Source organism: Gymnoscopelus braueri (genome assembly GCF_963280865.1).
Source record: "Gymnoscopelus braueri genome assembly, chromosome: 3".
NCBI classification, from domain to species: Eukaryota; Metazoa; Chordata; class Actinopteri; order Myctophiformes; family Myctophidae; genus Gymnoscopelus; species Gymnoscopelus braueri.
This window is the reverse complement of record NC_137612.1, coordinates 36,701,279-36,845,457: the sequence shown is the minus strand read 5'-3', so window position 1 is coordinate 36,845,457 and position 144,179 is coordinate 36,701,279. Positions and strand designations below refer to the sequence as shown.

General features: G+C 42.8%; 2 protein-coding genes and 1 pseudogene across 15 annotated transcripts; all 3 read right to left on the bottom strand.

Annotated features, from left to right (window-relative positions):
• Positions 1–30,810: 30,810 nt before the first annotated feature.
• Positions 30,811–44,863, bottom strand: LOC308082453 (SH3 and cysteine-rich domain-containing protein 3-like). Its single transcript, XM_080424204.1, has 13 exons — positions 44,692–44,863; positions 43,977–44,073; positions 42,415–42,493; positions 40,281–40,434; positions 39,963–40,060; positions 39,780–39,861; positions 37,856–37,953; positions 35,324–35,390; positions 34,666–34,715; positions 34,282–34,385; positions 33,787–33,838; positions 33,248–33,385; positions 30,811–31,911 (listed from the first exon to the last, which is right to left on the bottom strand). Exons 2-13 carry the CDS (start codon positions 43,991–43,993, stop codon positions 31,813–31,815), a joined length of 1,038 nt encoding a protein of 345 aa, XP_080280330.1. The 5' UTR covers positions 43,994–44,073; positions 44,692–44,863; the 3' UTR covers positions 30,811–31,812.
• Positions 44,864–45,709: 846 nt separating this feature from the next.
• Positions 45,710–141,449, bottom strand: r3hdm2 (R3H domain containing 2). 13 transcript variants are annotated; one of them, XM_080424859.1, is made up of 28 exons: positions 140,703–141,449; positions 105,208–105,326; positions 103,030–103,196; positions 102,686–102,916; positions 99,992–100,033; positions 91,290–91,376; positions 90,780–90,896; positions 90,353–90,470; positions 81,114–81,192; positions 80,668–80,727; positions 79,877–80,017; positions 78,362–78,470; positions 76,634–76,729; positions 75,921–75,970; positions 75,223–75,276; positions 69,955–70,190; positions 69,157–69,323; positions 68,271–68,369; positions 63,998–64,291; positions 60,241–60,376; positions 58,114–58,271; positions 56,295–56,434; positions 54,883–54,983; positions 54,374–54,543; positions 53,038–53,182; positions 51,026–51,120; positions 50,143–50,227; positions 45,710–49,669 (listed from the first exon to the last, which is right to left on the bottom strand). In XM_080424859.1, the coding sequence occupies exons 4-28, from the start codon at positions 102,848–102,850 to the stop codon at positions 49,332–49,334; spliced, it is 3,282 nt and encodes a 1,093-aa protein (XP_080280985.1). In that variant the 5' UTR covers positions 102,851–102,916; positions 103,030–103,196; positions 105,208–105,326; positions 140,703–141,449; the 3' UTR covers positions 45,710–49,331. The 13 variants fall into 13 exon arrangements, with proteins under 13 accessions (XP_080280985.1, XP_080280980.1, XP_080280988.1 ...); XM_080424854.1 differs by having other exon boundaries at positions 105,216–105,326; XM_080424862.1 differs by having other exon boundaries at positions 75,921–75,952; positions 105,216–105,326.
• Positions 65,152–67,205, bottom strand: LOC308082917 (protein disulfide-isomerase A3-like; annotated as a pseudogene). Its single transcript has 2 exons — positions 66,055–67,205; positions 65,152–65,450 (listed from the first exon to the last, which is right to left on the bottom strand). The product of its transcript is annotated as a protein disulfide-isomerase A3-like (transcript).
• Positions 141,450–144,179: the final 2,730 nt, after the last annotated feature.

Below are 144,179 nucleotides of genomic sequence, written 5' to 3'. Positions count from 1 at the left end.
GTAGATAGATAATGGACAATTGGTTTGCAGGTCAATAAGTGAGACAAGCTGTAATCACATCCTGTGTCAGACATGGTGCTCAGAAAACAAATTTACAACCAACAGCTGAGGAAGCAAACTCATTAACTGAACACCGTTTACAGTTACTTGAAGAAAGCACAAGTCGTAACGTCAATTACTGGGAGAGTTGCCATTCTCTGCAACTAATTGCCAACTCGTAGATATCAGCAGAATTAAAATGGATTAGGACTACAGTGAGTATAGCCTGTTTGTTTTTTTAACCCAAACTGTCTGTTCAGTCTAGAATATTACAGAGAAATGGATGATTTCAAACAGGTGGTTATTATGTCGTAAGCTGCAGTAAGGTACTTACTATGGGATATCATCGCCCCCTGGCGATTGCACAGAGAAACAACAGGACTCCCGAACTCCAATTCCTATTGGATAGGGTCGTGTGACGCAAAACACCGGCGACCGGTTGTGGTATAAATACCACTGCGTCACATGGACTCGCCCTCTTCTTCCACTCTGCTAACGCGACTGCGCACGGAGCCGAGCTAGCAATCTACGGAGAAACTTGACGAAATCCAACACAACCCAAAGCGAGGGCACTACCGTGCTACTCTACGGGCGCTTTCGTAAAAACAGTTTCAGTTATTATAACTCTCCCGAGTTCCTTCAACTTTTATTACTTTCTTTCCTATCCCCTCCGTTTTCTCGCCACGAGGCGTGCAGCTAAGCTAACGCTAAAAGCTAACAAAGAAGCTAGGCTAGGTCGCTACCTAGCCTTTTGTTTGTTGCCTCGTGCTCGACGGAGAAGGGAAGAATGGAGGCGCCTCGTCCATGCGCCATTTGGGGGTGCGATTACCTCGTCGCTGCGGACGATGACCACCGCCTCTGCCTGTCCTGCTTGGGGCCTAATCACGCCTGGATCGCCCGTAACCGAGACGGTGACGAACACGGGTGCGGCCCCTGCGGGAGCTTCTCTGAGGCCCAGCTGGAGCGACGCCTGGGCCACCTCGCTAGCTGGCTCAGCTAACGGCAGTGCTAGCCCCGAGGCGCCGCCCGCCAAAGCACCAAGGGCGCCGGCGGCTAGCACTAGCCTGGGGGCCATGGGCCCTCCTCTCTACTCGGCCCCACGTTCCAGTGGAGCCATCAGCAAGGTCCGGAATGAGGAGGCCTTAAGGGCCGCATCCTCATCTCCGGACCCAGACGCTGCTGTCGAGGCCACCGAGCCGTCCCGAGACAGCGACAACCTCGTCTTCTCCCCCACCACCTCCATCGCCGCCTGGGGAGACACTGCCACTACGGACTGCAGTGACTTCGAAAGCGACGCCGAGGAGGACGACGACGCCCTCATCGTGGTGGTGGATGAGGAGGAGGATGTAGGCCTCACATCCTACCAACAGTCACAGGAGGTAACGATGACCAGCCCGGGTCCCCCTGTGCCTTCACAAGAGACGGCGGTGACCCCGGAGATTCCTAGCCAGGCGAGGATACCCGAGGAGGCCGTCTCCGTCGTGCTCAAAAGGGCTATCGCCAGATGCGGCCTGGCGCAGCCAATGGAGCCAGCGAGGATGTCCATCGGGGTCCCCATACCGGAGTTCCAAGGTCTGACACCCCTCCCCCCTCGAGCAATCGAGTCCAAGTTGCTTCCAGAAGCCTGCGGCGTCAGGGACGCGGTGCAGTTCTCCTGGGCGGTCAGGAAAGAGCCGGACAGACTGGGGTTTGTCTCCGACATCCTGACTGGGGCCGACCTGGGGGTCGCGGGCCTCCCGCCGATGGACAGAGACCTCGCCACTGCCATCGAGAGGGCCAAGAAAGGGTCGGTGAGACTGAGCCAAGGGATTGGCCCTGTCTTCGTCGACCACGGAAAAAGGTCCACCACCGCCACACATGCTGCTCTCTACAAGGCCTCTGCAACGGCTGTCAAGGCCTTGAACGTGGGGTCGCTGCTCCAGGGCTCGGCCGCGGCGAAGCTTAAAGAGCGGATAGCCCGGCCCCTGTTGGACACAGACACAGCGGCGGATGTGCACTCCGCCTTGGTCGACGACGCAGTGGAGCTCGCGAGGCTGGTCCAGCTCGCGATTCTCTGTTCCTGCAACGCGCTGATGTGGACGGGCCGAGCCATGGCTCTCACGGCGGACCTGGAGAGACTCCAGTGGCTCGACCTCGCCGCTGGGTGCAAGGCCATACTGACTACGGGTCTCAGAGGCCTTCCACTCAAAGCCGGCAACCTGTTTGACACCGCAGCCGACCTGATCACCAGGACCAAGGCAGCGGAGAAGCAGCTCGAGGAGACAGCCGCAGGCCTCCTCTCACCACCCACCGCTCCCACTGTGGCTAGGCCGCAACAGCAGGGAGCTGCGGGTGGCAAGCGCGCCTCTGGACGCAAGCGTGGCGCGTCCAGGGCATCCAGCACCAGAGCCAGCTCCTGGGAGCGCCCTCAAGGCTCCTTCAGTGCTCAGGATGTCAGGCGCAAGGATGAGAAACGCGCTCCACCTCCTCCACCCTCGCCTAGGCCCCAGCGCAAGGACAGCGGGCCTAGTCGAAGGGGGAGGCAGACGAAGTGACACTCATCGCCCGGTTTTATCGGGCCCCCAGCTGATCACCCCGTCACGGCCTCTTGGCCGGTATCAATGGGAAAAAGAACTGGCGCTTTTCTTGCCCGAACGGACGGAGTCGAGGACCAATCCACCGGCGCAAAGAGACTAAAAAAGACGCTAAAGACAATGAATACGGTTCAAAGTCATGTGTGTCTTTATTCACAAGTGATGAGTGTACAAAATGTGCTTCCTGTGTGTGGAATAAATCTATTGCCAAAAACACAAATGCCCATTTTTTCCCATGCCATGAAAAATCGAGGCAGCATGTTTCCCGGTGGGAAACACTGTTCTCTGCAAACTTTCATGAGCCCTCAGTGTTCGCTATGTCCCCTAACCAGTTAGGGCGACATCCCAAACACTGTAGGGACAGATCCTGTGCATGCTGTAAACATGATGAATCAAATGCAGGTAGAGAAACCTTTGCTAATGAATCAAATGTCTCAAATGCTTTGTGTAAAAAGGGGGTTATCTGTAGACAAAACTTTAATTCCAACTGCGTCACTGCAGTACCTTCTTCAGTCCGGCAGATGGCGGCAAAACGCCTATGGGGCTCGGAAGAAGCACAAAATGGCCGCCTCTCTCAGTCACTCCAAAATGGTGGAGGAGAGGCGGAAGTTTACGTCTCAGAAAACCCCGGTGTTACACCAGCGAAGCTCCCCAGGGGGAACAATAGTTTCGCTCCGGGTAGAAACACCACACGAAAGGTCCGTCCCCCTCGACCTCACCAGCATGGTGGACGAGGTGCTACTGAACTCACATCAGCGAGCCCCGGTGTTACTCCATCAGCACTCCCCGAGGGGAGTTGCGATTCGGGTAGGTACAACACCGCGACATGGTTCCGATGTTACGTCACGCAGAGCGACAGCGTCTCACGTTCCCATGGGAACGGACGCTCGCTCTGTGACAAGACCGACATTAGCCCAGCTAGCGCTAATGCTACAGGGCGGATGTCGACGGTGTGTGGGATTCCCCGTCTACGTCACAGGCTTCCCCGACTGTCGAACGGTCAGAACCCGACGGGGCAGATGACGTCAGCAGCCCCCACCTCCCCCTTGAATCCTCTCGCTCAATGTTTTTCCAAATGGAAAGCTTGCAAACCGAATCCTTGGATGCTACGTACCGTGCTAAAAGGATACAGGTTGCAATTCTCGAGCATACCTCCACTAACAACCAATGTAGTGTTCTCCCGAGCATCAGGCAAGCGGCCATAATGCTGAGGGAAGAGGTTTTGGCACTCCTGAGCAAGGGTGCAATCAGGGAATTATCTCCGGATCAGAATCGACTGGGTTTTTATTCGGAGTACTTCCTGGTGAAAAAGAAAGGGGGGGGGGCGTAAGACCTATTCTGAACCTCAAGGGTTTGAACAGATTTCTGAAGGTCTTCAACTTTCGAATGCTCACAACGGCGACGTTGTTGCAAACGATACGTCAAGGAGATTGGTGGACGAGTATAGACCTCAAGGATGCCTACTTTCACGTCCCAATCTACCCGCCGCACCGCAAGTTCCTGCGCTTTGGCTACGAAGGCAAAGTGTACGAGTACACGGTGCTCCCGTTTGGCATGTCACTGAGCCCCCGGGTGTTCGTGAAATGCACAGAGGCGGCGATAGCTCCGCTGCGACAGCAGGGTCTGCGTCTGGCGACGTATATAGACGATTGGCTGCTGGCAGCGGAGTCGAGGGAAGAGGTAGCGCGGCACACGGAGGTGGACATTGCGCACCTGCAGTCCCTGGGGTTCACAATCAACGCTCAGAAGAGCGTTTCATTCCATCCCAACAAGCCACCTTCGTGGGGATATCCTTGGATTCCACCACGATGGTGGCGCGCCTGTCCCAGGACAGGATAACACGCTTCTTGGCATGTGTGCGCTCCATGCGCCTGGGGGCGCAAGGTCACGTACAGAACATGCATGCAAGCCGCAGGTCTCATGGCCTCGGCCATACATCTGATCCAGCTGGGCAGATTCTACATGAGACCTTTCCAGAGATGGATGCGGTCTCTGAGAATACCGCATTCCATGGGCTCTCGGAAGGTGGTAGTGTCACCACGCTGTGTAATGTCACTCCAACCGTGGACACAGGCGACCTTCTTGTCCGAAGGGGTCAAGATAGGCGCTGTAGTGTCCTGGAAGGTGATCACCACGGACGCCAGCCTCTCAGGTTGGGGGGCTGTCCACGAAGGCTACTCAGCCCGGGGGTTGTGGGACTCCTCCCAGAGGAGAGCCCACATCAACTACCTGGAGCTGCTGGGGGTCTTCCTCGCTCTCAAACATTTCCAGAGCCACATCGTGGGGTGTCATGTCCTGGTCAGAACGGACAATACCACAACGATGTGTTATGTCAACAAACAAGGAGGCTTGGGTTCCCTTGTGTTGGACAGGCTAGCACGCGAGCTGACGCTCTGGAGCGTGCAACGCTTGGCACAGCTGCGCGCCAGCCACGTGCCGGGCCACCTGAACAGCGGGGCGGACCTGCTGTCCAGAGGGGGGCTCCGGTACGAGGATTGGTCGCTGTGCCAGAGGGCCGTGGATCTGATCTGGGCCCGGTTCGGCTGGGCTCAGGTCGATCTGTTTGCGTCCAGAGAGAACGCGAAGTGCTCGCGGTTCTTCTCGATCAGGGCCAAGGACCAAGGACCAAGGATCTCTCCCCTCCTCTACGACGAGCCGTAGCCTCTCCCCCTGTTCAGAGACCTTCTGAGACAAGGCGTGAGAGGTCGAGTCTAAACTCGCAAGGCTACCCCCTGCAGTGGTAGCCACTATACAGGGGGCTAGGGCAGATTCTACCAGACGTCAGTACGACGTTAGGTGGAATATGTTTGAGACCTGGTGCCTGGAGCAATCACCTCCGGTGGTGGCTTTTCAGGCCCCTGTGAGAAGCATTCTGGTCTACCTGCAGGTCAGGTTGGACCATGATTTGGCCTTCTCCACCATCAAGGTGTACCTGGCAGCCATCTCCGCTTGCCACGATGGGTTCGATGGCCAGTCGGTGGGCATGCACTCGCTGGTGCGACGGTTTATGACCGGCGCCAAGCGTGCTAGGCCAGTGAACAGACCTTTGTTCCCTAAGTGGGACCTGACTGTGGTGCTGGACGCACTGTGTCGGCCCCCCTTTGAGCCTCTTGAAAAATTAGATCTGAAGATCGTGAGTTTCAAAACGGTGCTCCTGGTGGCCCTTTGTACGGCAAAACACGTCGGTGACATGCAAGCGCTCTCTGTGAGCGAGGACTGCATGTGGTTTTCAGACGACGGCAAGAGGGTTTTGTTGAAACCCAACTTGGCGTTTGTGTCTAAGACCGGCGAGGTTGCCAGGGCCCCAGTGGAACTGGGGGCTTTCCATCCTCCGCCGTTCACTTCGGCAGAGGATAGACGGTTGCACTGTCTCTGTCCAGTAAGAGAGGCTCTACTGACAGAGGACGGCGGTCGGCCGTGAGTCGTCTCAGCTTTTCGTCTCCTTTGGCCGGGGTCAGAGGAAGGCGGTGGCTAGACAGACTCTGTCCAGATGGATCGTGGAGGCGATTCGGTTGGCATATGTGAGTAGTGGTGCCGCTGTCCCACTGGGACTGAGGGCCCACTCTACTCGGGGTGTAGCTGCATCTTGGGCCCTCTACAAAGGGGTGTCGATGCAGGAGATATGCTCTGCGGCTAACTGGTCGTCTCCCTTGACCTTGGCATCTTTCTACAGCCTGGACGTGGCGGCATCTGAGATGGCGCGCACGATCTTGGGTGTAGTGGCTGACTCAAGTTAGGTAAACACAGACCTGCCTGAAGGCATGTGGTTTCTTCCTACTTGTAAGCAGCAGCCGGTTCAGGTCAGGGAATGCGAGGCATGCCTGGGGGCATGTTCTCTCTCCCTGTCTGGCTGGCCTTCTCGGCCTTCGAAGTGAGGTAAACACAGACATGCCTGGGGGCATGTGGTTTCCTCCTACGTGTAGGCAGCAGCCGGTTCAGGTCAGGGAATGCGAGGCATGCCTGGGGGCATGTTCTCTCTCCCTGCCTGGCTGGCCTTTTCAGCCTTCAAAGTTAGGTAAACACAGACATGCCTGGTGGCATGTGGTTTCCTCCTACTTGTAGGCACTAGCCGGTTCAGGGTAGGGAATGCGAGTCATGCCTGGGGGCATGTTTCTCTCTCCCTGCCTGGTTGGCCTTCCAAGCCCTCTCTAGACCAGCTAGGCATGGTCTGGGAGGAGGAGGCCTTGGTTTCTCTGTCACGGGCTGGTGACTAGGGACAGGACTTATGTCTGTCAAGGTCTTGCCATAAATCCTTTTGCATCCTGACCCGAAGGGTCTGGGTTGCCTGGGGGCCATGGTCTTGCCGAGGGCAGGACCTGCGGCCTTGGGCAAGCATTTGGGTAGGGTTGGTTAAACATGGGCTCCCCCGGGGGACGTTTATGTGTCCCATAGTAAGTACCTTACTGCAGCTTACGACATAATAACCCAGGGTTACGTATGTAACCCCGGTTTTATTAGTAACGTAAGTAAGGTACTTATGTTTTTAACCCCCTCTGTGCGCAGTGTGGTGTGCAGAGTGGAAGGTTTCAGAGGGCGAGTCCATGTGACGCAGTGGTATTTATACCACAACCGGTGTTTTGCGTCACACGACCCTATCCAATAGGAATTGGAGTTCGGGAGTCCTGTTGTTGCTCTGTGCAATCGCCAGGGGGCGATGATATCCCATAGTAAGTACCTTACTTACGTTACTAATAAAACCGGGGTTACATACGTAACCCTGGGTTTTATCTTATCTGCACATGCTCCAAGTTTTTTTTAAAGAGTTGACAGTGAGTGACAACAGTTTTGATGTGGTAATAATTCAACATGAGAGGACATTAATGTGATATATCCAGTGATGTTGAAGTTGCCTGTAAAGTTAAGTGGATGTTACCAAACTAATAACTATTGCACCTATTTTCTGTTTGAGGTTTGCTTTTAGACTGCATCCAGGATCAAAACAACTAACATTATGTCACTTTCACCAAGTAAGTTGCTTTGATTGGCTTTCCCAAAAGGAGACAAGCGAGAGAAGTTTGAGCTCTCCACACACGCACACACGCACACACGCAAGCACACTCACAAAATAGTAACTGAACAGCCTAGCAGTCTCAAGAAAATTATCTTTTAAGTGGTCGTCTGCTGACATAAAAATAAAACTTAGAATATCGCTGAAATGAGGTATGGAACGGTGTAATGTAGCATTACTCTGACAGGAATAATGGATGACTTTTCTTCTTTTTGTGAGGTTTGCTATTTCAGACTAAAAACAATACTTATCTCAATTCTGCTCGATAAGAGAGAGAAAGAGAGAGAGAGAGAGAGAGAGAGAGAGTAAATGAATCATGGATTAAAGCAAAATAAAATCTCACCACTGAAAGATGTGTGGCGAACTCTTAATGTGCGATTTGTGAAACAGAGTGAGAGGAGCCCCCCACACTAGTGCTGTTCCCTAAACAATTAACACAATATGTGAAATTATGATGTTGTTCCTGCTGTTCAACATACTGCAAACCAGATCACAGATTGAGGCTTTAACCTTTGCTTTTATGAAATATCCGAGACCATTAGGGTTTTATGGGAGATGCCTCTGAACATAATGCTGGTTCGACCACTTCAAATGCTCTTATCTTGAAATAATAACCACAAATCATTGCACAATATACACAGGCGGGGCAGTGGTAAAGTGCCTGCCCACCACCGTGGAGGTTGTGGGTTTGAATCCACCGTGGTTCAAACGGCTTAGTCGAGCGTTTATATACAAACACAATTGGCCCGCGTTCGGAGGAGGGAAGCCGGGTGGGGAGGGTGATAATTGTCACTGTACGTATTCCTACCGGTGATAATTGTCACTGCACGTAGTCCTAAGGGTGATAATTGTCACTGTATGTAGTCCTACGGTTGATAATTGTCACTGTACGTAGTCCTACGAGTGATAAGTGTCACTGTACATATTCCTGTACGTAGTCCTACAGGCTGCGGGGAATGTTGGGAGGAGTAGGACGAAAGCCTCAAGTCCTCCCGGTGGGGGCTCCTCGCTGGAAGGAGAGTCAGTAGGATAACAGCAGTGACAACACACAAAAACATGTGTGTGTGTGGGGAGGAGTCAATTGGCATGACGAAAAAAATGGGGGTAAAAGGGGGTAAAAAGCAACAACAACAAAAAGAAGAAAAACAGAAGACTTTCAGGCTTCTGTGGAATGTAAATGACAGAAATCAGTCGTGGCGACTGAGAACTTTAATCCATATGAATGGAGAAGAGGAGGAGGAACATAGTTGAGGATGTCGTTCATGACGTCCCCTCTAGGCTAACCATTAGCAAGCAAGAGGCAATCAGCATTTCTTCAGCCTCCTCCTCCCTCATCCAGCCCTCTGTTATTCATCTCTCATTTTCATTGTGTTTTCATCACTCTCTCTCTCTCTCTCTTCTTTCCTCTCCTTCTCTCTGGTTTATGTGCTATTGGATACATCCATCGCTCCACCTCTCACAACACTGATGAATGGTGATTAGTGGCAGGAATGTCATCCTCCGCCCACTATGTATGTGTGTGTGTGTGTGTGTGTGTGTGTGTGTGTGTGTGTGTGTGTGTGTGTGTGTGTGTGTGTGTGTGTGTGTGTGTGTGTGTGTGTGTGTGTGTGTGCGTGTGTGTGCGGTGCGTGCGGCAGTGAAAAGGCTCCCATTTTCTGTGTGTGGGTGTGTGTGTGTGTGTGTGTGTGTGTGTGTGTGCGTGTGTGTCTGTGTGTTGGGAGGGTGTCCGTGTGTGTACAGTATGTGAAAAGACTACCATTGTGTGTGTGTGTGTGTGTGTGTGTGTGTGTGTGTGTGTGTGTGTGTGTGTGTGTGTGTGTGTGTGTGTGTGTGTGTGTGTGTGTGTGTGTGTGTGTGTCTGTCTGTGTGTCTGTGTGTGTGTAGGCATGCATGTGTGTCCATGTGAATGGCAATGAAAAGACTTCCATTTTTTGTGTGTTTGTGTGTCTGTCTGTGTGTGCGTGCGTGCGTGCGTGTATGACGTGTGTGTGTGTGTGTGTGTGTGTGTGTGTGTGTGTGTGTGTGTGTGTGTGTGTGTGTGTGTGTGTGTGTGCGTGTGCGCGTGTGTGTGTGTGGAAGTGAAAAGACTACCATTGATTGTGCTTTTGTTTGTGTGTGCGTGCGTGTACACACGTGTATGTGTGGTCATACAGTACATGTCACCACAGAGTGATCCAGTGCATCCAACCCTGTGGTTATGAGGGGGGATAATGGAGGATGAATCACCACACACACACACACACACACACACACACACACACACACACACACACACACACACACACACACACACACACACACACACACACACACACACACACACACACACACACACACACACACACACACACACACACACACACACACACACACACACACACACACACACACTCTCTCTGTCTGTCCGTCTTTAAAAGCTTCACTCACAATACCTTATCGGCCTAAAGCAGCTCTGACAGTGCCGGCCCCTCTCTCTCACACACACCTCGTCTCTGGGGCACACCACATTATGAAACAATTACTCCCTTAATTGACAGTTAATTAATCTAAAGTCAATTTAACCTTGCCAGCGCAACCTTGAGATTGAGAGCTGCGCGAGTCGTGACACCGGGCTGGGGAGCGCAGCTTGACAAGAGGCCTGGAGACAGTATAGACAGACCATGAGGGAGGGAGAGAGAGGAAGAAAACCATTAGACTAATATCTACTCATCTCTATGGTAGCAGGGAAATCACTTGTGATATCTCTTCTTCGCCTGCGCAAAGGACTGCAGTAGCAGTGTGCATGTCACTACTCACAATGACTGTGCCTCTTTGACTGTTTACTTCTTTGTGTGTGTGGGGGGGGCTACTTGTTTGAGAATTTACAATAGACGTTGTGTGAGGACATTCTTTCCTGGAGAAATGGTTGTTTTTATCCTTTGAAAAGATTTGGGGAGTTGGGCTTACAATTGGGAAAAGATTCAGGGTTAGGGTTAGGAATAGGCATTTTAGAGGTTAGGTTTACTTGTACTTGTACCCAACAAAGGTGCACCTTATTATGTCCTCACAAGTATAGCAATACAATGTGTGTGTGTGTGTGTGTGTGTGTGTGTGTGTGTGTGTGTGTGTGTGTGTGTGTGTGTGTGTGTGTGTGTGTGTGTGTGTGTGTGTGTGTGTGTGTGTGTGTGTGCATGTACATTATCGCTTTTCACACAATGAATTGATTGCCACCTATTTTTTGCTGAGCCAGCTATTTGGTGTTAATTAAACTTAACACATGAAAACGCTGCAAAGCATCACTTCTTATTCCCTCACCTAAACCCCCTTGTGCTGTTCATAATATGTATGCAGGGTGTAAATCTACTTCTAATCTAATTACATTTTTTATCTAAGCATTAAGGAGTTATGACTATAGGGTTATACTAAAACAGAAATCATATTTAAAATATTTTATATTTATTTATGATATAAATACAATTATTTCTAAATAGTCCCAGTAGCAGTGGGGTACAAAGGATAGTAATGTTCAACACTTTGGTCCCAAACAAGATATCTCGGAAACTACTGGCTGGATGGTCATGGAATTTTCTTTGCCTCTTCATGCTACAAGGTCACTTGGGCCATTTTTCCACTCTTGGGGGCCCTATCTTAACCCTAACTCTATTTAGGATGAATACAGAGACCCCATATAGTCCATGGACCACACCAGATATCGGTACCATTTGAGTGGGCATAACCTTACGTTAAATTGCTTAAACAAAGGGTCAATATAAGTAAATTAATATATGATAGCCTATTCACAGGAGTAGATTTTCATATTTATTGGACATTTTATTATTTACCCTATTAGCGTATTAATTGTTTCAAAAAAGCAGACAAACTGACAATTTCATATTTAATCTTGAACCTAAGTAAACTAAAACGTTTATAAAGGTAATAAATCTGCAGTACACATTTTGTTGTTTTGAAATTAAATTAATGAAAAACAATCATCTGCCTGACCGGGAACTATACGTCAAGGTAACAGAAATAGTGTGGTGAAATAGTTAGACAAATAGTTAGACAAGTAAAAAAAAACACTGACACACGCACGCACGCACGCACGCACGCACGCACCTAGACTACTGTCCCCTTTGGATGCCACACCGTAAAAATCTTCGTCATACAAAATCCAAATTTTTTACTTTCGTGTACCACAGCAGGTCAAATTGGCAGCAATTTGCGAGCAGTGGAGGCGGGACACCACAGGTGTCGATTAGACTATTCAAAATCCTAAAAGAAAATTACAATGACAACCAAAGAGGTTCACAAGCCTATTGTGGAGGAAAAAGCTTTCCGTGTACACAGCTCCTAAATCAAAGTCCTTTATAACTTTAACGCTGTCTGTACTGCTGCAGTTCTTCTCGTGTGTGAATGTGTATACTTTGTAGCCCCAAAGCTACAGTATAGTCCACCCACTGGCTGGGACCGTAACCGTGACAACAGAGCTGATCCCATAGCGTGGGGGACCGCAACCGCGACAACACAGACCGTGCATGCTCAGTAACTTCCAAACTCTGCAGAATTCACAAAACATAGACATAGGAGCATATTACATACAGTATGGGTTGCCAGTAGTGCAGACACACCCCTGGGAGAGCATATAATGAAATAAAGATGATGCTTTCCCACCCATTGACTGCCACTGACGAGTACACTCGTCAGTTGGTCTACACTGCCAATGACGAGTTGACGAGTGTGTGGTGTTTTCAATGGTTTACGCTAGAGTGCGCTGTTCGCCAACCTATGAGTGATCCTATGACTTCTGGAGAACAGTAGAACCGGAAATAATGTGATCACAACAAACCCAGCCCTGTCCGATTTAATGTTAAAGGATTTCGAAAAATAAGATTTTCTCCGCTTTCTGTTGCTTTTTGGCGAAAACAAGACACATTCAACTGGCCTCAACTATGGAATGTATTATCGCGGCGGCACAATTTGTTTTTCTCTGATTCTACGATACTCGGCTACGTCTTTTAAAGCGATCGGCGGGTGGATCTTTGTGAAGAAAAATAATCTAAGATTTTTCAAAGGTTAGTAAAAACGCTCAGAATCGCTGGCAAGGGCAGCTATAGACAATGTTTTAACTCTGGCAGTCAATGAGTAAAAAAAAAAGCATGCTTTCCCATTTTTGAATGACAGCAGTGCATTACTTTAAGAGGTGCATTACTAATAAGCTAAAGCTACAGTACCAGTCAGCAAGGTCTATCATATAAAAACATAATCCAGGGATATAGGAATAAAATAATCACAACTAGAATTCGCCCACGCAGATTTGTTAAATTTGGACTAATAGCCCGTGACAAAAATGTTAAAGGTAGGGTAAGTGATTTTCTTTGGTCAAAATAAGTGTTAAATAGCTCTATATTCTGATAGTACTCATTGCTATAGAGTGTTTGTTCAGTAAAAGGAGTCTCCTTGTCTCTCCAGCTCTTTATAAAACAGAAAATGCATTTTCGTTTCAGTTTCAGTTTCATTTCCAATTTTATCCAATCAGGATAGAGAACTCAATCAGGATATAGATTAAACAAGTGAAATTGGAAGTGATGACACTAAGAAATGAGCAGGAAAATTTTTAAATGGAACACTATAAAAATGAAGCTTAAAAATGGGTACTTTCTCCTGATTGGCTGAGATTTTGACACCTACCGGAAAATGTATTTTCTGTTTATTAAAGAGCTGGAGAGACGGGGAGACTCCTGTTACTGAACAAACACTCTATAGCAATGATTACTATCAGAACATAGTGCTTTAACCTTTTAACAAAATACTTTTTGTTTTAATCAAAACATATCACTTACCCTACCTTTAATAAACAGCTTAAATTTGGGAAAAGTAAAAATCTGTTCAGTTTCAGATCAATAAACCACCACATCGAAGAGAAAAATGCATGAGAACGGCCACATAAGTAGTCCCCGTCCACCGATTGGTCATTATATCACTGTAGCATGCGGAGATGCTACTAAACCTCTACCAATTGATGAGACCCTTTTGTATGTAATTAAAGCTTCTGTACTTTATTGACCACACACATAGGCCTATTCGTGCACCAAGTTTATATATTGTACTGTAGGCCACATGTGTAGCCCAGCCTAGCTGGTTCATTCATAACTTTGCAGCATTGAGCCAGTTTTCACTCTCTCCCTCTCTGCTGGGGTTCTCTCTGGTGTAGGAGTAGTAGGATAGGGTAGTTGGATGTCTTATTATTTTTGAGTACTTACTGCACTTTTAACAGTCATAAATCAATTATTGCAGGTTCAAGGGTCAGGATAGGTATTTAGTTTCATCTTGGGGGCTACAAAGTAGATACTATAGCAGATAGTTATCTCTCACAGTACAGTTATGTCAAGATGCTATCAACATATTTCTGTGTTTGAGATAATGCTGATGGTAGATGACTTCACAGCCATGATGAGAGCAAGTGTTTATGGCCCTTACATCACTACTGCTCCCACTGCCTCGACTGTCACAATAAAAGTCCAATTCTCTGCCTGGCAGCAAATAGCTCGCTCCATCCGCACTCGCTGAAACATCACAGCCGAGCTCGGCATCAAGACCCCTATTTACATTTCAAAGTCCCCCCACCCCATCCTTTTTATTTTATTTATTTTTCCATTCTTTTTTTTGGGGTTTGTTATGACTTCTGTGGCGCGGGATAAATTTGTCTCCAGTTTGTGTCATTTTGACAAGACGGAGTTCTGCCGTCATGGCCGACTGGATCCGTGTGATTAAAGAGACGACAAGCAAAACCATCTGCTTGTCACATCCATCTGTCATCGCCCAGCGCTCACCATCAGCCGGCCATCACTCAGAGAAACAACGGCAAGAGAAAAGAGAAAGACAGGGAGAGAGAGACAGAGGCACCATACACCATGATGTCTCAAAGAGACGGACAGGTAAGAGATGGGGGGTGAGACAGGGAAAGAGTGAAAACAGGATATGAGGAGAGGGAGTGTGTGTGTTGGTTGGGGGGGGGGGGGGAGAATCAGAATCAGTTGGAACAGACACACAGCAGGGGGTGAGTGAACGACAATGAGAGAGAGCAAAAGCAACATTTTGGGCTTGCATTTAAGTTACTTTTATACCCACTATACTTGACTGCAAAGTTGAAATGTATTATATCCTTAACTGTACATGTATTTCCTGATCGTTTTATTTGACACTTACTTTGGCGATGTAAACGTACTAGGGCGATGCCATTTGGGAACGATGTCTGTTGGGAATGATGCCCCTTGGGATGGCACGCATTTTAACTGTAAAATCTGTTATGGGTCCACTTGGATCCGTTTCTACACTCTCAGGGCCCTATCTTACACCTAGCACAAAGCTGGCGCACAGCGCAGCGTGAGTGTCATTGCTAGTTTCCCAGCCAATGACAACAGGATTAAAAGATACCACACAACAATGCTTCTCTGGCTGCTCCGGTGTTTGGCTTTCTTTAGATTACAATAATGTTGCCTCTTTTTTTTGCAGCAGCAGGCCGCTACAGTACATCTCTCTCTCTCTCCTTCCACATGATTTCTCTGTCACACTCCCTCGCTCTCTCTCTCTCTCTCTCCCCTTATTCTCTCTCCTTTCACCTCAACGATGTCCTCTCATCGTCACATAAAAACACAGTCAGCAAAGGGGCCTTTGGGTGATTGTAGGAAAACCTGCCCTCATCCTTCATCTTCCCATCCCCTCTCTCTTTCTTTCTTTCCACCTCTCCTCTAAGCACTCTTCTTTCTTCCTTGCTGCTCTCTCTCTCTTTTTCCCTCTCTCTCTCCTACCCCCTATCTCCAGGATTATCGATTTAGCGTAGGCTGTGATTGAGTCTCAGTGGTGTAATGTGGGCCCTCAGGTGTCTTCTGAATGGAGAGCTGCATGAGTTATGGTCTAACTATAGTCTGTGCTCCTCAACACCTGAATCTCTCTCTCTCACACACACGCACGCACGCACGCACGCACGCACGCACGCACGCACGCACGCACGCACGCACGCACGCACACACACACACACACACACACACACACACACACACACACACACACACACACACACACACACACACACACACACACACACACACACACACACACACACACACACGGCACGCACAAACTATATTCATGTCCACATTGATACAATAAGCATATCACTCAGTACTCTAGGTTTAAGTAACAGTGTCTCCGCCATATTATATTATAGCAGAGACAGCACAATACTTTGCCAGTCTATTTGCCTCCTTTTAGGGCATCCCAAGTTGTTAAAACCCTCTAACACCCTGTGACGATGTCCTATAGGCTGCCAAAAATAAAAACAAATAGTATGTACCTATAGCCCAGCTCTGAGAGGTTGGTCATAAAGGCTTCCTCTAGGCTAGGGTCAAAGGTGCAGGCCATCTCTAACACAGACACTTCTCTGGATTCTTCATCAACCACAACAACATCTGATGTATTAGCTGTCAAAGATGCGAAGATGTCTGGGTTATCACAGAGATGAAACAGGGATGGAATGACAGGAATGTTTATACATTCTCACTGAAGATGCATGACAATTTGAGATGTCCTTCGCTATGAGTTCCACTTTTCTGTCGTGACCATAGGGTCGTGACGTGCTATATGCATTCGCATTCCTTTATGCATAACAGCCATTCACGATGTGTGACACACACACACACACACACACACCCACACACACACACACACACACAATCAAACTGTGAACTCTATCTGATGTCCAGAGGGCCTCATCCCAGCCTCTTGTTGTGCAGAGCTCATGGATTTGATCCACATCTCCGATGCTTGGGCCGCATCAGGCCATTGAGAAATACTGAGGGTATGATTTTTAATACCATCAAAAATACAGATGGTCCTCTTTCTTTAAACTGATATGCAGATGCTGTTTTGAGGCGATTTATTATTAGTGCAGTATTATTAACAGGGAACTTTGCCAACAGAAGAATTATTTGGACCAGCCAAATAAATAATTGGTTGGACATTTCGGCTCTTTATTGCATAATTCCATATCTATGACAGATAAGGAATCATGAAAATATTGCTATATACAGTATAACTTTTTTATTGCAGATAATGATTCATACAGTCATTGATCCATCCAGGCAATCTTATTTTTCTTTTGACTTGTAACTGGCATTTTTATAGCGGCATAAAGGAAAACCAAACTGACAGACACGAACAAGAAACTAAACAAACAAAAAAACACAAGACAAACAATCCCACAATATGGAGCTTGCCTGGCGTTGTCAGGGTTATATCACACTGACAACGTGTCTAGAAGCAAAGTGTCTATCAGTGTGTTCAAGTTTCGGTATACCAACATTGGCCAGGTTATTGTGTGTGTGAAATAGCCTTCTCTCTCACCCTCCGTACCCTCCCCCCCCCTCTCTCCCTCCCCTTCTCTCTCTCTATGATTGAGCTCTCACTCAACCCCACTCCCCCCCTCTCCCATCGAGACCGGGTCTTACGTCACACCAACGCCCAACAACGGCGTTTTGTGCCAACTGATTGGCACTGATGTCAGGCATGTCCAGTCCATATATCCAAGCATATCTGCGAGTCTGCCACACACAGACAAGACAGACAACAACTCTTAACTTTATATACGTAGGAGATGACTTCTTCCCATTTCAAAAGCAGTTTATTAGCCTCAAGATTCAACACATTCAACTTGCAGTCTGTCACCACCACCCACACATTGCCTCAGTTCAGCCCACAGATGTGTCGGTATCCACCACAGCAACAAGTGTCATCGGGTCCTCCAGAAAAGTACAGTATGCTGAATCTATGGAAGAAGGGCATTTATTTCGAATCTATTCTTAGTTTAACTTCATATTACTGCTGTGAATTTAGTAGACACTCAACGTGGGTCCTAAGAGTTTCTTTCCCTCTAATTAAGGGTGATGAATGATGATTCAGTTGAGTGAACAAGATGGCACCAGGCAGTATCACACAACGAAGTTCTGAAGTTTAATGAACTTTAGGCATACATAGAATCAGAGGTAGACAGTAACGAAGTACATTTTCTTGAGTATTATGTACTTTTGCGAGCTTGTAGATCTGCTATTTTAGGCTAATGTTCCCCCCCAGAATATGGATGCCGGGGTTCAAGTGGTTTTCAATGTGATACACAAAAACTGTACATATATACAGTGAGATTTTATATTTTTCTGGGCATTCCTTATTTTTCTCGGAAATAAGGGACGCCTTATTTGTCCCTTGTTTGAATTCCAGGTAGTTGGCAACCCTAACATACGGGTGGTGTGCTGATAAAGCAGTGTGACCATGAAGTCACAAGTAAATCTGCATGCGTATGTAAATGAGAGTGAATCAGTACATGTACCAGTCAAACAGATAAAGGTTAAGCAGGTCAAACCTAAGATCATAACAGACACACAGCATCGTAGGCTAGACATTACATGCTACAATGACATCTATTACCAGCAGCTCAGGCTTTTACTTTTTTTTTTTTTACACAAATTATAGTATATATACCCCGGTGACATCAGGAAGGAATGAAGGTATTCAAAATTAGATATCGGCCAAGCCTTTTCATACATGACACTTGTTGCCGCGGCAGATAGTGACACATCAGTGGGTTGTATAGAGATGATGTGGGGGTGGTGGTGAGCAGAGTGACGATTGAATACAATCCTGTGGCTAATAAACGTGTAATAACGTGGCAATATTTTCATGATTCCATATCTAGGCGCGTCTGTACTGTATGTTTGACGGTGTTGAAATTCATACCTTCAGGATTTCTAAATGCCATGGTAGCCTATCGGTGGTCCTCAATCTGTGGTTCGGGGCCGAATGGTGGGCTGTAAGGATATTGCAAGTGGGCCCCAAATAAAATAAAAATAAGATTTTAATATTATATATTAATATTACAAAGTTATGTTAAAAGAAATGTCAAGGCATTTTTTTTTCTTTACAACTTCGAAAAATTAGTTTTCACTGTTTATACCGATAAATAGGAACTTAAAATGTTAGTTCTAAGGATAAGGATAATTCCTTTAACAGGTCCGTTCATGAAAGTCCTTGCGGTCTTGTTTCCAATGAGGGCCTGTGAGCAACTAGGGGTTAAGAGTCTTGCTCAGGGACAAATTCTACTAAGCCAAGCCGGAACACAAATAAACATGCTCTGAAAATGCACACGGCCCACCCACCTGACCACTTAACACGGCAGCCACTGGTCAGATGGGTGGGCCGTGAACACATTTGAGATTTTTAAATGCGCCCTGATCCAGAAAGGGTTGAGAACACCCGACACATATGTAATACCTTGATACCGGCCAAGCCTCATTTTATTTTGTGCTGGCATAGTGACTTCTCACATTACACATTCATTTTCATCTCGTCTGTGGTTAATTTGAGAAAAGTTTAGAATTGCCAGACTACTTTTAAATGTATTGGCACAGTAGTTCTTAAATTAAATATTGACACTGCATAATGAAAACCACAAGCATTTTGGGGAGCATTCTGACTATAAAACAGCCTTAAATCTCAACAAAATTACCTGCAGCAGAAGGGACAGGGCGTGGATCATTTCAATAAAGTAAGAGCACTCCTCTAAGCTGAACAGTGCTGGACTGAGTACATTTACTTGAGCACTGTACTTAAGTACATTTTTTGATTTGCTTGAGTATTTGTATTTTTGGATACTTATGACCTTCCCTCCAAAACATTACAAAGATAAATATTTTTTGGAAATCATCTAAGCACTAAGTCTATCATCTAAGCACCGCTCCCGTTCAAAATGAGTCTGTGCCTTGCCTCCAATCATCATTCAGAAGCTAATAGACCCAATTCCTATCCGCTCCCCTATACAGACTCACTGATTTAGGCGTGCATTCACGTGAAGTCTGCGAAGGCTTGAGGGCTGTCCCATTTGAAATGGGTAAGTCACTGAGGGCTCAGGCAGAGCCCTTTATGCACCCTTTCTGTAAGTCAGCATTGATGCAGACTTTGGCAAAGGGAATTACCCCACAGTTCGTACTTCGTAGCGTTACCAGGGGAATGAGGGGAATCCTCCAAACGTCAATCATTCAAAGTATGCATATTAGTTAAAGTTTAAGTCATGCATCGTGGTTAATGTCAACAAACTGTTGCGATTTCTCACAGTTCTGAAAGGGAGATGGAAGGGAGATATAACTAGAAAAAGTGCTCCTCGGAGCACAGGTCTCCGCCAGGTCAGGTACGTTATTGTGGCCTCCTGGTGGCGCTATAATAGGCCAATGTGAAAAGGGTGCCATTTATTCTTAGGTCTTTCACGGCAATCAGACACTGCATTCATGATTTGAGGCATTTTGTTCCAAAAATGTGTTTTGCTAAATTAGACCTGCTGGTGGCGCTATAACAGGCCAATGTGAAAAGGGTGGCATTTCTTCCTCGGCCTAGTGGGAATGTGCGTGTGAAAATTCACGGAAATCGCAAGCTGCGTGCATAGTTTGAGGCTTTTTGTTCAAAACGGACCAATCCTGCAAACTTTGGAAGCCAACCATAGGCAATGAGGATGGAATATGGGAAATCGGACAGATTTGTGTTGATCACATGACTATAGAGATACTGTGTACCGATTTGCATGACGTTTGGATAAAATCTGTAGAGTAATGTAAAAAAAAAAGGGTTTTGCACAAATCGGCCTCCTGGTGGCGCTATAACAGGCCCATGTGAAAAAATTGGGCATCCAGGGAGTGTGTGTGCACAGTTTCGGAGCGACCGGGCCAACGGTGCCAGAGATTAGCTGGTAACACACAGACACGACACACGGACGGACGGACGGACAGGGGCGAAAACATACTCTCTCGCCATGCCTTTCGGCCTGGCGGAGACAATGAATAATATTGCAATTCCTAATCTAAACACAAATTAAAACGAACAGAATAATGTAAATATAATAATAATAATAATAATAATAATAATCAACAATCACAATCTTTAGCACTGACTGTAAATAAGGACAGTAACAGTTTTAAAAGTGATGTAAAGTGTCATGAATGAAGGACTCATCTTCAAAGTGCTGTCCCATTCATTTTATACCATTTGGAGCCCTTGCAGCCTCTCACCCTCAAGCACCAGCTGATGTCACTTAAGTCTGTGAGGGTGCAGGGCTTGAGGGGCTTAGGACGGACATTGACGGACATTGGAATTGGGTCATAGACTCTATGCACAGCAGCCGCTTCCTTACTTCCTTAACAGGTGTAACGAAAGATTCTAATGAAGGCTCTGTTCCATTTAGTGTAGCACAGTGGTTCTCAAACTTAAACAAGTTCAAGGATCCCCATAACTCTGAGAGTGTACAAATGTTACACACCCGTAAGGGACCATTTGGAACCCACTTAAGGAACGATGAGGGCCCAGACCCCATTCTTTCCAGTGAGCCAACATGCACAATGTGAGCACCCTGATTCTGTTTGACGAGAATGGAATACAACCTTATTTAGCATCATTGGTAACACCTGTGAAGGAAGTAAGGAAGTGGCCCAATTTATTTCCAATATGGCTGCTTGTGCAATAGCCCATTCCTGTTCCTGAATCAAGCCCAATTCACACTTAACACATACAGTGCCAAGATCCCGTCTACACGTTCTTTCAAATCCATCGCTTGAGTGCCAGGATTCATAAGAGCCTGTTTACACGTTCTTTTGAATTTTCATTGTTTAATCTGTGATCGCACGGCTGTGTTTATTTCTCATCAACACTTTCGTTTTCCACTTACGTCACACTCACCCGGAGCCGGATGTAAAAAAAAAAAAACATTTCCGGGTCACGTTGTTTTTCTCCGGTGATTTTCGGCCAGAATAAGGAAAAACACGGTTTTTCACACGGTAGAAAAGACAAACGGACAGCTCAACTTCTATTTTCTTTGGTCCGGGTGACTAACAGCCATCGTCGTAGTGTATCACGTCGTTTTCAGGCCGATCAGCGGGCCGGGAATTGTCGAAAACGTCACATCCTTTGAATGACCGGATATGACGTGGGCCTGTTTGGGAGGGGGTGAGCGAGGTGATCAATGTTTGGATGTGCTGCTCTCTACTGGTGGAACAATCGTAGGTGCTTGACAACACAATCAGAGAATGTATTTGAATGAAAAATTACAAAACAAAAAAATTAAAAAACACGCAAATTGCTGGCACAGGGGTGAGTACATTATGAATAAACTCTGGCAGTCAATGTGTTAAAGGGATAGTTCACCCCCCCCCCCAAAAAAATTCTATCGATTAGTCACCCCATGGAGACAGGAAAAATCGATAGGAAAAAAGTCATTTTGGGGTGAACTATCCCTTTAAGCATACGACGGACTCTAAATGAAGACAGACACAGCGTTTCAGAACAGCTGAGGTTCGCCGACTGCCTCAACTCATTTTAACATAATTGTGGAACTAGAGGTACATTTTGCGGGATGAATATAGCACTGCGTAATAGGTGGACTCAAAAGCCGAGTGCATACGCTGAAATTATCTATGGATTCAAGAAAGCCGTAATGCTTTCTAGGCATACTGTCGGTATGTGCTTCCAAATGTATGCTTGCATTATACCAGTCCATATCTTAACCCCCCCACGCACACACACGCTCGCGCACACAACCCACCCCCGTCTCTCCACTCCCTCCTTCCCCGCCCCAAAAAAGCAACATGCTCATTGTAATTCGTGAATCCTATTAGGAGTGGCCCCAGAGTCGGCCTCTGCTTAGCAAATAAATAATGGTAATGATGATGATCCCTCATCTTGTCACCGGGGCTCTCCCCAGGGGGCCTCTCAGTGCAGGTGGAGAGAGCTTCTCCTGGTCTAATTGGTTCCAACCCTGCAGTCTTCTCTCCAGCTCTCTCTCTCTCTCGTCTCACTCCATCTATGCTCTCTCTCTCGCTCTCTCGTCTCACTCCATCTACGCTCAATCTCCTTTTTCTTTCACTTTGGGCCTCAGGACTTACTCCGTAAACTTGTCTTTCTCCCTGCATGAGTGTCATCAACATCTATAATTTATTCTTGCACAAGCACAAAAATGGTCGTGTGTCTGCTTTCCCGCTCTCTCCACACACAGATGGATAGACAGATGCGCGGGCACAAGCTTGTGCAGGCGCACACACACACACACACACACACACACACACACACACACACACACACACACACACACACACACACACACACACACACACACACACACACACACACACACACACACACACACACACACACACACACACACACACACACACACACACGACTGCCAATGCCTTGCCGCTATGCTCCCCTCAGTATCCAATTGGCAGACTGTGCATAAACACCTGAGCTGTTTCATCATGCCTGGATGATGGCTCCTTCCTTCCTTCCTTGTTCCCTTCCTTCCATCTTTTATACCTTGATTCCACCCTTCCTTACTACCATCCTTTATTGTTTCTTACCCCACGCATTCGTCCTTTCTCCCTTGTCACCGTCCATCAATCTATCTATCTATGTATCTCTATATCCACTGACTCCTAAACGTATCCTGGGGCCCTGGGTCTGTGTGTCCTATTAGGCCTACTTTTCCACTTGGGGTGGGGGGAGGGAGGGGGGGGGACACCGTCATGTTGTGACTCATGATATTACCAAATCGTTGTGAATGCATGAGTAATGGAGATTAATAATCACAGGAATCAGATTAGATAATTGAATTTTGGCGCAGCAGTGAAGAATGGAAGGAGAGTTATTCTGCTGCAATTATTAGAAGAATCAGTGTTTGGGGCTTTAATCTAACGCTCCAGATGCTTTGTCACACAAAGGAAAACTGCCATGCATATCTGCAAGCACGCACACGCACACGCACACACACAAACACACACACACCCATCACAAAGAAAAACAGAGAAGCACCTCCGACTCGAAGCATAATGGAAACAAAAAAGTAATTTCTAAAAGAATAATAAAGCACATCCCCAAACCGTACAAAAAAAGCCCAGAGTGTTTTGCTGCTTTGAGGCCGAGGAGAAGAGGCAGCATTAGCATTGGTCCATGGAAGATACTTTCTGAAACACTAAGCTCCAAAAAAAAATCAATACCTGCTCTGCCAGGCAAAGAGGAACTCTAATATAGTTTTATGTTATTATTTTCCCCCTCCCCGTTCACACATTTGCTACATTTCTCAGAGGCTGGTGGAGGGAAGATGGATTTTCTCAGCGACTGGACACTAAATGCAATTGTGAATATGACGGGTCAATGAGATGATACAGAACACGCACCCCTAAAAAGGATGTGTCATTTTCACACGAGGGTGCGAGCGTCGTTAGACACAGCCACATATCCTGTGACTTGGCAACAGCATGCGTCAATGGCAACAAAATGTTGTGCCAACATTCAGTGCTAATAACGGTTGTCAACACGTAGGGTAGCAGGCACGCGTTGCCAAGTCCGCTTATTATAAGCAACTTTGGGCTTGTTTTTCTGTAAAGTAAATGTAATGTAAATATTGGTAGTTACGGGTTGCTTTTTTGTGTATTGCTTATGGGCTTTCCTCAGTTTAATCACTTTGACCCTATATAAAATAGACAATCTGCTATTTAAAAAATAATAATAATCTGGAATGTTTTTGAAACATTTTACAACACAAATCTTGTATTGGGGTCACTGGTGCAAAATATTTTCAGATGGTGGTCCGTGATAGCCTGACTCTTTGGCAATTGGTTCATACTGGATTATCCCGATCCCGATTCGTCGTACAGATTTTCAACCGAGAAACACCCGCCTTCGACAGCGTCACCAGACCCTGAATGCGAGGCAAATGATTCAGGGGGTGGAGCCAGGCTACTGTAGGTCCGTGGCCAAATACATATCAATTTGGGGGTCCTGGACATGAAAAATGTTAGGGTAAGGGGATCAACGTCATGTGATGACTTCGTTTAGCCCCGAAAAGCGTCAGCTGACCAGAATCCGGATCAAACAAAGGTGCTTATTGGTCAAAAACCCGGATGTGTGTCTTAAAGAGTTAAGTTTGACTGACCTGCCCTAGTCATCCTGGTGTGGGATCGTTTTCATAGACGTGCTGGTTGGTTGTTTCTCTCACGAAATCTGGCAACACTGCTGCAGGTAGGTAGTGGAAGAGTTGATTTATACTGGTAGAGTAAAAAATGCATATCTCACAGATATGTTCTCATCTCAATGGGCAAAATATGACCCAAATGTTCTCAGTAGACCCAGTATGGCCAATATATGTTCTCAATGGACCAAATATGTTCTCAAAACCACAACAAATTACAGAAGCCCTTTGGTGTAGTTGTATGGTACTGTAGGCAGAGTATGTACATTATCAGTAAGGATAATGCAATGTTTTCATACGAGTTTTGTGTTGATCTTTATGGGCCTTTGTAATGTATTCAGGGGAAACCTCTTGTATCAGTGCTAAGTGGCAGGGTGACCTTGCAGTTCTCTGAGTAGGTCACAAGTTCAATCATAGCTGCCAGTGCTGCAGAGATTTGTCCAGACATTGACAGCCATGTGCAATGTAGAGTAAAACATTACAAACATTTATATAAATGTGAATTGTTCACTCATATGGCCAGCTATTTTATACAGTAGTATTCAATAGTCTATTAACTATGATACTTATACTCACAGACAATAACTTCATCATCACCAGCATCACCCTTAAGTTGGTGTGTATTGATCCAGAAATGTCAAGGGACCCTGAGAAAGTGAATACAAATTACATACAGTACTCATCAAACCTTGGACAACAAACAATTTTGTGTGTGTACATTCCCCTGACCCTGTTCTTTCAGTGTGATACTATTATGGTCTTATGATGCCAGCTAGTCAGCAAGAAAGAAGATTCTCTGTAACTATATCTTACCAAAGCCAGTGGAATCACTCAAGCCTTTGTTGTGACCTACAGTAGCTGGCTAATCACCTAGCTACTGTAGCTATCCAACAGGCAGGTCCTACCAACATGTTGGGATGCTCCGAGAGTGTGAGGTAAATTACATACATTCTTGCTTTTAATTTGAGTTCCAACTCAGACTTTTTCTATTTTAATGATCATCTTTCTGCTCCAGAAGTACTTAATTAGACGTTTTGCAACACCTTTTGTAGACACTGGGGCTGATGACACCCATTAACAACTCATCAAATCAAATGACAGCTCGGCCTGCATATAGATCACATGCAGGCTGCATGTAAACTTTTTTTTAAAGTCTATATATTTGAGGTTCGAGGTTAGTTATGCGGCATAGCAGTAATGTGCTTGCACACAGTGCACTATGGTCAAAAATCCTATAGGATTCTTTATAGGAATGTCGTTTATAATATTTGTATACTTTTCTCCCCAAAAATAAGACGGACATAAAGGAAATTTAAAAAGAAAAAAAGAGCATAAACAAAGTTAAAGAAAAGAAAAGAAACAGGGCATAATTTCAAAATTACAATTAGTAACACTGCTAGATAAAGCATGTGGAAAGTGGAAGGCATACTGTACAACTAAATAGGTTCAGTGTGATATTTGAGCAAGATGATCTAAAAATGGCTGCCATATATCATAAAACTTGCATAAAATTGTCCATCAAATCATATCAAATTTTCTCCATAATGTCATATACAAGTTCAGATAACCAAGTCCTGAAGTGAGGCAACAACATCTGTTTTACAGAGTCTTAGAATATTATTTTTTTGCAATTACCATTCCATACATTATTGTGTTTTGTACAGAGACATTATGATTTGACAATAATTGAGAGAAACCAAAGAGTACAATCTCTCAGGTTTTTGGGCAAGTCCAGAAGAGGTGGGTCAGAGAGCCTTCTGCCATTCTACATCGATCACATAGTGGGGAAATGGTTGGGAATGTTCTATGAAACTTTGTTTTTGAGTAATGGAGTCTGTGTATAAGTTTATAGGAATGTCATAATCCGATTCTATTGGAGAATTGGATAATCCTATCCAGATAGGCTACTGTAGAATACTGTAGAATATACAACAGTGTGTATATCACAGTAAATGTGTTTTACTGGGCCCAAGCAACCGCCCAAGTATTTTTTTCATTATGAGCCAACTTTTATTACTGGGACCCATAGCTATCTTCAAATAGGCCTATTAATACAGTGTACGCCCTTGCACTAGCTGCTAGTACATAACTTGGGGGTTATTGTGCAAAGACAGCTTTTGTAGACAATACAACATGGATCATTCCCAGAACTCTGCACATTGCCAAAACACCACATGACCATCTGCATTTAAACAAGTTTCCTCTCTCAAAGCTTTTTCACTTACACAGTGGTCTCTTCACAGCTTGATTCAGGACAGAGTAGATACAGTATAGCATTACCTGGAGCAGGCATAGGCCTGCTAACTGATAGGCTACAATCTGTGTAATGATGAACAGGTGCGTTGTGTTATAGCAGGTACCACAGCACCCTCTGCTGGTCTAAGGAAGCCATTTATCACATCCACCATTGCAGACACCCACTGCTATGTGGACATAGCTTTTACAGTGGTTCTCAAAGGGACCCCACTTTGAGTCCCTGGACCCCAGGGTTTCTTGAAGGGGTTCCAAATGGACCCTTACAGGCCTGTAACTCAGAGAGTTATTGGGTGTCCATCAAATTAACAGCATTTTGACAACCACTGAATCAAAGTGTGGCACACAGAATCAAAGTGTGCCACACTCAAAGTGTGGCACATGGAATCAAAGTGTGGCACACGGAATCAAAGTGTGGCACACGGAATCAAAGTGTGGCACACGGAATCAAAGTGTGGCACACGGAATCAAAGTGTGGCACACGGAATCAAAGGTTGGCACATGGAATCAAAGTGTGGCACACGGAATCAAAGTGTGGCACACGGAATCAAAGTGTGGCACATGGAATCAAAGTGTGGCACATGGAATCAAAGTGTGGCACATGGAATCAAAGGTCCATGTGCCACACAGAATCAAAGTGTGGCACACAGAATCAAAGTGTGGCACATGGAATATTGTGTCCCCCCCTCCCCTGGAGGAAGAAGAGCAGTACTGTAAGATACTGCACACTTGGCATCAATCTAAGCCTTCTCCTTGCCCCATCTTGCCCTGGCATGTGTGCGCCGCACCCACGCGCGCACACATGCGTGCGCATACACCACACACACACGCGCCATCATTATCCGAACACAGACACTTGCATGCACTGATACGCACGCGCACACACACACACACACACACACACACACACACACACATCATCCAGACACAGACACTTGCATGCACTGATACACGCGCGCGCGCACACACACACACACACACACACGCATACGCACACACACACACGCACACACACACACACACAGGGCAAGCAAGCCTTCAGGAACACTGCCTGTCTAGAGCAGCAAGGTCAGGGGGTCTGGGATGACAATAACATGGCAGCTGTGAACCCCCCCCCCCTTCCCTCGGTCTGCAGCAGCAGGAAGCAGAGGCTGTTTCTCTGGAGGAAGTGACCCGTGTCTGAAGGGGTGGCCTGTTGTCCAATCAGGGGAGTGCTGAAGCCTACAGCGGAGCTTTACCTGCTCCAGACAGCCTGTCTTCCTCTGACAGACAGCAGAGGACAGAGAGGGAGGCGTGACCGCATACAACTCATACTTCTCACTACAGTGTGGATGTGTGACACAAGAGAAAAGGCTGTATGAGAGAGAGAGAGAGAGAGAGCATGAATGAAGACAATTAACCACCACTTGAACCTAGCGCCCCCGATCTACAAGCTCGTAGATCTTATAGCTTGTACTGTAGATCTGCTATTTCTGACTTGGAGGAATCAAGGAAACGAGCAGACCAAGTACAGAGCCAACTGAGGTCCATTTAACTAAGTATAGAGGGTTTAAGTAGTTGTTGTCCCCATTTTGGGCATGTCATTATAGGCAAAAACATTGCAAAAGACATTTTTTTTAAGAAAATGTGAAACGTACATTTTAGATAAAAAAATAAAATAGGGCTTACGTGGTTGATATGGGAAAAGGGAAAAACTAATGACAGCGAAAGAAAGAAATAACCAAACAAAGAAAAAAGAAGGAATTCTGACAATCAGAGGAGAAGGGAAGAGATGGAGAGGTTGAAAAGAAAGGGCAGATGGAAGAAGCAGCAAGTGCAATGAACCTGTGCTTGTCTGTCTAGTTGTCATGTTAGCCAGTGTGTCTGCTGGTTAACACTGGGATTCCTCTTGGGGGATGCGTGCCCATGCCATTCCCTGCATTCCTGATTGGGAGCCATCTCTTTACATCCAGCATCCACTCACTTGTGTTAATTTCACTGTACTTACTGTAGATGCTGTACACACAGTAACTGAAGATGCATCTACTGTATGTCCCCTTCATGTATGGGAAATCTCTGTGTCTCTGTCTGTGAGTCTCTCTCTCTCTCTCTCTCTCTCTCTCTCTCTCTCTCTCTCTCTCTCTCTCTCTCTCTCTCTCTCTCTCTCTCTCTCTCTCTCTCTCTCTCTCTCTCTCTCTCTCTCTATGCATTCTTCCCTTTGCTATTCCAGCAGTCTGCTGGTAAATATAGACATTAAATCCTGCCCCCATTCTGTGACATTTCATTTTCACTTTCCCTGTCTCTCTCTCTCTCTCTCTCTCTCACACACACACACACACACACACACACACACACACACACACACACACACACACACACACACACACACACACACACACACACACACACACACACACACACACACACACACACACACACACACACACACACACACACACAATAGAGCAGTGGTTCTCAAACATTTCCATATACTGTATGGGCATTCGAATATGTGGGCATAATACAGATAACAAGTACTGACAGATACAGAGATCTCCATGTATGGGCATAAAAGGGACACAGGTAGACAGACAGATACAGAGATCTCCATATATGGATACCAAAGGGACACATACAGACGGGTACAACTCTGACAAAAACCCCGACACTATGACTCAAGACATATGGGAGGGATGGTCGGTGTAACGTAGATGTGAGGGCCGTGTATAGTTACATAGTGAGGCTTAAAGCCTCACTATGTAACTTTTTTTTAATGAATAAAAAATGTAATTTTGTCCAATCTGTTTGGTATAGTATGTTAATACAACATAAGTTATACAAGTGGGGTGGTTGTATTTTGTCTCCCTGCTCTTCTATTGAAACATTTAGATGTCCTTCCTAGACACGGGATCTGACACGAATTTTGACCTGATGGTCAAGATTCAATTTATCCCCTCAGTGAGCAAGCAGGCAGGCTCCATTAGCTCAATGGCGCAAATGTCAGCACTTGCGCAGGAAACCGGGCTCAAATCCGGGGTATAAGAGGAAAGTTACACAGCGCTGCATGCTTTAAGTGTTTAAACGTTCCTCATTTTACAGGGGGCCCCCTGACACCCCCTCAAGGACCCCTGGAGGTCTTCGGACCCCACTTTGAGAACCATGGCACAAACAACAGCTGATGGAAAGGGGGCAACAGTGTCCCAATAAGGCATCATGATACAGACCTGTGGAAAGAATGGCACGTCCCTCTAGTCATAATTAAGTTCATTATGAGACTAACTTTGGAAAGAAACAATTAAGGTCTTATGGGATTATAAAGGTCCTTGGGTGTGGTGCATTTCTGCTAGCCTCTGATCTGCACTGAGTGTCAGGGAATCCTCTTATATATTAATATATCGTTGCCCTCGGGCAGAAACCTTGCATCTCAACATTTCAATGTTTATGTTTTTTTTAGATTAGATTAATGACCTACATTATACAAGAGTGTCGCACAAACATATTGCAAATCACAATGCGTCACAATGCGTCACATTGTGTGAGCTTGTAGATCTGCTTTTCTGGACATGCAAGTTCTGGACATACACGGTTTCTACCCAACAGCGACGATATTCTCATGTAGCGATATTAGGCCTTGTGGTCAGCTTCATCCGCATTAATATTTGCTCCTGTATCCAGTTTCAACTTATCTATAATAAAGAAAGGAGCTATTACAGTCTGTCAGTGAGAGATAACTTTTAACAAAAGAGTATTTAAAATATTTTTTTGTCTTTTGAATTCCAAAGTGAGGGCCAAAGAGATGAAAAGGCTACAAAAAATAACACATTTAACAAAGATGTCATTTTGAGCTCTCATGTGGAACTTTATTTATTTTTATGAAAAGCTAAATGTCCATTAAACAGCATTTTGAAACAGGAAGGCAAAGCTCTGAGATTGTAATACGCACAGAAAACAAGTTACCTACACATACAGTACACTAAAATCCAATGGTTATTCAATACAAAGATATTGGAATATTACAGAAAAACCTATTAGATGTTTTTTATTAAAATGTTTTCCCCTTGCAGTTCCTTTAATAAACAGATAGTCCAGTAATGGTTAGTGGCTTAGTTCGATTTGGTAAAAAAAAAAGATCGGTTAGAGTTACCGCGGGTCGTTGGGGGGTTGGTGTAGGCTGTGAAAGCCCTACTTAAATATTATATACTGTGCAATAATAAGCTACAAGCTTATGTAGCCTAGATGTGCTATTTTCACCATTTAAAAAAATGTGGGGGGGGGATATTTAAAAATTTGAATTTGTTTGACATATGTGGGAAATGTTTGACTATAGCTAACTAGATTTCCAGGCTTTCAATTCTAGTTTCAATATCAGCAGTGCACTTTACGTTAGTGATGTCCACCCACCATCCACCCACAAGGCAAAATGTATATAGGATATGCCAAAATTGGGATGCCAGTGTTAATGTGGTTACCGGTTAACATACAGTTGCGAGAGACAGGAAACAAGGAGAGAGAGTAGGGGAGTGACATGCAGGCAAATCATGTCCGGTCAGCCTGGAATTTTGTCCAACAGCAGCCGTCATATCACAGCTAACAGCTCTACTGTCCCAACTCATAATCAGTGCATAAACGCTGTATATATAGCATCTTGGTTCCAAATATACATTCATAGTTCTACTGTACATACATTCTACATTCACTGCATCCTCATACTGGATTTTATAGTCACCCACGGTGAATAGGGAAGACCCCACAAGGATTCTTTTATGGTCCTATCCTCCTCAGACACAGGGGGGGGGGGGTGATTTGTTTTAATCAATGTTTTAATCAGGGTTTCTAATCAGTGATTGATGTGTTGCGCTTGGTGGAACAACCCAGAACCACAGCCTGGCTGGCTGGCTGGCGTCCCAGCATGCAGCGCTCCAAACTCAGATCTCCTGTAGAAGGTCAGCGGGGAAGAAGCCCAACTTCCGTCCTGTACTGACCTTTAGGTAACCGTTGACCTCCTCTCCCTTCTTTACCACGATCTGCATGGGGACACATAAAGCACAGTTTAAAGGGCTACAGTTTGCTGTGTGTGTGTGTGTGTGTGTGTGTGTGTTTAAAAAAAAAAACATTATATATATAAATATGTATATACATATACAGTACATAATATACTGTATACATATATCGTTGCTGTTGGATGGAAAACCTGTAGGTCCAAATCCGTTCATTTTTTATTATTATTAAAAAAAACATTTAAAATAGTGAAATATCCGATCTACAAGCTCACGAAGTGAACCGTTGTAGTTTGTTGTGAACTTGTAGATAGGCTATTTTCACTACTTGCAACAATATAATTATATTGTATGATGAAGTGGAGCATTAAAAAAAACATAAAAAGTAGAAATATGGAGATACAAGGTTTCTGCCCGACAGCGACGATATATATACAGTACATATAATATGTACAGTATATACATATATATTTATACACACTTTGTAAACCTGTGGACTAAAGTATGCAGCATTATAATTGGCTCATATTTAATTCAGTCAAATTGATTGTGGTGTTACTTGTCTTTCAGCCTAACACACTGTACTTGATCAATCTCTCTGAATTATTAAGGTGTATTAATGATAGACCAGAACTAGTGGAAAAGTCAGATCTACCCCCACTGTGTGGAAAAACCTTGGGTTTAATTAAGGGCTGCTTTAATTAAGATAGCATACAATCCATACACACTTAACCTGAAGGACAATACATTATGTTGCAGCAAATTACAGCACTTTAGGTGGCGGTGTGTGTGAGTCTCTCTATGCATGTGTGTGTGTGTGTGTGTGTGTGTGTGTGTGTGTGTGTGTGTGTGTGTGTGTGTGTGTGTGTGTGTGTGTGTGTGTGTGTGTGTGTGTGTGTGTGTGTGTGTGTGTGTGTGTGTGTGTATACATCTGCTCATGTGTGCATGAATGCTTTTGTGCATGTACAGTATGTACTGTATGTGTCTCTGCTAATGTTAGCCTCTATGTCAGATAATCAGTGCCAGTGTGTGTGTGTGTGTGTGTGTGTGCGTGTGTGTGTGTGTGTGTGTGTCTATGCATGCATACATCTGCACTTGTGCTTGTGTGTGCAACTGTGCATGGGCTTTTGTTGTGTATGTATGTACGGTATGTACTGTATGTAAGCGACTTAGTGTACCTAGAAAAGCGCTATATAAATCATATGTATTATATTATTATTATGTGTGACTGCATCTGTTAGCTTCCATGTCAGGAGCATCAGTGCCACTGCAAGCGTGTGTGTGTGGGTGTGGGTGTGGGTGTGTGTGTGTGTGTGTGTGTGTGTGTGTGTGTGTGTGTGTGTGTGTGTGTGTGTGTGTTCACCTGGTCTTTCTTCAGTGTGATTTGGCCCATTTCTCTGTTGCCCACAAAGGAGCGTGTTACCTTGTAGACTCTCTCTCCTGATCGCACTCTGATGATGTAGTTAGCAGGCAGGAAGCCTGTTCTCTCTCCTATTTTACCCTGTATGGTGGAAAACACAGACGCAGTGACACACAATTGTCTTTGACTATTGATTTATAAGTCGACATATAAATGAATAAGTAAATTAAATAGGTAGTTCTAATAAGTATATAGATAGGTATATTGTTTTTTTTAATAAAAACAAATAATAAAATACATACACAGCACTTTTTCCTAAAGAATCTCTGCCTTATAGATATGAAGGGGAAACAGCCAACCTTGTGCAACAAAAGTCTGACACCAAGTGGCTGAATGTTGTCTATTGCCATTTTAAATAAAGGGAAGCTTATTTTCCTTTTTTGTTTTTAAGGAAACTTCCCATAATATTATTACCATGGATGGAGTGCAATGAGGTACATTGGCTGGATCATACAGTATGATACATCAAAACTAGGGCTTACCCTCCACCATTCCTCATTGGAGTCATCTATCACTGTGATACGATCTCCAGCACTGAAACATTAACACAAGAGACACAGGCTCAAATACATGACAGAGAGAGAGAGAGAGAGAGAGAGAGAGAGAGAAACAGATGGAGAGAGTGAAGGCATGGGCAGTGGTTGAAAGTAATTAAGTACATGCACTCAAGTGCTGTACTTAAGTACAATTTTGATGTATTTTGTTTTACTTTACTGGAGTATCTAAAAATGTCAGTACTTTTACTTCCACTCCACTACATCTGAGGCAAATATTATATATATATATTTTTTCTACTCCATTACAATTATTTGAAAACTTTAGTTACTAGTTACTTTGTAGATTTTGATTCCTTCTTCATTGCGTGCTGAAAATAGCTGATCAGAAAGCTCACAAAGCGCTTTGAGCTTTCTGATCGGCAATTGTTGTGTAAATTAAAGCGTGACAGAGATAGAAAGTGAACAGTTCCAGCTGCTTACTGTATGTCCAGGTCATCTTTCTCTATGGCCTTGAAGCGGTAGAGTGCCAGGTAGTAATGAGTCTGACTGAACACGCCAATCTTCCCTGGCTGGGGCTTCTTGCTCTGAAGAAATGCACACAGACGCAATTTTGTTGCTGGGTGGAAACATTGCACGTCCAAAACCGATCCTTTTCTACACTCTTGTAATGATGAACTAGGGCATTAATTTACGAAAAAAAAACATTTAAAAGAAAGTTGGAATATGGATATGCAAGGTTTCTGCCTGACAGCAACGAAATGTAGCAACCATCATCTTCAGCATTATCATCATCAATTGTCATTATCATTCATAAGCATTGTTGTTGTCATCAACATCATCATCATCGTCTCCAGACTCTCTCACCTTATCATCAGCACCAGTTTTGTCTCCCTTCTTCTCTGCCTCTGGGTTGGCTAGTGTACCACAAAAGCACAAAAAAAATAAGTACTGTATATACTGTAGAGGGGTTCAAGCCAACACAGACTGTTAAAAGTTGAAATGTGTGAATGGTCTACATTTTTGACTGTTTCTGATACCTGTAATAACGATATAACAGGTTTTATGATGATTGGACAGACGTGCACTAATTTACGGAACAAATCTGGTCCGGGCCATGCCCCTTTTCCAGCAACGCTGTCACTCCTACTAATCAATTTCAAAAACATTTTAGGGACATATTTCAACAGCTAAGTTATTAAATAGGTTTGTTAATGTTTGGGCAAACTATCATTGAATTAGTAGTCTATTTTGATTTGGAACTGATGGTGCCTATTGAGTGGTTTCATAATAATTTTACACACATTCAACAGTGTTATGAAATATATCTGGTGAGTTTCGTAATGATTGGACAAACAATTGTTAATTAGACTAGTATTATGGCATTGGCAATGGCAACAACCCCAAAACACACTTGACTTAATCATTTAATTTACACTTAAATCTTTTTAGCTGATATGCTACTGTAATTGGGAGAACCATAACATGCTGGGGAGGTAATTCATTTGAATATATTTAAACTCACCTCCTTCACCCCCTCCCGCCTCCTGTTTGGGCTGGGACTCATCTTCATCCATCATCATCATCATCATCTGGACCACAGTTGACAAGCAAGTTAGCCATTGCAATTTGTGTTTTTGTGTCAGCCTGACGTCCTGGCTAATACACTTTACTTTTAATTGTGTCATTGGACATTTATATACTGTACATTCACAGAACTACTGTAAATGGTATATCCTCAATAGAGTAGTTTCTCTATCACTTTGTGCATTATTAGCTCAGTATTTTATTTTATATTTGTTTTTATTTATCTTTTATTTTACTTATACTCTTAGCTGTTAGCCTCCTGTGTTTCATTGTGATCCATCTGGGGATCAATAAACGTTAGGGGTGTAACGATACGTTTTAACAACGATTCGATACGTATCACGATACTTGGTTGTCGATACGATACATGAACGATACAGGTTAATTTAAGAACGATACGATACGTTTCGATTCAGCGATTTAGTCGATACGATACATGAACGATACAGGGACAGGTTAATTTAGAACGATACGATTCGATTCAATGATTTAAAATCGATATAGTAACTATTTATTTACCCAAAAAATTCTGTGTGAAAAATAAATACCTGGATACTGGATATAAACCCCTCTTTCTCTTTTCTTCTTCTTAAAAGTACTTAGTATTGATATAATTGATTATTTGCATTGCAGAACGATTCGATACGATTATTTGCATTGCAAAACGATTCGATACGATTCAAAGTCAAACGATACGATATTTAGCTGTTTGCATATCGATATAGTAGATCGTTGAAAATTCAAAACGATGCATCGATGCAGTTACTGTATCGTTACGGGCCTAATAAACGTTTATCTTATCTTATATTAAGTTCTCAGTGCATGGCTTGTCAGCATGGGCGGCAGGCCTACTGTGTGATGGATCCAAAAGCGAGTGGCAGTATGTTTTAATGAGCATGGCTTACAGATTCAGAGAGCATTATTTCTCATTTAGGTCCCCAGGCTAAGTTGAGCACATAGTTGAATTCAGTCAAACTTTTTTTCCCCCCAGCCATCACTTAGTCTCCTTAACCTTTCTCCTGTATGCCATACACTTTATTTCCCGTTCCATTTCCCTTTTTCCTAAATGCACGTGTTCAGCACTATTACAGTACAGTTGAAGAACAACTGTGTTGAGCGTACTGTACAGTATGTGCATGAGGTGTGCATGTGCATACATTATCTGGGGGACAAGATACAGTAGGAGAGGGATACACACCCTGATTAGGTTAAGGGCAGAGAGTTGGAGCCAGGCGGCAAGGAAGCGCCACTGGAAATGAGGAAGTGCTGAAAGTGCCACCAGTTCATTAAGTATACCAGGATTTCACCTTAGCATCACCCACCTGATCCAGTCCCTCCACCTCCTCATATGACTACCCACCTGTCCTAGTCCCCCGCCTCATGAGAGGACTGCCCATGGCTCTGCTCAGTTGTTTACTTAATGGTCTAACTCTGACAGCTGTTGCCCACAGTCTTTAGTCTTTACAGAGTGTTTAATATGGCACTGACTGGACATCTACAACAGCAGAGCTTGGAATACAGAATATTTTTTGTTGGAAATAAAGGTTCCATTTGTGCACTCTCAGAGTTACAGATATGTAGGCTATGTAAGGGTACATTCCTAGTCGTTCCTTACTATCAATCATTTTGCTCTAGGTTGCTATTTATTTATTTATTGAGAACAGAATGGATTTGTTTCATTTTTTCTTTGCCGACTGCAAGTAAGAGAAAGAAAGGAACTTGACAGTATGAACTTACCTGTATTGAGTAATCATAGTACACTGATTTCTCTTCTGATACAATTCAGTGAGTCTTATTTTGAAGTGACACTACAGGAATAGTAGGAAGTCTGATAGTTATTTACTAGCTACTTGTTGGTGCTAGCTAGGGGGAATCAAAGCCGTGCTGAATGATTGGATTATGTTTTTGGAAAGCTCATATTAACCTTCTTTTTTTTTTACCAACGTGAACAGTAGTGGTGAGTCTCATGGATTGTTTTGCTGTGTGCTTGTTCTCTCTCTCTCTCTCCCTCTGTCTCTCTCTGTGTGTTTACTTTGAGACACGCTCCTGCCCTCCCCCCAAATGCTTTTGTGTTAACTAAGACCACACCTGTTTTGGTATGATAATGAGGGGGAGGGTATGTTTTTGGAAGGTCAGAAAAACACAGTTTTTTGATTGTCAATTTTGACTCAAAAGATTTCAGCTTACTGGAAGAAACCCAAAATACAAAGGGAAGACACCATTGCACATAACAACCACATCAGGGGGTCTAATGAAGTACTGTCAATCTCATAGACACATGAAAAACAGAAAAAGTACAAAAATCATGGCACCCCATATTTTTTAACACATTAGTGGTCAACATCCAAGTGGCTGCACACAGATATTAAAAAGTAAGACAAAAGTGTTATCTTTGCACATGGTCCATGGCATGGAATAAGAGTGTTGGCTAAAAGCTCCTTTGGGGAACTTTCATCCATAGCCTACTCACATTCTTCTTGTCTTCGGATCCTTTCTTGCGCTCCTTGTTGGCCATGATGACTCCGATGCGGAGCGTCTCGAACACAGGGTCCGTGCGGTTGGATTGCGCTGCCAACAGAGAGGATGACGGGTAAACTCCCAGTCTACATACTGTAAATCGTTGCTGTCAGGCGCAAACCCAAGTATCTCCAGGTTTCAAATTGTTATGCTTTTTTTTTATTTTTTATGAATGCCCCGCTTCATCATACAAGAGTGTCGCACAAAAGTGGTGAAAATAGCAGATCTACAAGCTCACAGTTTCCACCCTACAGCGACAATATACTGTACATATTGTACTGATGAAGCACGTTTAGAACAGTGATTTTCAACCTTTTAATTTTCAAGGACCTCAGGTTTGATATAGATTAGGCCACATACCTCCATTTGATACGATTTTACACTGTAAAATCAGTGTTAATTTAACTCTGAGATAGGGTGACCACCTTCAAACAGGTCCATTGAGGGACAGATGAACCCATTTCGCGGGACACATGCACGCGCGCGCAGTTCTGGGCGGATTGGGTTCGTTTTTTCCAGTTTTTGGTTTCTTTATTTCGGTTTTAGGGTTAGGATTAGGGTTAGGTTAGGGTTATGTTATTTAATTCTTATTTTTGCCAGATTTTACCGATTTATTATCAACAAATATGCTCTGCTTGTGCGGGACGCGGGACACAGGGTCCAATTTCGGGACTATCCCACGAATTTCGGGACGGGTGGTCACCCTACTCTGAGAGTGTACAAATGGAACCAAATGGAGCCGTACACTCTCAGAGTTGCACGCCGGTAATCCCCCCCGGAACCCCCTCAAGGATCCCTGGGGGGTCTCTGTCTGGACCCCACGTTGAGAACCAGTGGTTTAGAAAATACGTCCCAACAATGATTCCTGACAAAAAGGGCTATTTATAAATGGACTGGTACTGTGGCTTTATAACGTTTCTAGGAACAGATGCAACGGCAGCATTAAACGGTACATAAGCTGGTTTTCATGGGCATATGATTTTCACTTGTCATTTTCTGTTTTACTTCTGCATTACTTACAGCAAGAACCGGGAGGAAGAGAGAAAATATGGCCGGGGAAGCTCATTCAAATAAACAAACAAACAAACAATGTCTGCCAACGCAAAAACGTACACAATATGTCACTTTGCCATAATTTGCAGACTTTAGTTGCTTTTAGTTAACTTGAAATTACGTTGGGAGATGTTTTTTTACTGCATCTTTGAGTAGGTCTGTGTGAGTGAGTGAGTGAGTGAGTGAGTGAGTGAGTGTGTGAGAGTGTCTGTCTGTCTGTCTGTCTGTCTGTCTTTCTATACACAATGCCAGTAGGCCACAGAAGTACTCCATGAATTATTTTCACATACGTCTGATGCCTTTTTAAATATTCAACTCTAATTTTATAATAAAGTCAAAGGGGCTCGGATCGCCCCGGAAACCTTGCCCGAATTTGGGGTCATACATCACAGATACGTCATGGAGGACTGACGTCATACTGTAGATGATGGATGTCACAGTCTGGTCACATGAAGTCCAAGATCCACAGTGGAGTCAAGCCGTTTCTTAAGGTTCTCAGAACTTAATTTGGCCCTGCTCAGGAGGAGGTACAGTACTTAACCCTGAGTTTTGGGCACCAAGAACTGAGAGTTTATACTTTCAAACTGTTTCTAAAATAGCAGATCAACAAACTTTTTTATGACGTCCCTTCATGGATGGTTATAATGGACACGTTTTTTATTTTATTTTTTATCACAGAACTTAACAGGTTCTTGAAAGTTTCAGGTTATGGAAGGTGTTGGGTTTGTAGTGGAAAACCCCTTAAGAGCCATAAGTGTGTTTTAAGGTGTATTTGTCGTGTGTGTAGTGCCATGTGTTGGACAGTGTGTGGACGTTGGACTCACAGAAGGGTAACAGCTGTGATACTGTTGCATTCTGCTGACTGCTGTAGAGAGGAGAGCTGTAGGCTCTTCTGAAACCTGGAGGCTACAGAGAGAGGAGAGGAGAGAATGCTAAGTAGGCCCTTTATAGCAGATTAGTAAGAGTAAGAGTCCAATATCTATTCACAGTTGGGGACAAAAACTCACAATTTTGCCAAAACATCGCTGGAACTCCACATAGGACTGACACTGGTGGTGGATGTTGGTCTTGCAGTCCTTACACCGTAAAGCAAACTTATTGTTGACTGCAGAGAAAATGAAGACAAAAATAAATTAGAAGTTGAAACCACAGTCAAAGTAGATACTCTAGTGCCTCATTTATACCCAGTCGCACTGACGTGTTGTGAGCTTGTACTGTAGATGTGCTATTTTCAACAAGTGACACGATCGTACGACAAAGCATAAATCAGGCTTTAAAAATGGTCAAATGTCTTCTGCTCTACATATAGAAAGAAAAGGACTTGCGGACTATCATGCGAGCACAGACGTCGCAGAACTTTGGCTTCTTGCAGTAGTGGTCCTTGAACTTGTGAGGCTTGTCGTTGACGGGTCTTACTGGCTCTTGGGGAGGCCCCTCATCCTCCTCTTCCTCCACTTCTTCATCATAGATGAAATACACCTGGAAATGGAGGGATTCTGTCACAGACAGAATGAAATCTAAATAATATACAGCACCGTGTAAGACCATGAGAAGCTACAGTATGAGAAAAAGGCTACATTAAGCCCCACCTTGAATGGAACAACACAGTACTGTCTAATCTGTGATTCTCAACCTTTTTCATTTCAAGTGTGATATGCATTAGTCCACGGACCCTCATTTGATATGATTTGTATCTCAGGGATCCCAATCTACGCTGTAGATTAAACTCTGAGAGTATAGAATGGAACCAAATGGATTTGGTTCTATTTATACACTCTCTGAGCTACAGTCCCGCAAGGGTCCATTTGGTTCCTAACTATAAATCATTTAGCTGGAACCGCCTCAAGGACCCCCCCATTGAGAACCAGTGGGCTAAACTGAAGCCTAACTGAAGCCTGACACACTGGTGTCAGCTTGTTAAAATGAATATAACAAGCAGAAACACTACCAGTTTTATTCAGGTGTGGTAGAACCAGTGTTCATTTAACCAAGATTTAAATGTACACTTGGGATTCTGCAGTGAAACAAGCAAGATTCCGAACCAAGTCTGAAATAAGCCATTTGGCTTTTCTTTGTGTTTCCGTTTGTTTCTTCTGCCCTCTTCAAAAATAAGGATCAAACAGAATAAGTGTACTGTGTGTCGATCACTCGACTGGATTTCTCAGTCATGCTCCACACTTCTTCATGAAACCACAGGAGTTCCAACATCATGGCGTCTCCCGCTGCTCGCCAGATTTCCTATTAGAATGTTTCTATTAATACCAACATTTCCCCTGGGGTCTGACTCACATGGATGACTCCTGTCTGCTGTGTTGAAGGGTAAAGAACATACGTTCATTGTGAGCTGCACCCTCGGCACACACACACTACACACACCCCACAGGGTGGGGGTAACATGAATGGGGAGCCTTATATCTTAAAATAGCAACATTGACAGACAGAACTCCTAACTGCACACAATGAAGATAATGACATGACAATGCTCCTCCTAAATATACTGCAGTCCTCTCTCTCTCTCTCTCATCTCTCTCTCTCTCTCTGCTTCTCTCTCTCTCTCTCTCCTCTCTCATCTCTCTCTCTCTCTCTCTCTCTCTCTCTCTCTCACTCTCTCTCTCTCTCTCTTCTCTCTCTCTCATCTCTCTCTCTCTCTCTCTCTCTCTCTCTCTCTCTCTCTGGATTAGTTGTTGGCAAGCAGTGGATTAATTTACAATAGCTGTCTAAGCCCAGAGACAGTTCACACATTACACTCCATCACTTGGCAACTCTGTTTGGCCGTCAAAACACAGTAACAGAACCAATAACAGCAGTTTCACAAGCTGTTCCAAGACTGGACTAGATTATGCTGTCCAGTCCCTTCATAATCAATGAAGGGTAATGGCTAAATGGCATGAAAAAGATGTGTTAATTGTGACAGACCCCCAAAAACAGCAGTTTCACGAGCTTTTACAAATCTGAACTTAGTTCCACTTGGTTTATACTTCCCAGTTAAGAGCTGAATAGCATGAAAATTTATTTGTACATCTGTCAATTAACCGGACTTTACCTGTCATGGATTTCAGAGTAAGAGTGTGAATGTAGCCTGGTGAATATGGATTACAATGAACAGTGTGCCAGGAGTCATTTCTAGAACCAGCATCTATCCATAATGTTCTTAGAACGAGTCTGCTGAGACCAATTCTACGTAATAACTCATAAATCTCCCACAATATGGTCAGTGATCTCAGATCCATAAAGTTCACACACACTCCAAGGAGTAGAGATAAAAGCAATCAAAAATGAAAATAGCTGATGAAAACTATGGCTTATTAAGTAATATCAGGGAATATGTAGGGAATTAGGCCCAGAATAGGGACACTAAATGTTCATGTGGTTAGATGTTACAGTATACCTTTTTTAATACCTGGTCAAAATAAGTACCGTGTGGCTGGTGTATTAGCTCATGGATATTGGATTTCGTACCGTGTTATCGTCTTCTTTCACCACGTTATCAGGGGGAGGCGGGTTGTCATGGAAGTCCAAGGAGTCCTTGTCGTCCAATCTGTTAGTAGGCAGCAGAAGGCCAAATGTTTGAATACACAAGACACACTGTAACCAGGGCTTCTCCTACTCAGGCTACCAAGATGTCCCTAAAGACAAGAGGACCACCAGCATCGCGTCTTAGTCATCTAAAAAACCACTGTGTCCCAAACAGTGGATCAGGACCCATATGCGGGTCGCAGACCAATTTTGATGGGTCACGAGTAAATACCCCCTTATTTTTTGTTTCATACATTTAGTTATACATTAATTATTATTATTTCAAAAGATTTCCCAATCCCAACATGACCTACCTGTTCTAAAAAAAGAAAAAAGAATAAAAACAAAGTAAAAAAAAAAAAAATCCCAAAAAAATCCCAAAAAATCTATTAAAAAAATAGATCGCGACATGTTGTGAGCTTGTAGATCTGCTATTTTCACTAGCTTGGGTCCCAAGGAGAAATAACATTTCTCTTTTGGGTCTTGAGATAAAAAGTTTGGGAACCACTGATATAAACACATGGTGATGTCAAGAAATAAGATGTTGTGTCAGAAACATGCTCAATGATATTTGAGCATCAATTATGTAAGAACAGAAATCTAAACATTGTGAATGATTATCCACTTAAAGGATCACTTCACCAATGCTCATTATTAGATGTCTACTTGCTCTGTGTCTCAGAGGTGTGCTGTGGAAAGTTCAGAAACCAGCTGCCTACCAAAAACACCACCTTTTTCTTTCTGGAAAATTATCATGCTCTATTGATTAAGATACATACTGTAGGACCACAATGGAAACCAGTCCCCAGGTAATGTGTAATCCTTTTAGTGTTTAACTGTACGTCCGTGTTGTTGTCATTTTTTCTATTAACAAAGTATTCAAATCAATCAAAATAAAAGCCATAGTTCTTGCAATAACTAAAACAAAGTCAAAAGTTTGAAATCTTGTTTGAAATTACCACTGATGGTGTTGGTGGGCAGGATTCTGTCCACAGCCCACCTCTGAGATGCAGAGGGAACAGACAAAATGGTGCCATGAGCATTAGCAAGGACCAATTATATGAAAGTAATGTTGAAAGTGGGTGCTCCTTTACGCCCTGTTTTATACTTTGTCTATGATGGTCTATTTATCAGAAACAAAAAAAATGATGAAACGTTCCTCCTATAATGAGACGCCCAGAATAGGGACACCTTAACCCATTAAGACCTGAGGCCGATTCTAAACATTTTTTTTTAAATTAAAAACAATATATAAAAATTCTCTCTCTCTATTTTCTTCCAGGGACCACCCAGAAGCAAAGATTTGAGTTAAAAATGTTTGCTTAAAAAACTTATTATATTCAAAGATTTTTCAAAAATAGCACATCTACAAGCTTGTATATCTGCTATTTTTGAATAGCCAAATAAATCTAAAATGACACGTTGACACGTTCCCGGTCTTAATGGGACTTGTAAAGAGAACATCGATTGATTCCTGTGTTTTTCTGTGAATGAACTGGACTTACGAGTCATAATGAGCCATGGTGAGGCGTTATGTTGTGTCTCAGGTGTAGGCGTCACTTCCTCCAGCAGGTGGTGTCGCTCTGGAACAACGAAGGGCAACTGGAAAAACAACAAATGATGCCCACATGACTGCATGCCATAGTGGGCTTCCCCCAAAACCAAAGGTGCACTCCTAGAGGAAAATGTGCACAAGGGCCTGCTTGCGTTATATTTAAGCCTATTACGACTGTAAGAGATTAGTCATTGCATATTATTAAGCATTTTTGTTTACTGCAAAGGGGCTTTATTGGGCGGGAACCCCTATTTGTAACTAAACCTTTCAGGACAGGAACCCCTTTTTGGGGTTCTTGTGGCTACAGTATGTACAGTATATAGCAACATACATTTTTCAGTAAACTTAGGTCAGGATTTAGAAGACTTTTTTTAGAATCGGCCTCAGGTCTAAATGGGTTAAGATCAACACAAATTTACTTCAAGCATTTCTCTTCCTTTCCAAACGGCCGAACGAAGAGTGAGCTCTATTCTGGCAAAGCACAGCAATGATGGCAAAGGAGCAGCTAATTCTAAAACAGTCACAGACTCATATAAAAACAAAAACAAACGCAAAAGGTGGTGAGGTGTGAAATCAAACAAGCAGAAGTTAAACTGACCAATTCCAATGAGTAAACTGACAGCGCAAGTAGGCATTTCCATGCATTTACTGACCCATTAACTAACCGTGCTGGTTGTTTGCAGTTTCTCACACACTGAGGGTGGGCCGGGGGTCCTCTTGTCACTCTGCTGCCTTCCAAAAGTGGTGGTCCCTCACAGCAAAGAGCCACATTGGTACTGCATGTCAACTCTTTGCAGCTTTTTCTGCCACCCCTTTGTTTGGTCTTTACATGGTCAACTTTCCAAATGGGGCTCCTAACAGGTGGGGAGATGGGGATGAGTAATGTATGCGGTAAAGCTCGGCCCTGACTCCGCATCTGTGTGTGTGTGTTCATGTGAGTGTTTGCGACAGCTGAGCACTTTAAAAGCAGTCAAGCCCCCCAACTGAGTGGTAAAAATTAGAGCACTTTACTTACATTAGTGCAGACCTTTATGAACTGTCCTTTGGACTGTAAATAAAGATTGTCTGCATTCATTACTGTCATTACAAAATAAACCATTATACTGTACCTGTTAATGAAATGCAAAACTGCTACAGGAATCTCCACAAACACACACACACACACACACACATTTCAAACAAACAAATGACTCAGTTATTAAAGCTATTAAATTAAGATGCCAGCCTGTCTGAATAGTGGCATCGAATCTCATGCACGACTACAAAGCCTGTGACTTTGAGTTAGAGTGATGAGTGTGAAATCATAGGGCCAATGCCATTCTGATTTCACCCCAGCAGTAAACAGGGTTAACAATTTAAATTACCTCCAATATCTGTCACCTTGTTGCAAATTACAATATGCCATAAATGTGCATTTCCAGAAATAGCCCATGAAATCAATATCACTTATAGCATGATGCACACACACAGTATACAGCTCGGGCCAACACCATTGCCACACTTGCATTCTATGCATACAATGCACAATCTTCCTAACAAATGTTTTCTTTTTACAACAGCTAAATCAGAGAAGACAAAACAATCTGACACAAAGGGTGCCAGAGCTGTGTGTGTATATACAGGCTTTCACAAGCTATTTCAGGAAATCAGATAATGAATGACACAAGACAATGGCATGTTTTTGATAGATTTTTTTCTTCACTTTTATATTTTTAAAAACAAACAAAAAATATAACAGATTAAATAAAATTTACAGTAGACTTATGCAATCATTGTGCACTTTTAACTACTTCTTCTGATACGTTCTGCACAGCTGTCAACCAAAAAAACGCAAACACAAAGGGGGGGGGGGGTTGGGGGGGGTCGGACAGAGGGGACAGGATAGGTGGGTGGACAGGCGGGCGGGTGCAGGGGGGCACTGGGAGGCTAAGGAATGGGGGAAAAGATTGGAGAGAAGGAGAAAAGAAGGGTTGAAAGAGGGGATAAAGGGGGTCAAGGATAAAGGAAGGCCTAAACTTATCCACTGGGAGAAGAGAAGAAAAGAAAATATCACTGAATATATAGATTTCATTTATTCCTTACATCACTTATATAAATATATCGAACCAAAAAAAGACCAATACTCTTCTGAGAAAAAGAACAGCGCAATACAGAAATCCACAACAGCAGTAAGGCAAACAGAAAGCGAAAGAGAGGAGAGAAAGAGAGAGAGCAAGAGAACGTGAGCGGAACGGAGGGAGAAGTGGGCGGAGCAGCATGAGACATGGCCAAGAAAAGAGTGGAAGCGAAAGGCAGAGCGCGAAGAGAAAGAGAGCGGGAGCATGTGACGTGTGCGTATGAGAGTTTATAAATATGAGAGAATTTAACCACTTAAACCCTATATACTTTGTTAACCGGGGGTCCCACAAGACTCTATCCTTGGCCCCCCTCATTTTCTCCCAGTGCACCAAATCTCTTTGCCGAAAATGGCTGATCAGCTTCTCCGATAGTTTGTCTATAATGACATGCCCAGAATAGAGATGCTAGGGTTCATGTGGTTAATAGAGGCTGCTGGGATGATGTGAGAGTGGAGGAGGCAAGGAAGGAGAGAAGAAGGAGAAGGAAAGTGGAGAGGGGGAATAGGAGGAATGAAGAGGATGCAGAGGGGGAGGTTTGACTGAGGTCGACTGTCCAGTGTGTTGGTTGTGTATGTGCTACGTCAGTGGTTCTCAAAACTTTTTTTTAATGTCAAGGACCCCCCAGTTAATATGTATTTGACCACGGACCCCCATCTGAAAATACTTTGTGCCAGGGATCCCCATACAAAATGTGTGTTGTTAAAATGTTTCAAAAATATTCAAAATCTTTCACATCTTTTCAAGAACCTTTTGAAAATAGCCGCTCTACAAGCTTGTAGATCGTCTATTTTCAAATAGCCAATGTATATAGGTTTAGAGTGGTTAAACTGATTTTGAGTGCTATATTACCTCATTTTGCTGGGGACCCCCTGGAACACCTTCAAGGACACCTGGGGGTCCCCGGACCCCACTTTGAGAACCACTGTGCTACGTGACCCTGTTGCCTGCGCCAGTGAGTGAGCATGTGTGTGCGAGTGTGTGTGACCTGTGTGTTTGAACGTTTTCTACATGTCTTTGGCCCTCATTTATCAAACTTGTGCACACCCCCAAAAACGTAATTCTCTGCATTTATCAATGAGTCATCAATTTTCATGCGAGCGCAGCTGACGCTCGAAACTCACGTTAGGTCTCAGCTTGTGTAGGCAAATCGTATGCTTGCGGTGCGACATACTGTAGTCTGGCAATCTTGATACTGTAGGTATCTAAACATATGTAGCAGCCACTTATTTTACTTAAAATTGACCTCCAACATTACCCTATGCATCCCTAACATAAATAGGTAGTTGCGATTAACAGGTGACATAATTATAAGAATTCAAAAATTGCGGAATTAAAAACAATCCAACATATTAGTTCCGATCCTTAAATCAGTCACCCATTTAAACAAGAGGTTTAACGGTCATTCAGTTCTCGACAATGGCAACCTACAGTATACATTAGGCATGAAACGATTTATCATGAGACGATTAAAATCGATTTAAATCAGTGAAATAAAATATGTATCGCGATGCAAACAGCAGAGGGCACAATCGAGTTAGACTCCCTTCCTTCTTCACCGCCTACTATTTTGACCCTTCTGGGGCTCCGTAATTTCTGCCTGCGACTCACTGAACACCCGGCCGAATGTCCTCTCAGACTATGAAATCTAAACAACTATGCACTAGCGCTGCATAAAAAGGGAAATGTGCATCGCATGTAGGCCTAAAAATGTTTATTTGATTGATGAATGGTTCAAACTATACCGTTTACCTCCCCCGTCTGACGACGTTGTCAACTGTCTGATTTAAACTCTATAGGGCACTGAGGTGCTCCAAATGACAGATTAGATAAGAATTAATTGATTCATATCAATGAAATTCGCTATATCTGAAAAACAGTGTTGAAAGGAGTTTGACGTTGTCAGCGGTCTGATACAATTGTTAAATTATTAAATTTGATTATTATTCATTTAACTCTGCAGCCGCACTGAGGCGCTCCATATAAGCAGTTTTCATTAGAAACCTATTAGTTGTAAGTTTCCCTTATTACATAAATGTGTTGTTTTGTGTGTGTTCCTGTATGCTGAGAATGTAGCATGGAAAATACTTTTGTTGAAGGATCGTATCGTGAGTTGAGTGAATCGTTACATGCCTGGTATACGTGTGTGTAGACGCAAGAGGATATGCATACAGATATGTCTCCAGGAAGCACTGCAGGGCCGGAGTCATATATCCTCAGCAGCAATGGGGTAAATTCATATTCAAAGCATATTTTGTTATGATTCAAGTTCTAGTTGAAAAAGACAACTCCCTCACGGAATATCTGGTCATTTCTTTTGGCTACCATCGCAGCAGGAGTGCAGGTTGTGCCAAAATAGGAAAAGTGTCAAATTATTCTGGGTCTGTGGGGTTCTGCACCATATTGCAATATTATTATTGCGATAATGGGGTGCCAGTGGAGGTTCCAATACAGCCAGTGGATCACAGACCCAACTGGGCAGTGTACGACAGAGATGGGACCACATCGCTTCTAAAATGATTACCGGTATACACAGAGATGATTGCTGGGGCAAATTTACATGTCGGAGAAGATGGCTGTACTCCGCTTCTTCATGTTGTAACTCAAGGCTTCTGAAAGAAGAATATTTAAGGGCGTGATAAATAAATGACAATTGTTTTCAGCCGCCACGTAATCAACATCCAACCATTCTTACGCTGTGATTGGCAGGATATGACCATTTGATAAATCACGCATGAGCCCCGTCATGAGATGACTCCTGCGGTCAGACCTGCCCTGGTTTCTACGTTAAGACTGATAAATGAGGGCCTTTATGTTGCGAGTGTGTATGGGGCATCACATGTGCGTTTAGGTTTCTTTGTGTGATAATGGCAGCACACATTCCACGGCAACAGTTGAAAACACATGCTCACGTGTCTTGTGTGCTCTTCAGTTATATAAATACAAAAACCAAAATAAAATAGAACAAACAAAAAGAAAAAATTGTCATTTTTGCAAACAAACAGCCACCTCGTGATTCACACCTTCTTCCCTTTTTTTCTTTTGTACATTTGACACATCATCATCATCGTCCAGGATTCCTTTTGACACAGAGAGCAGTCCCTCGTCAGCCCTCCTTCCTGTTCTCCACCACACAAAGAGTGTCTCTCTTCCCCCCCGGCCCCCAAACTCCGTTTCTCTCTCCCCTCCTCTCACTGGGAGCTGGCCCTCTCCAGCACGCGCAGGTCATAGTTCTTTTTGGCAGACCTCAGTTTGAACAGGCTGGGCCCACTGTTGTTGAGTTTGAAGGAAGCACTCTGTGCAGCCATGGTGCTGGGGAACACCGCCACCACCGTGTACAGGTGAGCCGGGTCGTGGCCGCCGGCGTCGCCCTTCGCCCCTCCCATCCCCGCGCCTCCTCGCCCCCCCTGGGGGTCCTTCAGCCACTGGATCTTGGCACCGCATAGCGATAGCTGGTTGAAGAGCTTCTCGGCCTCGAGGCGCGAGATCCCTTCCGGTAGGTCCGTCACCTCCAGCACTCGACTTACCACTGAGAGAGAGAGGGAGAGAGAGAGAAATAACTTGTTATTATTGTGTGAGTTTAGCCACTTTCAACCTGGCGTTCCTATTTTGGGCATGATAATATAATATAATATTTTTTCAAAAGTTCAGAAATGTTGAAAAACAAACTGAGCCGTTTGTCATTTCGCAATAGGGGGCCAAGCCAGAGGTTATGGCTATTTTACAATTTACAATTGCTCTTATCCAGAGCGACAATAAGCAAGGTGTAAACACGTACATCAAATGGTACAGTGTAGTGCCTCAGTAAACTAGTAGGATCACAGGTAAACCAAGTAGCATCAGTCTAAATAACATGCTATCTAAAATTACATTTCAACCTTTGCAAAAGTCTGCATTGTCGTCAAAACTATAACATTTTGGGGTTCGGGAACGAGTGGGTTAGGGAGTGGAAATCAAACAGGCTGATTAAGTGGTGTTAGGTCACATCTACATGTTTCTTACCAACATCAGTTATACCCAGGTCTGTCGACAAAGACCTGGGATTGGGTTTCTTCCCTCGCGCCCCATGTTTCATTACTCCTTGGCCCTGGAACACAACACAACACAACAACACAGCAAGACGTTACCTAGCTGCTAATAAAGAGTGTAATAATACCATGAGACAGCAGATGGGGGTATACACACTCGATAAGAGACCTGGGTGGCGACTGGATACATCAGTGTGGATTTAGGATAGGTGGGCACTAGGGACATCTGGCACCATATGTTTGGGAAGAGTGGTCACCAGGAAAGGTGGGCACCAGGATAACTGGGCACTAAGAAGAGTGGGCACTAGGGAAATGTGGGCACGTGGAAGAGTGGGCACTTTGGGATGGTGAAAACTGGGCACTAGAAAGACTGGGCATCAGGACTGGTGGATTTCCTAAGCGGTAGCCATTACGTAGGGTGAACAATACATTGTTAATAAAGAATTCAATCTCACAGGCAGTGCACCTAGTGCCCACTCTTCCTAGTGCCCAGTTGTCCCTGTGCCCACTCCCCCTGATGTTCCTGAACAGGTTGAGATGCATTGTGAGCTTGTAGATCTGGGAGGACCCCAGTCAATGAAGTATAGGGTTTAAACATTGAATTCTTTTGAGAAATTTGCCCAAAATTGGTTTGCCAGGGTTAATGTGGTAAACCCCATCATCAGTATTCTGGCGGAAACTTAGAAAATAGCTGATCTACAATCTTACAACGTGTCCCAACGCCACGCGCTGTAAACTTGTAGATCAGCTATTTTCAGTGAAGATATTTAATGCAGAGCGAAAAAGAAAACATTCTAGTATAGAGCCCTGAGGGACTCCGGTCAACCATATAGGGTTATATGTCCACCAGTACTGACCTGATGTGAGCTGTAGGAGGACTGGCTGTGCATGAGGGGAGGAGGACACAGGCTGTACTGGATAGGCTGGCCCAATAAAGAGTAGCGCCCGTCACCTAAACACACGTACATTCAAAACAACACGGCACCAACAATGAGAACACACAGCAAATAAGACAAAGCTGGCAGTCTGAAGGATGATGCATTACTGTAGTCACTTGTGATACTGTTAAATTAAATACAAACTTAGAGTATACCAGGTTAGTTCCATTGATCCAAGCCAGAACACAATCGATTGATTGATCAATCGATCGATCGATGCTCTGAAAATGCACGTGGCCCACCACTCAAGTCTGAACATTTAACTATTTGTGGTCAGATGGGGTGGGCCACGAATGCTTTTGAGATTTTCAAGTGGGTCCTGATCCAGAAAAGGTTGAGGACCATTGCTTTTGTTGTGGCACCACACTCAGTGCCTGTAAATAGGGCTCGGATCTTTGTCATTTTCAAAATGAAAAATACTTTTGTGACCACTTTCACCCTGTCATCATAGGTCAATCTTTTCAAAAAATGTTCCAAAACTTTTAAAAAGCAGCTGTACAAGCTCACAACAAGTCACAGAGAATTGTCTTCCTTTTTTTCTTACAATCTTATTTTCGTAGTATTTGGTTAACATTTTACACACAAGCTTTATTGTAGAGATTTTGGGCACAAGGACACCACAAAGCAGCTTTTCACAGGTAGTATTCAGCCATTGAAGCTTGTTTACTAACTTTTGAACTTTATACAATAGCTTATGTAAAGGTGAGCCACATACCACTATAAACACAACTACTGAAGTACAGTAGGTAATTCCTGGAAGATGAACCAACGATAAAGAGAACAGGATGCATTACTATACTGTATTTTATACAGAGCTAGCCTTCCTCACAAGCTTGTTATAGCAATATAAAAATGTAGTTAATAACTTTCACATTGGTTTTCACTTCTAAATAAGTGGTTTAAATAATTGGATTAAATGGACTCTCTGAGGCTAGTGTTATATGACCCCAACACACGCCGCAAGATGTCTACAGTGAAGGTGAGTAAACTGTTATCACTGACAAATACTATGCAAATAACACCCAGCTTGTAAAAAAAAGAGAGAGAGAGAGGACAGAGCGCTCTGGCCACGTTCAGGTGTTTAGACTGAAATGTCATGTTGTGTTAATAACGAACTAAAGACGGTTGCGTCCCCACTCAAACGCACACTTGCCCGGTCGGGCAACCCGAAAGCAAATCCCACCTGCCCGCAAGTTTTATTTACCTGCCACGGGCAGTCCCCTGCTTTAGTATGTGTGTGCGATTGTAGTCATAACATGGACTCTCAGTGGGAGTGTTCTAGGTGAGAGGTTACGCCACGGTCGAGCCGATGTGGCTGTGAGGAGTTCGAGTGGAAAGGTGCCAGTCATGTGGGAGTCATGCGGAGGTGAGATGGACAAAACCCTTTGGTTTGTGGCCAACACCAACATGGGTAACAAGTCAACAAAGAGAGTAAAGAGCGTGAAAGAGCAAGGGTTAAAAGACTTCTGACCATAGTCGATACTGCTGGTGTACATAGATGTATGTAGTATTTTATTCATGTCTGTAGTCTAGTACGTGTCAGTGTTTCATGCATGCCTATGGGCCACCCAATTTGACCATCAATATGAAAACGGAGGGAAACCAACATAACGTTTATACAGTTTTATACAACAACACGATGGGAACTATGCACCCACTCTTTTACTTCTGTAAACCTGTGATGTGACAATAAAGCAGAGTTCAGGTTGTGGCAGATATGCCCATATACAGTATGGACTGAACATGACAGACGTCAGTGCAAATCGGCATATGCCCATCCGGCATCCTGTATTAAAATTGGCTAATAGGAGGACCGGCTGGTGAGTGACGTCAGGCCAGAGCTGCTCAGCACGAGAGAGGCACAGAGAGAGAGAGAGAGAGAGAGAAAGAGGTAAATGTGTGCAGTATACTTTAGGAGTGCATCTGTGTACCTTGCACTGGTCCTCCGGGACGGGGAAACTGGGAGAGGAGAGGCAGGGGTCCCAGGCCTGGACAGACACTGCTGACATTCCCAGAGGGAGACGGAGTGGGTGACTGGTTAGGGGAGGCCAGAGGACTACTCAGCTGAGTGCTGGCCTGGATGCCCCAGGACAGGAGAGGAGAGGGATGGAAGAGGGTGAGAAAATACATAGAAGAGGACAGAGACCAAGGAAAAACAATGAATGGATGGAAAAGATGGATACATCCATCCATAATAGGCATCCATCCCTAATAGGCAAACATTTGCCGTAAATAGCAGATCTACAAGCTCACAACGTGTCACGTTGCAACACGAGCTTGTTGATAGGCTATTTTGGTCGAAGAGATTTAGTGTAGAGGGGGGAAGAGGAGGGGGCCCAAGTACAGATCTCTGGGGGACTAAGTATATGGTTTAAGTGGTTAACACTGGCAGACATACACGATGCATACTAAACATGACCTACAGACTAAACATGTATGCAGAGAGGTTACAAGTATGGCATTCGCGAGATATCATGGTTTTATAGACCAATTATTTAAATACAAACTTTGAGAATGCCAGCGCACACTGGTTGCATGTGAGCGATTCGAAACCTTGTTTTGGTTCACTCGCATGTGCAGACCAGCTGGTGGGAGTTTTGGAGATGGATATTTTCAACATCTCCCACTCCAAGGTGACATGCCTGAATCACTGGACACCTGTCGCCCTTACCCCCAAAAGGCTGGTGAGAGGTCCAGGGATTAAAGCAAAAACGAAATGAACAGCCTGACAAAATGAAAATCTTTGGTAGGCTGTCAAGATCTGGGATTTGTGAAACGGTGTGAAAGGAGTCCTCCACAATAGTGCTGTGTTTCCTAAACCATTTAGCACAATATGTAGAATTATGTTTAGGTATTATAATTCTAAAAATAGAATTATAATACCTCGAGCCACAAGGCGAGCAAGTGCCACGCCGAGCAACGGATGGCATTGTGCGTCGACGAGTGCTCCATCCACAGCAATTGGGGGCAGGGCTTTGAGATCAACCGGTTTACATACAACAGAAATCAAGGAGTACATATTTAAAGAAGGAGAGGTCGCAGTACATGTTCTAAGCTTTCTTCTTCCTCACTGATAAAAAACTGCAGCTGAAAGTTTGATCGAATGTGAGAGGTGCCGTGACTTCTTTTTCATTGCATCTCATGATGCCGGGAAGTCGGGTTCTTTTACACCCTGCGTGTCAGTGTGACGTGGTCTGAAGATGGGACTATAACTGGATTGCTGCTATCAATAGGTTATCTCTTGTGACGTTACGTGTGTGCGTGTACCTGTGGTGTGTTGTCAGTTTTGTAGAGCTCTCCTGGCTTGCTGGGCCTCTGCTCTATGCTGTAGTACTTGCAGGGGTTCCACTGGACCAAAGGAGGGTTCTGGGAAGGTTGTGGCCCATTCGGGACGCTGAGCTGCATGACCATCACCCCAGGACCAGGGGGCGGCACTCCTGAGAGACACACATACAATACAGTACACAAAATGTCAATGTGCACTCTGTTTTGTCCACATGAGTACACAGAGCCAAACCATGGTGAGGTTGAAATGATAGCATGATCCGTGATTCATTTGGCTGTCCAAAGGTCAATCTCACGTAAAAGCCCAGTGACAAGTTTGGGTTGTTGTTCTTTAAACATTAATCCTTTTCTAAGGATGCATGGACCATGTGAATTCTGTGTACCTCTGTCTAACCTTTTCCCCAGAAACCAAGTTTTGTAAAGGCCACAGTGGGTAGCCCACATCGTTGCAAGGCTTATCTCCTAAACCACCTCTGGGCACGACCACATACCTGAATATTGCTGCTGCATCTGCTGAGGGTTGCAGGGGGATGGGGACTGGGTGATCTGGTACTGCTCAGAGCTGGGGGGCTGCATGTAACCCACTGATGGACTGGCAGACAAACACACACACACACACATGGATGGGGAAAGACACACATGCAGAGATGCACAAAAACAAATGTGAAAAGCAGAGAGCGTGAACAGGACGGACAAACAGATACACAGAGGAATGACACACACACACACACACACACACACACACACACACACACACACACACACACACACACACACACACACACACACACACACACACACACACACACACACACACACACACACACACACACACACACACACACACACACACACACACACGGTTTAGTGTTTGTCAGGCATCTGTAGGCATATCACATTCATACACGGCTACGCACCACTGAGCTTCAATTATGATGCTTACGTTTTGCTTTAGCAGGCATGTTATAGCAAGATGACTGTGGATGCGCTTGGAGAAGACCAAATGCAGGAAGATTTAAAAAATAAAATAAAATAGGTAACAATGTCTAGTACAGATTTAGAAAGACACATCAATAAGAATAATCTCACACTCCTATCTTTGGATAAAAGGTTTACGCAAAGCACATAGCTTTTCATTGGGGAAGTCCTGTTCTGATCTACAAGATTGGTATATATGCATATATTTGTCAGCTGTCATTGATCTCAACTTGCGGCAGCAAGTCGGAAACGTGTGTAGCTTTACTATTTAAAATACAAATGTGGGATCAGGACTCAGTATCATCAGAAAATATTAAATGTAGTAGTAGTAGTAGTAGGATCATGACATCCCTGCTTTTCATAACATTGTGGTACTGTGGATTATAAGACAGTGGATTTCATTCCAAAAGGAGCCTTGAGGCAAATTTACCCTTGTTGCAAAACCGTGTCGCATGACAAAAAATACTATTATAAATGTATTGTCATTATTTTCATTGGCATTTATGCATATTTGTTGTAGTGACATCGAGGGAAAGAGTGAGAGGCTGACATGCAATATTTGATTGATCAACTGAAAATACGTCATTTCTGTTGAGCGACGCGGTCGTACGACCAAGTATAAATGAGCCTTCTTTTAACCAATATATAATATTGTTGCTGTCGGGCAGAAACCTCATATCTCCATATTTCTTTCTTTTCTTTTTATGGTTTTGTTTGTAAATGAATGCCCTACTTTGTCATACAAGAAAGTAGTACAAATGAAGTGAAAGAAAAGTAGTGAAAATAGCACATCTACAGGCTCGAGCTTGTAGATCGGCTATTTTCACCATCTTAAATTCTTTGGTCACAATGATAAAAACCAATGGCTTTGGACATGCAAGGTTTCCACCGGACAGCGACGATATTATGGACACCAATGTGATACCTTGTGCTGTTCTGTTGTGTGGGGGTGATGACACTGTAGTATACAGGCATGGGCCCCTGGACAGACTGGCTGACTGGCACCATCACCTGCTGCTGGTACTGCTGCTGCACCACCTGCTGGGGCTCGTTACCCACTGGCACCTGGACACAACACCCCACATATACAGCTGCTTTACAACCATCAAACAGACAGAGGAAAAGACACTTCTGGTGTGTAGGGCTGTCACAATAACAAAGCTAAGTTGACGATTAATTGTCACTCAAATAATTGGGATTAACAATTTAATTGTGTGTTTGGCCATTGAACATTGGAACACATGAATAATAATCATTTCCGTTTGCCTTTTATGCTTCGTAAGACGCAGGAAGATGCAACACGAACTGACGCGTTGTAATCTTGTAAATCTGCTATTTCTGCTTTTTTATATTTGACATTTTTTCAACATGGAAACGATTATGACGATTATGCAAAAATAATTTGCGATTATCGCAAAATAATTGCGATTAGACAATTATGTAGTAAAATTGTGACAGGCCTACTGGTGTGTATTTGTCAATGTGTTACAGTAAACAGTCCTCACAGATCAAACAAATCGTTAGATCGAACTGGGATATCCTCAGAAGTGAACCCTCTTTAAATAAGGTTTTTCAACATCCTCCCAACTTTTGTTTGAAAAGAGCTCTCTCTTTAAAAGGACAAACTTACACGGAATGATCTACCAGTTAAGAAGGAGGGCCTAGAAGAGGAACCTATAAATGACTGAAAACCACCTGTAACCATTGCTCTAATGTAATACAACACAAATAATTTATCTCAGACCATGGAGACTTATTAATGCAAACAGTTCATCAATTGTGTTGTGTATCGCCTCAACTGCCCGTGTGGGTGCTTTCAAATAGGGCACATAAAGAGACGGTTGCTTCAGAGAGACATTTGGATTTTTCTTTTGATGCTATGGCGTACCCTGGTCTCAATGAGGAGATTGTTTTTAAACCTCCTTTCCTGTAATTAGGTGATTAGAGACACAGATTCTGTATAACACACTGTGACCTTGATTATTGTTTGTATGTCTTACACTGTATTTGTAGGCTGTATATGTTCACATTGTATAGGTTCACAAAAGACATGGCCATTTATTGTATTGCAGACAGTGAAGTGAATTGTATTGCATTTAGCCTTGAATTGTGATGTACAGAAGTGATTGTTTCCTTAGGTCACAGAGAGTATAAGAGGGCTTCAACTTGTTGTGACTCCTCTATAGCCACGCCCTGAGGAAGACACAGTGTTGTCAAAACCAGTCGGTGTCTTTGGTGTTTTTATTGTTTTAAAATGTGTTTAGCCCTGCTGTCTAATTAAAGGCTTTTAAATTAAGTCCTTGCTCGTCAGAGTGTGCTTGAGGTTTTGCCCTTAATGGGACCCCTTTCATCTATGATTATGTTTTGACTTGTTTGACTATGTTTAAGACATTTAAAAAAAACAGTAGCAGTCCCTACAGTCCAGCTGCACTAAAGGAAAGCCATGTGGTCGGCAAAATCAGTAAGGCTCATCTTGGAATTAAATAATGAGCCATCTTATGTGAAAACTTGGTATTTTTAGTTGATATGTTGTTTAAGACCAAAGTGGTGAACAGACAGACCGATAGTCATCCTTAGAGCCTTATTGGTATCAATATCTACAAGCTCCCAACGGGTTGTGAGCTTGTAGATCACCTATTTTTGATTTTTTGTTTAAATGTCCTCATTTTGCTGGGGACCCTCCTGTAACCCCCTCAAGGACCCCTGGGGGTCCCCAGACCCCACTTACAAAACCAGTACTGTACCTGATATGAGGGCATCTGTGGGTATTGGACCATCATGTTTTGCATCTGCCCTCCCATGCCTGCTCTCTGGGAGTTAAGCAGACCAGGGTTCTGTGGCTGCTGCACCCCCATCATGCCCTGGTAGCTAGGCTGCTGGCTGGGCATGATGGCCTGCAGACCTGGGGGGGAATCAGACAGAGAGTTAAGTCACTTTCAGGCATGCACTGTATTATGACTTTAAACGGACTTTGACAATCTTGACAGTTTATGAAAATGTTTGCCTATGATGACATGCCCAAAATAGAGACACCCGGTTGAAAGTGGTTAAAGGATAGCATGGCTGTTCAGTCCCCAAAAGGCATTGTTTTCATATACTGTAACAGTGTAGACAAGTCTGGATGGATCCCAACATGCTTAATCATCATGCCTAATCTGCAGCATTGCCAGCCAATGTGGATGACACATTTTAAATGCTCCCATACAAAAAGGGTCTTGTGTAGTTCGCACCCTGCCAAAATGAACTTTCACAACAGCTAGTTTGTGTTTGAGAACACAGCCGGTTGGAAAGTCTTGTTTACCGTCAGTGTTAACAAAGACTTAGCAGGCCTTGCTTGCGAGCCAGCGTCCATTCACCTAGTCAACACTGTCTGCCTGCCAGTGTAATGAAAAGAGGGTGAAGGGTAATGTTGCCTGGCTTTTCTGAGTAGATAAAAATCTATTTTGGTAAGAGTGTACTTGACTTGGCAGAACAACGCTGGTTCAAGGTTATTTAAAATCTACCTTTCACCTGGTATAATAATCAAACATGCAGAACAATTTAGCAATTTGTTATTTAATTAATTGATTAAAATCAGTTCACAATGGAATTACAGGCAATAAATATGAATGGAAACTTTCTCTTTTTAAGAGGTTCATGGAAATATCATAGTTAACTGTACTGTACTTTAAAGTCATACTGTGTAACATTCATTCTAGTAGTGTTTTTGGCAACATCTCTTTAGATATTTTTTCCTGCGTTTTCACTTTTACATTTTGGTTGCTCACCCTTTGATTTGATAGTCTAATTTTCGTTAATTAGCTCCTGTTGTGGCGTCTCCTTATCTGTTGATTTGTGCCATATCAGGTGTGTGAGTCAGTCAGTCAGTCAGTCAGTGGAGGGTGAGTCAAACAGTATTTTCTTTTTGTTTGCTTTCTGTTCCAGTTACGTTTCGTTTATGTTCATTTTGCCTTTCAGAAGTTTCAGTAAAAAATAAATTGGACCTTGTTGTTGGGTTTTGATTGGACAGTGTCACAGTACCTGCCAAAGCTCAGCCTCTTTAGCGCTACTTTGACATGGTTGGGATGAAAGTATTCGCTACAATACCTCTTGTACAGTAGCTATGTAATGCTGCTGGGTCCTAATACATGAATGAATATATACAGTTCAGGTACATTGTGGGGGCAGACACTCACAAATAAAAATAGCGTTTAATGGTGTTTAGAGAAGTTGTCAATAAACACATTCATGTGGAATGGTTATTGTGAAAAAATTACCAGTGAAAGATTAGCCAATTATTGTTTACCTCATGATGCCAATTAACCCTCCCCACACATTTCTGTGGTTTGCCACTGCTGTTGTACCTTACTGGCTCAACTGTCATTGAGGAGACCTCACTGGGAGCTCCTCTGTCCTACTCCTTCTGTTCAACACCCCTACTGAAAGGTGCCAGCAAAATTTTATTTGGTACCGTTTACCCATTAAGACCGGGAACGCATCTGTGTCATTTTAGATTAAAGCTATAACCATTATTTTATACTTTGGCTATTAAAAAATTGCAGACATACAAGCTCATAGCGTGGCTCATGAGCTTGTAGATCTGCTATTTTTGAAAAATCTTCAACATTTGTGCAAATATTTGAATATGTATATATTTTTTAAAGGGAACATTTTTGACTCAAATCTCTGCTTCTGGCCTGGAACAAGATATTTTCAGATGGGGGTCCACAGCCAAATACATATCATTTTGGGTGGTCCTTGACAGGAAAAAGTTGAGCACCACTGATATTACGTTTTTCAGAAACCTAGGATTTAGAAGACATTTGTAGACGTGTTCCCGGATTGAATGGGTCAATTATAGAACAGTTGAGGACAAATAAACATATACAAACCTGACTGCTGTGCGGGTTGAGGCATGGGCTGTGTGCGCTGGGTGGGATAAGACACCTGGTGGGACATGGGCTGGGAGACACGGTACTGCTGGCCCGTGCTGGGGTACTGACCAGGGGCATAGAACGCCACCTGGATCTGGGTGAGGGAAGTGAGAGAAGAAGGAAGAAAGAGAAAACAGTTAGTTACAACAATAAGAGAAAGATAAAAGAATAATGCCTGATTTATACTTACATGTAGTTGCGCGCCGATGTTGCGCACCTAAAATAGCAGATCGACAAGCCCTCAACACATCGTGCTGCAATGCGTTGTGAGCTTGTAGACTGGCTATTTTAGGTGCGTGACACGTCAACAACAAAGTATCAGGTAACAGTGTTGGCAATTTGTATAAACAATATGGTAAGAAGCAGATATTTTTGTTTTGTTTTAGATGCCAGTTGGCGTGAGAAATTAGTAAGTGAAATGTGAGGGACTGACCGTCAGGATAGGAAAATTATCAGCCAACAGACCTTTTTATTGTCTGATTTTAGAATCCATTGCGCCCCAATTCACATATAGAGTGTCAGTGCTAAAGACTAGCTTCAGGTTTCAATGCAACGTCTATGTAGACAAGCGTTTCTCGCCTTTCCTTTGCGTCATGAAGCTGGACTTTAAAAAGCGTAGCTTTAAACCTCAGAAAATAACAAAACTGAACAGACTTTTTTCAGCAGAAAATTATATCGTTTTTTGGCAAGCAACATTATTCAACATCCTCCCAGTGGGGGCTCCTCACTGGCAGCAGTGACAATAAAAAAACATTATTCGAAAAGGATTCAAAAAAAAAAAAGCTCCTTCCCTTTAGTTGTCTGCTTGCGATGCAAGTACTGTAACTGCCCCATATAATTGGGCTAAATTCAGCTACTCGCTTTCCCCACCCAACATCCCTATAGATCCCTACAGGCACATCAAAAGGACAGAGAGAGAGAGAGAGAGAGAGAGAGAGAGTAAGTGGAAGTTAGGAGGATCGATGGTTGCTGCCTCTGCCTTCATCTGCATACATGACATGGCTCACACGCAGCCCGGCGTCCACAGGGCTGCAGCGGTGTCAATATTTGCGCTTCTATTCCACCGTCGTCCACCCACACACCAAACACCACCACCGTGTGCTTTCCCTTCCCAGTCAATACCGTATGAACATCAGAGGACAAGGGGATAGAGAGCGAGAGGCATGGAGACGGAGGGATGAAAAGTACAAAGCATGGGTAGATAAGTTTGAAACTTGCAGAGGTGCTAAAAAAAAGAAAACTGGAGGAGGCATAAAACACTGGCGGGGGAGGGAAATTGTTTTGCTGTACAGAAACAAATGACAAATAAAGTTTAAAAAGGTCCACATTTGTGAGCTGTCACCCACTGCATGTTGTAATTAAAACCAAAGACATCTATGGCTAAGAAAAAAATAAGAAAATGTTTTCTTTACAAACATAAAATGTAAACAGTGCAATCTACTTTGAGTTACACTACCTCTATAAATCCTGAGATGTAGGTAAGTCCCAGTTTATGCTGATATTAATGAAATGCTATAGGGGACCAGTGGCTTAAAGACAACATCGGGCAGTCTGGCATGTTTAGCGTATTTACGACGACTAACAGTACACTTTACATTACAGCTGCCCATTTTCTAAATATCGTAGTTTACCAAATAGTTTGTCAAAGTTAAGTCATCACTGCACTTTAATATATTTTAAAGCATGGACTGATTTGAAAAGAGAGACAAAGAAGAGATTCTTCTCAAACATCCATGCAATGATGTTTAGCCAACACTGACTCAGTTATTGTGTTATGTTCAGTAACCTTTGAATGACCATGGGAAACTGTAAACAAACCCTAAATCTACAATGACATAAACTGACTCCGGTATGGTCCACAAGTTGCCATCTCTACATTGATCTGAACAGTAGTTACACAACCGCCTCAGTGGCCAATTGAGTTTCCTCTCCTCTTCTCTAGTGAATGCTAATGAATGCTTTATGGATCAAAGGAGCGATAGGGTGAGCAAGGAGAGAGCAGAAGAAAGTGACATGCTGGCTGGCTGGTTGATTGGTTGACTGGCTTAGTGCACAAGTGTGAAGGCAACGTGCAGCATTCTGCTCAGTGGGAAGACGACACTCTCCAACCCCTCTACGTCACAGGGAATCACATCGTTGACAGTTCACACCTTTTCACTCAATCTGCGTACTGGTAAACTAAGCTGGCTACAAGTGTATGGAAGAAAGCTTCGGTCGAACGTTAATGTTTCCAGCTTCGTTGAATGCCAACGCTTCGCTTCCTATGTGCAAACCAAAATTAGCCCAATTCTGGTTTTATATTCTGGTTTTATACATCACAATCAATCACACACCTGACACAGCCCGACTGCTTGGATCGCTATGAATGGAAAGTGAAAATAGCTGTCACTATGCGCGAGTCAGCATGACCATTACAGACCAACACATAATACAATGGACGCTGTGAGATCGTACAGTAGACATCCGTTTCAAATGCTGCCACATGGAATGTGGCTCTGCAGCCAGGCCACTGCCAGTAGGCTGCTAAATAGATACGATAAGAACAATCAGACTTTTCTCTACCTGTGCTTCAGTGAAAGCCAGGGTATGATTCTCACTTTCCAGCCGTTATATTTGGTCATGTAACTGTCATTGTAATTATGAGCAACACGCACAGACTGTCAGCGGGGAATGTTGAATGGGAGGAGTAGGGTGGAGGTGCTACTGTATATCCTCCTGGTGGGGGCTCCTCACTGGCAGGTGAGCCAGTAGGGTACAATACAGCAGCAGTGGCAAGCAGTGGGAGGAATTACTTGGGTGTAACAAACAAGACCAGGAGACCTGGTTCTGCCAGACCCAAAATGAAGTCCTAGAATGTAACACACCTACAAACCACTTTATAACTGAAGTTCATGATGTCATGAATAGTTCGTGACGAAAGGGGACGTTACGAACTTTTTTTTTTTTTTTGGCTGGGGCCGGAGGACAAATGGCCCCTGCCCATGTATGGACGAAACAGGTACAAAGCCTCATGTAAGCCCGACCCCCTTGGGTCTGGCAAAAAGGGTGACAGACTTTTTTGGCTGGGGCCGGAGGACAAATGGCCCATGCCCATGTATGGACGAAACAGGTACAAAGCCTCATGGTACAAAGCCTCCATACATGGAGGAAACAGGTACAAAACATGCACTACGTCACGGCTAAGCCGGACTTCGCATGACGTGTCAGCCTGTGTATGCCCATGTATGGACGAAAGGGGGACAGACTTTTTTGGCTGGGGCCGGAGGACAAATGGCCCCTGCCCATGTATGGACGAAACAGATACCCATGTATGGACGAAAGGGGGGACAGACTTTTTTGGCTGGGGCCGGAGGACAAATGGCCCCTGCCCATGTATGGACGAAACAGATACAAAGCCTCATGTAAGCCCGACCCCTTGGGTCTGGCAAAAATAAATACAAATACAAATAATTTCTGAGCAGACTGGTGTCATGTACCAGTAGCGAATGGCGTCCGCGAAAATTGCCAGCTATGAGCAGTATTTGTGAATTCTTTTTAATACCTCTTTTTGGCCTAGTGGTGTCAATTGGGTGCTGTACTGTATATCACGTGAAAGTAAGTGCCAGTCTGTGGATTATGCCTCTGTTATGCCAAGGGCATTAAAACAAAGAATTATTAGTGAACAGTATTTGATCCAGCTACGATATCTTCTAGGCTGTGGAGGAAGCCATCATACCTGTTGTGGTGGAGGGGGCTGCATGTAACCCTGGGGAGGTGGTGGGGCCTGCATGACAGGCTGGGACGGAGGAGGTGGAGGGGGTGGAGGATGGGGGTGGCCAGTGTTGGGCTGGTAGCCAGACGGAGGGGCCATGGGCTGACCCGTAGTGGCCATGATGTAACTGGTCTGTGGAGGGGGGTGCTGGGTCAGCACGGTGGGAGGGGGCTGGTACATGGGGGGAGGCTCGGGGTTCTCGCTGGAGCCCTGCCGACTCAGCGTCATCTGGCTGAACTGGGGCGCCAGCTCTTCTCCCTGGAAGAGACCAGAATGATGTTAGTGCTGCTGGGTCAGGATTATAGGCTTATAATAATATGAAATTCACATTTTATTGCAATCTGTTGTACTGTGTATGTGCTAACATATACACTTTTCACCGATTTCACTCATTTGGAAGTCATGCCATAATTTATATATTCAGTACAATGGCTAATTGTCTAGCATATTGAAATTTAATTTGAGATTTCTAGAAATCAGTTATAACAAAAAATCAAGCATAATGATTCACAAAAGGATCAGTAATAAAATAATGTGGGGGTTAGAGGGTGAGTTGCTTTGTTGTGTCATGTACAATGTCATTATTACCATGTCATGTACAATGTCATTATTACCATGTCATGTCAAGTGTATTTGTATTTGTCACCATGTCATGTCAAGTATAATGCTGCATTCACATGGATTCAGGCAGTGGTGGACGACGACAAATGGAAATTTTGGTGAGTTTGTTGGAGCCAAGTATGTTACTTAGCTCCCTCACACTAGGAGAAAACATGGAGCGATCTGGACAATTATAGTATCATTTTGTAAAAAAAGAAAAAGAAACATTTAATTATATGTGATCAGAGTACAAAACAATAGTCCCTCTTCGCTAACATTTGTTTTACTTGATTTGTTTTTGCAATCAGGCAGGCCCTGGCCACCACCCCTCAACCTATCACAGTAATAATCCCAGAGCAACAGGGGAGTGGGGCCTAGGCATTGTGACCCCGCACTTTCAGAGCATTTGATAGTTCACTAAGAAACTGGAATACAATTTAGTTCCTTATCCCTCGCTTTCTGTTCCCCAAATCTCCAAAAGAGGGATGGTCAAGTTTTCATTTGAGGAAGTTGACATTTTATAGCTCCAACTTCTTTGGCTTCTCCTGAGCAATCAGGGGGTTGGTGGCCTACCTCTTTAGGTAGGAGTTTAAGTCGTTGACCTGGCGACCTCCCTCGTATATCTCCGGGCTCTGCTTCTGTCCAGCAGGTATAGAGTAGTCGATTGTGGAGAATACTCTGACTTCTTACGGGGCTGTTGCGTCCATCTTAGCGATGACAACGTTAGGCTCGCCGGTCAGCTTCTCTCCCAATTCTTTGTATTTAGGCTCCAGAAGTCTCTTGCAGGGGGGCGTAGAACTCAATCAAGATGAATTTGCTGTGGGGGTGCCGCCAAGTGGTTATGGTACGTACCACATAGGCTCTGATGCCTGATACCTAGTCCGGGGTTCGATTCCGGTCTTCACGTGGACTATCAATAAAGGCAGAAAAGGCCCTCAGAAAAAAGATTTTAAAAAATCGAATCTCATTAAAAAAAATCCCAATCAGTTCAATCCAAATTATTATATTGTTTTCAACTTGACTTTAACAACCAAGTGTAGCCTAAAATATATAATACCAGAGAGGGTTGTTTAAAACTTCTTGGCTTTGATGGAATCTTAGATTAGGTGTAGTTCTATTTGATGCAGAAACACAACATAATTGCTTCGATCCAAGTAACATTAAAAAGTGTCAACGAGCGTCAGCTGGACAGTGACACACACACCTCAGCTGTGCTGAACTGTAAGTGACTGGAGTTAGTTTAAAGAAAGCCCTTGAATATGATTGAAGAAATGATAATGCTTACATTTCATATCACAAACACCATAGAGTAAAAACTCCTGTAACTTTAACCAGCAAAAAAAAGAAACAATTAAAATAAAAATTGAAAAATATTTTTGGAAATTGTGAATCGATTTTGAACCTTGATAATCGTACAACACCCCTTGTCTTTACTGTCATCGTTTACGATGGAGTCGAAGTTCACAGCCACTAAACCTTGACTGGTACATCGTTGTTCTCAGGGATCAGCAATGACTTAGATAAGTTTCAGATTATCATCAAAGTAGTCATGAAGGAATCGCTCAAGGGCCTTCCCATCACGAGTGAACTCCTCCGTCATGACATGTTTTAGTCCCTTCTCTGTACGGATGCCGACCACAGGCAGCTCTCCTGAGCTCCCATCCAGACCCAGTTCCGACACATCGTTGCTGAACATTTTCTTATTAGCCACAGCAAATCTCATCTTTTTCCCCTGGTCCAGGAAACCTTTGGCAACCTTCATCACTCTGTTCCTCCAGTAGTTGGAGCCCTTAGGGTTCTTGTCGTAATCCAAATCATAGTAGGCCACCAGCAGGTCCTTTTCCCCTTTAAGCTGGTCCTCGTTGTCATCCGTCATGAGAGGGCACATGCCGAAGATGTTTTTCTCGATGAACTTCTCGATCTTGATGCTGGTGAACTTCTTCCCTTTGAACACCACTGTGCTGTCCTCAAACTTGCTGTGCAGTTGTGGCGGACGAAACACGACGACTCTCTCTCTGCGTTTCTGGAGCAGAGACTCTAGGTTGGTGTGGGCGAAACGGTAAGACTCACCCAAATTTCTGGCTGCCTTCAGGAACTCAGCCTGGGATTTGCTTCCACTGTCAGAAAAGAACCCAACAACACTAGCATTATGGTCTGCGATGTACTTCTCAAAATCTGCTTCAGTCTTGAGTTCCACTGAAGCTGGTACAGCCTGCTTTTTAAGCTGGCTGACAATAGCATCTGCATTCCTGGGGCCATCGTAACGACCCGAGTCCTCTCCACCCCTGAAGATCTTCAAAGTCGGGTAGCCGCCAATTCCATACTTGCTGCAGACTTTGCTGTTGTCTGTACAGTCAACCTTGGCCAATGAGGCGATTCCTTTCAGCCTGGTGGCAGCTGTCTCAAACTCGGGTGCCAGTCGTTTACAGTGGCCACACCAGGGAGCGAAGAACTTCACCAGGATGAGCTCATGAGCTTTGATGCTGTTGTCAAAATTATCATCCGTGAACTCGAGCACATTACTGGCCAGTGCAGACCCGACGAGAAGAGCAAAAAACAGCCACTTCAACATTTAGACTTAGTTCCTCTGTGCTGTGAAGTAATTAATAAACTTGATTAAACGCACAAGACAAATACTACTAATTGCAAACTGAGTCGGTTAAAGCCCTTTAAATAACAAGATAAAGGCCAACATTGACTAAAGAACATATATGGACTGGACGTCACTGCAAATCGGCATATTATATGCCCATATATGGCCCTGGACATGCCCGACGTAAGTGTCACAGTGAAGTTGTTGTCCTTCGCTGCGTCTGCCTGAGCCACGTGAATGTAACATAAGTCCTACATGAGGGTCTAGACTAGAGCAATATCATGACTGTAACAGGAGCAAAGTGTTGTGTAAGCAACTGTGTAAGGTACTGAGAGATATGAGCTTCACGACAATCTTTAACAACAACTACAAAGTCTGTAGATACGGCCTAGGCTGTGTGTGAACTGTGAAATTAACTCGAAAAAGGCCCTGACACACTCAAAGTGTCAGACACTCGTGTAATCATTGTTTACAACAGCTGTGGCCACACTGGAGGTGTCAAAGTAGGCACGTCAAAACTTGTTTGCACGTCTTTCAGAGCTTGTTTGTATTTTGGAGTGTCGATGCGCAGCACATGCAGACCATCCAAAATAGCAACAAGTCAAACAGACGTTGTGAACAAGCGAACAAGCAGACACGTGTTGCTTTCAGTGTGTCATGGTCTTTAATTTGAGTCAATCAGTTTCCAGCAACCATTGTTGCACTGCCCAAACAACAGAATATGGCCGTACAGGAAGACAGCAGCAGTGTAAAGGCCCTGACACACTGCAAGAGGCAGACCCCTGCATTATCAAACGGATCAAATTTTTTACAACGGCTGCAGCCACACTGGACGCGGCAAAACCTGTCTCTCAGAGCTTCTATTTTGGAGTGTTGATGCCTGGCACAGACAATCCAAAATTAGTTGGAGCATCACAGAAAGGTAACCTCTTTTTGTTTCCTGACGTGCGTCAGTGATTTTTTCAGTGTGTCACGGCCTTAATACTCTCTGTTAGGATATGAGAGTGTGTTAAGAGACAGCGGTCTCCAGAGAGGTGACAGTACCATTGTGTACTGCTGGGGAGGAGAGATGGGCAGGAGGACCTGGGGACAGGAAGGGCTTGAATAGGAGACAGGCTGAGAGGGCTGCATTGATGCCACAGGCTGTGCACACCACCAGAGAGAGAGAGAGAGAGAGAGAGATGGAGAAAGAGCAAGAGAGAGAGGTGGGGGGGAAGCAAAGGAAACAAAGGGGGAGGAGCCAGCAAGTGAGAAGGTAGGTTTGATAGGCAGGTAGAGAAAAAGATGTGGGTTAGAACACAGCAGAGAAGTTGTTAATGAACAAAATGGAAAAGTGGGGAAAAGGCAGTTTAATACGGTACTTAAATATACTATTTAAAGTACTTAAAACTACTATTGTATGTCTTAAACCTAAAGAGGAGACAGCTACTATTGGGCGTTTTTGTTCTTATGTATGGCTTGAGTCAGCCCACAGGAGGACATGCTATCTACAGCAGTGGTTCTCAACGTGGGGTCCGGGGACAACAAGGGGTCCTTGAGGAGTTACAGGTCTGTAACTGTGGGACCAGATGGACCCGTAATCCATTTGGTCCCATTTGTACAGTCTAACAGCTCAAATAACACAGAGGATTTTCAAGTGTAGATTTGGGTCTAAGATAAAAGTGATCAAAATGGGTGTCCTTGAAATAAATAAAAAAGTATGTCTTTATTCATTCATCAAGCCGTCACGAGGAGGAGAGCTGATCTAGGATAACACACCAACTCCTCCTGACCATCCCATTCATTATGATCTGAATCTAAATACATGCTATTTTTTTCTCATTTCCATCAATTGTTCGCCTATTATGACATGCCCAGAATAGGGACGCTGGGATTCATGTGGTTAAGGGACCGGACAATGTTGCCTTAAATGATAAATATAGACGCTTACCTGAGCCATCATGTGATTGCCCATTGGGTGCTGCTGTGGCGTGGGCAGCAGGGCGGTCTGTGGTTGAGGCTGTTGCTGAGGTTGCTGAGAGGGGCAGGGAAGCAGGCTACGGCTGGACTGGGGGGGCGGGGCTGGGGGACAAACATCTAGACTCACCAGGGACAGGCCTGGAGATACAGAGAAGAGTTGACAAAAATAACAACAAAATAAGAACATTTGGAGTTCCGCTATTTCCGACTCATGTGTTATGTTGGCCATGACGATGACACCCACGAAAAATGACCTATGAAAATAATCAATTAAGTGTAAGTGTATAAAGTGTATAAAGTTTGTTTATTATTGTACTGTAACCTAGTAAGCACAATGTGCCTTTTTCACCACTTGGGGGCAAACTCCATGTAACATTACATTCAACTTGTTGATGGCTTTTTCCTCGTTGAGCTTGTAAATCAGCTATTTTCGGTGTAGTATAGTATAAATGTATATACTATAGTATAAATGACCCTTTAGTTTGCTTCATCAGGACAGCTACATCGGGTCATGTTATGTACAGTCCGGTAAGTAGCTATTCACACAAAACTATGCTAAACTGACTTTCAAATAATCTGAATAGCTGTAAGCTTCAGATTCAAATCCAATACATTAGTGTCTGCCTCTTCAGTACACGCTTCCATAAATCTCACTCCATGAATCTTCTCGTCTTTGAACCAGGAATCACTGGTGTGGAACGCAACAGACACAACCTCTGGAAGCCCCACCCCGCCCTGTGGGTGCCCGATGGTCCTCCCCCACCTTTACCTGAGCGGGAGCCCCTGCAGCTGCCTTGTGAGCCCTTGCTGCTGCCCAGACTGTCCCCCCGGGTGAGGATGGAGATGCCAGAGAAGCTGCTGGCCTTGGTGACGGGCGGTCGCAGCGTGCGGTTGGAGCTGTCAGAGTCGGTGCTGCTCCAGGGCCGCGGCTCCAGGCACTTCATGTCGCTGTCTGTGCTGCTCTGACGGCTGCTGGATGCCCGGCTGGAGCTCTCACGGTTCCCCCTGGGAGAGAGAGAGAGGGGAGGAGGAGGAAGGAGACAGGGGGTAGAGAATGACAGGAAGAGGCAGAGTGTACAGGAGAAGAGAGAGGTAGGAAAAGCGGAAGAGGAGAGGAAGGATGAAACCGGGAGGAAGAGATGAAATGAAGGGAAGGTAGGTAAGGAGAATGAATAGAAAGGGATGGGGGGAGGAGGGGTAGATGGAGAGGGGGGCGTCAAATTGAAGGGAAGTGAAAGAGTGACAACAGTGAAAGGGGACAGGAGGAGTGGCGAGGAGGAGAAAGAAAGGAGAATTGGGAGAAGAGAAGATTCAGAAGAGGGTGGGGGGGTTGGGGGGGAGGTAGTGAGAGAGAAGAGCACAGTACGGTCATGGAGAGGTAGAGACAGACCACTTTGCCAGCCAGGCTGGTAGGATCAGGCATTCAACAGACAGATGCATGGTGGCAGGGTGAAACCGTGATAAAGGTCAGGCAATGAAAACGACTGCAAGCCCCCCCACCCGCCGACCATACAAATACACCCACACGCCAACCCATCCACCGAACCAAAAACATGCAAGGGAAGGAGATGCTCCAGACAACCACATACCCAAGGGGTGGAAGAAGAAGACATTGGGGGGTGACGTGACGATGAACCAGGACCAAACATTCATTAGGCCAACGGGGAAAACCATCACAAACATTCCAAGACACAATCACATGTGTGAGAAGTGAATACATGATACAAGGTCCATACAATAAAACATGACATGCACACTGCAAAACTATACATACAGTACTGTACTGTAATGGAGACACGAAGACAACCTGACATATATACAGACTGATGTATACATAGAAGACCAGCTAGACACAAACACCCAAACGCACACACACGGTATCTATGGATTAACCACGTTGCTAACACAGGTTCACCACTATGATTGGTTAACTATGTTGCTTGCATACACACTCAGGGCCTCTGTGTTGCCGTCACCCTGGATAAGGGTAGCTGCCAAGAAAACGAACGATCAGACTTGTAAGCATGGACACTGCTTTCACAAAGCCTTTAACCACATGAACCCTAGCATCCCTATCCTGGCATAACCATTTGGCAAAAATAGCAGATCTACAAGCTCACAATGGGTCACAATTCGACACGTTGTGAGAGCTTGTAGATTGGCTATTTTTGTACAAGAAATCTGGAGTAGAAAGACAAAAGTAAGGGGCCGCTGGGGAATTACGGTAAACAAAGTATATAGGGGTTAAGTGGTTAAATCACCAGTCACAACATTAATATTTTAGCTCCAATTAAAGAGACATTTTAATTCATTTTAATGCTATAATGCTGGAGGGAAAACAAACCAACCAAACAGTTTTACAAATACAAATGATGGTAACTCTGAAATTAAATTACACATTTTTATAATTGAGGTGTGATGTGGCGCTGAAATTAATGTGGATAACAAGCCTGAAAACCAAACAAAGAACTACTGTACATCTCTGCACCAGACAGCAGAGACAAAATGGCCAAGTCGGCTTTAATCAGATCTTTCGGGCATCCTCAGAGAAGTGAAAGAGGGGATCGCAGTGAACAGCATTAGCCCGAGAATGAAAACAAACTTTGAAAAAGGCCCAGTATTTCAGGGGAATCTCCACACAAAAGAAAAACAACCAGGATTTCGGGGGAATCTCCACACCCAGAACACAGAGATGGTAAGACCGTAGCGGTAGGGAGTGGTTGTTTGAAGGTGGCAGTGGTTGATAAATATTTCAGCGAGGCTGTAATTAATGGAGCGCCTATTTTAAGCCTTCTCTCTGCAACGGCCTATTTTAAAAGGAAGGGTGGGTGCTCTAGTGCTCCCTCGCTCGACACACACTTGTTCTTCGCTTCGCTCTGCAGACAAAGATGAGTGCGAGGAGGAGGAGGTATTCTGCTATTGGTCACATGATATTCCATCTCTCCCTGTTTTTTCCCCTCACGACACCATGTCTCCGTCACACACACCGGGGAGAGCCGCTCCGTATTAGTTATCGCTCTTCTGCACTTCGCCACTCCCAGTCTTTATTAGAAGGATCAATCACAGACGGTTTCCCCACGGTCCTATTATTTTCCCCATGTATTTCCAAGGGGGTTTTGAGTAAGTTCATTTAAGGGAGGCCAGTGGATAGGCTATTTATCCTTATTTATTGTTTCTAAAAAACGAGGTTAACTAAACACTGATTTCTAAGATTGCGTATTAAAGCTTGCGTTTGTTTAAAATGGGAGGACTTAAGGGAAGCCAGTGGATGTACTGTATCCTTACACTTTTCTAGTGTGGTTTCTGTAAACTAGATTAACAAAATGTTTTTTAGGTTTTTTTCTTTTTACTTGTGTATCCATTTTTGTTTAAAATGGGAGGTCTTAATAGAAATGTACATCTATATGCAAGTTAAACGTACAAATAATTCATGCAAATTCTTTACTAACAAATTATGTTAACAATAACGCATTTTTTAAATGAAAAAATAGAATTGAATTAGAAATGCAGATATGAAATACGAGTCGCATTGTGTATTCTTGTATTGGTGACAGCGCTGAAAAGCTCAACATATAAACTTTTAACACAGTAAGAAATAGTACCAAACACAGGCCAAACTGTCAAAATATTACAGTACACCAATTAATAGTCTATAGGCCTACAAAGAATAAAATACCTATATACATTTTTACAAAGTTCAATACTTATTTTCTTAATAATCCAATTGCCTTTTGTTGTTAGACAAATTGTTATGAGGTTGAAAGTACTGTACTGTAGGTATAATAGCATTTTAACAGCATACTAGGTAACAAGTTAAGAGAAATCAGACCAAATCAACCACAAATCAACAAAAATATACTGTGGAAGTAGTGCAGTTACTGCATAAAGTAGTGATGGTTGAAGTGTGGAAGGGTAAATAGGTCAATCAGCCCCCCCCCCCCCCCAGTGAAACCACAAAGCAGCCATGCATGGGCCCGTGGGAAGTCCCACGGCATCAATCAGCCGACCACGGCAAGCAAGGAACACCACAAGTCAAGTCACCACCACCACCAAACCACTTTCAGAGATGGGTATTGAAAACACACAAGTCAAATAGGGCTGCAACAGTTAATTGTAACTAATCGATTATAAAAAAAATATTAAATGTAATGAATAAAACATAGCAGATCTGCAACCTCACAACGCGTCAGTATCAGTGCCACAGGGGGTATTTAGGGGCAATGCCCCCCCCAGATTGTACTTTGTGCCCACCCATCTAGATTGGCCAGTACCCCAACACATTTTGCTTATGTTTTACAAATGTATACATTATTCCTAAATGTATACATTTGCAAATACATTTATAGGCTGAAAATACAAGTACAAAATGACTTTGTTTCACATTAGCGAGCGTGATTGCCAAAATGAATGGAAGGATGATGTTCTCAGGAAGTTGCATGCAGGTCACAATCGCTGCCTTCAGCTCTAGTAATGGTGAGTGAAATTAACCAATAAAACATACACGTAGGTCTGCTGTATTTTAGTAGATAATTATGCCCTCGCAAAATTAATTAGCTTAATTTGTTAGTGGCTGAGGAGCTGCCCATGGTCCTGGAATCATCGCTCACTCATTCCTGCTGCAGAGACTCTGGCTTTTTGTTTGTTTTTACTCCTGCCGTGGAGGTGGCGACAAGTTACGTTAATACAATGCGATCACTGTGTTAGTGTGTTTTCTGTATGGATGACAACTTTCTTTACGGTTATGTGTTTAAGTTTGAAGTAATAGGCATAAGTTCTTTGCACCTCGACTTCTCTGTTAGTGATCGATAGCCTAATTTGATTGTTTCACTTTACTGCTTTTTTTTAATGCATTATTGTTATTATTTGATTTTTTAAAAAGATTTTTCTGCCTTTATTGATAGATACAGTAGGGAGAGAGAGATGGGGAGTGACACGCAGCAAAGGTCGTTAGGATCGGGATTCGAACCCGCGACACGATTGCCCGGACCGCTACGCCAGCCGCCCCGGTCGTCAATGCAGATTTTTACATATTGTTTTTCAGTTCATCATTGCCTTTATGGGTTACGTGACATTTGTTATATAGCCTATCAAAGGGTGTTTAAAAATAAAGTGCCAGTGAATAATATATGGCCCCCCTGCTGATAGTTGTCTGGCACTGGCCCTGGTCACGATGCAATGCGTTGTGAGCTTGTAGATTGGCTATTTTGCCAATTTGTTGTACGACACATATAGAGCTGAAGTGGTTAAACATATGGGGTATTTCTTCCCAGATTATTAGTAATTATTTCTAGACTTGAGTAGTTCTCATATCTACAGATAATGTTCAATTGAATATATACCGAATACATATAGATAAAATACATCCTATGTTGTTTGTACAATATAGTAACATAAAACTTTAAAGTATTAAATAGGGCTTAAAGGCCCACTTCACCTATTTTCAACACATCTTCCCATAATTGGTCCTCTCTAATGCTCATTATAAGATGGCACCATGTCTGTCTACTCGCTCTGTGTCGAAGAGGGCTGTGGACAGTTCAAACTTGTTTTACTTTGCCTTTATATTTTTTATTAATGCAAGAACAATGGCTTCCATTTCAGCATGATAACTTTTCAGGAAGAAAAAGTCTGTATTTTATATCAGCTTGGAATACCCATGGATGATGTCATTGGTAGGTAGGTTTCTGAACGGTCCATAGCCCACCAATGAGATGCAGAGTGAGCAGACAGAATTTGTGCCATGTTGTAATAATGAGCATTAGTCAGGTCAAATTATATGAAGATATGGTTGAAAATGGGGGAAGTGCTATAAGCCAAATCAGACTAATAGTCGATCATGTAAAAATCATCAATTAGCCTACAATTTCTTCACGTCGACTCTCTGATATATAAAATACATTCAAAAAGTTATTTGACAAAAACAGGGTTTTTTTCTTCAATTATTTGAAGATCTAAAGCGTAATCGATAGAATAATCGCAGGGGAAATAATCGATCGTTGCAGCCCTAATAGTCAAAGTCAGCAGCACACCCCAGTACCTAAAGATCTGCCTCCTCTTTTGAGAGCTAGAGGAGTAGCCTTCAGTGGAAAGTCTGTTGAGGTTAACATTGGGAGAAAAATGCTGGGGTTACAGGATTGGATTTGAGAAGGGAGAGGGTGGGGTAGGTGGGTGGGAGTCAGGGAAGGAGGGAGGAGTGGAGGGGAAGGTTGAGGGAGGTACTGTATAGTGTAGAACTTTTACGCCTAGAAATAAAAAATGCACACAAAGCAGAAACTGTTGAAAGGCCCACGCTCCCCATTTCTCTCCCTCTCAGCATATTGTCTCTTAATCTCTCATCCTCAACACCGGGGGCCAGGGAGGGAGATGGGACTTAAACTGACCACTTTTATTCCTATATAACAGGTCTCCCGTTATCAACATCTTTGTCAAAGACATTATGTTTCCCCCACACTGAAGGTTACTTCAGCAAAATGGGAAAAATGACACATCAATAGATAATTTGCCAGTTAACTTGAAGAATTCCTTTTGCTCCTCTCTAAAGGGACTTCATAGGGAATGAATGATCTGGACAATGGTCATTAACTTCTGTACAGTGGATCTAAATTCTGTCCAGACCTCTACAGAATCTGTACGTAGCTGTAGTCTCTGTTTCTTCTATAACAGCAGACTGACAAGCACATTTTTAGCTCAGGGGAAGGGGCACAGGGGTGTGACTCCCCTGCATCGTGGTCTTACCTGTTGTCGTTGATGTATCCGTTTTGAGAGGACTGCAAAGAAAAAGACACCTGTACATTACGAATAGCTTCATCCAACCAAGCAGGACCACTTGAGCCCAATCCTAAAAACTTGTAGATCCAACACTCACTGAGTGCCAGAATTATTTCTGGCTATGTTGTCCCAGTGCCAGATATTTTTGCAAAGTAAAAAAAAAGTGCTTAGGAAGCGAGATACAGCCTTTTTCAGTTATAAGTTAAACAAGGAGTGGATGGAGCTGCAAATCTTCAGATAATGATATCTTTGGTTCTGATCATTTAAAAAAAAAAAAAGCAAAACTATTATTTTTACGATTTTTTCAAAAACACGTGAAACACGTGATTGGCACGTTGCACCATAGCGGTAAAACACGTGAATAGCACTCAATGAGTTAAAACTTCTCAAAAATGCAACATCTTCACTGGAGTTGACTTCACAGGGATTTAGAATGGGAAGTGGCACTCAACAACATAGCAGTGACATACTACGTTTCTCGTCTTTAGGACTCAACATGTTCTCCAACATAAAGCCGAAAATAACTGATCTACAAGCTCACAACGTGTTGCTGGTGACGCGCTGTGACCTTGTAGATGAGGATAAATCTGGCTTTATTCTGTCCCAAAAGTAATGATGTGCTCTTAGTTTGAGTTTTTATCTGTCCCTCGTAGTACTTGAGTGACCTGCCCCATACTTACTTCTCGGGCAAAGATTCGGTCTCGTACCCGCTGGTACTCCTCCTCTCTCTCCTCGATGGACTTGCTTCGTCGTCCATCCTGCAGCGGCACGCGTATCTGCAAATTGGACAACAACCACCTTTCAGAATTTGTTCTGGCACTATTGATCCTCACCATGTGTCCAAGACCAATCAGAAGGCTTTGCCTCAGTGCTGGATTTTAATTGGCTGTCTTCACGATGCGTCCATCCATGACACACATATTTTCATGTGGTTAGACACAATGAGATAGCTCTCTGTTTACTCGTACACATTTTTAAACCAAGTGTAAACAGGAAAACAATGAGAAAATAGCTTTTGTTCAACACTGCAACCGTGGCGGCTATGTTGAGTTCCTTAGTGACAGTTCAGTATGCAGTGGCACTTCAGCTTGCTCTAATTGGTCAGTTACAGCCTTAGGGCTGATATCAGTTATCAACTTCCATGGCCGACAGTAGTAGATGTCCGTTGTGGAGGACATACTATATGGGACATACTATATGTATGTTTTGATGAAACAACATAGTATTATGTTTTTTCTTTTTACCCTCATTGTTAGTCATTGTTTTTCAATTTAAGTTGGTGCACCTAAAATTTTGGTGAGTGCAACTAGTCAGAGTCAACTTCACATAAAACACGTATAGATGTACAAGCTCCCAACATTAGTAATTTACAGGCAGAGTTAGAAAAAGTAACGAAATAATAGAGAAGAAAACAAACAGGGAAACACAAATAACAGGAAGGCACAGAGTCAAAATCAGATACACAATGTCCAAATATATATAAGGTGCATGCTTAAAAATAGCAATAGGTAGAGAAACACATCCAGAATGTCATCACTGTCGGGTGGAAACCCAAACCTTGTATGTCCAAAACCGTTGCTTTATTATTATTTCAAAAACATTTAAAATAGTAAAAATCTACCATCTGCCAATCTACAAGCTCGCAACATGTTGTGGGCCTTGTAAATCTGCTATTTTCACTCATTTTAAGCAACACTCTTGTATGATGAATTAGGGTGTACATTTACAAAAAAGACATACAAAGTTTAAATATGGAGATAAGAGGTTTCTGCCTGACAGCGACGATATAGCAAATAGCAGCAGGTATACTCTAAATCACGAATTACATGTGCATGGTTAAAGTGGCCTAGTTAAAAAGCAATATAAAAGCAGCAGATATTGAATCACCATCCCTTGTGCATGATATCTTGGTGCATGGTTAAAAATAGCTAATGCTAATGTTTTGAAGTTGGGAGGGCCAGTGCTCATAAGTAAAAAAGCCCTGTGGACACACTTAGCTAGTCTCTCAAGAGTGATAGTAGTGCAACAGTTAATTAAACTGATCAATTTAATAAACAATAAAAACTAATTGATTTTAATAAAATTATACATTTTGAGGGGAATTCATTTTTTTCTCAAAAATAGCAGAATTAGCAGATCTACAAGCTCACAACGCATCTGTGATGTGTTGTAAGCTTTTTGCACAACACTGCTGTACAACAAAGTATGAAACAGGGCTTTAGTAGACTAATCAATTTAGTCGATTATAAAATCAATCAATTGGAATTTGTCTGCATCAATTTGTTGATATATGAAAAGTGAGAAGAACAAAAAGAAAACAAAGCGCTTCTTGATTATTTGATGAATCAAATAGGTAATCGAAAGAAGTATTGATAGTTGCAGCCCATGTGTTGTAGCAGGACAGGTACCATATTATCGTCCTTGTCCATGCTGGCATCATCCCTCTTGAGGATGAACTTCTTCTGGAAGTCCATGTTGCGCTCATCCTTGATGTGCTCGGAGAACCGTTGTTCTGGGCTGTGGGAGGAAACCGTGAAACATTGCCATGACCATCTTAATAGAACACACAGTAATAATACATTATTCTGATTACAAATGTATTTAAATTATTGTCTCCACCAGGCCTAAGGCGTGGCCAAGGCTATGATTTCGCCCGCCCGCCCAGGCGGGCTGCATGTTAGGCCAACAGGTATCCCATAGCCTGGAGGGACAATTGCTCCGTGATTGACTAGTTCGTTATGGCATAACTTCAATGGTGTGACTAACTTCATCACTCAGTCAGAGGGAAGTTATAGGGTGTTAAGGTCCAGGCAAAAAGGAGAAATCAAAAAAGGGAACAAATATTCCTTTACAGTTCCCATTACCAACTCATTGTAGCATGAAGATAAGGTTAAGTGTCTTGTTTGTAAAGTCTCCCGGTGGTGTTAAAACAATTTACCAGTTGGTCTGGCAGTCATTCCTGCATGCAATTAAAGCCTGGCCTTTAAAGCTGCATAGCGCAATATTTTTGATAGTCTCAAGGCCTTAAAATAATAGCCTATGTTTGGCATGAACGTTTCATTGAGACGTAACCATGTTATTGTCTCCGTCAGGCCGAGACTTTGTTTTGCCCCGTCCGTCCGTCCGTGAACATCTAATCTCCGGCACTGTTGGCTTGATCGCAGCGAAACTGTGCACACACACTCCCTCGATAACAATTCAGAACCTCTGCCCTGCATTTTTCCCATCTGCCTTTTATAGCGCCACCAGGAGGCCGACTTATGTAAACCCATTTTTAGATATTACTCCTTCAGATTTTATCAACATTTCACGCAAATCGGTACAAATGATCTAGTCAGGTGATCAAGACGGATCTGTTTGATTTTTCATATTCCATCCTGATTGCCCATCTAAAGTTTGCCAGACTGGCTCGTTTTGAACAAAATGCTGTAAATCATGAACCCAGCGCCCGATTGTGGAGAAACTTTGCACGCACATTTGGACTACGTTGAGGAACATATGCCACCCTTTCAACATTGCCCTGTTATAGCACCACTAGGAGGCCGATTTTTGAAAAAACTAAAACAATTATATTACTCCTACAAATGTTGTCCAAACATCACGCAAATCGGTACATATTATCTCTTTAGTCAAGTGATCAAGACGGATCTGTCTGATTTTTCATATTCCAGCCTGATTGGCGAATTCCGAACATTGCTGGCCCACACTAGCCTACCTGACCTGGCGGAGACCTGTGCTCAGAGGAGCACTTTTTCTAGTTTTCTCTCCTTTCTAGAGCTGGCTTATTTTGATACACAATAGTGCAACTCACCTATTTTCTATCAGTAGAGAAATAGTATTGCACAATCGGCAGGCTTTATCATGACTTTACTATCCGACAACCAATCACCCATATTCATGAGGCTGACCGGTGAGCCACTTACATGCGCGTGTTGCCCGTCTTGTTGATGATGACGGCTTTGCCCGTCTGGTCCACGTTGTGGTCCATGCCGAAGTAGGCCGCCACGCGGTGCAGCAGCATTCGATGATAAGAGGTCATCTGAGGAAACTTCTTATACTGGTTACTGCAGGGGAGAAATTAACCACTTAAACTCCATTTACTTAGTTAACCAGAGTCCCACAGTGGTCTATACAAGGACCCCTCCTTTTTTCAGGCGTTGCGAGCTTGTAGATGTGCTATTTTTACCAAATGTTTGCCCCAGAATAGGGACATGTGGTAAACCACGTAGGAGTATGAAAGACCACTGCGTACAGGAGGAAGAATACAAATTGACCAACTCCATTCAGCTCCATTGTGTCTCAGTTGGCTGCATTTTGTTGAAGCTCAATCAACACAACGGCTTTTCAAATGTTTTTTTAATCACTTAAAGCCCCATATACTTTGTTGTCTGATGAATAGCAAAAATAACCAATCTACAATTTTAGAAAAACAATTTTATTTGCCTATAATGCCATACACAAAGTAGGGTTGAAAGTGGTTAACCAGCACTTCAGCCTAGCAATGATAACATCCCAGCAACAGGGGGACACAGAGTCCCACACAATAACAACCTCACGGTTGAAATGCCAGAAGGACCACAGCCCAGCATAAACGTTCTCTATAATATAAACTACAACCTGCCTTATTACCATAGTGGCCTATAAATAAAAGTGGGATGGACTTCAGAGGGCTAAATTTAAGTACGAGTGAGTGGTTGTGAAGAATGTGGCTCACTTGTCGTCATTAATGAACTCCAGGATATCTTGTTCTAGTTTGAGCAGCATCATTCGATCCCTGTCGAAGCAAAGGGAAAGAGAGGGGGGGGGGGGGGGTGTGAGAGAGAGGGAGTGAGTGAGAGATCATTGAGTAGAGTGGAGACAGAATACCAAGCAAAGATCAAAGGCAAGCACTGAATACTTTCCCAATGCCGTCTAAAGTAAGGATGGGCAGTCCTTCCCAATCCCACACCCCCAGGGGCTTAGAGCAGGGGCCATGTTCAATGCCAAACACTGTGAAACACTTTAAATAGAAATCCAATAGTGAGAGGCTGGGATTCCCCTCTCTATATGCTACAGTAGCTCATCTTGCCCAGCAGGATTAATTTCTATGCCAACATGTCCTAAACCATGATGGATTATCTCACACGAGATCAACCCTTGTATGTATAATAGTCACGTTACCTGGGATTGTTTTTCAGTGTGTTGACCAGAAACTCGTGAACGTCGATGCCCGTGGAGTCTGTGTACTCCTGACTTGAGTCTGACGGAGAAGAGGGAGGAAGGAGAAGGGGTTAGAGAAGGGTTAGCACTTGTGAGACTGGTAGAATCGGAGAGATCGTTATTGAGACGGTGAAGTAAAGAGTGCTTGAAGTAAGGATGCTTAACATAGCTCTTTGACGCTCCCCCCCCGCCCCAACACTCATACAATCCCCGCCACCGCACCAGCTAGGGTTCATGAAGGACAGATATCAGAAGCAGATACCCCGAGACACTAGCAGGGTTTCCTCTCTTTCCAGGAAATCTTTTTCCAGGACAGGTGGGGGTGGGGGGGGGGGGGCTGCATGGCATGCTGTGCTTTTTTCCCCGTCATGGATTATCCCTTATATATACACAATGGTTGTGACTGCATTTCCTTGCCAGTAGGATGCTATCTGACTGTCCTGTATCCTCATTAACTATCAATACTATAATAGTACAGGCATTCTGTGAAGAAAAAATAGGGGTGAACCTAGGACTAATTGCAACAGATATGGTCCATAGTAAATGTATACCTTACAGTTAAGAATCAAAGGTTCCTTTTTGGGGGTTTAGTAATACAAAAAGTAAGTGGACCACTTAATAACAAACGTTATTTCACTTTCAAACGTTCAAACAGAAAATGCAAAGTACTTTGCATCAAAGAAATTACATGCACAGTGCTTCACAAAAATAGACATGAAAACAGCACATACATACATGTAAATGCATATTGCATAACATACAGAAATGGCAAGGTTTAAGAATTTCCTTTTGAACAAGCACTGCACTGCATCCCACACAGTTTCTGGTTGATTGTGGGCGGTACTGAACCTTTTGTGTGGCCATCAGACGAGAAAACACGCATACATTCTTTTTTTATATGGGCGTCAATGGGAAATTGCAACATCACCTATTTCAGCATTTTTCAATACTTTCCACCACTGGGATTTCTTAGGACTTTTTATGTTATAAGTAAAATATTTATGAAACTAAAACAGTTGAAAGAGTTTCTGTTGCAATTTTTCACAGGTAATTTTTCATAATGCCTATACTATGAATACCATTCTTATTATCATATCATTAGTGTTGTTGTTCTGTTCTATGACATCCAATCTAAATAACCTCTAAGTGAATGTGGGCCGCCGTGACTGAGGAAGGAGAAAGGCCATCTGAGAATCGGAAGGTCACCGGTTCGAACCTCGGCTCCTCTGGGCTTTGTGTCAGTGTCCCTGAGCGAGACACTTAACCCGTAACTGCTCCCCCGGGCGCTGTTAAAAACAATTCCCACTGCTCCTAATAGTTAGGATGGGTAAACGCAGATCATGTTTGAATGTCTTACTGTAGAAATGGCCGCTGGCTATACTTTCTGTTGGACATCTAACAAGGCTAGGTGAAACCTAGCATAATTATGGTTGGACCATGTACTATACTGTATGGGCAATGTGCGACATTGTGGGCAATTTGTTAGATGGAAAGTCAGCAGTGTTGAAATGACTAGTATTTAGTAAACATTAAGCAGGGGCAGCACTGTTTAATAGACTAGTGGACTAGCTGAGCTCATCCCTAAAGTACACAGCAGCAGTCTTTTTATTAGACAAATAAATTGTCACTTTGAGCCAATTAGTTAAAACTGTAACTAGGGGGCAAGCTGATGATTCAATGAAAAAAGGTTTTGTAGATAATCTATGATTACTTAATGACAGAATACAATTTCTTTCTCGGTGAACACATGAGACTGTGAAGTCAGTAGATCAAGCATTAACACATTGACTGCCAATCGCGTAGATCTACGCGAACCTATTTAAAGCCGCCACGTGCCAATCGCGTAGACCTACGCGAAGTTTTTTTTTTTTTTTTTTTTTTTTTTTTTTTTTAAAGTTCACATTGCACTTTTTTTCACTTTCGATACGGCACATTTCATTGTAGCACCACCGGAAACGGAATTATCCGGGATCCGGTTTTGCCGATCCCATCGGCCTCCATTCTAAAGCGGACACTAAAACGCCATTTTCTCGTTTGTAGTTTTTCTCGTCGCTGATCGCTGTTTAACATAAACTGTTGTAACTACAAGATGGCGACTGGGTTTTTGACGGGGATTTCACTGCGCGACGCAGTCGGATCGCCGCTGTGTTTACAAACAGTTTTAAACTAGATCTAAAGGGATTTAACGAGGTCTGTGGCGACGTGAATAAAACAAAAAAACAACAATAAAACGCTGGCACTGGTGAGTACATTATGAGATTAAACTCTGGCGTGGAATGTGTTAAGGGCCGTTCACACCAAGCACTAGAACTATAAAATAGTTTTAAAAATCGTTCTAATTCAAGCGAATGGAAAAGTCCACACTACAACAATAGCAAAGACAATGGGGAACGATATAGTTATAGTTTTCATTATAGTGCTTGGTGTGAATGGCCCTTTACAGTGGACATTACGTAGTTCAAGCCATCCAACTATTTGTGTACTAAGATTTTTCATACAGTCAATGGGCTAAATGATACAATTTAGCAACATCCGATAGGGTGACCCCTACCCTGACCGACTCCATTCTTTGATTACCTTATGAAAACCTAATCTGCGGTCGTAACTCTTTTGTATCTAAAATATCTTCCAGGACATACCTGTATAGTATTTAACCACTAATTTCCCCATGATTGTAAAACTACATACAGACTCCAGGTTTTCCAGGACACGTGGGAGCCCTGAGTAACTAGCTCCCAGGCAGTTGTATTTATCTGAACACATACAGTAAATGCAGACATCAGGGGAATAATCTTCGACTATTTTCAACCAAACTAGATTGGTTTAATCTTTCTCCTGCTCTCAGATTCTAATAATACCTGAAGGCCTCGGTGGAGAGTCACAGGAAAATAGTGCAAAAGAGAACTTCAGAGAGAGACAAGGAAGGCGGGAAAGATAGTGAGACGACAAAGTGTAAAGAAATGAGATTAAGAGATGGATCTCTTAATCTCTGTAGTTCAAGAGTTGTCCTTCCATTTGGCTTTAATAATTCAAAGAGTACCCTTGTACTACACACTTGTCTCATGTGTGATAAGAGCACATTGACATGTCAAACATGTCAAACATGCATGAACTTGAACTAATTTATGAAGAATACACACATTGCGAAGGGCTGCAATATGTGTATGACAGTGGAGAGAGACAAGAAATGTGGAGAAAGAGTAGGGGAATAACATACAGAAAATGGTCCGGCTGGCTGGGAATCAAACCGGGTACGGGTCCGCCAGGAAACGAAGACCCAAGCCCCAGACCGAGGCCAAAATATTGACTTGTCCCACAGACACGGGTCGGATTCCGTTTCAATTGCCATGGTTCTCAGTCTTTAACCTTCGCAGACATATGCGTTGTAATAATGCTCCAAAATGTATATAGTCTGTCCTCACATATTGAATGAGCTAACAGCCGATTGAAACAAAGTCAATCTCAAGCGCACTGCACTTACACCATGGATGTTTTTTCAGGGACAAGTTGGAACGTCATCTGTGTGGAACATGTTTATGGTCATTATCTGCAGGGACGGGCGGTATAAAGTCAGGGAAAATGTTCTCCGTCTGTCTGCAACACAGAGCAGCGCGCACGACGCCACAGCTTGTCTGTGACTACTCTGTTGGGGCGGGGGAAGCAGGAGCCAGAAGGTGACTGACACACATGGCTAATTTGAATACCACGGTGAAATTAGCATTAGCAAATAACCAGTCTAGTGACCCGGTCCGATAAATTCAAGTGATTCTCAGTCCCGCTTCGGGCCGGGTCCAATTATCCACAGGTCTATTTTGGACCGGGTACAGTAATTTAGATTATTTTCTCGGGTCCGTTCGGACCAGACCAACTATCCACGGTGGCTCTCAACCTTTTCATGACCCCCCCCCCCCCCCCCCCCCAAAAGAAATCATATTTGAACTGGGGACCCCCCCACCCTGATAAGCACTTGGAATTTAGGAGTTGGTGCATAACATTTAGTTTGACTCGGTTCCACAGATAAATATTGTGAAAATAGCAGATCTACAAGCTCAACGCAGTGAGCTTGTAGATCGGCTATTTTCACAAATGTAGCCTCTTTCTTATATTATTTGACAATTTGGCCAATGTTTGACCAGTTTTTATAGTACTAGAGTTTGTTTATTACTTTTGATGCAGTAATGGTCTTTTTGTTTTCTTTATTTTAAGTATTAAAAAGGTCTTAAAATTCCTTAAAGGTATCATGACATTCATTTTAACTTTTTTTATTTTCAATGTTTTATTTGGGGTTTTATGACCTCAATTACACCCAAAAAACCTGAACTTAGAACATTCAGTGGATTTTCTGTGGTCTGGGGTTTTCTGAATAATTAGGCTGAAAAGTAATCTGAGCTTGGCCCTTCGACAGTGAGGTCACAGTCGAATAATCCCGCCCACTCTCCTCCTCGCCCCTCCCCTATCCTTTCCTTTGGGGGGGGCGGAGCAGAGGCGATGATTGACAGGCAAAATCCCTCACCAGCGACACCTGCAGGCAAAGATTTCTTTTTTCATTGCAGTTGAAAAGGCTTTAGAAATATGAGAGAAAAACACCTGCTATGGATCACTGGAATGGAATTTTCACTTAAAACTTTTTGTACACTTTTGAAGGACCAGGACAAAGACTTTGAATGTGGTGTAAAAGTGAATGTCATTAAACCTTTAAATTGTCACTTCACTGTCATCTGGGCACCGCCCCAAAACCATGTGGAGACCCCCCTGGGGATCCCGACCCACAGGTTGAGAACCACTGCTCTAGATCAGGGTATTGCACCATTAACTGATTGACTGCCAATCGCGTAGATCTACGCGAACCTATTTAAAGCCGCCACGTGCCAGTCGCGTAGATCTACGTGAACCTAAAACATTTTTTTGTTTGTTTTTTTCAATCTGACCCAAAGACCAAGGAGATATGATTTTTCAAAGATCTAGACTCCTATCCACTTCCTTGTTAACTTAAAACTTAAAAATTCTGTATCTCGGCTCCTGAGTACTTTTTTTTTTTCAATGAAAAATCTCTGGCACTGGCCAGAAATAGACAGAAATACTTCTGGCAGTTAATGGGTTAAGAATCATTTCTACAACAAAGTAGTCTTCAGCAGCCTGCACAAACAAGATAGTTGCTATGCAATGTTTAGAATACAAATTTTTCTGCTGCCTGTCAACCTTTGAAGATTTACTACACCTTTTCCCTGACACCAAAGCATCGGATGGCCCATTTCCTTTGCTTAAAAGAGTTGGCTCAATTTCAAGGTTTTTCAAGTTCATCAATATAATCTTTCACCTCCTCCGGGTGTCGTCCTTTTAAGATGGACTTTTTCCGGAGACATGCATTGCTCTATCCACTCCTCCATAGTTAAGTCCAAAAATACTCTATACTGAAGATGACTCATTGCAAGCTGCAACTAGGGTTGGGAACCGGGTCTTTTTCAGACCCGGTTCCGAGATTGAAGAACTGGAGACGATTCCATCACATTTGCATTAACGGTTCCGCAAACGATTCCTGGATTTTCTCATCTGCGTTCATTTGGCTCAGCTGTGTGCATTGCAAGCGACTGTGGAGACGTCACGCCACCTACATGTGTGACTGTGGTCAGAGCCTTCTATTGAAGAGTTGCGTCAATGAGGGGGCAGAAACAGCGCCGGCCACGTGGTTCATGTAAACTCGAAATAGTGACAAACGCTCATAGACTCCAGTCCATTCCCTAAACTTCCGGTTCAGGGCTTTGTCTCTATTCGGCTCCTCCCGAGCCGCAATTGGACTGGCCCGATGAAGTAAACGGAGGTGACGCAACTCTCCTTATATGGCTCCGAGTGTGGTGGATACGCCCACTGATCTAGGATCAGAATGGCAGCGTCCCACGAGCGAGACAGAGTGAAAGTGAATAGAGTCAGCACATGTCGAACAGACAAAGATCCTCAAAGTGTTGCACTTTACAAGACGAAAATGAACATGCACCGTGTCTGTGAGTCTCTGAAAATCTGTACCAGTGAAGCCATTGACTCTGCAGCCGCTTCACTTTCTTCAAGATAGTAGCCTACTAACATTAGAAAATCTACTAACTACGGAGCTTGAAATGTCTTTTTCACTAGGCTTGTACTACAACTGCTGTTTATGGTGTTCCTGTTATTAGAACGCTAATGATGCAACGTTTGTCTGATGTTTTATGAATAACGTTAACTACAGCCATAAATTAACATATCTGTCTGTACTTAGTTACAACTTAAAAGTAAGCTCAACTTGCTGTTAAATTCATCGTTCATCATGAATATAATGTAACGATAAGTGTCAAGTTATATTTTTCAATAGAAAGTAGCTACAGACAAGACCAGCAACAGTCAGCAAGTCACTCCTTTCACGCTGGCAGCAGCTGGGAGGATGACGACTGAAAGAGTTGTCATCGTGCCGTTACAAGGTTTATTGTTAACTCATTCAGTGCCAATGAAATAAAAAAATAATTGAAAACTGTGCCAGCCAAAAATACATAGTAAAACAAGAACGAAATGACAAAAGTCATATTCTACCAGGTGCTGTCTGTGTGTGTGTGTGTGTGTGTGTGTGTGTGTGTGTGTGTGTGTGTGTGTGTGTGTGTGTGTGTGTGTGTGTGTGTGTGTGTGTGTGTGTGTGTGTGTGTGTGTGTGTGTGTGTGTGCGCGCGCGCGTGTGCGTGTTTGTTTTCATAGACCTGATTACTTGTTTTTCGGATTGCTTGTTTCTCACCAAACCTGGCAACACGAATATGCGACGCTAAACGCTAATAATGTTTTTTTATATAAGTGGTGGCAACATTTTTAGACACCACACGGGTCTTCCCAACAATAGCGAAGATTGAAGTCAGTGTGAACATGGCCAAATAATAACTTAATAGCCAAACTAGGTCTAATGAAGCACGCTAGCATTTAGGCTAACTCTCCTTCCTGAGGCAGCAGTGCAACTAGCACTGTCTGCAACTGTTGCAGTGTGAATGAGGGGAGCGGAGGGCGGTTACTGCGGAGGACGGGCCGTCTCCCCATTGGCTTAAAGACCGGGCCGAAGGGGAAGTGTCCCCATTGGCTTAAAGGAGTGAAGGACAGCCAGGACAGCCAATGATGAATAGGTGGCAACTAGGTGTCGAATGATGATGATTAGTCTGACTGTTTGTAGACTCAGGCACTCTTCGAGCACCTGGTAAAAAAGTGCTCAGGAGCCGAGATACAGCCTTTTTCAGTTATAAGTTAAACAAGAAGTGAATGGATGATATCTTGGGTTCTGAACGTTTTTTGACATTTTTTTTTCAAAAACACGTCAAACACGTCATTGGCACGTTGCGCCATTGCGGTGAAACACGTCAATGGCACTCAACGAGTTAAGGATGCCCATGCATTCTCCACTGTTGAACGTCCACCCTTTAGGTGCATATCTGCATGCATCGAGCGCAGCAATAGTTCAGGTAGGCTCGGCAGGCAGGAGGGTAGGCTACAGTGTAGCGGCTACACATTCAGACTCACTCTCCCATTCTCATTCGCTAACAAGTTAATGCATACACCCACGTAAGTCAGATGGTCTCTCCACGTTTAACCTCACTCATCTCCCTTCATTCCTATTCGCCAACAAGCTAACACACACACGCCCTCATTCTCACAGTTCAGTTAGGCGGTCTTTTTAAGCAGTCCACTATTCACTGTTCATTCTACATGCTCATCTTGTCACAGCTCGTTGTGCAGCATTCAAACTCCCTCCACCTCCCCGGCCTCCTCCCTGTGGCATTTAGTTTCATATGTTAATGGGTGATTCTGTGGATTGTACTGTGATATGTGGTATCTTAACTTATGCAATTGAATTCGTAAGGAAAATAAAATCCTAACGTGTCCCAACCCTAGCTGCAACAATAATATGAAACGGTATAACACTTCCGGTCTTCTCTCACCCTCCCATCCCCCTACCTCAAGTATTGCTGCACAAGGAAAGAGTGTGTTGCTGAGACAGAGACAGGTCTCGAACAAACTTAATTTTCTCCTGATTAGTCTGTCTGAAAAATAACATTTTAGTGTCAGAATTTTTGGAAGACATATGGCTTGTGAAAAACTGGTCCAATGTTATTTCTGCGAGTATGGGGCGAAATAATCTGTCATAAGCTGTGTTCACTAACATGCTCACTAACACTTCTCCCATTGGAATGAATAGACTGAGGGCTTGTCGCTGGTCTGCTAAAGGGGCAGTCTAGATTTCATAGCTATGGTATATGGCTATCATACCACACCTATCAACCAATCAGATTGTGCTATTTGTCTTGAGTTAAAAGTTGATATTTTGGCCTGAGGGTGGCGCTAGAGGATAAGTAGGAGAATGGGGTCCCTCAAATAATTAGGGCTCATCTTTCAGGAAGCATAAATGCACTAAGCAAGTTCCATGGTAATCTGCACATTCGATGTTTAGAACTTGTGTGCAAGTATGGGTGGCATTAGAGAAAGGGCCATGGGGTCAGGAAATTCAGTAGGGTTTATCTTTGCTGAGTGCATTTTTTCTCATCACAATAAAGAATTCCTGTATTTCCCTTCAGGGCTCAATAAAGGTTGATCTTATCTTATACGTTTCATGACAATTCTTGCCCATTAGATTTTGAGATGGGCCATTTTGGCAAAACAGGGTGCAAGAAAAATGGCCACTGGGCCTCCAAAATCAGTAGCGGCCATGCTGTGGGTTTCATGAAAGTGTGCAGAAAATGACAATTGAGTCAGCAGTTTGTGGTGGTTGGGAACCAGTTTGTGTTTGGAGAAATGGTGGACGGTCCGACTGACTGACCAAACAACAGCTCCATCAGCTCCACGTCACTCTGTGTATGTGCATACATTCCCTGATGAACATATAAGTCCGCAGCAGCTTTGTGTGCAAACGGCCATAATGGTGAGACTCGAAAGTTACCCAGTGCGACAAGCCTAGCTCAAAAACACAAGAGATGGCCTCTTACATGAGTGCTGGTGGGGAAACAACAAACCATACAATCTCCTTAAACATAATAACTGCGTTACACTGTAGATGAACACTGCTCAGAGAAACAGTCCAAAGATCGTGGTCTAAATTGCAAAGATCGTGGTCTAAATTGCATATACATTTTTTGAAAAACAGTCGACAGATTAATCAATTGGTAGTCATTGCTCTGTGTAGTTTGCATTGTCTTCAGATCTTACCACGTGACAACATCTTGCGTGGGGCTTTCTCTTTCTTCTCTTCATTTTCGTACTCATCTTTTGAGGACTTCTCCTCCTCCTTGTCTGACGGACAGCTGATGTGAAGTTGGATGATATCCTACAAAAAAAAAGACAACCATTAGAATTAACTTATTATTCAAACAAGTTTTCTGCACCAACTCTCTAGGAGTACTGGTCCCCCAAAAAGTATAGCTACATGTGGGAAAAGATTGATCTACAGGCTAAATTAACCAGTGCACTGAATGTTAGGAGTTGAAACCAGCACTCCCTGTGTTTAGAAAATGTACTGCTGTGTTGTCAAAACACTGGGAGTGTGCCAATGTCTCTTCCTAACCTCGCATACAACAAGTAACTTGAAATTAAAGCAATAGTTCATCCAAAAATGCAAATTCTCTCATTTACTTACCTTCATACCAGTTGAAACAAGGATAACATTTCTTTGTCCACACAACACACAAGGAGTTTGCCAGCAAAACTTCATAGCAGCTTTCTCCAAAACAACTGAAGTCAATGGTAACCAGTTCTTAAGAGTTCCAAAAAGGGCAAAAGAATGACCATAGAATTACTCCATACAGCTTGTGCAGCAGAATAAAAGTGTTCCGAAGCCAAACGATCGCTTGTTCATGCTCTGTTCGATGACGTGAAATGTTCCTCACATGTTTACAGTCCTACGCAGAGGTCTACGGAAAGAGCTCTGCAAGGCCTGCGCGCGCAAGCTTGAATGTTTTCTGAAAACAACGTCTGTAGTGATTATTTGCAATTTCAGTGCGATCATTTGGCTACGAAGTTTTGCTGACAAACAAATTATTACATGCATGAAAGAAATGAGGAAAAAAAGATGAATATTACAGACTAGAAACTGAGGGTTATTAAATGTATGGGAGGTGTAGGAAAAGAGCAATAGGTTTGCAGTTACCGATTCTGGAAGTCCATCAATGCCGAATGGACCGGAAGATTCCTCACACACTGCCAGACTCCGTACCAGTTTCAGCTTAGCATTAGACTGAAACACAATCAAACACACAGTCCTTGTAGAAACTATAGACTTGCATGTAAATGTTACAGAGATAAATAAAACCTATTAAAACTATAATATTGCTGCTCCTTTTGTCTTTTTTCTCTCATCAACCTTGTTTTGTGACGTGTCCTAGATACTGATGTTATGAAGACCCCTGGCATGTTTATACCACTCCTTCAACACAGAATTTGGAAAAATAGAAAAGGGACAAAAAAGAAAAACAACTTTGTTGCTGTATGTTTCCAATACAATATACAAGAAGAACTACATCTAAATCCCTCCTTAGAGCACAACGGTTCCATAGACCTTGAGTAACAAGTGGTAATAGAGCTCTCTGAGGTAGGAGATTCTGAGGTGAGAACAGCAGAACACCGGGAACATGAAAACCATGTGGCTGATGAGGGCAGGTTATACAGTAGAAGGGAAGCTCCAACATTGTAATCATCATCAGTGATGATGCTGGGTTTTTTTTTCTGTTACTAAAGAGCCTGCTGCTGACACACTTGGCTGGCATCTCAACCATTCTGTAGTGCAACAAGTGGATGAGAGAGAGGATCCACACAGTAGAAATCAGGTCAGGACAACAGGGGGCTTGCAGCAAAGACATCGCCCAGATGCATGGAGCGCGCGCGTGTGTGTGTGCGTGTGCGTGTGCGTGTGCGTGTGTGTGTGTGTGCGTGTGCGTGCGCGTGTGTGTGTGTGTGAGCATGCATGCCATGTGTACACACAACTATATAAAGAGGGCAGAAGGTCAGATCTAATCCCATTAACAAGAAGGTATTAGAACCATTACAAGTGCATCATGTGGCGTGGGAGCTGTTCCCATAAATACACACACAGTAATAGAGCTCATGTCACCACCAACCCCTGCATCTTTAACACATTCAATCCGGGAAAGCACCTGCATTTTCAAAATCGGCCTCAGGTCTAAATGGGTTAAAGCAATGCTGGAACATAACAGGTGAACATTTGGCAAAACTAGCAGATCTATATGCTGTAAAAGCTTGCGAGTTTGTGGATAGGCTATTTTTGGAAGAGATTTGGTGTTGAGGGAGAAAATGAGGGGGGCAAGGATATATCCCTGTGGGACCCCGTTCAATGAAGCTTATAGGGTTTAAGTGGTTAATACTGTAGTTCCACTACACCCACAATACAATGAAGTGATCGATACTGTTAAATCACATTTCCCTTTTGTCAAAACAATCCTGCACATCAAAAGTGTGCTCCTCGGAGCGCAGATCCTCGTGAGGCCAGGTTGCCTACAGTACCCAGGGGACCCTGCAAAGTTTGGAAGGCAGTCATAGCCAATTGGAATGGAACCTGCTTAATCTGACTTATACATCTTGATCACATGACTGCAGAGATGATATGTGATGATTTGCGTGAGGTTTGGACAGAATTTGTAGGAGTAGCAGCAAAACATTTTGAAGAAGAAAAAGTAAAATGGCAGAGAATCTAGTCCGGCACTAATTGCCGGGGCCTATATGTGGAGTTGCGTCATGATTCAAGGAATCCAGGGAAAAAACATTTTGATTGTACAACCTACAGCATACTGGGAGTGTATGAGGTTTCATGCGGATCGGTCCAACAGCGCCGGAGATTAACTGTTCACAGACGGACAGACTCACATGAGTGAGTACATAATCCTCCGCCTTTGGCCGATAACAAAATAATTTACACACCATAATTTACAACAGGCTTAGTAAATTTGACTCCTTCGAAATGTCCAGGCCTCCATGAAGTTACTCTGTCGCACCTATAGTACCTGCACAGTAAAATCCTCAGTGTTCATTTATTCATTTCATTTGTATACTCTCAAGAGTTAAATTGACAGTAAGGATTTTAATGTGTTTCTTTGGTAATAGGATTATGAACCACTGAGAATTAGAAGGCTCCCAAAGCTATTACACAGCAGTTGAGAGGATTAGATTGTTAATAATGGAAGGTCAACAAACTAGCAGATAGTCCAGTCAATCTAAGCTATATTAAAAAAAGTGTCTTTTCCTACGTTTCTGGGGTCAATCTTTCCAATAAAACACTTGTACAGAGGATATTCTAAAGTCTGATGCCTGTATTTGGGGTACCACTACCCAAATCCAATTTTTCTTTTTTTTGCCAGATTTGGCATTTACTTTGCGCCACACTGCTCCTCTCGGTGTAAAAAGGTCTAAACCTAGTATAAGTTGTTCCTTATAGTCACGCAAAATACTGTATCAGATGTATAAAAGTGCTTCGTCACAGAGACTAAATTGTGAAATTGTTACATCTATTTTAAACACTCAAAGAAAATGGCTGTCTCCCACTGACCACCGAGCTCTTTCTTTTGGACCAATTGAAACTTTTTTTTTTTTTTTTTTACAATGCCCTGAGACTGGGGGTGGGTGGGGTTTAATCCCAGCCTGAGTCATATCCCAGGCCGAGTCATATCAAAGACTATCAAAATTGTAACCAATGACTCCCTGCTTTGCACTCAGCATCAAGGGTTGGATTGGAGGCAACTCCTACGACATGCAAGTGTCATGTTCAGGGGGGTGTACATCAAACTGCCTCACGCTACAGACACAGGATATAGGCTCCTGACCTATGGGCCACATAGTAAGGCTACTTACACTAAGTATATAATGTTAAACCTTTAATATGTTATTTGGATGACCGTAGGATCACATAAAACTTTGAACGATTACTATTGCAATTTTCCCTGGGTCAAATCACATATTAACTGGACTACAGGGGAATATTTGAGGAAGTCATTACTGCATGGCTAACCAGATGACTACCAAATATTAATGTGTCCTTGTTGGAACGTGCACCAGGGTTATAGACTGTATGGTACGGAGCCCCTTAGGGGACATTACTAGGTAGATTGTTTTAAGGGTAGGTACATTATTTTAAGAGCTAGGTAGATTGTTTTAAGGGTAGGTACATTATTTTAAGAGCTAGGTAGATTGTTTTAAGGGTAGGTACATTATTTTAAGAGCTGGTGGTTTATGTTTTCTGGTATGGAAAAAAAAAACATAGGCTATAACATTTTTTTTTGAGGGATGAGTTTTTTTTTTTGAGGGATGAGTTTTTTTTTTTGAGGGATAAGTTTTTTTTTTGAGGGATGAGTTTTTTTTTTGAGGGATGAGTTATTTTTTTTGAGGGATGAGTTTTTTTTTTTTGAGGGATGAGTTTTTTTTTTTGAGGGATGAGTTATTTTTTTTGAGGGATGAGTTTTTTTTTTTAGGAGGGATGAGTTTTTTTTTTAAAAGAGGGATGATTTTTTTTTTAAGGAGGGATGAGTTTTTTTTTTAAAAGAGGGATGAGTTTTTTTTTTTAGGAGGGATGAGTTTTTTTTTTAAAAGAGGGATGAGTTTTTTTTTTTAGGTTAGTTTTTTTTTTCATGCATGACAAAAAAAAAAGAAATTGAAAAAAAAAAAAAAAACTTGGACCAAAAAAAAATATTATACCTATCTTGAAAATAAAACCTCTCCTTTTCAAAGTCGCTATTTATAGAATAGTCCTGTAGCAAGTCCTCAAAAAAGCCCTTAGTTTTTGAGATACCCCCACCCGAGTTAGAACAAAACACAACCATGTTTTTTCTTATCTTTAGGGTCTCCCATTAGTGAAATGGATTGTTGTGAAATTTCATTTTGGGGCAAAATTAGGTTTTTGGGCTATTCTTTAGAACTACCCCAATCTCTAAAAAAGGCAAATCCGAATAGGGCAAAGGTGACCAAAAATGCTATAACTTGAGAATGCTCACTCTTATCTTCATCAAATTTGCTGAGGTATGAACCAGGTGTCTACCCTACATCACCAAAGAGTCAGAATGTAATTTACATAAAGAAATACTGAAATATAGTCCTTTAAACATACCTTTAGTTTAGGCGGAAATTGTACTTTTGTAGTGAGGACTCCTCTACTTTCCCTCATTTAGAAAAAAAAACATACATTTATGTCAAATAAGCTGTTACTGCATAGCCTAAGATGCTATTAAACAATAACCAGTGGTTGTATGGAGAGATCTAGTACAGTTTTATTGCAAATGAGACTTCTTTAGACATACCCCTAATCACAGTATTCCATGTGTACGCTTCTCTGTATTGAGGCCTGCAATTCTCCACACTATGAAACATGAAACTATGAAACACACACAGCAATCATGTGTGTGTGTGATTGAATATGGTGCTGTACTTTGCTCACATACATAATTGCCTCAACATTGCCTGAAATGTTGCCCCAAAATCACAAGAATAGATATTCAGGGAGGGTTAAACAATGCCAACTGAGAAGGAATTTGACTTTTATTTGGTATATATAAAGTACAAAAAGTAAAGTGTTATTCCAATACTTTTTGTAGTATTAGGTGTAAAAGTGTACCAAAGTTTGACCACTTTTAAGGTGTTATTTTCAAGATGGTGTCCAAGATGGCCAAAAAAACATTAAAATAGCTTAATTCCTTCATTATGTATCCTAGACAAGTACGTTTTGTGTCTAATCCCATGTTTTGGGGGCCTGGGAATCCATCCACTGGACCAAATTGCAGAGATACAATTAGATCATTGTGAAATCCAATATTTTGTGACTCTATTAAAACACTCTGAAATGGTCACCCGCTTAACTAATTATATAATAAATCTCCAACTACTTATATTTCCTTTTTACTGGAACAAGGCTTCAAGATATTATATATCCTCAAAACACAACAAAACTAATAGTCACAATTTGCAGTAATTCAGAAGGTGGTGGCAGAGAATATTGTCAGTTAGTAGTATTGTTTTCAATATTGAAAGGTTTTGGATAGCTCTGTGGATCAAATTTAGCCCAAACTAAATTCATCTTTGACTATACACCCCACCCCAAAAAAATGTCTTGCATTATGAACCAATCTCTCTGCACCCCTCCCCTTACCTACCCAACTGCATAACTCCTCCCCTACATACACGAGAATATTAATTTTTCTCGTGGACAAGCGCAGTGTCATCTTGTAGACACAAGATTTTGAAAAACATTAAATAGATGTTTTAACACATTAGGAAGGCAATCAGTGTGAGTGTGCAAAGAGGGGTGGGGGTGGTTATGGAGGTTAGTGTAGAGCTGTCAGAACCGAGTATCTACTGGGTGCCTAGACAGAGGGGAGTATGGGGGGTGGGTCTGGTCTAGAGTTTAGTGGGCCTAGGGTTTCCCTCAGGTGGGTAGAGGGGAGTATGGGGGTCACTGGATTGCTCCCTGGGCACTTGGAGCGCAGAAGAGCAAAGTTAGGAGCCAAGGAGACCCTGAGCTTCTCCTGTCCCCCATGTCCGACGTGCAAAACCTCCAACAGAAATGATTCACCATTTCAACGAAGACAGTTTTGCAAACGATACATGAAAGATAAACTTGTATCTTTGCCAGATCTCACTCCAAGTGGCTTAGGGAGCCTGTGCTCTCCTCGTTCTCAGCTCCTCCAAAAGCAAATTAGCATTTGGGATACAAACGATTTCTAAGTCACGGCACGCTGGAGGACGGAGTGAGGAGGAGGCAGAAATTAAGGTATTGGAATTTAGCTAATGCGTGAGGCTGAGAGAAGTGTCCCTATGTCGCCTGGCTCACTGGATAGTCCCACTGGTCCCAAGTGGACCTCCACGCTGGCTCCCGAGATAGGCACTCCCGAGATAGGCTCGCTTGAGTTAGCATAGGTAGTGAGGACAGTCCCCAGTGGTGGTGGTTGTAAGACCTCCACATGTTGCAAGACTGTGTCATATACATATGTATGTATGCTGGCCCCAAATGGACCTCCTGGCAGGTCTGGCTGGCTCCTATGCCTGAGATAGGCACTCGTGAGTGGGCATAGGCGTTCGTGAGGAGGGTCGGCCCCCCCATAGTGGTGGTTGTAAGACCTCCACGTGGTGGTGCATGACTGTGTGTCAGGCAGACAAGGGTGTATGTCGGACTGGCTCACAGGAGAGTCGGTGGTGGCTGACCATTAATATTCCCAGGGGCCCCCAGTGACTTATCATTATGGCTCAGAGCATCCTCTCCCCTCTCCTCTCCTCTTAGTCTCAGGAATAAGGAGATGTTTGTGACAAGCACATCTGCACCTTATCCACGTCACACTCCTCGACCACCCCTGCCTTTTTTTGAGTGTAGCGTTGTGAGCTTGTACATCGGCTATTTTCACAATGTTTGCCTCTTTCTTACCTAATATTTGAGAGAATATTGAGTCTTAAGAGTAATTCAATTGTAACTTTAGAAATGTGCAGATACCCTGTATACACTTATACTGTATGTTGGTTTGTTTACTGCTGAGTGAGAAAACAATGTTGCACATCAAGCTAACCATTGTAGATTTGTATTATATACCGGGAGCAGTATGGGTTAGCGCCCCAGGCTGTGTCTTCCGTGAGGAAGAAACCCAACAAACCCACGGTGAGGCCTTTAGGAGGGCCATTCCAGAAAACCGCAAGTGGAGCTAATACCATTAGACGGCCCAATCTAGTGGTATCGACCCAAGGAACCATCACGCCAGAAGGAAATGTTTGGATCGGGGCGGTGCACCGGATCTGGCGCAGCGCTCAGGTCCTGGACCTGGTGAGACGAAGGAGGAGCCCGGCCAGGAGACAACCCACAGAGCCTAGTCCCTCCACATGCCAGAGCCTCCCCGTGTTCAGGCAGAGTACTTCCGGAGAAGCGGACTGAGTGGCCCTGTCTTTCCCTATAGGACTGACCGTGGGTCAGTCCTATAGATCAACCTTGCCGGGGTTGATCAAGCTTGATCAACCCCGGCTGGGTCACCTGGGCGAGGGTGTATGCTGCGAGACCCGAAACACCCCATGACCCCAGGCTACAACACTGATGATACATCCCAGGTGCATCCATGTGATGTATTCTTTATAGCCAGTCTATCAGATTGGCAGCCATGTTTTTACAAATGTCACAGTACCACCCAGTAATAATTTATTTATTCCTTATTGGTATCAAAATAAATCTTGAAAGCTTCAACAGAATGTGAATTACATATGATATATCTACTGTTGATGAATTCACCAATCCTGGGCATTATGGCATGTAGAAAAGGGAGAAATTACATTGTTAAATATGATTATAACCAATTGCTTTAATATATAATTGTACTTAAAATCACTTGACTATAATTTATATATGCTAATTGGATTCCTAGATCGCCAAAACATGGGGTTAGGCACCAAAATTACTTGTGTAGGGCAAATAATGAAGGAGTAATGGGCTTTTAAGGAACTGGTGGCGGCCATCTTGGAAATTTGACATTTCTAATGATCAGATTTTGGTCAACTTTTGATATGTTATTAAGTACACCTGATACTACAATAAACCATTGAGAAAACTACTGTTCTAATTATTTTTGGGTCAAACCATATTTGCACCCACCTATAATGTTTTATTTCCAGAGAAGGGGTTTGATTGATTGATTGATTGATGTAGTTTATTTAGAAAGACATGAGAATAGTACATGACAGTACATAACAGTACATGGAAGTACAAATTCACAATACAAGGTCTACTAAACTGGAAACCCTCATTAAGCATTACGCTTGTTTAAGATGAGAACCCCATGCAGGTCTCATTTGCAATAAAACTGTACTAGATCTCTCCACACAACCACTGGTTATTGTTTAATAGCATCTTAGGATATGCAGTAACAGCTTATTTGACATAAATGTATGTTTTTTTTCTAAATGAGGGAAAGTAGAGTCCTCACTACAAAAGTACAATTTCCGCCTAAACTAAAGGTATGTTTAAAGGACTATATTTCAGTATTTCTTTATGTAAATTACATTCTGACTCTTTGGTGATGTAGGGTAGACACCTGGTTCATACCTCAGCAAATTTGATGAAGATAAGAGTGAGCATTCTCAAGTTATAGCATTTTTCACCTTTGCCCTATTCGGATTTGCCTTTTTTAGAGATCTCAAAAACTAAGGGCTTTTTTGAGGACTTGCTACAGGACTATTCTATAAATAGCGACTTTGAAAAGGAGAGGTTTTATTTTCAAGATAGGTATAATATTTTTTTTTGGTCCAAGTTTTTTTTTTTTTTTTTGTCATGCATGAATAAAAAAACTAACCTAAAAAAAAAATGCATCCGTCTTTTTAAAAAAAAACTCATCCCTCCTAAAAAAAAAACTCTTTAAAAAAAAAAAAACTCATCCCTCCTAAAAAAAAAACTCATCCCTCAAAAAAAAATAACTCATCCCTCAAAAAAAATAACATCCCTCAAAAAAAATAACTCATCCCTCAAAAAAAAAAACTTATCCCTCAAAAAAAAAAAAACATCCCTCAAAAAAAAAAAACTCATCCCTCAAAAAAAAAAGTTATAGCCTATGTTTTTTTTTCCATACCAGAAAACATAAACCACCAGCTCTTAAAATAATGTACCTACCCTTAAAACAATCTACCTAGCTCTTAAAATAATGTACCTACCCTTAAAACAATCTACCTAGTAATGTCCCCTAAGGGGCTCCGTAGTATGGCTAGCCAGATAACTGCCAAATATTAACGTGTCCTTCTTGGAACATGCACCAGGGCTAAAAACTGCATGGCTAGCCAGATAACTACCAAATATGAATGTCTCCTTGTTGGAATATAAAATCAGTCACTCACCTTGGCCCGTTTCCTTCCATGGCCGTGGTTGGGAGCCCGTCTCTGTGCATGAGAAAAGTGAAAGGCATTATAGAACATTATAGAGAAATAATAATAAATCAACTTTGCATAATAGAGTTATACAATACATTTTACAGTTTATTGTAACATTAAATTACATATTAAAATAAATATGCAAACTATGAAACAATATGATAGCAAAATATGATGTGAACATAAAATAACAGAAGAACAAATACAATAATGGCCTTGCTAGGTGGACTAAATACAGGGTTCTATGGTAAGATTTTTGCCAAGAAGCACTGGTGATCCTAATTGGAAACAAGCAGGAGCACAGAGAAAAATCTTCAACATGCAGTTTTGAATCCCGCTGTGACCGTTTTTCTCTGACTGGTATAATATATTTTATTCACGAAACAAAACTAATTAAAATCCCTAGATTGTCAATAAGATCATTAAGGATCAACAGGAAATATTTTTTGAACTTTCCATAGTTGGTTAATAAGATCATTAACAATTAACAGGAGAGCATTAATGTCCTTTTCCTCGCAGTTGTTTTGAATTAGGCTGTGTTTCCGTCCCTAATCCCCCCACAAACACACCACACGAGAAAAAAAAATTTGTTTGTTTTATACTGTAGTATAAGCCTTATGCCAGTAACATGGCAGAAGAGGCATTTGCATCCTCTGTGTGATTTACTACATGTGGACAGAGGCCTGTGGAGACACCCACTGTGAAACTAATTTCAACTGCAACATCAGTATATCCTGACCTGACAGCTCGCAGGCCAATACTTCAACTAATAAATATCACACGTACAAAATTTGTTAAGCAGTTAATTTTAGATATCTGATATTGTGGCGCCATTTGTCACTTTGCCTGATGAGTCAGACCTATTGAATGCTACGCAAGCTAATGTTAATTACAAAATATGCCCCCAGCAAAAAAGGATTTACCAGGATGTTGTGTGTGTCTTGTCTTTCTCTTTCTCCAGAGTCCACGCTTATGTATTTCATGACTATATTTTGGGTAAAATCCCGCCTGTTTTTAGTGGAAGCAGTGGTGTGAATAGTAATTACTGCTGGCATATGATAATGAGAAATAAGGCAATATTGTGTACAAGGATTGCAGTGGTGTTGAAAATTCAGCAGCTGCTGCTGAATGAAATGTAGCAGAAACAATGGCTAAAGCCTGATTTATACTCAGCCGCACTACGGTTCCCCGCACCAAAATAGGCAATTAGGCTTAAAGGGATATTTCACTTTAAAATTGGGTCATTTTACCGTCTACTCAGGCTTTTGGGAGTACCCCAGACAGCTTTTAAGTTGCTTGATTCAGTATTTAGATATTTGATATTAATTTGATCAGACACGTCCCCTTCCTATACAAACCCATTGTAACTTCAAACTCCCTTTTAACCATGTTAGATTCATCGGAGACACCCGTCCTTGGTTCTGGTGACTGACATTGTCCTTCTAATACGTGAGGAGACTGTGTTTTTTCAATTACTTTTTCATTTATTTTTTATATTTCTTGGGAAAAAAATAATATATATATACAATAAAAAAATACATTAAATAAAAAGGAAAAAGGTTATTGAAAAAACACGGCCCCCTCACGTATTAGGAGGGCAGGATGAGTCACCAGAACCAAGGACGGGTGTATTTGATGAATCTAACATGTTAAAAATAGAGTTTGAAGTTATAATGGGTTTGTATAGGACTTTTTTTAAGTTTAGGGCAACTAGTGCAGCCAAGTACAGTACTAGGTACGTTGGATTTATACAATACCACACTAGAAAGCATTAAATAAAATGTGCTAATTTATCTAATGATGAACACTCAAAATACTTCACAAACGTCAATAAAGTCCACAATTACAACACCAGAGGGAGCTCCACTAATCACGTCCAACCCAGATTTGGCTCAAACAAGGGGTTAAATTTGTGCCACAAAAATGTGGAATGCCCTACCAACCGTCCTAACTGAGTGTAAATCCCTACTCTCCTTCAAAACCACTCTAAAAGAGCACTTACAGGTGGCGGCAATTTGAAACTGGCCCCCTTAGTCAAAGCCTAGCGCCCCCCCCCCCCTCTCGAACCGTGTATTTAAAAAAAATAATTAAACTGTTTATATATGATGTTTTGCATAGTAGTGTATATTTGTCTGTCATTAAATGTTCCAATGAATTGAGTACAAAGGACCCCAATGGATTGGGTTTAAAATCCTTTTAGCAGACCTTGCATTTAACTGTACTCTCCTGTGTTTTTTTTTGCAAACTGCTAATAAAGTATTCAATCAATCAATTCAAAACTCACTCAAATCCAAATTTGCATTTGCAGTGGTGTCCCTAAATCCAAACTAACAATCTATAATTCTCTTTCATTCTTTTCTTTTTTTCAAAAGTGGAGAGAATGTGAGCATTTTACTTGCACTGTACAACCCTGAAGTGCTGCGACTGAAATAATTCATTTATTTATAACCACTTCTCAGGGTCACATCTTGCCACGGCGCCTAAAATATACAGTTAAGATATGGCGGAAGCGGACCGTAAAATGTGTTGTCCTCTACCTCATTGGTTCTTAAAGTGGGGTCTGGGGACCCCCAGGGGTCCTTGGGGGGACACCAGGGGGTCCCCAGCAAAATGTGTTACTAAAGCGCCACAATCATTTTAATCCTTTTATCCATATTTTACCTCTACCTGTGCATCGTGCAGGGAGCCGTCTTCAGCCTCCTGGCCCTCCCCCGTCCCCTCCTTGGTGCCCTGGAGTTGAGGGGAGGCCGTGCCTCGGCCGCAGGGCTCGTTGAGCGGCTCACTCTCTCCCTCCTGCTGGATGTCGGCTTCCAGGCTCACTGACATCTTCTTAGGGGAGGGGAGAGGGTGGGAGGGGGGAGGGAGGGGGGGGGTTGGAGGACCCAGGACACGCTATAGAGGGGAGATTGGGCGAGACAAACAAGAGATAAATAAGACCAGCCAAAGAACTACTCCCAAGTCTATCTTTGGAGACAGACATGCGTATACGCTACAGTAATCAATACCTGTTGCAGCTATCAGATCTGTGTTGTTGTACAGTGTATCTGGATGGGGACCACAAGCAGGAGGAGGAGGAGGAGGGGGGTCCACTAAAGCAGTGTACTAGGCTGGGCTGCAGCAGGGGGTGCAGGGCAGTCCATAGCAAGCTTTCGCTGGGGCCACGGGGCTTTAGCTGAGAGAAGACAAAAACACAGGGTTTCTAACAAATGCACCAGCTGTAGTACATCATTCTAGCTATGCAATTCATTTGGGGGAAATGCTACAATAGTAAAAATATATAAATATATATTTGTTCTGTTATATTCTAATGTTACAACCAGTAAAAAAAAACAATCTGAGGTGAACTATTAAACTGAGGAATTGAGTCTCAGTCATTTGTTGTCATTTTAATGGGCCATCTATTGACGTTGTTATTGTCCTGTGTGTCTGCCTTGATCTTTATTACTAAGATTTGAATGAACTACTGAGATGCTTTGGGGAGGAAAACCAAACTGTGTTTAGTCCTGATCATTAATCTGAAAATCAATAGCTTTGATAGGTAATTTTACCTCCTTTATAACTGCATTCTCAATCTGGCGTCCCTATTTTGGGGAAGTCATTCTACTGTCGGCAAAACATTGAATTTTTTTTTTATTACTTTTTTCCCTTCTTTTTAACTCATTCACTGCCTGAATTATTTCTGGCCGCGTTTGCCCACTGCCAGAGATTTTTCATTGAAAAAAAAAAAAGTACTCAGGAGCCGAGATACAGAATTTTTAAGTTTTAAGTTAACAAGGAAGTGGATAGGAGTCTAGATCTTCGAAAAATCATATCTCCTTGCCAATACACAAGATCACAAAGCGTCTCATCGTGACGTGTTGTCAAATCTTTCAAGTATAAAATATGACTTAAAGGACCACTTCACCCATCTTCCCATAATTGGTCCTCACTAATGCTCATTATAAGATGGCACCATTGATGTCTACTCATTCTGTGTCTCAGAGGACGGCTATGGACATTCAGAAACCTGCTTACCTGTGACATCATCGGTAGGCAGGTTTGGTCATTTCCAAACAATTTTTTAATGCAAGAACAATTTCAGCATGCAGACTTTCCAGGAAGAGAAAGATGGTATGAACTGTCCATAGCCAACCAATGAGACACAGAGTGAATAGATGGAAGCATTAGTGAGGACCAATTATGAAGATAATGTTACTGGAAAAGTGGTGAAATTACCCTTCAGGAGTTATCAACCTTTTCTAAGCACTGATCCCCTTCTGTCTCAAAGGTTCAACTGAAGAACCCCCTATGATTAACATTGTGCTCAATAGGACTACATTCCTTAACACATCCACCGCCAGAGGTTAATCTCATAATGTACTCACCAGTGCCAAGGTGTTTTTGTTGTTTTTTTGTTTTTTTCATGTCGCCATAGATCTTGTTAAAATCCTTAAGATTGAGCCGTGAACGGTCTGTTTACATCCGCGAGATCTCCCTGTATCTCCCAGTGAAGACCGCATGTCAAACGGACTTCCATGACTGTAGTTAGAGCGGATTACGTTAAACAGTGAAATGCGAGGAGAAAAAACTACAGGAAGAGAATTGAGTTTCAGTTTCGTCTGTAGAATGGGAGCGGGCGTGATCGTCGAAACCGGATCCCAAATAATTCTATTTCCTGTCATCAAACCGGAAACGGAAGTGGATCAAAAAAATTCCGAAAGTGCACCCGGACCGCGCATGCGCGAAAAGACCGCAGCCCGTAGGACTACGGGCTCGGCGCTTAACCGTTGGATTTAACGGCCCGTAGAACTACGGGCCCGGCGGTAAAGGTGTTAATTGCAGTTTCAAAAGGTAAGCTACACATTTAGTGAATAATGTACAACTCAGTCTCACTTTAGACTTAGTCTCACAATTTTATTACAATTATAAGTCATTACAACCACATTTGTGTCCTGAATATATTTAAAACAAAAAGGTAAATCATATTCTTCTCAATTTTGCAAACCCCCTGCAGTGCTGCCAAGCACCCCTAGGGTTAAGAAACCCTGCTTTAAGTAGTTAAAATGTTAACTTGAAAGTACCTAAATAAAAAAACTGAAACGAAGTAAAACTAACAGCAATATTTTCAGCAAATAGTGGACATGCAGGGGGGGGGGGGGGATAAAGGTGGTGGGGTGAGCACAGACACACACGCGCGCACGCACACACTCACACCAAGCACCTCTGGGGTCCCTCTGGGTCGTCCGTTTTCTCTCCGTCCCTCTCGTCTCTTCTCCTCTGGTTCAGTGCAGCAGCAGCATGGTCTGCCCTCCAGTAAACAGCCCTAGAAACCAACAGCGGAAAAGAGGAGACACGGATGACGTCAGTTTCACACAGTGAGTGACTCATCGCTGCTGCTGCAAGCTCACAGCTCACTGGCACCGAAGGAACACATATTCAACCAGACACCAGCCCAATGTAAGCCGACTGGTAAGACAGTAAAGAGACTAAGATGTTTGTTTGTTATTTGCCATCTTAATCAGTGCTTTAGTATTAGCCATAACATTTCTTGGTTTACTTTAACTTATTAAAACGTTCTTATATTATATTAACCACACAAACCTTAGCATCTCTTTGGGCATGTCATACTCATAATAGGCAAACATTTGGCAAAAATAGTAGATCTACAAGCTCACAACGAGCCTGTAGATCAGACATTTGGTGTATAGTGGGGGAAAAGGAGGGGGCCAAGTACAGACCCCTGAGGGAACCCCTGTCAACATAGTATATGTTTTTTAATAAATGGTTAATGTTTTGCTATAATGGAGAAACAGAAATTCCGTATAACGATTTACACAAGTGAAAAGGTATTCACAAAATTGTTATAAACCAAGCAGGCTTAGAATCTATAATAACTACGGCAAGCATAGCAATAATAGGAATTGTCTCCATTTTAAAAGTTGATGGATCTTAGATTATTGGATGTTCATAAGTGCAGACAGGCTTGCAATGTGAGAATGAGATGCAATGCTAAAAACCAGAACAGGTCAGAGGGAAGTACTGCATTTTGTGCTCCAGGTCGCCCACTCAAGTCTTGGCTTAACACGCGACATCCTGCATCTCTAATCACAACCCCCTCAACTTCCTCCAATTACAAGCTGCTCTTAATTAAACTCCCTCCAATCAAGAAGAACTGCTCGAGCTCTGCCTCCTCCTCATCCCCTGGAGACAATAGCCAGAGCATCGTTAGTTACAGCAAGTCATTATCATGTTAGCCTTCTCTCTCAGCATCAGGGACCGTCATTAGACCAACATGGAGAAAATAAAACATGACAGGGAACCACAAACAGCTTCCGGCCAAATCTCAGCTCCAAAGAGGAAAACTCTGACGACTTCAGCATGCGTGTGCACGGGCTCATGAACACACACAAACACACACACAGACACAGTTGAATAACATCCCATCTGTCCTACAAGCCCATTTCCTCTGGCGTCACTGAGTCAGCAACACAACGACAGGAAGGTTTTGCGTGTTAGCTTGTGTGAATATTCTTGAGAAAACGGAAAGTAAGAAAGATGGAAGAACTGTTAAAAAAAAGAAAAAGAGTATACGGGAAAAGAAAAAAAAGAAAAATTCTAAGTCCTGCTTGCTTGTACAAAATTGTATTAAAAAGTGCACACAAAAGGTAATTCAGGTAAAGAAAGCATGTGGGCACGCATTTTAAGTGTGCACTAAAGTGTGTGTGTGTGTGTGTGTGTGTGTGTGTGTGTGTGTGTGTGTGTGTGTCCACCAGTGCCACTGTGCTGTGCTGCAGGACAGATGAGAGAAGAGGAGAGGCAGGGATTCCCAGCGTGGGGAAGACCCAAGCAGAGCAACAACAAGGGCGTCATCAGCAGCAGTAGCAGCCGCATCAGCAGCATACAGTACTGCATCAATGACCACTACAGCCACACACACACACCCCTCAGCCCATGCACTTTCTTACAAAACTCTCCCACGCAGCAGCACACAACACAAAAGTTTGCCATCCATTATCACACACACGCAGCATTGTGAATGTGTCTTACTTTAGTGTCAATGACACTAAATCACATCTCTGACACATGCTGTCGTCCCACAGCGTGGTAGAGGGGGGAATAGATGACATTCCGTGCTAAAACAGACACCTTGAGAATGCACAGTGAATGAGGGGCGGTTATGAATGAACCAGCAGCCTCGCCTATTCTCTCCATCATCCCCCGCCAGCCCTCTCCCTCCCTCCCATCTCTCCCTTTCTCTCTTGCCTTCCCCCCTCCCTCTCCTACCTTGCTTTTTTCGCAGGCACAGGCACACAGGGTTGCCAAGGAGATAGTGACGTCATTCTCAGCTGCTGCCATTTGTGTGGAGCGAGCACCAGCGAGAAGGGCACGGAGAGAGAGGGATGATATCAAAAATAAATGTGCGGACTGCACACTGCAGTGAGCCGAGGAGAGCGAGGGATGGAAGTGCAGGGTAGGGGGTGGGGTGTTAGAAAAGTAGACCACAGTTAAGACACATTGATGGTTTTTGGATTGAATCCTATGAACCACATTAGATATGGATACGTACGACAATTGCACAATTTTCATTAATTTTAAAAAGACATGGATGTGCCTATTACAATGAGACAAACACGAAAATCTGGATGAAACCCGTCTACAACAACGATAATCAAAATTAACCAGGCGACGAGCGTCAAACAACTCAGAACATCAACAACCAGATGCCATGATGAGACCACTCGTTTTGTGGCAACTGAGATCAGATCAATCTGTTCAATCACACTAGTCAAATTGTCCACAAGGACAATTTGACGATATCCAACGTCTGGGTAACGCCACTCAGACAGTGCAATTGGATCCAAGCATGTCTACTTCTGCTGTAATGTCATGGCACAACGGCTGACTGGCTATTAGCAGGCTTAGCTCAGCATCAGCAAAGCACTACAACAACAACAACCTGTTTGGTTGTGGTCTGGATGTGCAGACACTTCTCCCTAACATGCCAGGTCTGAAAACAGACCAGAGAGCTCTGTTCAGTCAGTGTGTCAGTGGGCAGGGCTGAAGGCGTCATCAGACCCGTCCCTGCAACGCCGAGGGCAGATGCATCAAAGTAGCCAACATTAGTAGACCATACCATACGATATTAGCCAAATGTCACGTGTCATCACTGGGATATATCGAGGTGTTTTCAGAGGGATTCAAGACATTCCGTTGACTATGAACTGGTTGTTTTGTTTACCTGTGGGTAGAGTGCAAAAACAAGACTCTTGAGTCTCAAGGCAGGATAGGTCACTCAGTTATGGTTCCAAGTTCCATTACAATCTCCCCATTCGATTTTGACATAAGAAACACAAGTGGAAAGTTTGTCTCAAGTGAAAAAACTTTGTAGCAATCCAGCCAATACCTTTAGAGATATATTGTGTTGGAACATTAAGTGTTGGAAGGACACACAGACGGAACAACACTGCCTTCCTTAGAGCCCTACTGCTAGCAGGGCATAATCCTCCAATGTTTAATTGGTTTCTGACTCTGCTAAAAGTGAGTAAGAAAATACCTTCAAGCCTATCAATGTAGTGTCCAAAACTGTGCCGTAGACTGCTGAGTATATACACATTTTTACCACCTACAGTACCTTACATTTACTTTTCATGATATCCAGTACTATACATCATTTAATTTATAGAGCTTAACTACTTTAGCCGTGTTGTCAAACATTCCCAAAAATGTCAAAAAAGTAGATCTATCAGCTCACAAGACTTCACTTTGCGACACATTGTGAGCTTGTAGATCTGCTATTTTTGCCATTTGATCATTTGTGTCAATTTGCCTATACTCGGTTCTTGCCATCTTTCCCAGACCACACTTCTTCAACCGTGATCTTCATCCTCAGTGCTCGTAACGCAGTGCAGGACACTCTGACCCACTTCATACATTAAAGGCCAGTGCAGGTACCAAGTCAAATTTAGCCACTCTAGGTCAAGCCAGGTCAGGGTTCCTGCAATAGCTAGCAGTAGGGTAAGCCACAGAAATGAGAGGAATGCTGCTGCATAGTAGCTGCTGGGAGTGTGTGTCAAGAAGAATATATATAGGGCCCTATCTTGCGCGCCGCCTTGACCTTTATCCCCAAACTTATTACCCATATTTTACTATTTTGAAAAACATTTTAAAATAGTTCAACTAGCCGATCTACATCGACACGTTGTGATGGCAAAAAAGTTTAGGGGTAAGGGGTAAGGCGACGATAGGGCCCATAGTCTTTTCCTGGAATAATGAAGACACAAGCAACCTCTAGCAACAAATCGAAGTTGTCAAATCAAACAATAGATGGCTAAAGTTTGTCAATGACTTTCTAAATAAATAAATGAATACAGCTCTGTTTGCTGTACAGTAAGCTGAGGCAAATTACAGAGGAAATGCAAGTAGCAGCTGTTGGGTGTCAAGATAAAGCTAGCTAACAATTGAACTATACAGTCATAGCCATTGTACAGACCCCCAAACATGTATTTCAATCTTGTATTAGTTCAACAAAAGTGAAAACTGAAACCTGCGTTTACATGGAGCCTTTAATTCTACTAACAGTAACTAATCTGCATAGCAGAAGAAACAGTCTCCTTCCAAAATATATTTCATTTTGTTTAAAAGTATAAACTCCTTTCAACCTGTTCAACTGATGTGTCATATAAATGCTCCTTCTGATGACTTTCTACGTTCCTAATATATACTCTTCTGCGCATGATCGCCCACTTGAGTTAAGCAACATTTACTATTTTCCGAGTTAATCCGGGACTCGTCTTCTCCCGTTCACCATCTACAGGCGTTTATATAGTGAAGTTGAACCTGTGACTGTAGTTTAAGCATGTCAGAACCTCTTTCTGATGACCAATTGTGGAGCACAAGAGTCACTTTATCCGATCATTTTATGTAGCACTCAATTCGTGGGAACCGGATGGTTGATTTATTTCAGAATTTAAAAAATGTGGCTTAAGTAACTGCAGCCAGTAGCTTTTCCCCCAAAAGTAACTGATTTACCAAAGTTCCTCTCAGAAAGTAAGCAATACTGCAGCAGTGATATGTGGATGCATGCAATCAGAGAGAGGACATCTGTAAAGTCATGAACAATGATGCAAGTCTATTTATTTCCCATTGATGACAAAATTGTGTAATCCTGCATCCACATCGTAGTGAGTAATCATTGAGAACTACATCTGCGATCATTTGCCGTGTTGATTGAGATACATTTCAGAATGGAAAGAGTCATGCACAGCATGGGCATCTGTCTGGCTCTCTCTGCCCAAGCTGAATGAACGATGAAGGTGAATGCAAATGGTGCACAGTGCAAACAAGAGTGAGCTTAAGTGTGTGTGTGCACACACACACACACACACACACACACGCTCGTGCGCATGCACACACATACACACAACCATGCAAATGCTATGCATTTCACAAATTATGTGCTGTGTGGACGAAGCGATTAAGAAAACGCCGGTCAGAGCTCAGAAACTGAACTTCTGAAACCTGTGTGACGTTGTGGAGAATACATCAAATAAATAAAAAATTAGATAAGTTAAAAATAAAAAACCCACGTCAGAGAAGCGGAAGAAGGGGTTCCGCTCTTCTTTGTCTACGTCTCTCCATCCTTCTCCCTGCCACCCCCTCTGTTCTTCTAGTTCAGCGAGGATACCCCTTTGCCTGTCTGCCTGCCTGCCTGCCGCCCCCTCCACCCCTCCCGTCTCCATCTCTCCCTCCATCCACCCACTGCTGACTGTTATCTGGATGTTGTTTGTCTCTCTCGCTCGGGCGCTCGCTCGCTCCGTTCCACTGCTTCCTCTTTTAATGACTCCTGTGACGTTATCCTCCCCCACCTAGCCGGCCCACTCAGTCCTGTGGGACGAGCTCTGACTCATTCCCCCCCCCCCTCCTCCTTTCTCCGCAACTACCTTTCTGTCGGTCTCTCACCACCTCTCTCTAACTCTCTCCACTTCCCTTGCTTACAATGAAATTAACACTGGATTTTAATGTCTGGTTGCAGGCGATTGTCTCTTTCTCTGCAGACGGAGAATGAAGGACTGAGGGACGGGGACACAACGTGTGTGGAGAGAAATATGGAACTCCCCTCAAAACAGAGGGAGAGAGAGAGAAATAGATAAAGGACAGAGACAGACAGAAAGAGAGAGACACAAACACAGGTGTCGGTCAAGTAGACATCAGCTTCATTTCTTCATAGTGAATGAGTGGCAGTAGCGAGAGAGGGGATCCTCCTGTTCTATCTCACATGCATTATTGATGATGGCAGGAATGTGAGAGAGAGAGAGAGAGAGAGAGAGAGAGAGAGAGAGAATGGAAAGTGGCTCTATCCTCACACAACACAATGAATGGCCCAACTACTATTTATATTGGTTTCTTGCCTATTAAATTTATTTATAATTTTTTTTATCTTCGCCAGGCTGGAAGTCCGGGAGGATCATGCTTCGCCACTGTCCGTGGCGTATCATACTGTACTGTAGGTGCCAATGCCCCAAATCCCTGGATTACTTGGATCATGATGCGTGGGAGGTGATGGTAGGTGTCGTGCTCCACCTCAGCAATCCATCTCCCAGGGGTCTATCTAGCGCATTGAAACAGGGATACACTCGAGTCCCACACTCTCAGCTGATACCGACAATAAGTCTCTCCAACCTACTTACTTATTTACAGTAGCAAATTATCTTTATAAACTTTCCCGCCCAATTTAGTCGTTATGCCAATAAATTCCTTCTACTGCTTGCCACTGATGTTGTACCCCAGTGGCTAACCTGCCAGTGAGGATCCACCACTGGGTGCCCCCCAAGCCCAGAGTGTGCACAGTGACAAAGATCGCCTTCCCCGTCTGGCTTCCCTCCCCTGAACACAAGACAATTGTGTTCATATAGACCAGTGGTTTTCAACCAGTGGTCCGGGGACCACCAGTGGTCCTTGGGGGGGTGCCAGGGGGTCCCCAGCGAAATTAGTGAACATAGCGTCACAATCATTTTAACCACTTAGCATTGGCTATTAAAAAACAGCAGATATACAAGCTCATAGCGCGGCACTAGCTTGTAGATCTGCTATTTTTGAAAAATCTTGAAAATGTGTGTATATCTTTGAATGAATATATTTTTTAAAGCGAACATTTTTAACTAAAATCTTTGCTTCTGGGGGTCCCTGGCACAAAACATTTTCAGATGGGGGTCTGTGGCCAAATATATATCAATTTAGGGGTCCTTGACATGAAAAAGGTTGAAAACCACTGATATAGACGATCAGCTAACCTGATGCACCACTGTGGATTCAAACCCTTAGACTCTGCAGTAGTAGGCAGGTACTTTTTACCCCTGCACCATCCGAGCTTAGCTGAGCACCCCTGATATCTTACTATAACTTAACTTCCATGGCACGTTTTATTGTCTCCGCCAGGCCGAAGGCATGGAGGAGAGTATGTTTTACCCCCTGTCCGTCCGTCCGTCCGTGTGTGTGTGTCCGTCTGTCACCAGCTGTGATTGGCTAGCGAGACACATGATGTCATACCTACCTGACCTGGCGGAGACCTGTGCTCCGAGGAGCACTTCTTCTAGTTTCATCTGAAACTAACAGAATATACATACAATATGTAAAGAAAAAAGGGTAACATGTCACCCTCTTTCCTTCGCATGTAGCTTTAAAATATCTTTCAAAGAGAACCGTACTTAAGCCTCAACCTCCTCTAAGCACGCACACACACACACGCGCGCACACGCACACGCACAGACTACAGAAACCAGGGAGAAACCCACTTCTTAATAGATTCCCACTCAATTCTTCTCCCATCCTCCTGTAATATCCAATGATGGGAGCAAGTCAGGCCAACTGGACTGGAAACGTATGTGTTCTCATCACTCTGTCAAAGGGGTTCCCTCTGGGAATGTGGAGAAGATAGCACGAACCTTTGTGCACGTTATGCTCCCCCGATGACTCCATGTTTATCAGGGAGGACATGTGCTTGTCTAAACCCTCCCCGTGCCAACTTGGCAGCAACAGGACGCAGTACAAACAGGGGGAATTGGCAATGAAACCCTACATTTGGAGAAAAATTTAAAAGGGGCAAAAAGTTGTTCAAAAAGAAAAACAGGAATGGCTTGACAAGTGCCACACGCTCAGTGGGACACACACAAGGCTCTGGCTGCCAAAACAGCATCCCTCCCAAACCCTTTAAATCTCCACAACAAGAGAGCACTCTCTTTTAGAGACAGATTAACTCACACAGGAAACTCACACAGGAAAAGGGATAGATGTGGTTAAAGTTTGCATCTATCTACAGCAAACTACAGCAGCAGGCAGTTTATGTCAGCACAATTAGAACCAACTTGTTCTAAAGTGGTGGAATCTTCTACTGCTGCAAAAAAACAAACTGTGTCACACTGAAATTGGGAAGCAGCTCCTACTGTCATTACACACCTTATGTAATTTCTGCACTTCAAGTTTAGGAAGGGAGGGGGAATTTGAGATGAGAGTGAAAGAGGGAGAGAAAAAATAGGGAGAGAAAGAGGGGAGGGAGCGATAGCAAAGACGGGAAGCGAGGAAAAAAAATCTCAATGATGAAACGGTCTGTGCTGTTAAGTGATTGGACCAGGCCTCCACCAATGGGAAGACCAGCTCCATGGCAACAGGCTCTGTCACCAAGAGAAAAGCAGCCATATCCCTCAACACCCCCCTATCTTTTTCTTTCTCCCGCTCTCTTTATCACTCCCCCCAACACTCCCCCCACCCCCAATTATAGAGCTCAGTGTATTTACCGGTGTACAAACAAACCATGCACTCACACACACTTAAGCCTGAGTAATACTTGGTTGCGAGCGGGAGTCACGCAGCGAAAATAGCTGATCTTCAAGATCTTGTAGATCTAGTACATCTATTTTTGGTGAGTGTAACTAAGTATTAACTCCGGCATTAAAATGGCGCAAGGTACAAGGACCACACCTTTTGCTACACCAGACCATCTCACTCTCATCTTATTACAATAAATGCACAAAATCTGTGTGTGCGTCTGTCCGTCGGTCCAACTGTTCTGTAGATCACGAACTTTGAGAACTGTCCGACCGATCGACTTAAAACTCGGCGTGCGCGCCGCCGTCGACCCAAGGGATATGAGAATCCCAGCGTTGAGACGATTGGATAGGCGGCTGTCCAGAACCGTTAATCCTACTGCTACGCCCATATATAGGCATATAAGGATATCCGGTTCTTGTGCAGAACCGCAGATCCGACCCAGTGGCCAATTTATATGCATATGTGAGTAATGTGCACATTAAGCACAAACCTGCACATCAGTTTATAGAACAAGCCCCGGTGTTCTATCCATTATCAACACCTGTCTAGCCGCCGGCACGGTTTTACATACAGTATGCAGTGGTTTAGCCTCTTCTCAGAAAGCACAACCTTGACCCGAGGATTCTCAGCAATTATCGTCCCATTTCAAAGCTGACCAATGACCTGCTGCTTACTGCTGACTAGTGAATGTATGAATATCTTAATCCTATTAAGACCTCAGCCCTACTTAAAGTTTTGGCTGCTGTTGGCCATAATATGTTCATTTAAAATCTTGAGCATAGGGGTTGGCTCTAGCCTGGTTCCAGACCATAGACCCCGCCCACTCTCTGAGTGAGCTCCTCTTGGTCTGGTGTCATAATGTCAGCCTGTGGCTTTTCACGATCGAAGAAAAATCTGTCAAATCAGAGTCGTAGGTGGGGGTGGTCTAACGACAAGCCAATCAGCGAATATCTGCTAAAACAAGCTGTGCGATGACGTCAGATGTAGGCGGATCCGTCGATCTCTTGTGATTGGTTTAGGGCAATTTCAATCCCCTCCCCCTGGTAATCGCGGACAATGCAGCCAATTTCAGACTGAAGCTCCACGCAGCTTCAGGCTGATAATCAGGCTAGGTTGGCTCACTTAGGGGGTGATGATCATACAGACGTGCTGCTACAGGCACAGACACTTGAAACACTCCTTGGCAAAACAGTGCGTTGGACAAACAAGAGTGGTGGAGTGGGCCTGACTGCGTAATCAGGTGATCAAATAATTGAATCACGGGGAAAACATTTATTCAAGCAGATGCTGAGTCTAATAGTCTAATATTCAATCTTCATCTGTCATTGTTCCCAAATCTACCAGTTTCAAAACCGTGAGGAGCAGATACAACTTTTGCAGGAATAAAAAGCTGGATGACCAATATAATTGTCTTCCATTAAATGAGACCCATAACTGAAGCTAATATACTATTTGGACACCCCATTAATAGCCTCTCAGAAACCCTAGGTCAATCCTAATCACATATCAAGAAATCTTTCAGCTAGTACAAAATTCAGCTGCTAGATATCTACTACTACTTGGTCGGCCTGAGCCAAGCATTCATAAGGTTGATCCACACACTCAGCTCTGCTATGAGGCTGGCCAGGTGTCTTGCTATACCTTTTCTTCTCGTACTTTTGTTCCCACAGGAGAACTTGATGGGCCTTAGGTTCCAGATGCATTCTACGTGCTGCTACCTTGTCACCAACCCTCAAGAGCTCACCAGAAAAGGACAGTGATTACTAACTGGCACCAAGAAGACAGACCACATCACCCCAGATTTAGGGTCTTCAGTGGCACCAAGGCCACAACGGGATCCATTTTAGGGCACATGGCTTATTTGTTTTTAAAAGGCACTGAAAGTGCTGGTCCTTCCTACATCACTGATCAATTTTTTTTTTGTCCAATTTCACCCAAAGACCAAGGAGATATGATTAGTTGAAGATCTAGACTCCTATCCACTTCAATTTTAACTTAAAACTTAAAAATGCTGTATTTCGGCTCCTGAGTACTTTTTTTTTTCCAATGAAAAACTCTGGCACTGGCTAAAAAAATATGAAAATAATTCTGGCAGTTAATGTGTTAAAGGAACACCTTTTTTCAAGGGTGCTAATGCTCACTTTGGGATAGAACCATTACCATTTATGTCTACTCGCTCTGCGTCTCAGAGGAGGCTGTGGACAGCTCTATCATTTCAAGGTACATTTCAAACTTGTTTTTAATTGATGCAAGTTAAAGGGACACTTCACCTAAAAAAAACTTTTTTTCAATGGATTAGTCACCCCATGGAGACACCCATTCCTAAGACAATAATTTGATGACCGGCAGCGGTTCCGGTAGGAGACACAACGAGTCTCCGTTGTGTCTCCTACCGGAACCGCTGCCTACCGGTCCGCTGGTCATCAAATTATTGTCTTGGGAATGAGACAAAAACTAAAAAATATCCATGAATTCAAGTCTCCATGGGGTGACTAATCCATTGAAACAACGTTTTTTTTGGGTGAAGTGTCCCTTTAAGGTTAGGTTTGAAACCTACTTCCTGCTATGATACCATCAGCAGGTCCATGTTCAATGGACATTAGTGAACACTGATAAATGGAAATATTTGAGGGTTGAGGGTTTGAGGGTGACCATGCCTTTGCAGTCAGTGGAACAGCCTAGCACTTGGCATCAGGTAGCATCTCCATTAAAAAATCAAGACACAAAACTCTCCTCTACGCACTAGTGTTTAAAACAATATAATGTGTACAACATGGCTGGTTATACTGTAATAATGTCTGATGTACAGTTCTGTTTGTTGCACTTGGTTTGTTGTGTTCTGTTGTCTTTTTTTTGTATCCCATGATTTTGTAACCCTTTTTTTTCACCCAGTGCCAATTGCCTATTTAATCCCGGGCGCTACTCTCCCTCTGCCAGCCTAGGGAGAGCCTAGAACTGAGCTAATGCCTCCTTCACTGCATGAGGAGCTAGCAAGCCACTTCTTATCACATGACGGGGGAGTTTCCCCCGGTAGGACGTAGTGCGTGGAAGGAACACGTTATTCCAACCAGTTCCATTCCCCTCCATCAGGCACCCAGTATAGAGACCAGGATTACTGCATGTTTTTTTGTGAGGGTACCTACCCTAGGGGACACGGGAGCACATGCAAACTCCACATACCTGTAATACATAACTTTGGTCAATGACTTTTTTAAATGTGACTTTTTTAAATGTGCTTTATTATAAATAAAATGCCCAACAGGGCAAAATGTGCCCAACAGGGCAAAATACACTCAAGCGTTCATGCAGGCACAGGCGTGCATGTGCACACACACACTTCACCAAGAATATGAGTCACTCAACCACTTGTTATTTAAGTGTGAAGATTGCTGTTAACTCCCTCACATAATGTCTGCTTATGTGCTCCATTGAGTGCATTCTACTCTGTGCTGATGGGAGCAGTAACTAACTAGAGGTCTGGTGGTGGGACTGAACCTTGAATTAAACAGATTGAGCCTCCAGACAGAAGCATAGGGCCCCAGAATAGAAATGTAGCCGGCCTCGCAAAATAGAAAGGAGGTGCCCTTTCATCACAGACATATGGACAAGGTGAACTCAGCAAGCATTGTTAGTTGTTACTACTATGTGGCAACCACTTTGAACAGCCCATTTTGTAGTTCACCGCAAGCTAGCGGTTTAACAAGGGCAGACCATGGGACACTGGTACAAATATTGGCCAAGGCAAGTACAGACAGGTGACATATTAAAGGAACCTGAATAAATTAATAGTTTCACGGCAATCGGGCACTGCGTTCATTATATGTGGTATTTTGTGCAAAATAGGCTCTCCCGCAATAGCGCCACCATGAGGCCGGTTTGAAAACTTTAGGGAAGAGGTCTTTCCTTGGCCTTCTTTGAGTGTGCGTGCAAAGTGTCACATCGATCGGTCCAACGGTGCCAGAGATTAGCTCTTTACAAACAGACACACGGACGGAGAGGAGCTAAAACAGTCTCTGGCCTCCAGCCTAGCGGAGACAATTAAGCAACATTCTATCATGCTCCGCGTGACATGTATGAAAATGCTAAGCATGCTCAGTTGACCTCAATTTTGGATCAAGATGGCAAGAGGAAACGATCTAAGTGACTATGAAAGAGGGTTCATTATTGTGGCATGGATAGCAGGAGCTTCATTTACAAAGACTGCTGAACTGGTTAGCTTTTCAATAGGAACAGTGACTAAAGTGACATCTGCATTTCTATCTATAGAAAGGCATCAGTAAATAGGGTTTGAAAATGTGGTTGATGACCGTCACGCTTGTGCATTAGTGCGATATGTAAGGAGTAGCAACTCTTCCTCAGGTGACTGAGAATGTCAATGGAGGACGTGATCAGACTGTGTAAGCAGAAACAGTTTGTCGACAACGACAACTACATAGAGAGGGATGTTACAGCAGAGTTGCAGTGCATAAAACCCTAATTTCAAAGACAAATGCCTATTTGAGAGTTCCTTGTATAGGCACCGATCTACAGTGTCCACTGGCAGCAGTGGCTCAGGAGGTAGAGTGTAGAGTTATCAACAGGCCTGAAAATTAAGGCCCGGCCCTAACTGGGCCCGGCCCAATCATTTACCATAATGTTAGGCCCGAAAAACCCGAAACAGTGTCATTATGTGCTTAATGTCCTCAAAGTCACACATCCAATAAGCTTTGAACTGAGCAGATTGGACCTTCCGTTCCAGAGATAATGGCCAAAACATCTTGAGAACGTCCACTTTCGCCGTTTTTCGATGTTTGAGTTTTGGCCATTTTCGCCAGTTTATTTTTTTTAACACGGCTGGGAAGGTCGGACGGCGACAAACTAGATACCCGAGTAAAGTTCACTTTGAGCTGCATCCAACGCATTCACTGCCATTTCCGCCGGCCTTACCGTTCGGCTGCTAAAGTTGAAAATCTTGAATCTCTAAAGTTGAAATCTTTTTGGGGGGGTAATAGATTTTTTACTCCCTTTTTTTTTTTTTTTTCACAGAACCCGAGGCTCGGCCTGACCAATTAGCATTCCTTTCCGGACTGGTCAGAAAACGCTGGGTCTGGTAGCGTCGGGTTCGGGCAGAATTTGAGAACTCTAGTAGAGTGGCCGCTTGGGAAACGGAAGGTTCCCAGTTCGACCCCTGGCTCCCCCTGTGTTACTGTCAAAGTGTCCTTGGGAAAGACACTTAAGCCCCATTGCTCCCAATGAGCAGCTTTGTGCCTTACATGGTTTCCTCCACCATCGGTGTATGTATGTAATGTGTGTCTGAATGGGTGAATGAGCTGCACATTGTACAGCGCTTTGAATAAAGGTGCTATATGAATGCACCATTTACGACTACAGAGATGTATGGGGGGAAAAAGTTCAGCCTACGGTCGGTCAGATGAGTCATATTCTTTCACCATTCTACTCAAGCGGTTGAGTGCATATGTGGCATATGAGAAACATTGGTTTCTTTCTAATCTGTCTTGAAAAGCTTGGCTTGGCTACTAGGGATGCCGCCGAAAAATTTGATTTTACACTCACACTCACTCTCTGCTAGAATTTGTGTGCTAGAAACTGGCGCTGCCTACTGGCATATTTTTTTATTTTCTGCCTTTCAGGCCTAAAATGATGGTAACTGTTCGGGCTGGGCATTAATTTTCAGGCCCGTTGAGAACTCTAATGGAGACTGCGGATGGAAATTAGCTTGTAGCTGAATCCGGCATGTTTACATGAGATCATGATCAGCTGATTGAATTTATTCATGTATTGAATGTTCATAATGTGCATTGTCCCGTCTAAACAAACACAAAGTAAAGTAGGTGGACAACTATACACTATTGCAGAGTTTAAGTGACATTGCTGGTTGGACAACAGTGGCCCTTAGGTTAGTAAACACACAACAGTCACAGCCATGACAGCATGTCAAAGTGTTTTAGTATTCGCTTTTCAGATGTTTTCAGATGTTTACTCATTTTCTGTTTTCGGTGAAACGTGCACGTGAAACCAAACCACAGTTCTATGCTACCGCTAATCACAAAGATTGGATACATGTGTATGGATAAACGACCTGGTCCCATAAAACATATACCACTCGAAAAGTAACTGATTTCCACAAAAGTTTACTCATCAAAACTGGTAATAAAACTGTAACCATCAAAGCATGGACAGCACTCAACACTCATGTTATGTGACCATGTGAGTATAATATATAAACAATATATATATATATATATATATATATATATATATATATATATATATATATATATATATATATATATATATATATATATATATATTAACTTAAAAGATTTATACGATATAAGAAAATCATATTAAAAATATATATATATTATTATTCAATTAAAGAGAATGGGGGAGGTCGAATAGTCGAAAAATCTTTGTCAGGGCAGTAGAATTAGATTTGTATCCGTTTCTGGCATCCCTAACTCGTGCACCGAAGGTGCCTCATGGTGGCCCAACACCCTACTAAGTAGTACACCTTACTACTTTGATACTTGCCCTGATGAAGACCAATTGGTTGAAACATGTTGGCTAAGGCTTTTAAACTTTTTGTAAACATGATTAAAGTACTGTGGGTTATATTCTTTGAGTGCTCGGATCTCTCCTCTTTGTCAAGTTTTGGTTCCCGTTGATCCTAGAAGCACCTCTAAGTTTTTAACTCACTGAGTGTCAGAATTATTTCTGGCTATTTCTGGCCAGTGCGATTTTTATTTCTTCTTTTTTTTCAAAGTAAAAAAAAAGTGCTTAGGAAGCGAGATACAGTTTTCAATACCTTTTTCAGTTATAAGTTAAACAAGGAGTGGATGGAGCTGCATATCTTCAGATAATGATATCTTGGGTTCTGAACATTTAAAAAAAAATTACCATAGCGGTAAAACGCGTGAAACACGTGAATGGCACTCAATAGCCCCCTTTCCACTGCAGCTTAAGCACCACACCACACCACACCACACCGCATCAAAATATCTTCCGTTTCCATTACACAAAAGTACCCCCTCTCAAATCCACAGGTATGAGTAGCAGACTCAGGCCATTGACACTCATTTGTAATGTAAACATAGATGGAGGCGATTGCTTTTTGTCTAACAATGTAATGTAAATGAGTGGCCAACTGTCCTGTATACAAATGCAAATCACCTGTGCACGTGCGGGTGAACCATTTGGTTCGGTATGAACCAAATGGATCCTTATAACTGTGATTATAATACAATATAAATTATAATGTATTACAACTATGCTAATTATAATACACTATAATGGATTATAACTGATTATAATACAATATAAATTATTATAATTTATTACAACTATGATAATATAACACACTATAATAGATTACAACTGTGATCATAATACACTATAAAGTAGTATACTGTTTTACAACTATGATAATTATAACACACTATAATAGATTACAACTGTGATCATAATACACTATAAAGTAGTATAATGTTTTACAACTATGATAATCATAATACACTATAATAGATTATAACTGTGATTATAATACACTATAAATTATTATAATGTTTTACAACTATGATAATTATAACACACTAGAATAGATTTTAACTGTGATTATAATAATCTATAAAGTATTATAATGTTTTACAACTATATCCTGTTCTAAATAAAAAGTCGGTGAGTGATCAGTCATTATGAAGTGTTTGGCCCCGTTTGGCCTAGCTCAGACCTACCCAGGACTGGGTACTTTTTAGGCACCAGTTTAGTACCACTTACACACCACTCTACCCACTTCATTGTAGTGGAAACCGAGGCACAAGTGGACGGTGTGGTGTGGGGTAGGGTGAGGCCATGCATATGGAAAGCCGCCTAATGAGTTAACTCATTCACTGCCAAAAAAAAAAAAGCCCAAAAAGCCCAGACTGCCAGGTTTTTGCGATTTTCTTACCTTTTCAAGTAGTCACAGAATATTCATCTCCAGTATGATCGATCCCCTGATGGTTGCTAATCACGGGGGGTTTCATTATGACTACTAAAAAATGTCATCGCGATTCCCGTTCGCTTGTTATACCCAGTTGAAAATAGCATGTTTCTCTCAAAAATACATAGTAAAACACAGGAGCAGAGATTCAGAATATTTCCCTAATACTTTAACCAGGAAGTGAATGGAGCAGTAAATCTTTGGATCGCGTTATCTCCTGGTTCTGTGTGAAAAACGGGGGGGGGGGAATTAAAACTTTTTTTTTTTAAATTTTTTTAAAGAGACGTCAAAAGACGTCATTGGCGGTGTGGGCTTACAAAAAACAGCCGTCAAAAGACGTCATTGGCAGGGACTGAGTTGTTAATATGTCACCCATCTGTATGTACCTACCACATATGTGGCAATCAAATCAACATTTAACTGGAAATTAAATTGCTATCATATTATATATCCTGGTTCTCATTTAGAAATATTTGGCATCAGAAAGAATCTCACAAAATGTTGGCTATCTTGACCCCCCTGATTATTATGACACATCTTCAAAAGCTTACATTTCTTCTAACAGTCTGTGTAAATGTTTAATCCTTAGATGTCCCTATTGCAACCTGATCAATTCTCCAGCAGAGTGAAATAAAGTGCCTGTGACTCACCAGGGGACCATTAAATCATGTCCACAGGCAAGCAAAGGAGAGACAAGGAGAGGTTGGCTTGTCTCCTGTGACATGCAGGCACGCACGCGCACGTGCATATCACAGGAAGCACGCACGCACGCGCACACACACACACACACACGTGATGAGTGTGCATGAGTAAGTGCATGTCTTGCAATGATGGTGAATTTAGATGCATGTGTACATGCGTCCTCATGTGTGCCAGAGAGTGTGCCCTATGATGGGCTAGCAGCTATGATTTTGCATCTTTAATCATTTCTGTTATAGCCAGTCTACAACAGCTCACATTATTGCACTACTGAGTAAACATCCAAGATGGACAAGGGCTGACAGCCATAGTGGATTCCAATACCCCCCCAACCAACCTCCTATTGGTAGCTTGGTTAAAAGTGCAAACTTTATTTGGGTGGTAGCTAATTTTATTTCCAACCTTGCAACCAAGTCTGCCACTCGTTTTTTTTCTTTTTACAGAGAAGCACGCATTAGACTCATTAAGTGATCTATATTCATGATGTGAAAGCTTCAAAGCAAAAATTCCTGAAAAGAAGTCCTTCAATGCTTGAACCACAAGAAAACTTGCTTCTACTTTAGTTTTTAGTTTTTTACTTTTGGATTTTGGTTCCCTGTATCATCAGTTAAAAGCTGAAAATATAATTTTGTTGCCTTTTGATTACAGCAAGTACAAATACTGGCTAGAGCAATAAAACCCATTCTCTGTTGATGTAGGCCAACATTGTTTTAGCTAAGTTAAGGCATTCAGCCTGCAGGGAAATCACTCAGCATCCACTCTGCATCATCTTTATAACGCCCTCGACAGCTCATTTAAACAACATCCTGAATACATCTAAACCTAAATAATTCAAAGACATTAGAAAACCCTGCAACCACAAGTAAGCAACGAGTGCAAAATGTATAGAAAGCAACACAGCACCTATATATTAACCACTTAGGCTTATTTTGTACTTCGCACAAAAATAGCCTATCTACAACCAACCTTACACCGCAATGCGTTGTGAGCTTGTAGATCTGCTATTTTTGCCATTTTGACATACCCAAAATAGTGGTTAAGCGCAGAATAATACTGATTTAAGTTGTGTCATGGTCAGAAACTATACTCATTCTGTTAATGAAATGGTAGCCATTGCAGCATGATGTGCTGAAGTTGCCTACAAATTAATTTGTCCATTCTTTAATGCAGGTGAGTGATCAACTGATTTTTGTGATTGACAGATGCTATGGGTTGGGTGTAGTAAAGTGTAATTGATGACATGCTGGTGGAGCAACAACAACATAAACAACAGGCAACATTTATTATTCTTGGATTTATAGATATAAGACAGCACTTGACACACAAGTGGATTGTGTCCCGACTCCTCCTCTGTGTATTTAGAAAGCATGAATCAATGCACTTTGGCCTGTTATGCATCTAGATGCATAGGCCAACAAAACATCTGACTTTTCCCTGTATAATTAACTCTAAGGCTATCTCATCCAGTGTTTCCCCTACCATTGCCTTGGGGTGTCAACCCTGTCCCTCTTGCCTGTTGCCTTGGGGAGGTGTCCCAAGGCAATGAAGGCAATTCTATTTGCCGGTGATTGGACTGTCACCTGTTACTCAAGGAAGATACCCCCCCCTGGAAAAAAAGACGTGTTTTCAACAAAAAAAGAGTGTCTAACACTACGAGTTAAAATTTTATATATTTGCCAAAAAGGACTGAAGCCGATATCGAGAAACTGGACTCCTGCATTATGTAGGCTACAGTGTTTTATTCAAGATATCTATTTTGAATCATTTTAAATTATGATGATTTGGGAATCCATTTTATAATTTCCAATTTATAACATTGCTTGTAATGTTATGGGAACAATTTAATTTAATGTCATGTGCAATAGGCATAGATGACATAGGAATCATAAAACTATAAAATGGACATTTTCTTAAAAAACCTTAACATCGGAACATGAATGATTATTGTTAGCTTGCTAGCATAACAGAAAATAGCTAACTGCAGCATCGAGTTACTATAGAAACACCATAGCAAAGAACACCCCGATTGTAACTGAAAGACAAATGCGCTGTAAGAGCCTCAGCCATGCTCAGCCACTCACACCACAGCATGGCCCTGCACAGACAGGCATTTTGTCATGGAAATGAGGCATTAGGCTTTGTCAATCAGGGCTGATACATCCAGCAGGATTTGGTTTGGAAAACTTCAAAACATCCCAAACACCAAATGCATATAATTTTTTCATAGTTTTAAAAAGGATTCCAATAATGTCTCCAAAGAGTTACTGGACATTAAAGTAACATAACTAGATTAGGTAGTATTATTTATGGAATATGCCAAGACATAATATGGTGCAGTAATAATAAGTAAGCCTTGCCAAACCATGCGGGCCCATAGGGAAGGAGCCCATCTCCTGTTTCTGTAACGTGAAGTGGCTTGATACACAAGTACATCCCCCAGCCATGATGTACAAGTACACCCCCTGGATACACGCTAATATGTCGCAGGGACTTATCCCAATCCAACCGTTGATGCTGAGTGCCAAGCAGGGAAGCATTGGGTCCCATTTTTATAGTCTTTGGTATGACCCGTCCAGGAAATCAAACTCCCAATCTCAGGGAGGACACTCTAACCATAAAGCCATTGTTCTGCTAGTTTTCGATAATAGTGCTTCCGTAGCAGACTGTATGGCAGAAGCATTTGAAAATTGTTCTGTCTAGACTAGAGACTACATGAAGGTAAACAATCTTATGTAACTTTATTACATATTGAGCTGTTGAGCACAAATCCTGCGTCTGTGAAGCAAAATAATCCATGAATCCTGCATCTGTGATGCAAAATAATCCATGAATCCTGCATCTGTGATGCAAAATAATACAAAAGGATACAGTAAATTCACTTAGTCACTTAAACTCTGCAATAGTTTATAGTTGTCCACCTGTCAAAAGTCAGTTAAACTCTGCAATAGTTTATAGTTTTTGACCTGTACAAATCCATCATGCGTTGTTGTTGTTTGTCCGGTACTGAGATAGTTTTCAGGTACATTCACACCAACGTATAAAAATAATCATGTCGTTTGAGCAGTAAATATGCAGTTTTTCAGTCATGTTATGAACATGGAAAGTATCCAAAAATGTAAAATATTGAGTGGCTCTGTATCATTTAATGATATTTATTTATATTTGGTATAGTCTGTGTTTGGAGAACATTTTATTATTTCTGCTGCGGTACCCGTAAGTAGTGTTAAAAACTACATTAGGAAATATTTTGATTCAGTGTCCCCACTGAAGCACGTCACGTTCCTGAGATTCCTTAGATTTTGTGGCTGCTCAGTCTATCTGGTAGGAGACTTAAAGACCTTTAAGTCTCCTACCGGATAGACTCTGCCGGTCATCGCCAGTCATCAAATTATTGGTTTAGGAATGGACAAAAACCAAAAAGGCTTCAGGTGGTGCGTAATTGATAGAAAGAAAGTAATTTTTGGGGTGAACTACTCCCTTAATCCAGCTTTTGAGGTGAAAACATGGAGAATGCAGAGTAGGCCTAATCATAACCGTTTGGCAGAAGATCCAATACTACATGTCATATTATGGTTAAACTTTAAGGAGAGCTGGTCAGTCAGTAGACCAGCTCCACTGGAGTGACAGCCTAATTATTTTGACCTACTTTTGCGCAGCACTGGCATGACGTAATTCATTATTTGGGAGCACCTGTGTAAGACTCCAATAGTATAAACATTTGAAATGGCTTTTGTATCTTTTTTTCAAATGAGATTTGGCCTTGAAATGTGTTCAGTTTTGGCTATTTCAAGGGTGTTCATTTTATTAACAAATTCATTTTCGACTATTCGAAGAAACTTTTTCAGAAAGGTTGTGTACGCGTCAGTGAAATGAATCCCCTAGTTTTTATCCACCCAAGACCAGACACATTTTTTTATTGTCTCTGGGACAGGGGGTGGCGTTAATTTTTAGCCCTGCTTGCCATGCAAAAACAGTGAGGGTGGTTGTGTAAGTGACTCTTAAGAACAGTGCGTGCCGCCAGCTGACAAGCCAGCTAGGCATGCATCCAGCCAGTCAACCTGCTAGGGCTGCTTCTACTGGAGCTGCCCAGCCGTCACTGTGGTCTCTGTCACAGTGTGGCTTGTCCACTCCAGAGGGCTAGCAGCTGGGCAACAAGCCAGCCAGCCAGTCAGCCAGCCAGGCATTCAGTCATCCAGCCAATAGACAGACAAGCCTGGTCTCGCCTTAGTGTGCCAGCCAGCATCCCCTCCCCTCTACTCCTCAACTCTCGCCCTATTCCTCCTGTAACACTCCCCAGGCACACAGCCAGCCAAATATAGCCCCCTTAAATCCCCTAACCCACAGACCTACAGGTCATGGTCTACAACCCACAGACACAGAGGAATGAAGCTCTCATATGCACACACACACTCCAGATGAAAACTTGCACGCAAGTGTGTGTGCAGGTGAGATCATACAGACATAATAATAATCTTTATTTGCAATAAAGCTCGTCTCGTACAGACTTCAAATAAGCTGTTGTCAAGTAAACATGTGTGCACATGCGCTTGCGAGGCCAGGCAGTGTCTCACAGAACCTGGCGTCTGTGGAAGAAACAAGCAACCAGCGTCATCTCGTTCTGCACGAACGATTGCTCGTGCGCGACATTCAGTGCATGTTTGAGTATCATGAGACTCCACGATGAGCAGTAGTAGAGAAAAAACTAACTTTGCATCGGTTATAATAGACGATTTTCACTCTTACACGGGCTCCCATTATGCCAACGGAGGGGGTCGCCAGACTGGACGACAGGGGACTCTCTGGAATAACTCAACGTCCCTTTCAATGTTGGTGAGTGATTAGCGACACATCAAAGATAACACTTAAAATGTCCGGATCTCTCCTTTAAGCCCGTTACAAATAGCCAAAAATGACTTTTTAATATTACTTAAAAAAAGATCCAAGATCCATCGAATTTTTTAAATATATTATTTTAATATCAAATAGTGTATGCACTGCAGTAAACTTAATTCAAAGACTACAGAAGTCTCTATCTCCCTCTCTATGCACCGGCCACGGTTAGTGCTGAGAAGCACACTCTCTTGCGACATCAAATGAATGATTCATACTTATAACTTATTCTATAGCCTCATTTTAATAAGCTACTGTAATGTAATGGTTTAAATACAAGCCTGAACTTGTCCGGAAAACAGACATCGCACCAAGCGACGTGATGGAACAATGTTTACCTTGACATGAAACAGGAAAATATAGTCAAACCAATCTATTCAGTCACTCATTATAGCCTACACTTTTGTAACGTTTTTGTTTAAATTAAATTAATGTACATGAGAAATGTGACAACAAGGAGGATGTTTTACCATGAGGGACAATCCAAACTGAGATTTTACATCGCTTTTTCGGTCGAGTCTGGTTGTAAACTGTCTGCCATTTCAGCTTGACCTATGTTATCATTTTGAATTGTGTGATTAAACGTGTGCTCATTCAGTACAGCACTGTACAGCTCATTCGGCATCCTGTGGCAATCAAGTGACATACAAGTCCACAATACAGTACATTGGATCCGCGATGTGTTGTGGGCTTGTAGATCGTCTCGTGTTCAGCGTGTGACATCGTCGTACGACAAAGTATAAACCGAGCTCAACTTGAAGCTGATTGCTCTGTGATCTCGCGACATCAGCTCAGCTGCTGTGTAAGGTAACAGGCGTCCAGAGTCAAGTGAGAACTCACAAAGCTCTGACTGGTATATTTTTTTAATTATTCGGACCTCGATTTTTATAATCGAACATTCATGAATAATACATAGAGACATACAATACATACATGCATGCATACATACTGTACACACAGTCACTTGAGTTGAAGTGGCCGGCACAGCTTAAAAATGAAGATAAATACTGGTGTTATCAGTTGGCAAGTAATGTAATCAGCGTAACTTCTGGTCTCCCTTTTTATCCCTTTCTTTCCTGGAAAACAACAAAATGACGGAGCTTGCACGAAAATGAATTTCACCCACGGATTTACACCTGTAAACCTATGATGTGACAAATAAAACTGATTCTGAGTCTGTAACACAGGCTACCATGACAACCCTAATGCTGAAGCTAAAGTTGCCAGGGTACCACATATTGGACCATGACAGGTTTGACCTATTGGTGACATTATACATCTTCCTGGTAACATCACACATGCAACTTGAATTTCAGAGAATCTCTCCCTCTGTGTGAAAAAAAACATCACGCATCATACTTCCAGGAGGCATTGGTCTTAAACAGACCCGTAGGGGGTCCTCAGAGTTACGACTAGGGATGTGCATGACTGACCAAAAAAGTCAATTATTCTACTGCTCTTAGTAACGAATATTTGATTATTCAACCACACCCGTTATTTGACCGAAAAATTCATAACATTATTTTAATAATCGATTTCTATTCTCAAAAACGAGAGGGACGCCAAATCTTTGTGTGATAGGAATAGTTTTTGTGGTATTTAGATTAAGGTAGGGTAGGCGATTTTCTTTGGTTAAATAAGTGTTAAATAGCTCTTCTGATAGTACTCATTGCTATAGAGTGTTTGTTCAGTAACAGGAGTCTCCATGTCTCTCCAGCTCGTAATTAGACAGAAAATGCATTTTCAGGATACCAATTTTATCCAATTAGGATAGAGAACTCAGACAGGATACAGATTAAACAAGTGAAATTGGAAGTGATGACACAAAGAAATGAGCAGACAAAATTGGAACTGGAACACTATAGAAATGAGGCTGATAAATGGGTACTCTCTCCTGATTGGCTGAAATATTGTCACCTACCTGAAAATGTATTTTTTGTTTATTAAAGAGCTGGAGAGACGGGGAGACTCCTGTTACTGAACAAACATTCTATAGCAATGATTACCATCAGAATATAGTTCTTTAACCTTTTAACAAGAAACGTTTTGTTATAATTTTTGTTAAAAAATTATAATTGACCCTACCTTTAACCACTTGAATCCTAGCATCCCTATTCTAAGAACATTAGCTGGAAATAGCAGATCTACATTAAGCTCACAAACGTTTATTTTCGGCAAAGAGGTTTGGTGTAGATGGAAAAAAGAGCAGACCAAGTACAGAGCCAAAGGTCAAGTAATGAGGGTTTAAGAGGTTAAATGTCTGAAAAGTCATTCATGGATTAATGTTACCAACATGAATCCAACATATTAATAGAAAAGATAATGTGTAAACAAATAAACACAAAGCATTGAGTTACGCAACACTGATGGTAGTGCTGTCAAACAAATCTATGAAGCCATCTATGAACTCCACGAAAAAGTTAAATCTGCAACATCATTTTATACAATATATAGTGGGGGTTCTCCCTGCTTCATCTCTCTCTCAGCTAGGGGTCCTTGGTCTGAAAAATGTTGATGTAAGGTGTTACATAATTTGGGAGCATAATTGATGAAAGCGGCATCTCCAAAAATTACGACTTTATAACTCGGGGAGCAAGTTTAGTGTAGCTAAGACTGGAGTGATATGACTCTTTTTTTTGTTAGCAATTAGCATTCTAATTCTAACAAGGGAAAGGCTCAAGACAGCAAGTGTAATGCTGATCATAGCAACAAACCTGCAACTTTCAGAGTTTGAGATGCTAGTGACTTTTCTCATTGTTGTCCGACTTTCATAAGGTGGACTGCAGAGGTCACACCAGCAGTTGTAACAATTTCAGATTTGATGGTTGTGATATTGTTAGAAAAGAATAACAAATGCCTCCCATTTAGGGGAAGGGGCTTGGCTAAGAAGGTCAGAGGCAGGGGCAGGCTTTAACAAGTTAACAACTATCAATAGCTGAAAACAGTATTTTAGAACTGCTGTTATTTTCTGAGAGGATTTTTTAAAGAAGAAATATGCATGAACAGCAGGAAGTATACAAACACCAATGTATGCTGCATACAGCACAGGCTGATACAAATATGGCATTGATCTAATGATCTCTATCCCTTTATGTATTACCAGGGCATTAGGCCATTACCATAGTCAAGCAATGATGACACTCTGCTAAAATAGAATACGTATGAGCTGATGACAGTCCCATTGTAGACTGAGGCATGTATGGACCATAGTCACCAAATGACACACATGCTACAGAGAATTCTTCACAGACTTGCAGACTCTGTAAACTAGGGCTGGGATATTTTGAATACAGAACAGTAACACCCGACCTAACCACTGCAGTGCTCACATTCAGCCAACCAGTCTACCAAACAAAAACAAACCAAAATAATTAATGGAATTCATGTACATTTAATCTGAAAGGTTTTCATAAACCCATTATTTGAACACACCAAACACAAACACAAACCAAAAACTCCAGGGTAGTTAAAGCCCTATTGCATGCAAGGTTTATTGTGCTCGTTCCATATCAGCAAATAACACCTATCCAAAAGCAGCCTATGCGTGTTTAATCAAGTGCATCTTTCTTTGCACAATGCAATATTAAAAAAAAGATTGTAGTCAGATCTACTGCATTGTGCTGCTCACCCAGTGTGTGTGTGTGTGTGTGTGTGTGTGTGTGTGTGTGTGTGTGTGTGTGTGTGTGTTTTACAGACAAGAGACGAGCACAGATTAGCAGGTAGTGTTAATTAGAGTTGCAGCACACAACGCAGGAGGAGCCAGATCACGGAGCTGACCTGACAGCGGTGGCAGGCCAGCACCTTGCTGCGCTCTGCCATCTGCTCACCTGCAACCAACAACCAACCGCTCCCAAAACCCCACCTAAGTATAGCAGTTTCTCTACCTGCTGCCACCGAGCTTTTCTTTCCCCTATCTCTCTCTCTCTTTTCAGCCCTGCATCTAGCCTTCTGTTGCCATGAGAATGCACACCTCCCTAAATGTACAGACACTAGGGTAAAGCAGCGTTGTAATAGCTACAGCATAATGTGCCTTTCAGCTGTGCGTCCATTCAACTTGCTGTGACCACCGTCCAAGAGTTTAACCCATTCAATCGGAGCACGCATCTCTGTCATTTTAGATTTCTTTGGCTATTCAAAAATAGCAGATATACAAGCTCATAGCGCGGCACTTGGTGCCGTGCTATGAGCTTGTAGATCTGCATTTTTTGAAAAACCGTGATTTTTTTTTCAAATATATATATTTTTTAAGCGAACATTTGTAACTCAAATCTTTGCTTCTGGTGGTTTCTGGAACAAAATATTTTACAAAAAAAATATATATATATATTCAAAGATTTGCACAAATTCTAGATCTACAAGCTCATCTAGATCTACAAGCTCATAGCATGGCACTCGGTGCCGCGTTATGAGCTTGTATATCTGCTATTTTTTAATAGCCAAAGAAATCTAAAATGACAGAGATGCGGATTGAATGGGTTAAAAATGTCCATTTAGTTCAAAATCAAAACGGCTTCGAACTAACTAAAAGAGCCCCAGGGTCTATAAAAACTGGGGGAAAAGCCAATGGAGCAAGGGATCAAAAGAGGAGATATGGGGGAAGCCCAGAGGGGATCACAGAGTAAGTATGAGCGCAAACCACATAGATAAGGCTTTCCCATCACGCTGTTCACTTTCCATCTTGATATAAAGCAGAAAATGCCAAAAATAAACCTGGCTTAAAAGACATATCCCATGTGGATCAACCTGTGACATCAGTCATGTATCATCTATGAGACATATGACTCCACATTTGGGCAAGGTTCCAGCCCGATTCTGAGCCCCATTGACTTCCTACAAAATTAAAGTTCAATATTTAAAATAATATATGATCGGTCCAGCAGTATGCAAGATTAGCTACAAACTACACACACACACACACACACACACACACACACACACACACACACACACACACACATACTCTCTTATAGGCAGCTAGCCTCCTGCAGAGACACACCGTAAAAAGAAGAGGTCGATATGAAGGGATGCAGAGAGGGGGCAAAACGTCTTTGTAAGTTGCTCCACAACTGCTTATCTGCCTCTGTTTGTGTTTATTTAAAAGAGGAAAGTGTAGAAGAGAACAACTTTGGTAGAGCAGTTAGGAGGATGAGAGGAGTGTGAACTTGCTGACTTTAAAGGCAATTACAGCAGCAGCCACTCTGGGGGCTTCTATTGATTTTTTTTGGCCTCCCTTTCTTTCTCTCTTTTTTCCTCTATGCTGCTCTCTCTCTTTCTCACTCTCTCTCTCTCCCCCAGAGAGGATTTTTTTCCCACAGATTGCTAATTAGCATGCAGGAAGGATGCTGCAGGGGCAGCACCTACCTGGGCAGGGGTACTCGCAAGGAACGCGCACATATACACATATGCACGTACTGTACATGTACACACACAGTAAACACTAGGACATGCATGTGTGCGAACACACATACTGACACTAAAAGTGAGGTGATATAGACTTCATTACGTGGGCTGGGGCTAAGCTCCCGGCTTTAGCCACTTCAGCCGTGCCATTCTGTTCTCTCCCATGAGTGTGGGGCCAAATGTGCGGGCTAGGAGACATCACGGAGCAAACAGCATTAGCCAGGGCAACTTGACACCAAATGGGCTGCTTCTATCTAATTTAGGCGATGCTTTGCTTGTCGTCCGTCTTAGGGAGTTTAAAAAACAAGAAGCTGGAATCATAATGTCACTGTCATTTAGCTAGTGAAATTAGGGAGAAAGGACATCGATATACTTTCAATTATTTGAATACAGCAAAACACATAAAAACTCCCCTGATCTCTCTTACAGAGACACATTATGTAACTGCTCCCGCATTGCAATGGATTGATTTAGGATGGCACAAAAAGAGAAATGTCCGAATGTAAAACAAAAACAAAAAGTCAGTGATAGGCAAGCGATAACCGTGATTTAGCCTGCGGACAGATTTGCTAAGCCTGGCTCCATAACCATCACAGCAAGCGGGGGAAAAGACAGGTTTTCAAAACCAGAAAGAGCGCTGAGGCCAGGAGGACGGCTTGCTATTTATAGCCACAGATTTTTTATTCAAGAGGGCTCTGCTGTGCTTTCTCTCACACTCACACTGTCTCTTTCTCTGCCGCTCTCAGCTCTCTCCGTTCCAGCACATTGTGTTCTGCAATAAATATAATGTGTGTGTCTGCGCGTGTGTGTGGGGGGGGGGGGGGGGGGTCTTTCATTGGTGACAATGAGACAAGCTACATATTATCCTCCTTAATGAACTGAAATAATAAACAATTATAAGAAAACAGTGGTGGGTTTGTTCAATGCATTCAGCATGGCCTGATCACTGCAACTCCAGCAGCATACAGTATGCGTGGGTTTCTATACAGTAAACAGTACATAAACCTCTTCTGTGTCCTCTTCCTATCATCAGTGTTACAGGGCTACACAGTGACGTCCCCTCCCTACCCAGTGACTCTCCCCGCCCCCATCTCTCTAGCACAGGGACGCAGTTGCAGGGAATTCCTTTATTACCTCAGCACTGGCCGCAACCAAACACGACTTTCGTGCAGGTGTTTGTGTGTCAGTGCAGTAGACACTATAAAACCACAGTAAACCACACAAACACACCAACATCAAAGCAAACACTACCTATACAAAACTAAGGTACCATCATCCCATAATGACTAATAACCAAAACAACCGATTCCAACGCTCTGCCATACACACATACATGCCATAAAAGAAAAACTACATACATACAATTAAAATGTTAAGTTGGAGATATAGACACACACACACACACACACACACACACACACACACACACACACACACACACACACACACACACACACACACACACACACACACACACACACACACACACACACACACACACACACACACACACACACACACACACAGCAAGACCTGTTCTTTTCATCTTCGTACTTAGGGGGCTAATTAAATAAAATGATATAGCGCTTTGCAGCAATAATGGGCTTCCGATGAAGGGAGATGCCTGCACGAAAAGGGAGCGTGGTGCTTTGAGATCCAAATCATACCCCGGGAACATTACAAAACGATACTCAGATAAGAGGCAATTAGAACGAAAGTGGCAAAGGCTTGTGAATTGAACAAAAGTTGTGAAATGCATGAGAATAGGTTTACATCTTACTCTGCCTACCTATATATTAGTAACATTCACTGACACTGGTGTGCACACACATGCACATACACGCACGCACATGCACACACAGTAGCAGCTTACTGTATTTAGAGTCGAGCTCTGTGGATTTCCATCCAAGCAGGATCAGGTGTTTCACAGATAAAAGCACATTATAGACAGAGAAGCGGTGGCGGCAGATGCAGTAGCAGAGGCTTTGAACCGAGACGACGCTGCTGACATTAGTTTTGTCTCAATAAACGCTGGAGCCAAATAAATTCCATCCCCAACGGCAACTAAATCAGCTTGGTTTTATGGGGTGGGTAGCTTTCTCCCTTTCTTTAGCTCTAATCTCTTGTCTTTTCCCTTTTCTTCTCTGTCTCTTCCACTCGTTGTGGTCCTCTATCTAGGTAGTAGGTACTGCTGGTACCTTGTTTTTATTTCATTTTTTATGAACGAGGATGGAAGCCTCTCCTTTGACTGCCCCCTTTCTCTTTTTCTGAATGAAGCACAAGCGCTACTGGGATACAGAAAGCTGGCTCGTTGGCTCCATTGCTCTCTCTTTCTCCCTCTACCGCTGTCACTATCATGCGCACACTGCTCACCGCTCCCTTCTCCTCCAACCCTCCCTTTTGTGTGCCCTCTCTCTCTCTCACTGGTCTCTGTAGTGCTTGTTTGCTCTCTCTATTGCCGTTTCTCTCTCTCTCTCTGTAACAATATAATTGCTATGACAGCCAGCCCAGGGCTAGTCAAGCAGCCCAGCTGTTTAATGGTCTACTGTATGTCACTAGGTACACAGGCAAGACCCTTCAATGAGAGGAGAAAGGTAATCTCTTCTTTCACTCCATTCAAAGTCCTCATTTTAGTTTAACTCATTTTAGCATAAAAAAAAGACACACGCATTACAGAGATCTGCTGGGGCGATATACAATGCAAGCATCGGTTAGCCTATGTCTCTGACTCTCACTGGACTGCAGCAGATCTTCCATCTTTTATCTTCTTTTCCTCATGAATACACAAGTCGTAATACTTAGCCTATGGCTTGAATGTACGAACGAGCTTAGCGATGGTAGCTGCCGGAGAAACAGAACACAACACTTGTGAAACACAGGGACTGGGAAGAGGGGGCAATGAAAAACCAGAGAAAAATAATAATCAGAGAGAGCGTATTTGCATATTTTTCTCCCTGTAACCAATTGCTGAGTCAAAAGTTCAGCATCAAATGGACGGTCACAAGAACTCACCAGTGAACTTTGGGTAAACAGAGCTCAGCTTGAGGGATGTCCATTGTCCAACTCATAGGTGGGCTGGGTTCTATAATTGACCCCAGGAGATGACTGCATGTGACCAAGCATGGATATTGGTGTTTACATACATACAACATTATGCAGCCAAGCCAGGCAATCTGCCAGCTTTATGTGACAGAAAACTTGCACTGAGGCTGCCATGCTGAGCTCAACATTGAGAGTTTAAGTAACTTTTTTTTTTAATATATATATAGAAATATTTCCAAAATATTTCTCTTTACTTTTACAGGCACCTGAAGAAGGTCTTCAGAATTCAGGGCTTCATTGGGTGTGTAACTGATAGAAAATAAGTAATTTTTTGGGTGAACTACTCCTTTAAGCCAATTTTAATATAAAGATGTTTGCCTCTTTCTTAGGTAATTTGACAATTTATTTATAGTTTGTTGATTACTTTTGACGCAGTAATGGCCTTGATTACTTTTGACGCAGTAATGGCCTTATTTATTCTTTTCATTTTAGAGGTATTAAACCGTCACTTAAAAAATTTGCAGATACCCTGTATATACACTTAAGGGGGGCGCATGCTACCATTTTCGGTGGTCACCTTATCACCGCGGTGGTTTGAAAACTACAACATGACGTCACTGAGCCGCGGTGATATGGTGACCACCGCTCACCTTGACACATCTCTGTTTTTACTGATCGACATCACCCTATCACCCCTGGCAGGGCAGTTGGGTCCTCCGGGATCCGCGGGGACTCCCCGGAGGACCCCCGACGAAAAGGAAAAAAAAACGTGTAGATCAGCGTTTTTCAACCGAAAAAAACGGCCGCTACTCCGGTACCGTGGGTCGCAGAGGGCCGGCGGAGGGCTCGTTGGATCCGGGTCGGCAGTGCGCACGCGGCGGAGAGAGACAGAGAGACAGAGAAAGAAAGAGAGAGAGGGGGAGAGAGAGAGGACGGGGGGGGGGAGCGCATCTGAACCAGAGGGAGGCGGGGTCAATCCTAAAGGACATCACCCCGACTATGAGCACTTAGTATCCAAACCACCGTTTCGGTGATCACTTTATCACCTTTATACTGTATGATTTGATATGGTTTGTTTAATGTCGAGTGAGAAAACATTAAGCAAATCATCTGGGGAACCACCCAAAATCATTTGGAGACCCGCCTGGGGGTCCCGGCCTGGGGGTCCAGGCCCACAGTTTGAGAACCACTGCCTTAAGGGAACAATAAAAGAAAAATAAATAAATGTACCGATTTAGCATTGAACCTGTGCTTACATGAGTGAAACCAAAACTATTGCCTCCGCAGTCCCAGTATATCCCACAGGTTCATCTCAGGTTGACCACGTGACTTAAGGGGGGGGGGGGTACATGCCAATGCCTCCAGCTTCCTCTGCATCGAGGCAGGCAGGTAGTCACTTCCTCTCAAGGGAAGGGAAGGTGTAAGAGGGGAAGTAGCTAGAGGGAGGTACTCAAGGAGGAAGCAGTGGCAAGATCAGCAGCCAAATATACCTTGGATAACACTGGGCAGTTAACATGATCTAATGAGGTGCTGAAGACCCAGTGCAGTATGTGGAGTCAGAGTGAAGTTATTACAAAACATGGTAAAAAATACAATGTGTGTGTGCGCCAGCACACACACATTGCCACAACGAGTAGGCCTAAATAAGCCTTTGGAAATAAAAACTTGATCTCGACGGGGGGGGTTTCTACTTTTACATGGGGCCAATTTTGAATTGAATTGTTTAAAATGAATTTATTGATCTTGTGACTCAGATACAAACAACTGCTGAATTGTTTTCATTTAACCAAAACCCATACTGATTCACTCAATGAAGTGAGCATTTATCTTTCTCTGTTCGTTCAGTGTCGTGCCTGAGTTATATACTTGGTTGCACACGGGTGTCGCACACTGAAGAACATAGCAGCTCTATAAGCTCACTGTGAGCCTGTAGATCGGTATTTGTTGGTGCACGACACTGGCATGCAAATCAACCTTCAGTCAAGTAGCTCTAGCCCTGCTCGACTTGTATTGTAATCCAAATGTCCTTTAATAATAATGAGTTTCTTTTGCATGTTTGTTTGTAATGTTTTGTGTAAAGCACATAAAATGTCCTTGCTGAAATGTCTAAACAAATAAACTTGTCTTGCCCATTCTGATGCTAGACTCACATCCACACAACAAGTCGCCTCCCTTCTGATCCAATCAATAATTTACATCAGGCAAGCAATGGAGGATGGAGATGAAACAGAGGATGGGGTGAGAGCGAGAGAGTAAGACAGGGAAATAAATACAGAGAGAGAGAGAGAGAGAGAGAGAGAGAGAGAGAGAGAGAGAGAGAGATAACAAGATGGAGAATAATTGTGATAAAGACAGAGAGCAGGAGAACAGGAAGGGAAAAAATAGCAATGGACAGAGAAAGGGAGAAACAGGAGGAGTGATGAAGAAGAGAAGTGAGAGCGAGGGGAAGCAGCAGCAACAGCAGCACCATGCTCGGTGCTCTGGCAGAGATCTATAAATAGCTCTTCAAATCTCTCTAGAAAAAGCCACTCTGCTGCTGCTGCAAACACAGATTCAGAGACAGAAGCAGATATATGGGTACCTGGTCGACAAACCAACATATAGATCACATTTCAATGGATGAGAACAGCCAATCTCACTGACTTGAGCCTGTGGCACAGAGTATAAGAAAATAAATTCCACTCTGGTACTGGTAGAATTTTTCATTTACAAAACTTCCCCTGCGTTAATGATTGATCGTGTCTGTGGTAGTGAGATGGTTTCAAAATATGTAATATTATGCTCCGCAATTATCATACATGCTGCCACAAAATAACAAAAGATTATAAGGCTAATTATGATAACAGTTAAACTATTTTAACTATCATGATATAAGGAATGTAGAATTTGAATTAATTTAAAGATAAGTAAAGCCCACTAGTCTAACACTTCATCCACCAATGCTAAAAGATTTTCTCAACCGTGAGCCTGCGAAGCACGTACTATATGCAAGGTGCAGATCATGAGGCAGAAAGAAGCAGGCAGCAGGATCCTCCATTTTTCTCAGCGCTGGCCTTAGCAACAAGCAGACTGTTGATTCAATGATTCGCCTCCTCAGATCCCAGAACGATACCTAAATGGCTTTCTTCCCCATGCATGTATGAGATTCTAGCAAAAAGAATAGGTTCACCTATCTTGTCAAGCATTCTTTACATATAGATGCACTTTATTGCACTACAAAGAGCTTTGGTGACAACAACACTTTAACACTAAATAAACCAGCCACTCACTTTGTGGTAATAACACTGCTGACTCTACGTTGGTCACTTCCCTAACTCCTGTCTCCTTCATGCGAAATTGTTCAGGAAAATCCAACAAAGAAAGCTGAAATTTTAGTCAGACTATTGGACATCATACAATTTGAAAGTGGTAACAAGCTCCTACGCCCCCTGGAGCTTACAATCATTATACATCCAGGCATGCATCAAATTCTACAGTATTTATGTTTCCATTTACACATGCCGTTTACCATAAGATGATGTCTGAATCACTCTAAATCGCTCTGACAGCCTGCACTGTGAACCCATCTTGTGCAGCAGCAGCAGCATACATGTCCAATCTATTTGTTGCCCTCACCTCCTTTCCACGTACTGGTGGCCTATACACTGACTCTGGACACCTGCCCAGCACAGGTGCAGAAGGCCAGGTCAGATGTTTTTATGTCTTTTATATGATATATTGTTACCTTTTTTGTTACTTGTGTTACTACTTATTATGTACCTGTTCTCTACCCATAATAACTGTATCTTTGTTTCATCCTTACTGCTGGTGCTGTTATGGTCTATCCATCTATCTAATATAATGTAATCTATAAATATATATATATATATATATATATATATATATATATATATATATAACAATACAAACGCTTCTATTTGACATGCATTTCTTAGTCAAAAACTCCTGGCCAGTTATACTGAAACATTACACTGGTTATTTCTTGAATGGCGAGTCAGTCTGGGGGCTCAAAATTGGACACACTAACTAACATATGATGTGCCTCTGACAGCCCTGAACGAATAAAGTCAGTCAGTGGTAAATGCATTATGATCCTATCATTAACACTTACTAACCAGACTGTTCTGACAGGCACTGGACTTACACGTGTGTGTGTGTGTGTGTGTGTGTGTGTGTGTGTGTGTGTGTGTGTGTGTGCGCGCGTGTGTACACAGTCATGTGGCAGCAACAACACCTTGCTTTCACTTGATAATGTGGACTCTGTGCAGCCAGGGCACGATAACTTGATATACCATGGTTTAGTAGCTCATTCATTCCCAACAACAACACAGTGCTGCTGCTGTTGTTGTTAGGTAGATAACTTTAACTTGGCATCTTCGGTGTCACAAGTCACAGCGAGGGTTAATGTAAATACCAGTAGTGTATCTCAGTGGTTCTCAACCTTTTCAGGCCGTGACCCCCCAAAATAATCATATCTGAACTGGGGACCCCCCCCACCCTGACAAGCACTAGGATAGGAATGTAGTGCCACCACAGATATATCACAACGCCTCACGTTGCGAGGCGTTGTGCGCTTGTAAATCGGCTATTTTCACAATGTTTGACCCTTTCTTATATTATTTGACAATTTGGCCATTGTTTGACCATATTACTTTTAATGCAGTTATGGTCTTTTTCTTTGCTTTCTTTAGGTATTGAAAAGGTTACTTAAATTGTCACTTCACTCATCTGGGGACCGAACCAAAAAAATAAATAAATCATGTGGGGTCCCGACCCACAGGTTGAGAACCACTGGTGTATCCGACTACAGAATATTTCCAATACATTTCAACAACAAGTCAAGTTCGAGGCTCAGCTGCTCACCGTTCTGCTCCCCCTGCAAGCAGCGCGTCCTCTCCTGAACAATCCTCCCCACGCTGAGACAGTCTGTTGAGCAACACAGGTGGTGGTGGTGGTGGTACGGGGGGGTCAAGCTATGCTGCAGTTGACTTGGAACCTTTAGCCAAAGCTAACAATAGCTAGCCCACGGCATTAGCCTGCCTCTCCTCCAGCGATTATAATTAGCCACCTACCTTGCTACTTAAGTGTTAGCCTGTTAGCTAGCATTTTCTTCTTGTTCTGTGCAACTTATTTGCATTCAACGTTAAAGAAAAGCTGTCGCTATAACGCAGCCCGAGAAACTGAGCGACGTCTTAAGAAACACTGACAGGTGTTAAGACGAGTACGAGGTGCTGCTGCTAACGTTAGCCGCGCTACAGTTAGCCAGCTAACTATAGACTTACCAAATGCTAATAGAATGGTGTTAGCTTGTGTTGGTTCACTGCGACCCCGACTGTCAAAACAGCGCCGTGTGAGAGAGAGACACAGCGAGAGAGAGGGGGGGAGAGAGAGAGAGAGAGAGGGAGAGAGAGAGAGAGAGAGGGACGTGAACGCTTGGAACAGAACAGTCACGCTGTTGTTATTATTATGGCTACAGTCTGCTGTTTACATATAGCCATGTGTCCCAAAAACTGACAAAGAATAAGAGGTCCAAATAAAAGAAAAAAAGAAACAAAACGCTATTCCCCTCTGAGCCCTCTCGACTCCCTGTTCGGCTTCTGTCAGCGTCACTTTTTCTTTTCTCTCGCTGAGAGTTGACGTCAGCGGCGCACTTGACAGGGTCGACAGGACTAGTTCCCATAGCCCAGAGTGTGTTTCCACGGTTGTCAGGCAACCAACGCAATGCGTCGTTCATTCATATGATTGGCATAGCCGCAAGCAACTCTGAGATCCTATTTTTAATATCTGGAATATTTGCAATACCAACCCTTGACAGACCATATGGCCGTATTAAAACAACGTTAAGCTCACAAACATTGCAGTTGTATGGAAAGCTTTATTTCCAATTATCCTCTTTCTATCTGCAAAGTTTTTGTTTCATAAAAAGCCACATATGTTTGGAGCTACAGTACTTTCTGTCGATTTTTATTACTATTGGAGTTTGGACGCGCTCATTTTCAATAATGCAACGTCCTGCTGCCTCCTGCATTATGTTCAATTTAGAAACAGGTCCGCAGGACCGCAGCACCTGCACGGAATTTATTGACAGATAGTAGCTCATAAGTTAACATGACATGTGTGTCTATGGTGGATTTTTATTAAACAAAAACTAGGAAGGATATAGAAAGAGGATAATTCAAGCTTTCCATACAGCTGCAATGTTTGTGAGTTTAATGTCATTTAATACAATCAGATAGGACTTTTCTGTTTGGCTGTATGGGCTGTCAAGGGTTGGTATTGCAACTAGATTCCAGATATAAAGAATAGGATAGGATCTAAGAGTTGCTTGCGGCTATGATTGACATGCATAGAAATCAGCAAGTCAATTATATAACAATTTGATCATGTGAATGACACACTCCAATTAATACACCATGACGTGTTAATTGGCTCCGAGTCCTGCCAAGTATCCATGGATGTTGATTTGACAGACTTTCATGGTGCGGTCCTTGATCAATAATAAACTATAAAGAAAAATAAATAAAACATGTAGTAGGGCGCAGTGTTTGTTTACCCCATGTCGTCTTTTCTGTGAGATCTTTCAAAAGGTATTACTCACTCACCATGCAATCACAGCGCCACCCGACTCTTCATCCGGGCTATGGGATCTAAAACACAACCAGCTGGTAGTTGCATAGCCTATTCCAGAGGTCTTCACTCTTCAACAAGGGGTCCTCAGAGTTACTACAGGGGGGCCCTCAAATGTGTGATATGGATTTTTTTTTAAAACCACTTCAACCCTAGAATCCCTGTTCTGAGGATGGGGATTCTAGGGTTGAAGGAGGGGAACATTAGCCGAAAATAGCAGCTCTACACATCTCTCGCAACGCCTTGCGCTGCCAGGTTTGTGTGCTTGTAAATCGGTTATTTTCGGCAAAGAGGTTTGACTATATATATATATATATATATATATATATATATATATATATATATATATATATATATATATATATATATATATATATATATTTATATATATATATATATATATTTATATATTTCCATTTCCATGTTTTAACAGAGGTTGAACGCATGTCTTTTCTTTAACATTCAATTAAATCAATTAAATCTTAACTGACTGCATTTCTGTAGTTCCTCAAATTCTCCACATGGCGGCAGCCAAGTACTAACAAACTTTGTTTATATAGCACTTTTCAAAAACAGGTTTACAAAGTGCTTCACATACAGTACATAAAAACAAACGCAATTCAATGATGGAAATTAAAAAACTACTAGCATGATAGCCCTCAATAAACGGACTTAGCGTGCAATTGTCAAGAGAAGTTTGGGGGCTTGATATCAACGATATTGACAAAATGATAAATGTAATAATAAATAATAAATGCAAGGTTATTTTACCTTAAGAAAGTAAAATAACCCTAAGCAACCTTGTGAAACGTTTCAAAACACTACATAGACTATACTGTTTCAGTTTCAGTTTATCTATCTATCTGTCTGTCTGTCTGTCTGTCTGTCTGTCTGTCTGTCTGTCTGTCTGTCTGTCTGTCTGTCTGTCTGTCTGTCTGTCTGTCTGTCTGTGTGTCTGTCTGTCTGTCTGTCTGTCTGTCTGTCTGTCTGTCTGTCTGTCTGTCTGTCTGTCTGTCTGTCTGTCTGTGTGTCTGTCTGTCTGTCTATCTGTCTTGTCTTTCGCCTTTAGCCTACTTCCTAACTTATTATCTGTAGCCTATATATATGCTACTATATCTGTCACGCGCGTGACATACAGTCATCAGTTTGCAGTGTTGGTCGGTGAACCGTGGAACATGACAGAACGTGTCTAAGCCTTTTCAAACCGTACAGGCTGCTCCCCGCCCCCGAGCATATTCAACTTCACAACAGTGAAACTAATTGCAGGGATAGGCACGGTATGAATACAAGAACGTTCGCCCCAAAACACGCTCGCCCGGGGTCAAATCCGGCTACCTCGGAGTGGTCGCCACCAGGTATTCCTAAACGTAACCTCAGTAAAATAAAACTATGCCTAAACCTAACCTTATATTCCTAAAGGTAACCGCAGTACAACTTTGCCTAAACCTGACCTTATTCCTAACCTTGACCTCAGTAAAAACTATTCCTAAACGGCTAAACCTAACCTTATCCCAAAACTTAACCTCAGTGAAACTATGCATATAGCATAACTTAGTCCTAATTGTATCCCTAATCCTAAACTTATTCCTAACCTTAACCTCAGTAAAACAAATACAAAAACACAAGAACCACTGGCTGGGGGCGAGCGGTCCGCGAAAAAAAAAGGGGACGAGTGTGTTTTGGGGCGAGTGTTCCGGTTACCCATGGTAAGGA

What these genes read in the sequence shown, in the direction of transcription:
- LOC308082453 (XM_080424204.1), bottom strand. An exon ending in GATCCGAAGACAAGAAGAAT is followed by an intron (nt 35,391 to 37,855) that starts GTGAGTAGGCTA and finishes ACTGTGGTCCAG; the next exon opens with ATGATGATGATGATGATGGA. An exon ending in GGCGGGAGGGGGTGAAGGAG is followed by an intron (nt 34,716 to 35,323) that starts GTGAGTTTAAAT and finishes GTGGTACACTAG; the next exon opens with CCAACCCAGAGGCAGAGAAG.
- r3hdm2 (XM_080424859.1), bottom strand. Translation starts at nt 102,850, where the DNA reads ATGTCAGTGAGCCTGGAAGCCGACATCCAGCAGGAGGGAGAGAGTGAG. An exon ending in GGATACATCAACGACAACAG is followed by an intron (nt 75,277 to 75,920) that starts GTAAGACCACGA and finishes TAACCTCAACAG; the next exon opens with ACTTTCCACTGAAGGCTACT. An exon ending in AAACTGACAACACACCACAG is followed by an intron (nt 53,183 to 54,373) that starts GTACACGCACAC and finishes TGGGGCATCCAG; the next exon opens with GCCAGCACTCAGCTGAGTAG.